We start from the raw sequence: 144,179 nt of genomic DNA on the forward strand, positions 1-144,179 counted from the left end.
AGATATAGAAAAATCAAATATTAGGTAGCAGGTAGGGCAAAATGCTATCTTCATTGATTTACTAAACACACTTTTATTACAAACAGTCTTTGTACAAGAGATATTGCTGATTACTACTATGAGATGTGTAAAATTAAGCCTACTACCTAGGAGCTTATTTCTTTAATGTGAGAGTAAAAGTATACCATAACAATAATACAAGGTAGAAAGTGCATAAGATGAAGAGAGGGGAAGAAAAAGAGCCATAGGAGTTCTGAAGAGGAAGCAGAAGAGGACTTCCTCCTTTAACACCAATTCCTCTTTTCCCACCTGGAAAAATTCTTGTGCTACATTACAGAACAAGTAGAGAGACTGATATAAGGGGATGCAGTCTTATAAAAATAAGTAACCCTTTATTCAAATGTCAACTAAGTTATGGGCATATACCTCTTTAACATATCCTTAGTTGAGGAAATTCCGATGAAAAACTAAAATGCATTTTCCCATTGAAACCTAACTCATTTTTATCATATTATTTCTATAGAAAAAAACTCATTTTGAATAATGGCCAAGTTCTGGAACATTAAAAATGGTCTGAATAAGAAATTCACATAAATATTCTGAAACATTTTCCTTAAATGAAATGTATAAATAACTTTCCTGAAGAGGGGAGAGACAGAAGGAAAGGGATGTCCTTACTAAGTTTATTCATCCCTAAGGGAAATAATCTGTCAAAGTTATCAATATTCAAAGCATGACAATTTAAGTTATATCTAAGCTGTTTTGGATGTGCTGTTTTGACTAGCTGGATATTTTATGAAATGGTATTTGTGCATCAAATTCTTGTCTAATACAAAGAACCATCAAAATGCAAGGGTCTTAGAAATCACCAGGTTCAATTCATTGCTACAGATGAGAAAACAGAAGCACAGGATCCTTATATAAATAGCAAGTTTCTAAAGATCTAACACCAAGAGATCAGTTATCCAATTAACAAGTTCAATATTCTTTCCACCAGAAAAAGAGGCTGTTGTTTGACTCTGCTCTAGAAAAGCTGACTTTAAATTCTATATTTAAGGGATAAAGCTGTCAACACCTGAACCCAATGTTTAATTACTAAAAGTGAGACAACTAAACATTATATGCCCCTGATTTATGCAACATAAAATACACAGTACCTCCTATGAAGTACTCTTGCCTCCCTGAAATAACTTGCAGTTTATAAAAATTATTAAGGCAAATATCAGGAAAAAGTTAAATCAGGGCTCCTCAATCTTGGCACCACTGACATTTTGAGCCAGATAATTCTTTGTTGTTGGGAGCTGTCCTACATATACACTTCAAGACGTTTAGCAGCATCCCTGGCCTCTACCCACTACATGCCAGTAGCAACCCTATCACAGGTTGTGATACTAAAAATATCTCCAGACTTTGCCAAATGTCCCCCTGGAGGAAAAAACAAAAAAACCCCCTGGGGGTGGGAAACTGGGAACCACTGAATTAAACAGAAGCACACAGACTAAACTAAAATCTAGAACATGTTTTAAAAGAGAGAGAGAGACAGTAAAAGGGAAGAACTGTTCTAAATTAAAGAAATTCCAGAGACATAACCATCAAAATAATATAGACCTTATTTGAAATGTTCAAGGAAAATGAAGAAATCTGAATATGAACGGTACATTAAATAGTATAAAGGAATTACTCTGGTTAGGTAAGAAAATGCCCTTATCTTTTAGAGATGCATATTGTAGTATACAGAAATATTGTCAGGAATTTAAAACAAAGTGGTGTGGCAAATTTTTGATAATGGTGATCTGAAAAAGAGATTTATAGAGGCTTTATTTTATTAGTCTCTATACTTTTGTGCACATTAAATCCTTTTAGTTTTTAAAGATTAAAGGTGATGTTTTACTGCAGAGGTTGCTTTTGTTTAAAAAAATTATTTAACGGTAATACTATTCGATTAACAAAGTATTTTTTAACCGGTTTGCAGGGCAGAAATAGAGACACAGATGTAGAGAACAAACGTATGGACACCAAGGGGGGAAAGTGGGGGTGGGGTGGTGGTGTGATGAACTGGGAGATTGGGACTGACATGTATACACTAATATATATAAAACAGATAACTAATAAGAACCTGCTGTATAAAAAAAAATAAAATTCAAAAAAAGTATTTTTTACTTTCTCCCCAAAATAAACTTAACACAAATGCTTAACAATAAAAAGCAAGGTCTTTTAACAATGGTCAGAGCTGAATGAAGTTGTTTATGCTATTAATGGTATTCCCAATCCTTGTATACTCAAAACACAAAGTCACATGAAAATGTGGAAATGTAGCGTCATTTGGACCAACTGTGAAAATTAGCATAACATTTCAAACTAACTCCTCTTCAGAACAAATGTATTATCACTGCTATATAAGAGAAGAGCAGTCCATTTGGTAGTGTAATAAACTGGTATTCACTCCAAAGAATAAGGATACAGTATATTCTGATTAACTAGACATCATATATACAAACTCCATTCAGTTTAACGAATACATTCACTGCCAATTACATACTACGTGCAAAGCAGCAGGACAGCCACAGGAGAATGGTAATAGAAAATGATTTTTTTTAACAATCAATGCCTTCCACAAATATAAATATAGAAAGGCAACTCTATGTACAAATAGCTAACTATATCAAACAAGATTGGAAAATAGTACAAAATAGATACTAATACAGTGATTGTACAGAGGAAGGAAAAGACAATTCTGAATGAAAATAGTCAAAAGAATAATGCTTAAGTAAGATGGGGGTCTTTCAGTATCTTGCTGAGAAGTTCAGAATTTATATGGGAGCTTACTGAAGGGTTTAAGCATTAAAATAAATACTCAGTGTTCTAGAAAGATAGAGGCCACGTGAAAGATGGTTTTGGATAGACAGGACAACAGAGACAAAGAAACCAATTAGGAATTATCAATCATTTGATCAATATATCAAATGAAAGATTATGCAAGGTGGGGATAGGAAAAAGGGTCAGTCTTCGAGAGTAACATACTTTAAGAAACGAGAATGCTAGCAACTACAGAATTTGGATTTCTTGACCTTTAACACTCCCCATCCTCCCATCTCATAACTATCCACCAATTTATTACTGCTTTTGTTGTTCTGGAAACTACCCTCCACTTATCATTGAATGTCAAGCTGGTAATTGGAATTTCAAGATGATAATAATATTAAAAGGCTGTATATAGAAAGGTAAATATTAAAAAAGAAATTAATTTGAATCTATGATAATTTTACAACACTGATTGAATAAATTCTTAATAGTTTACACTACGTCTCTCAAACAAGCCCAGAAAAATATGGTATGTGTTCTTCCTAGTTCTTTGAATACAAACACATATTTATTATTATAAGCAATAGTCATCATCATAGTCATCATAATTATTTTCTTCTGTACATGGTCCTAAAATCTAATACAAATTTCTTTGCTCTGTATTTTTTATAGTCTTTTTTTTGGGGGGCGTGGGGGGGTATAGTTGTTTTACAATGTTGTATTAGTTTCTACTGCACAGCAAAGTGAAGTAGGGTTCCCTGTGTTATACAGCAGGTTCTCATTAGTTATCTATTTTATACATAGTAGTGTATATATATGAATCCCAGTCTCCCAATTCATCCCACTCTATATAGTCTTAAATAGGGTAAAACTCAGCTAAAATACTGCAACTCTTAATAAAGAGTAAATTATCCCCAAATTAATACATTTGGGGTATAATTTTTCTGTACTAGTGGAGTCCCTGAATACTGATTTATGTATACATTAAAATAAAATAAGAAAATAAAATAAAAGCCCACTTAAAGTCCTTGTAAAAAGAGTATCAATGAATAGTCTGACATTATGGTATTGGTATCCTGAGATTAAAGCAAATAAAACTAAAGGGAACCTGACTAAAATAAATTTAGCTTTCAAAAGTCTATTCATTAAGAAAACACTGATTTATACCTATATTCTTTCATTCATACTCATCTATCCATCTAATAAATTTTAGTTAAGATCTAGGAATGTGCTAAGCATCAGTGATATACTGGAAAACACAGCAGTGTTCTCACAGAGCTAATACAAGACATGACGTCTTTTCTTATGCTTCAAAGTACTTACCTGCCTGCAACAACTCAGTATTAAATTATCAATACAATATGAAATTTTTGACATTAATTATAAACTTTATAAAGTGAACAAATTATTAATGTTTAAAATAAGTAAAAATTGTATGGAATTCTCAAATCTAGAGTTTTTAAGTAGATTTTTTGCTAACAGAATTAGTTATAGATTATTTCAAGGGTTTCCTTAAGTTCGGTATCAATAATACAGTGCAATTTAATTATGAATTTAGCCTACTTCTGCTATTTATCATTAGTCATCAATTATCATAAAAAGAGCCTCAAAATAAAACAATTTCCTGTAAGATGGCATTAAAATGCACATGCAGATATACACACATACAGATTACACACCTACACACAGAGTCATGACCTGGTAAAATGTGAGAATTCCAAGGATATAAAGTCTAGAAAGATTCCAGGGGGGCGCTGTTAATAAGAGAATTAAAAGTCAGATTGATATAGACTTTTCAAATACAAAACTAGATGCTAGAAGACAATTTGCAATGAAAAGAAATGAAGCACTATTATTTTTAAACGTCTAAACTGTAGAACAAGGTAATTTTTTAGAGATGTAAGCACTCTGAAAATTTAAAAACCACAAACATGTCTCAATTTAGAGAATGTATGCCTTAACAACAAAAATGAATCCAAGAAAAGGACAGCCTTGGAATCATAAGACTAAGGAGTTAGAAAAGAAATTAGTAGAATATAATCTTTCATTAACATTTCAGGTGGTTGTTAATAAATAATTCCTTAAAGTTAAAAAAGTAAAAGCATATTAAAACAAATATATTACTAAAATTTCAAATTATTTAAAAAATAGTAAAGTCAAGTTTGAATGAAATAATGTCAAAAGCCTACGTTAAGGGAAAGGGAGCAACTAGTTACAAACAGTGTTTAATTCAATCCAATGCTTGCTGAAGAACAGGAAGAAAACATATTTTTCAGACTGGGAGGGAAATAGAATTTTAAAAACACCAGTTCAGTTAAAGACAAGGGGGTGGGGTGTGGGATAATAAGAAAATACATCTTCGCCATAATCTTCAATGTTAGGAAAAAGAACAAAGACCAAAAGACCAGGTTAATATAAAAGTGAATGGGAAAATTCCTCTTATTTTAAAACTGACATGTAGATTAGGATTTAAAAAAAAAAAAAAAGGAAAAAACTCAACTATATGCTATTACAAGAGAGAGATCTAAATTTTTTTGTCATAAAAGTTGAAAACAGAGGTGTGAAAAAGCAATCCCAGTCAAAGGTGCCATTATTAATATCAGTCAAAGAAGAATTCAAGGCAAAAAGCATTATACAGAAAAAAACATTTCATAATAATAATAGATACAGTACACCAGGAGTGTGTGATAGCTCAACTTCTATGTACCCTAACAATATAACAGAAACATATAAAGTAAAAATACTAGAAATTTAAGCAACTTGAAAATTCACACAACTTAGGGGGAACCTTTCCACACACCTTTCTCAGAAAATGAGGAAAGCAAGTAGATTATGCAAAGATATGGACAATTCAGAAATAGAATTAAGGAACTACACTTATATTTCATAGTAAAATAGACCTGATCATATCTTAAGCAAAGGAAAATCTCAACAGATTTTTTTTTAATTAATACATTTTTTAAATTAATTACATTCTTGGTCCATTAAGCTAAAAGAAACTAGAAATTATCAATAAAAGAATAACACTGTACTTGAAAATTTAAAAAGAAAAGAAAAAAAGCCTACTCATGAACTCTCAGAATATGGAGGAAAAGAAAATTATAATTGTGAGCATATTATTTCCAATGGAATTTTGTCATAGCAATCCTTAAAGAAAAATTTAGAGCATAAATGTATTCAGAAGAGCACAAGAAAGGTTTAAAATACATAAAAAGCTTCAAAAAGAAAATATAAATCAAAATATATCAATATAATTTATAGTGATAAATATAGAAATGAAGAAATTCAGAGAGATACAAAAGTAATTAATAAAACCAAAAATTCCTTCTTGGGTAAGTCTAACAAGAAAGAAACAAGCCTTTGACAAGTCTGATTACAGCAAATCAGAGAAAGAAAAAAATATAAGGAGAAAACTGAGCACAACTATACATCAATAAATGTGAAAGTCTAAACAAAATGGATGGTTTTCTAAGAAAAGAAATCATCAAAATTACCTCAAGGAAAGGTGGAAATGTAATAGAATATATCCATAGAAGAAATCTTAAGGGTAGTCCTTTCAGAAGGAACAGAACATTATTATCTTATTTACGAAGTCCAGAAATCAGATGGTGAAATTCCCTAGCTCATAAGCATAAATAACCCTATTAGCAAACCTAAACAGAAAAAAAAATCCTAAATAAAACAAAAACTTAAATAAAACACCACTAGAAAATTCAGCAGTTGTGTAAAAAGTATAGCACACACACATATAGGAAAGGGGATGAAGAGGACATTAAGAAATACAATTAATGTGTGATCTTCCCCTACCTGGAATGTTTTTCCCAATGTTTTCATCATTCTTTAGGTCTTAGTTTATATTTTACCTTCTCAGATGATAATACCAAAGGAGGTACTCTCCTCATCTCTCTACCATACCATTCTCTTTATTTCTTCCACAGTACTACCACAGTCTAAAATTATCTTGTCCTTGGGTACTTGCTTATTATCTCTCTTCTCCATATAAAAAAGAGAGGAAGCATTCAGACTTAGCACTATCACCAGTTTGTGGCAAAGTTCCTGGCACAATGCAATATCCGATATTGTAAGTATCCAAATATTGCTGAATAAATACTAAAAATGAGAAACACCATTACCAATATTAGGTCAATGTATTCATGTAATTCACTACATTAAAATGTTAGAGGTGAAAAGAATATGTATCATCTCAACAAAAACACATGATAAAACACAATATCTATTACCATGGAAATACCTGGTAAGCCAAGAAGGACACTTTTGTTCTTGACAATGTATTCTATCAGAAATCTAAGGCATATATAAAGTAGGAGTTTAAAAATTAGAAGCATTCCATACAAATCAGAAAAGATGCCCAAATCAGAACTAGTAGGGAACAGATCTGGAAACCTAACCAATGCAACAAGACCAGAAAACAAAATAAAACAAACAAAACAACAAAATAGAGAAGTAAATACTGAAAAAAAGGAAACAACAAAATGCCATCATTTGCAGAAAACATAATAATCCTTCTAGAAATTTCAAGAGAATCAATTGAAAATTAAGTAAATGGTAAGATCAACATACAAAAATCAATAGATTTCCTAAACAGTAGCAATAACCAATAGAAAAATAAAGTGCAAAATGGAAGAAAAGGTGAAATTCACAATAACAACAAAAACTACAAAATACCCAGGAGTAAACCTAACAAGAAAAATATAAGACCTACATGAAAAAAAATGATAAAACTTTACTAAAGGACATAAAAGAACACCTGAAGAAATGGAGAGGCATACCATGTTCCTGGATGGGAAGATTCAATAGTGTAAAGATGTCAATTCTCCCCAAATTAATCTGTAAATTCAATGCACTTCCAATCAAAATCCCAAAGGGATTTTTAATGGAACTTGACATGTTGATTCTAAAGTTCATCTGGAAGAGGAAATACACAGAAATTGCCAAAATTTTTTTGAAAAAGACAATGGGGAGGGGTGCCCTACCAGATGCCAAACATAAAATGACAATCATCAAAACAATGGAGTATTAAATCCAGAACAAATATATTTTGGACTTTTAAAATATGATAGAGATTGTATATCAAGTCAGTGGGAAAAAAAGACATATTGTTCAATAAATTATTTTGGGAGAAGGGTTACAAAACTGAAAAAATTAGGTCCCAACCACAGAATATATATTCTAAAAATTCCAGATGAATTAAAATCTACTAGAAACATAAATAAAACTAAGAAGTAGTAGAAGAAAATATAAGAGACTAAATTCCTATAAGAAGGCTTTTCTGGAAAGACACAAAACCTAGAAGCTAGGAAGGAAAAGACTGATAGATTTTGACAGTATAAAAATGAAAAATCCAAAGATTCCATAAAGTAAGACAATTGACAGGTTAGGAGAAAATGTTATAAAATATGATGAGTATATTATAAATAGAATTATAAAGAAATCCTAAAATTTCAGTAAGAAAAAGGCAAATCCCGCAATGGGCAAAATGATATGAGTAGGCAATTTATACAAGACATAACAAATGACCAATAAATACGCTCAACTTCACTGGGAACCAGGTAAATACAAATTAAAATGTGGTATTATTTTTTATCCATTGACAGATAATGCCTATTTTGGAGATTTGGCAGAATCTATAATCGACATTTAAAAATGCAGTTTTCCTTCTAAGAATTTAGTGTACAGAAATACTTGTACATGTAAGCAAAAAAATATGTACAAGGATGTTCATTAAAGTATTGATTATAACCAAAAAAATCTAAGTAATCCATATGCCCATCAACAGAATAAGTTAAATAAATTATACTATGAAATAATAAATAACCATCTAAAGAATAAAGTAGGTCTACATATAAAAGCCTACACCACGACTATCTAAGGTATGTATCCTGCTCATTCTGTCCCTTCACTTTTCATCTCTTTACACTTCATTATTTATCTTTATGAAACTTAACAATATAGTGACATTTTCCCCCCAACTTGTTTATTATCTTCTTCTTACTTGAATATAAATTCACTTAGGCAAGGACCATATTTTGTTCCTTGCTCTGTCCTTTGCAACTAGAACAGAGCCGTAAACATAAAAATATTTCCTGAATAAATACATGAATACTGATGTAGAAAGATATCAACATTACATCAGGTGAAAAATGCCTCAGTAAAGCAGGCGTGGCATGTGTCTGCTTAAGTTGATTTTAAAAACAAAATGTATGTGTAGTAGAACACAAACAAAAAATTTCAAGATATATAAACCCAAGCGATTAACAGTGTAATCAAAGAGTGAAATCAATGAGTGAATTTTACATTTTTACTTGTCTGTACCATTCTATATTGCTTACCTTTAAAAACAACAACAACAAAAAAGACCACGTAGTTTCCTATTGTGTAATCTTCCCAAATAATTTTTAAAAAACCTTTAGATCTTCAAAGAAAAATATCAAGAATAACTTATTTCCATATTTCTAACAAAAATTCCAAAAGAACTACCATAGTAATTTGTATTATTTTGAGGTATATAGGATTAACTTGCTGGTATATGTAATTCAGTCTGAAATGCACATGCAACCCAATAATTTTTAAATGAATGAAAAAAGTCTTGGCATCAAAATCAGTCATTGTAAGATTCAGTTAAAGCAACTTCTTGGTTTCCCAAGAGAAGAAAAATCAGGAGAATATTATATTCTTTCCCTTCATTCTTGTTCCTTCTGTATCCAATTAAATTTTTTTGAAAGTCAGGTTTATTGAAGTATAATTTTGAATATATTCACACATTTTTAGTTGTATAAATCTGTGAATTTTGACAACTATATAGTTACGTAATGGCCACCATAAACAAGATAGACAATATTTCTTATATTCAAAAATTTCTCTTGTTCCTTTATAGGCAATCTCTTACCACTACCCTCTGCCCCTAGCAATCATGTTTTCTCTTACTTTCATTTTCTCTTTCACAGAATGAAATGGAATCATCCAGAGTTTTGAGTGCAGCTTCTTTCACAAATGCACAATGCCTTTAAGATTCATCCACCCTACAGCATGCTTTAGCAGTTCATTCCTTTTTATTGAATAAAAGTTTTTTTAAACTTACCTGACTAGGATCTCTAGTACTACGTTGAGTAGGAATGATGAGAATGGGCAACTCTGCCTTGTTCTCAACCTTAGGGGAAAAGCATTCATTCTCACCACTAAGTATGACATTAGTTCCAGGTTTTTCATAAATACCCTTTATGAGGTTAAAAAAATTCTCAGCAAACACAAGAATTCTCTGAAAATTTTGCTGAAAATTTTTGCTTAAAATTTTTTCAACAATGCATGTTGAATTTTGCCAAATTCTTTCTGTATATATAGTGAGATTATAAAATAATTTTTCTTGAGTATATGAATGTAGTGAATTACACTGATTAGCAAATGTTAAATCAACTTTGCATTCTTAGAATATACACCATTTGTTCATGACGTATAATCTTGTTTATATATTGCTAGATTCTGTTTGCTAATATTTTGTTAGGATTTTACATCTAGGTTCATTGCATATTGGTCTATAATTTTCTTTTCTTATAATATCTTTGCTTGGGTTTTGGTATTAGGGTAATAATGCAGGTCTTATGAGTTGGGAAGTGACTCCTCATCATCTATTTTCTGGAAAAGTTTCTGCAGAATTTGAATTATGTCTTCCTTTAATGTTTCATATAATTCACAGATGAAGGCATTCAGATGTGGAGTTTTCTTCGCTGGAGGGTTTTTAATTAGAAATACTATTTCTTTGTTAGATATAATATTATTCTGGTTATTATTTATCTTGAGTGAAATTTGATATTTTGTGTTTTTCACAGAATTGTTCATTTCATCTAAGTTAAATTAGCTGGCAAAGTAATTCATAATACTCCCTTATTAACCTTTTAATGTATATGGCTGGGATAGCTTATCTTTTCTCTCTCTTTCTCTCAATCACTTTTAATGATTCTTTCAAAGAACCTACTTCCAACTTTCAGTTTTATTTTCTTTGTTGTTTTTATTTTCAATTTCATTAATTTCTAGTTATGTTTATTTTTGTTAATTTATATTCTACTATTATGTTTATTATTGCTTGCATTCTGCCTGCTTTGGTTTAATTTGCTGTTCTTTTTCCAATTTCTTTTTCTTTTTTAATTTATTTTTAATTAATTATTTATTTATTTCTGGTTGCATTGGGTCTTCATTGCTGCGTGGGGACTTTCTCTAGTTGCGTCGAGTGGGGGCTGTTCTTTGCTGTGGTGTGCGGGCATCTCATTGTGATGGCTTCTCTTGTTTCGGAGCACGGGCTCCAAGCACGTGGGTTTTAGTAGTTATGGCATGCGGGCTCAGTAGTTGTGGCTCGTAGGCTCTAGAGAACAGGTTCAGTAGTTGTGGTGCATGGGCTTAGTTGCTCCACGGCATGTGGGATCTTCCCAGACCAGGGCTCGAACCCATGTCCCCTGCATTGGCATGTGGATTCTTAACCACTGCACCACCAGGGAAGTCCTTCCATTTCTTAACGTAGAGCTTGAGGTCACTGACTTTACTCTTTTTTAATATAAGCATTTAATGTTATAAATTTCCCTCTAAGCATTGCTTTAGCTGCATACCACAAATTCTGATATATTTCATTCAATTCAAAATATTTTCTAATTTTCCATGTGGCTTCCTCTTTGACCTATGTATTATTTTTAAGGTATGTTATTTAATTTCTAGATATTTGGGAGTTTTCCAGAGATCTTTCCATTTTTTATTTTTAGTTTAATTCCATTAGTCAGAGAGCACAGAATCTTTTCATCAGAGTCAAAATATTTTTGAAGTTTTATAGGAATTTTAAATAAAGTTAATGGAATGATAATTGACAGAAAGTCATACTGTACCAAAGCTGTATGCTTAAAAATGATAAAAATGATAAAATTTTACTACTCAATAAACATCAAATATGAGAAGGTTAAAAGTCAATTAAAAAGAAAGATTTCTAGTATCAATATTTTTTATATTTAACAACAAAAAAATGAATGCTCCATTCTAAGAATCCTAAATTTTTGAAGGTGGAAAGGATCTTAAACATCACCTAATCAATGATAACCTATTCTCATGGTTATACATTGAACATTTACACCTTTTTCGAACTCTGAAGTTTTACGTTTTAATATCTAGCCTCTATAATTCTATCATTTTGTTATTATCTATTAAATCTTATTTAACTGCATTCTAGGATCCTAAACCTTTCCTCTTTCATTCAGTCTATCCGTTCCCTTCTGGATCATGTCCTTCCCGACCAATTCACAAATAAATGTGCCCACCATCTCAAGTATTTTATAATCACGCCCTTCTGAGCTTCTCTTCCTGGACTAACTCATTTAAATACTAATATGTCCCCTTCGTTTCATCTTGAGTCTTTTTGTCTGTTTAAGTTATGTTTAAGTTAGGTAAGTTAACAAGGTAACATCATCCATAGACATGTTTTAACTGATAATTTAAAATATGTTTCCACTGATAATTTTCAAATATTTATCTCTCCCAAATAGACTTCTCTGCTGAGCTTCAGTTCTATTTTATCTAAACTGTTTGATATCTCTTCCTGGATGTGCTATAGACACCTCAATTAAACATATCTTAAATTGATATCTTTCTGTACTCTTTTCCCCATCTCCAAGAAGAGAAAGCTCTTCTTCCTCCTGTATTTCTTCTCAGAGGAACGTACAGAGCCTTGCCTTGACTATCTTCACTGTCTCACTGGCTCCACTGCTCAGAGATAATACTCTACAATGGACAGCAACAGAGGAGGGGATAGACTATCATCCAAATAAATGATTGAACCCTATCTAAATTATATATGTTTTAGGTTTTATATATATATAAATAAATAATATATATATAAAACCTAAAACTTAATCAAGCACAAATAATTAAAAGTCAGATTTCTAAGTATTCCAATTCCTTTTAAAATGTAAATAAGATTTATGACTCTTTTGTTAAAAACTGGCCAATGGCTCCCATTTCACTTAAAGCAATATCAAAGTCTTTACAATGTCCCAAGGCAGGAAAAATTATTATATTTCAGTGACTTATGTAACCAAAGCTCTAAGAACACAATAGGTACTCAATGAAATAATTGCTGAATGAATAATTTCCAATATTTGGGTAAGATCTAAAAAAAAGAATATTCTTGGCATATCAAACAATGGTGAGCAGCAGCAACATTAGGACACTAGATAGTTGCTCACTTAAATTCATAAGTATTTATGTACCATATTTGATAAATTTCAGTAATAACTGGAACAGGTCACTGCTACCTATTATAAAAAATACTTTTCTTTATCCATTAATTTTACTTTGAGTCGAGGTAGTATTTAAAAGGAGGTACATTTTTTATGCCATGTAATAAGAATAAAGACACTACTGCTCGCTTGTGACTTTCACTAAATTTTTAAATCCTGAAACTAGAAAAAATGGTAACCCTTTTCGTAAGTGAGGCTTTAGAACATTTGTATTATCAATCTCAATGAACTTACAAAAAGATACCTTTTAATTTTAAAATTAATTGTATTTTGCATAGAAATGAGTCCTAAAAATCTGAATTTATATACAGAAGCCAAATAGACTCTACAACCAAATAAAGGGTAAAGCAATGCTTACCCTCCTCCACCCACACCAAAAAATGCTTCAGAAAACAGGCAATCACCTTGTCATGCTTCCTTGTTTGGGGAAGACACATTAGTCCAAAACAGTGCAAGACTAAGATATAAATATATACAAAATTCACATGAAAATTTTTTTAAGGCAAAGAAATCTAACAAGGTTAAAAATTTATTCCCAGTCTTCAATTCTAAATGCTGGATGGATGTTATTATAAAGAAACCTTTCAAAGAGCACATTTTAAACTACTTAGTAAATGATTTCACTGTAGCAATCAAGAATAGATAGCTACATAGATGAAAAATGAAAACCCCAACTGTCTTAAGCTATAAGAAGAGGTGTTTGTGGCTTTAGATACAATCATTATAGACAGCTGTGAAAGTACTTTATCTCACTAATCTTAAACTGAAAGAAAGAAGTATTTTGGCAAGCTGTGCTAATGACCCAAAACATTGTGTTAAAGACATGTATGTCAAGGTATATGTGAAGAATAATGAATAAAATTAGTTCGTAAAATGTTAGCATGGACAAGAATCAATATTTTTCAAAATTACTTCATCAAGTAAGTAGACATTTAAGTAGATCCTCTATATCCTAAAGTTTATACTTAAGTAGCTATTATCAAGGAACTAGATTCCTTGCTTAGCACCGACCTCAAGAACCATTTCAAAGGACTGAAATACAGTAAGAGCTCTCCCTAACTAAGTTTGTGAGTATTTTTTGGCATGACCTAATAAAAGGTTCACAAAATTAGTCAAATGGCCCCTGGAAATTATACTGCTCTTTGCAAGCTGTCATTAAGTAACTCTTACTCTGGAATAATTTTACTAGACATACATAAAATCACAATCATGAAAATTTTACATGGACATTGAAACACAACTGAAGTCAAACATTTGTCAACTTGTAAACACTGGAAAGCAAAGTTGGCAGAAAGGTAAAAAAAAGAAGGAAAAAGAAAAGGAAAGGAAAAGAAATCCGAATACTGCAAATTGAGATCTACCCCCAGAAGCTGCAATTTGGCATTCTTCCTACAAAACAAGAGTCTATGTGGGAATTGAATTCAGCTAGAAAGGGTGACACACTTTGCATACTGAACAAATACAAAGTGAACAGAAATTATAATTTATTTATGAGGTTTTACAGAGTTCAAACTCGACTGAAAGTATAAAAATAAACTTGGACTTTGTTCATTCGGTTAGTCTTAGTGTCTGGAAGTATTTCTCTGAACCTGGTCTGTGCCAGTTGGGCAACACCAAGTGTGGTCTTCCTGAACCTAGATTTTTTTTTTTCTGAGCTTCCTAGATTCTTAATTTGGGGTCCTTTTGTTTGATTTTTAAATGGTTTCAGGGAACGGGAGAGTCCTAGTTTGGCTGTGGGTTTCACCTGTTTGTCTCATTTTCTTACAAGTGAGTGCACAACAAAGGAACCCTTTCTATAAATCTACAAAAAGGAGATCCCACGTTGATCTGCTTAGTTTTTTGTTTTTTTGTTTTTTTTAAAGGCAAAAGACACTAGAGGAATGAGATGTGTGGGTGTGTGTGTGTGTGTGTGTGTGTGTGTGTGTGTGTATGAGATATTGGAGATGCTCTGGTGAAGCTGTTGTGTCACTTTTTATTTTGATCTTTGCTGGTGTCTCGTCACCCATCATGCTTTGCTCTCGTTCTCCTTTGTGTGGCATCATTGGGGACCGTCTTGACTTTGGCTGGCGCTGGCTTTGTTTCTGTCTCCTGGCACTCCGGCTTTGCTTCTACAGGACCCTTCCTGCGGAGAATCAGGAAAACAGCACTGAGACCACAGTCTGCAGTAACGCACCCTCTGGCCAGTTCCTCAAAGGGAGCTCCAGTTAGAGCACTGGTCTCCAAACTCAGCTGCACGTCAGGATCACCTGGAGTCTCTAAAAATCACTGGTGCCTGGGCCATGTCCCCAGAAATCCTGAACGTGGTGACTTTTAAAAGCACCCAAGTGGTTCTAACTTGCAGCCAAAGTGGAGAGCCTCTGAATCAGCGGAAGGAGCCCTTCCGGCCCTAATCTGATGCCAGGGGCTCCAGCTTTACCTGGGGTGGTGCAAGTGCAGCAGGTGTAGCCTTTTCCTCACCCAGCTTGGCCGCAGCGGCCCAGCTTGGTATGATTCATGTATGTTGGGCTCCCTGGTACTGATTCCGGGGGGCCCTCTGCAAACCACCTGTTCTTGCCTGTCCTCGCCCCCCCACCTCTGTGCTCTGCCTTTCCTGGTGATGCCTCTATGGCTTGCCCGGGCAGGGTAAGAAAATGCTCTGTTACTGAGGCAGCTTTCCATGGGAGTCGGGTGAGAGGCCAGAGTGGGCTGCCGGGCTGCAGGGGAGCTGAGTGGGGTGGAGTCGGCAGGGCTGTCCTTTTATTTTCTGACAGATTCGGGGCTCCTGGTGAGGGTCCCCTTGCTGCTCTTGGTGGCAGCACCTCCGCTTATCTGGGAGCAGCCACAGGAGCCTCTATAAAGGCCTCTGTCTGACTCTGCCTCTATCAGTCCCAAGAGTGAGAATCTGGTTTAAGGACGCACCAGAGCAGACTCAGACCCCAGCCTCAGCTGGTGCCCCTGCATTTTGGCCTCGCACTGAAGAAACCTGTAAGCTGAAGGACCTGGCCTCGGACTTGGAAGACCCAGCGGTCACTCAGTGCTTGGGAGCTCTGCGTCTTCCCAGTCACTCAAGGGCAGGAGAAGCAATGGTGGGTGTGTCGGTTGGAGTGTGACGGGGCCTTCTGGACCACACAGAGCCTCTCCCCACACGAGCCTCAGGGTCTGCCTCCTTACTTCCCGAATACCCGTGCCATTCTGCTGGGGACTCGGCCTTGCCCTGGATGACACACCGCCTGCAGGCCCCAGGGTGGCCGATCAGTGCACCTTGACCTCCTTTAGCTCACTTCCCAAGCTACGCTCATCCGTGGCCCGAATGCAAAGGCTCCTGCAGGGACGACAGATGCCACTGCTAAGACGATAAGGATAAACCCTAATGAACGTGGCCTAATTAGTCAGCAGGCGGCTGCCTGCCGGGCCTGCTGTCTGTCTCCACTCTCTGCCTCGGCCCAGCCCCTGGCTGACAGTCGCCTCGGAGAAGCTCTGGAGTAGGCTGAAGACACATCTAACAGGGAGGACACAGCACAAACGCACACCACCACAGGACACCCCCCGACGACAGTGGACAGAGAGAGGCCGTACTCGGTCTTGGTTGGCGCAGGAGGAACGGCGCCGTCGGCCGTGGAAGGAGCAAGCTCAGGGGCTTGTCCACTGGCCCCGGCGGCGGGAGCAGGAGAGCCCAGGGCTGCAAAAACATCCTTTGCAAGGTCAATATCTGGGGTCTTGAAGTTCCCTTCGTCCATTTTAAAGTCCTCGCCCCGGGCAGGGTTTGTGGTGCCGATGGAGGCCGCCTCGCTCTTCGGGCTGGCGAGGGCCCTGGCTGCCTCGGCCGGGCTCTTCGCGGCGCCGGGCTGGGTGGGCTCAGGGTCCGGACCTTTGGTGCCGGGAGCCTCCTGCTTGGCCTGGGGGGCTTCTGGGGTGGGGGTCGTCGGTGCCACCGCTAGGGGACCGGCTGCCCCGGCCGGGCGGGGGACTGGCTTGCCGGCCGGAGAGGCCTTGGGGGCCTCGCCCGCACTGGCAGGGGTGCTGGGGCTGAGCACGGCCCCCTGGTTTGCCAGGACGCTAGAGGACAGGTTGCTGGCGGCGGGGGCTGAGGTCGGGGGGTCGCTCAGGTCAACGAGGGGGGCGACCTTGGGGGCTGAGGCTGGGGGCGGGGAGGTGGCGGCGGCGCCGGACCCCTTGGAAGGGGTGGCCTGGCCGGCGGGCACAGAGTTTGAATCAGGGGTGGCCATGGCCAGGGGGGCGATACTGGAGGTGAGGGTGGTGGTCTCACAGGTGGGGCTGTTCTGAGCAGTGGCAAAGGTTTCGGTGATAGTGTCAGAGTTAGCGGTGACGGTGGTGACAGAAGGCAGCATGTCCTCCACAGTGGCTGTGGTGTCAGCAGGCAGCCTGTGGGGAGGACAGGACGTAGAAGAGATAGACGATGAAGCTGAGACGGACAGAGAAGCCGGGAACGGCGGAGGCCAAGGCGGGGGCCGGGGGCTGGCATGCGGGGGACGCACAGGCATGCACACAGGCCCACAGAGAGAGGAGGACGCGAGAGGAAGCACACGCCCAGGCGGGCAGAAGAGGACACAGGAGACAACAGAGAACTCGGCAGTCTAACAGGGCCTGTCACCTTCCTCCCTGCTGACTCCCCTCCCGATCTGCACGGGGCTCCCTTCCCTAGGGCCCTGGCGGCCCTTTCGGACCCCTGCCTGCATCTCGACTCAGGGAGAGGCCAGTTGGAGCTCAGCGTCCACCACCGCAGGTGCCATAGGTCCCTGGGGAATTGGGCCCACCTGCCCCGGAGACGAAGAGGGCTCCACGTGGTCCCTCAGGGCTGTGGGTGGTCCAGCCAGAGATTCTGTGCTTCCATGAAACTCCATTTCCTTCAAACCCACAGGACCCACGATACCCACGTGGTCATTACCATCACAGCTGGATGTGGCTTCTGACCAAGGGTCCCCAAGGCTTCCGAGACCAGGAGAACCAGGGAGCTTTTACCAGGGCCCCAGCTTCCCTTGCCCTTTTAGGAAGAATGCAGAAAACCCTAGAATTCTTGGAAATCCTAAACAGAATCTGCTAAGCTCAGCCTCTCTCAATGAAGTTTTGTCTCCTTAAGCCATTTCCAGAATGTGTGTGTGACCTGGGCACAGGGTCTAGGGATCCCACGTACGCACGGAGGCTTTTTTTAAGGCATCCACAGCCACCCAGGTAGAATCAAGAATGCCTCGTCTCTAGGGAGAGAGTGGGGTCAGGCGCTCCTGGCCCAGCACTCCAGAATTCTGGCCTGCCATGCTCGGCGGGGAGCCGTGGGTGGGAAGCATGGAGCTGTGCGTAGGGTGATGCGGTGGGTGTGAGGCTCTGCCGAGGAGGTGGCAGCCCGACCCGCCCACATACTCGGGCTCCGTCAGCGGCGTGGTCTCGTTGGGCTCTGTGTGTTTCCCTCCGTCGTGGTTTGGGGTCCGCTCCTCCTCAGTTCGCACCTCCACGATGGGTTCCTTGGACTCATCTCTCCTGTGGAGACAGCTCTGCTGGTTCCATCCCAGGGAGCTGGGGGATGCAGGGGGCTCCCGGGGAAGCCAGCTACAGCTCAGGCACCTGTGCCTGGCCCGAGGCTGAGGGGGGGGGGGCGGTGGGATCCAGAACCAGAGTCAAGTGCGGCATCTCAGCCCCCGCTCTTGCTAGCTGTGTGACCTGCTCACCCATACCTCCATTTCCTCACCTGGAAAATGGGGCAAATAACAGTCTCTACCTTGCCTAGACGTTATGAACATTAACTGAGATAATGGATATAAAGTGCTTAGCACAGTGCCTGGCACAGTTCAGTGCTCAAGTCATCTAGATTTGTATACACGTAAGTATGTACACATATGTGTATATGTGTATGTAAGTACGAACATGGATAAGTATATGATGTATATATAAGTATACGTGTACGTGTATGTAAGTATGTATACGTGTAAGTATATGATGTATGTATACGTATAAGTGTATACGTATATGTAAGTACATACATGTATAAGTATAGCTATACGTATATGTAAGTAAAACATGTATACGTATATGTATATGCATGTACATACATGTATAAGTATATGATGTATATATATGTATATACAGTGCCTGGCATGGGGTGGTGCTAACAACTTATTTCCTTGCTCCGTCCCTTCTCGCCTTGCTCCACCTCAGCCCCACCCAGTGACAGTCTGTGAAAGTTCCTGCTATTTGGCTCAGGATCTGTTTCTCCAGAGATGCTGGAGCACATCCTCCAGGAGGATGCTGGATCGTCCTTCAGGAGGACAGGTATTTTCATCTGCTTTGTTCACTGCTGTCCCCTAACGCCTGGGGATGGTGCCGTGCCCGTAGCGGCTGTGCCATAAATATTTGTTGAATGATGGATGCATGAACGGCAGCAAGGCAAGTGTGTCTCTCAAATGCTGACCCCTTCCTGGTAGCTCCCCTCCAGGCTTAGCTCTGACAATTCCCCTCATTTTGACCTACGTAGGGATTTCAAACGTCTATGTGATTCTAGTTGTGGGGTTGGGTCCAGGTGTCTGCTTTTTAAACAGGTACCCCTGAAGACCCTGCTTTGAGAGACAGTTCTCTAATGCTCTGCTCCCCTCGGGGTTTCCAATGGGGAAGCTGAGGTGGCTCCCTTGCTGGACCCCAGGCCGGGGCAGAGTCTAGCACTCCGCAGCAGCGGGTGGATCTGCACTCACGAGAAGGCGGCTTTGCCCTCCTCCATGTCCTTGCCCTTGGCTCCAGGCCCGGCTTTTCCGCACAGGTTGACGGCGATGCACATGAGCAGGCCACATTTGTTCAGGAAGTAGCAGGTGACGTCCACGGCCACCAGGAGCAGGACGAAGGTGACGACGAGGATGCCCACGATGGCGCCCGTGCTCAGGCCTGAGGTGGGGCTGCCGTTGGCTTGGGGGGGAGGGAGAGAGGGATGGTGTTGGTTAGTACACTGAGATGCAGACCTGGACCTGCCGAGCAACAGCCCTGGGGGTGGGGTAGAGCCCACAGGACGGCTGTGGCATCTGTGTTCAGAGTGACACTTTCCCTGGGGCCTTTCTACCCCCAGGTGTTGAGACAACAGGGTCTCTTTCTATCTTCAAGAGGGAAGGATGGCAGCCTCCTCTCATAGACCAGGGGACAAGGGCACAAGGCACCCACAAGTCAGGAGGAGACTGGGCACTGTGTCTCAATCCCTGCTCTCAACCCACGCTCAGCTGGTCTCCCCGTGAGCCCTGGGAGCTGCCAGGGACAGGGTCCCAGATGGGGCGACAGAGGGTTCCCAGGGCTTCCTTTGGGCTTGTGGTGACGTCAGGCACAACAAGATGCCCCGCGCACCTCCGCGCTTCCTTCCCCCTCTTTAGGAGCCGCTCCAGAGGATCCCGACTTTGGACCACATCCTTCTTCATTGCACCAGGAAGACGAATGAAGCTCGCTTACTCTGGAGGTATAGGGGCCTCGCCAGGCCCAGAGGGCAAGGTGGAAGGTCTGGGAATACTCACCATCTGGGAGCCAGGCACGCTTGGATCAGATTTCAGGAAACCCAGCCGACTCACCCAGAGATGCACGCACGACAGGCTCACTCACACAGGACACGTGCCCACCACAGACGGACACACATTCTCACCTTTGAGCAGCACCCAGCATCCCCGCTCTAGCTGGACTCACTTGAATGACTCAACCTCTGTGTCTTACTCCCTGGTGTCCATCTAGAATCCCCTGGGGGCCCTGGGCTATTGATGGTATCACAGAAGGACCCCAGGCTCGGCTCCATCGGGTCCCCTTGTGATGGGTGCTAGGTGCCTGCGGTGGACCCCTGACCGCTTGGTGATTCCCACCAGCATCTGGGAGGCGGAAGGCTGTGCTGGGGGAAGCAAGGACCCATGCGGAGCTCTGTGGAAGCCAGTGTGGAAACCATGACCCCAGGCTGAAAAGTGGGTACCCTGCTTCATTTTTCTTCTTCTGGGAAGACAGGGTTCCAGAAGGGGCAGCCCCATCGTACCACCAGACCTTGTCTGAAGCTTCCTGTGTCCTCCGGACCCACTGGGGTCACCCAGGCCTGTTGACTGGAGGCAGGAACTGTGGCCAACACAACCTGGGTCTCACTGGGCCTTTGCTGAATCTGGGCCAGGCCCAGGGGCCTCTGGCCACATCACGTGCCAAATGATGGAAAGAACAGGTAACTCAAGGTGACAGAGATGGGCCACACACTCTGTCTCCCTGTGGTTTGTGCTCCTGGGCGGCCCTCTGTGTGTCCCAGGGGCTCCTTCAACTGCTGTCCTATTCTGATGGCCCTTATTTCTAACTTCAATTCAGGGTATAGGCCACTGGCCAGCACGTAAGAGACGACCACTCACAACCTAATTCCTGGCACCCAGGGCTCAGCTGGGCCTGCGCCGCAGGAGCCTCCTAGGATCTTGAATATTTTTGGCTCCTTGGGACCTTGTTCTTGCTTCCCAGCCCCTCCTCAGGCTCCCCCACTGGTCCCTTTCAACCCCACACTGAAGACACAGCCTGTTCCCCAGGAAGGCCCGAGTCTGGCAACGGGCTCCATGCTCAGAGGACCCAGCTCTGGCCACTCTGTCTCCGGGCTTTGGCGGCAGGAAACCGGCCACGGGTCCCTGCGTTCAGCTAGAGCTGGTCTTCTCCCCAGTAGCACACCGTCCACTCTGCTTCCCCGTGGTGCTCACACATCCACACACAAAAGCAAAGAAAGACATGCAGGCCTTCCTGGTCTTCAGAATACCAAAGCTGCTTCCCTGAACAGGGAAGAAATACGGCCTTGGGCTTCCTCCCCATCCCATGACTCAGGGCTGGAGGCCAGCTGACACCCGTACCCAATAGGTGTTAAGTGTCTACTTCCTGCAGAAGGAGCCTAAGGTATTTCTGTGGGGAAAGAATGTCTGTATTTTTGGACTCAAAGGCACTAACACCATGTTCTGAGGTTTATACATAAATATGGTTTTAGGGAACTAGTCACGTCTCTAAGGAAGAAAAATAAACCACTGCAAAGCTGCTCCGTGTGGGAGAAGCAGCCGTTATCCACCTGTGCTCTGGGCTCAGCAGACCCATCGGAGGGCTGCACTGCTCTGAAGGCCGAGGCCGACACCTCCAAGGGCCAGGAGGACAACGAGACTGATATAAAACAGAAGGTAGGGCAATGGTCTTCTCTCTCATTTGATAGAAAATTCAAATTCTTTCCCTTAGTCTAAAAGGTGCTACATGTGCTGTGGACTCTCCCACTCCTCTGACCATCATAACTCAGGGCACTGAGCCCTGCCGCCCATCCCTGTGCTCCAGCCGGGAGCGCCCCCATTCTATCTGCTCACCACGCCCAGCCCGTTCCTGTCATAGCGCCTGGCTGATGCCTTGCCTGGAACCCTCCAGCCCCATCACCTTGTGGTGGCTCTTTGTTATCCTGCAGGTTCAGCTCAAATGTCACCTTCTTGCAGAGGTTCCCCCCTCCCCTGCCCCGATCTCTTATCTACTCAGGCACCTCTACCCAGTACTTACCACATTACCCTGTTTTATTCTCTTCTTACCACTATCTGCCATTTTCTGTTCATTGACATGCTTTTCATCTGGCTGCCCCACCCTCTAGAATATCCTGGCAGGTACCCTGTCTGTCTCTTGTCTCCCCAGCATCTAAGACAACCCAACTTATAAGAAACGTTCAAAGAATATTTGTTGAACAAAGGAACAGTGTTTAGCCTTGGAGATAAGAACACGGTCTCCAAATATTTAAAGGTGTGTCATGAGAAGGAAGTAGTCTTATTCAGTGTCCCTAATGGATGGCAACTATGGGGGTAGGAGGCAAACTTGAACTCACATGAGACAGAACTAACACACAAGAGCTATTTAAGTGTGGTGTGAGCTGCCTTGGAAGAGCTCCCTGTTGCCAGAGGCATTCAAGCAGAGGCTGGAAAATCCCTTGGCCGGGATACCATAATGCTCTGGATGAGTTTCCTGCACTGGGAAGAGCCTAGGATAGAGGATGTCTTCAGATCCTCTTCAACTCTAAGAGCCTGTCATTGCATGTGAGATGTCCTACAGTCCCCAGCACAGGGTACAGATTCCCTAATGTCCATGTCCTCCACAGTGTGTACTGAGCAGGACTTTTTCCTGCAAGACAATCGGTAGGTCCCATCTTTATTCATTGATTCTTATGATTTTATCTTTAGTTGAAAAATAAATACCTTTTAGCATAATGTTTCTCCACCTGCAGCAGAATTCCTGGGGTGCTTTGTTAAGAATTCAGATTCTGGCGTTCCCCCATTCCACCAAGTCAGAATCTCTGGGGGTGAGGCTCAGGCTCAGGATTTGATGGAGCACCCCAGTGATTCTTATGCACCCCAGACTTTGAGGACCACTGTTTCTAAGTTTTCTGCCTGCATTACAATGAATAACAGCTGTTCCTATGACTCCCCACCCAAGGATGAGTTGTGCAGTCTTACCTGGTGGCCCTGACCTAACTGATGTACTGGATGGATGGAGAGAGAGCAAACACTTATCCCCAAGGGACCACCCAGTTCACCATTAAGAGTCTAGACTTCCAGAGGAAGTGAGGTACCCCTCAAGCTGGAGAAAGGATGTGCGGAGCTTTTACAAAAAACTGTAAATAAAGGAAACACCGGATGCAAATGAAAGGGTATCCAAGTCAAGCCAACATTCATTACCTCTTGGTGGCTGTTACAGAATTGTTTAGTCCAGGAAACGAGAAGGACAAAGGTTATCTCCTGCATCCTGCTTAACATTTTACAAAAGGAAAAGAAAACAACTTTGGGGTCTATCTTTGCATGACCTTCCCCTGACCTCTCCTGGCTACCCCAACTGCACACCTGCATACCTAGAGTGCTTCTTGGGAGCAGTTCCTCCACAACCTCTGGGCTTAGAGCTGCACTGAACGGTGGGGTTATGAAGCTGGGGCTGCCCATCCTCTGTGGTTCCTGGTCTGGGAGGTGTCGGCACTGAACACCTGGCTTGCCCAAGACTGAGACCTACAAGTGCCTATGCTCATAAATGCCTCAAAATGGGAAGATATCTCCCACCTTGCAGTTGAGGGGGCCCGAGTCACTGTGTCGCGGGACATCAGTGCAGAAGTGCCCCCTCCCGCCTCCGACTCTCGGAACCATTAAGCTGAGGTTCTGGTTCACTCGTCTGCTTGTTCCTTCCTGGAATCTGCTGAATAGATGGCTGGCCTTGGGGCTTTCAGGAGGCATCCAACTAAGTGTGATTATAAACAGAATAGGGCTTGCCAATGAGACCCTTCTCTTAGATTCTCTCTGTCACCACGTCACTCTGTGAAGCCTCTGATATGAAGTCGTGAAGGGAGCCGTGCTATCGGGAGAACTTGCAACAGAGTTGTGGCTCTGGTGGTCCAGAGTGTGCCCCTGATCCCAAGGTGACCACCTTCTGGCTCTGCAAAGGCACTTTCCCCTCGCCCTGTCTGCTGGGGAAAGTCCAAGGAGGCGGTGACCCACAGCAGCTCTTAGGAGAGCTGAGAAAACTGCATCGCTCCTCACGAGGAAGGGAAAGCGATTCCTGTGGCTAGAACTCCACTCAGCAAGCACGAGTTTGGGGTCCAATTTAAAGGGCTCTCTGGGGCAATCAGAGTAATCCAGGTACCTGTGAGGTGGCGGCAGAGGGATTTGGGCACTTTGTAGGACACACAACTATCAAATAAAATCCAAACACGCTGGTGAGTCCACATGAACTGTTATTTCCTTTAATAATGCAAAGGTGTAAACTTCGTCAAGGCCTCGCTGATTATCTACACAACAATGTTAGCATTCTTATTAGTAGAAAAACGTGATCCACACCTGCCGTATAAATATTCCAAAAAATGAGCAGAGAAGCCCTGTGGCGTGTCGAGACTGGGCAGCGTTGAGACAGGGCACGGGGGCAGGGCGGCTGAGCGGGGCAGCGAGCGTTCCCTCCTTCAGGGCCTGTCTTAGGGGTTCCCAGCAGGGCTGAGGGCTGCAGCCACCATGAGAGAACTCAGTGTCCGGTGGGAGTGGGTGTGCCTGAATGCTGTCTCCCTAAGGGCATCCCTTACAAACCATGGGCCTGTCTGAATGGGGCCAATGCAATGACCCCAAAGTTGCTTCAGCTGAGGCCTGCCTGGCCCAGAATAAGCTGAGGGGACAGGGTCATGGATGTCAGGCCTCCCCACACTTTGGGCCAGATCTTCAGAAACACAGACATAGGCCCTTGCCTATGGGACTGGAACCAGGGTGGGGCAGACCTCTGAGATGGGCCCTCCTGGTTGAATATGCAACTTCTGCCGAAGATGATACCAAGAGCCTGCCGGAAGTCAGGGGACAGTGACGGGTGACCTGCGTGAGGACCACCTCTCCCTCCTTTGCCCTCCTAATGGCCCTGGGATTCTACGCCGGGCCCGGAGGCACCATGGGCCTCTTCTTGATACTCTGCCTTGTGCCTAAGAACCGTGTCTGCTCCTGCTGCCATGGTGGGACGGGAGATCGGGGATCCCAGGGGAGAGGTTCATGGCGGGGCTGGAGGCCAACGGGGCTGGGGCGACAGGCGCTGCCTGGCTGAGCTGTTGGGTAGCCTGTGGCCTCCGGTGTGTGTACCTGACCCTCTAAACTGCCAGCGCTGGGGACACGGGCCTGTGCCCACTGACACAGGCAGCTCTGCCCTGCAGACCATAGGATCATTTGGATTCCCAAAGAGAAAGGCTCGTCTTTGAAAATAACAACAGAACCAAAAAGTAAAGAAACCAAAAAGAACAAAATTCTGTGGAGATGCTCAGAGATGAGATATGTGGAATGATATGTGACCACAACGGAGGGGGCAGTTTTTATTCAGGAGAAGGTACCCCCGAGCTCAGACACTGACGCCCCTGAGCAGGATTCACCCGAGTCTCTATGGGGAACTTTAACAAACGCACCTCACCTCCTCTCCTGGGCATGTCGGGGGGTACCCCCAACAGCAGAGGGGAAGCTGGCTTCCACCAGAATTTTTAAAATGTCACTGAAGCCACTGACCGACAGGGGGTCGGGGCACTCAGGCAGTATGACAGGCTGGCTGGGTTCCAATTTATGGGCACTCCGGGCTGGCCCTGCCTCGCGCTCTACTGAGCACGTGTGGGGAGAGGGTGTGACTCGCGCCAGGCTCACAGTGGATGCTTCCAACCTGGGGGACTGATGCTTACGCGATAATGTGGGTCACAGTTGGGCCACATCCGCCAAGACACGAGGTCTGTGGCTGATCTGTAGCCATGTAGCAGGTATCACCCTGACTGGGAGACACGCACCTTCCAGAGCCCACAGGTGCTGGGCACGTCCTAGGTTGGCCCTGTTCACAGAGCCAGCGTCGGGTGCTGGTTATACTACCAGGACCAAGGCGCCTCCCAGGATGTTGGATCAGCCCCAGAAAATACTCAACAAATCCGAGTTCTTCCGCTTCATGGGCAACAGGGTGACTTACTTTGCCCATCATGCCAGCAAAATGCTCCGGCGAATCGCAGCGGGCTTGCCAGGGGCACTTAAATGCGAGCGAAGCCAACTACTTATTGAAGGGCAGCAGAGGAGCACAGGGTTACAATGGGGACACGGGGTGATTTTAACAATCTGATGCAAGCTTTAGAGAGTACTTAGAAATCCTTCTCTGCTACATCATTTTCAGGTAAGAACCAAAAATGCAACCAGTAGCAGATGTGCAGAAACTTTTCTGTAAACCTAGTGTAATGGTTTTTTTTTTTTTTTTAATATATATTATATATAGAGAGTTTAAAGAGAAGCGCTCCCAAACATTTTTATACTGCTATGAAAAAGGGGGCAAACTCCTTATGAAGTGGCACAAAAGTATCTGTGAAGGGTAATAAGTCTGGAGGTCCAGCTTTTTCCAATTGCCAAACCTTCCTCTTCCACAGAGAGCTTGGTGGTGTGGCCATGGCAGTCCTGACAGATTCTTCCAAAGGGGGCACTGATCATTATCATAGGAACTGGGCTTTTAGGCAAATTAATTTTTTTGGCATTCAAGTTCCTAACAGAGCAAGAGAAGAGTCACTGCAGAGAAAAGCAATGAGACAAAGGTGTAGGATGCGGAGGAGCCTCCCAAGGTCGCTGCAGGTGCCAAGCAATGGGTCCCCAGAGAGAATGTGATTGTTTAAAAACAAATGTGGCAGTGGGGATGTCCCAGTGACGTCCAAGGTGATATGTGTGACGACAGACACAGGAAGGGGAGGGGGGAGGAGGAAAGAGAAGGAAGAGACAGAAACAGAGAAAAAAAAAATAGATAAAAAGAATAGGTCAAATATAGAAAATGCAAGAATCAAAGGTTAATTCAACTTTGTAAATTAAACTGACAAAGGTTAGAGAAGAGTTCAGTGCGGTATTATCACCATAAGGCCAGTTCCGAAGCTCAGCAAGGCCAGAAGCAGCACAGCAGGGTGAATTCAGGGGTTAGGGGTCAGCGAGCAAATGAAATTTAAGTGAGAGAACAGAAGCCTCCACAGGCAAATACAAGAGTCTGATTAGGAAAGTGTTACCTTTGATAAGGGGAGGTCTCTAAAATGCAGTCAGGAGTCTCCCCACGGCCTTCTAGTCTCTAGAGCTTTTTACACATTGGGGTAGAGATGCATCTGATCACTGTAGTATATGCAGCAAACTGTATGCAAGGATGGGGGCCACCTTTTCAGCAATAAATCGGACTCTTCTTCCTATTGTACAATCCCCCCACCCATAGCACTCTTAAAGAGAATCTAGTTCTGCACCTCTCACCTCCACCACCCACTGACCACAGAATTCCACCGTGAACGTACATCTCATAATTCAGAGGTTTTATTCCCAGGTCCCAGAGAAGTCCAACCAAGCAACCTCCTTCTAAAACCTATGCAGTAGAGCCTGAAGCCCTCTTGGGGAGGTGAATAGCCCCTCCAACCCTCCCCTTTAACTGGGAGCCTGGGAGATTAGCCAGAAGGACTCTGACAACTCCGGTGGGCAGGACCCGGGGGACTGGTCTTCCCAGAATTTCTGTATCTGACATACAGTGGCCCCAACTTCTCCAACCCCAGAAGCTGATGCCGCTGGCAGTACCCAGCCTGGGAACGCAGTGTGTCGGAATCACCACCTACGAAGTCTTACCCAAGGAAATAGATGCCAGGAGAAATCTGTCTCACTGCAAAGAAATCACTCAAGGCTTCTCACTCCCCCATCTCCTAAGTGCCCCATAAAAGCCGAGCAGATCTGGACACTCCCACCACACTGTCAATTTCAGAGAAAAACTGACCCAAGAACGCAGAGAAAGAAGCGGCAGAGAATAGAGAGGGCCACCTCTATTTGGACAGCCTATGAAGCAGTCAGGAGAACATTGTTTACAGTCACAACTAGATGCCTTGGCTTCATCACTGACCACGTGACCAGTGCCTGCAGAGAGACACCCACCCTAGCCTATGCTAAGGGGTCTCCCTGTCAATGCAGAGGGGAGGACCACGGACACTTCTCAGCTATGGCCGCCAACTCCCTGGGGGCCCGCACACATCTATCAGACACACACACTCATGCACAACCAACCATCGGGAAGCACACACTGATCTTACTTTGTTGCTGCTCGACTAACCCACTTCCACACACACAGCCCTGTGTCATAGTAGCCCATGTCCTTTCTGGCCTCTCTCCCTCTGGAAAGAGCAATTGTGATCACTGAGCTGAGAGCTGGGAGCAAGCACTCTAGACAGGACAGGCATAATGGAGGCCAGACGAAGGCCACTGGGAGGTTGGAGCATCTTCCTACCATACTTGGACCCCTCCACTAGGCTGCAGCTGTATGTTCTATGCCCACCTCTCCTGCCTGTGGTTGGCATCTGGCTGCTCTGGAAAAGCAGAGAGGGACAATGAAGATCTCTTTCTGCTCTGAGGAATTAGGTCATTGAGGAGACTGGCCATCAGCAGCAAGCCAGCTGGGCCGGAAAGCAGAACTCTCACTTTATTCCCACACTTGAGTTGGTCCTGGATCCCTAGAGACAGATCTGCATCTCTTGGGAGAGCTGCTCCCATCCCAGCCTCTAGCAGACTGGACTGCCTTTCATGGATGGGGGTTTCCAGCGTCTACTTTCTCCCCTTGTTCTGTTTCAAGTGGCTCAATTTAATCTTTCTTTCCATTGAGAGGCCCTTGGCAGAGAGGATTTTTAACTAACTAACTGGGCACCATATGTTCCTTCTCTCGGGGTTCCCACAGAGAAGAGATTTGGACCACAGTTGTGCAGGTAAGCAAGCATCAGATAGAAAGTGCTTAAAAATAGTTACGTGGTCCTTGTATGAAATCGTAGATAGCAGATAAGGTCTCGAAAAAGGATCCTTCCTCAACCAGCATCCAAAGCTTGGCTGGAGCTGGGGTCTTTCCCATCTGAGGGGTCCCGCGGACTGGCTTATCATCAGTCCTCCAAGGCTGAATGACACAGGACCTTCACTCAGGAGGCCTGGCCAAGCCTTCCTGGGGGTCCAGTCCATCGCAACCTACTGCACAGCCAGGTACAAAGCAAAACTAAGCTTTGCATGGGCAACCGATCATGAGGATGGCTGTAAGCAAGCGAGTTGTCAGGGGCTGTTCAGGCACATTAGGAGGTGCGGCACTTGTGCATTAATTCAAAGCGGGAAACTCACAGAAAGCAAAGCCGTCATACCTGGGATGGCTGTGGGCTGGGCCGAGGTCCTGAACACAAAGTGAGCTGCTTTGGACTTTCCCTGCTGGTTCTCAGCCACCACATAGACCTCGTACTCGGCATTCCAGTCCAGGGACTTGAGCATGACGTGGTCACTGCCGGATGGGAGCCTGATCTCTGGTTTCCATTCGGAGGAGAGCTTCTGGGAGAAACCGGCAAGAAAGATACAAGACACCAGAAAGCTTTAGATGAAATAGCTGCTAAGACCAGCTAACAGGAGGAACATAAGGGACTGTGCAAAACAGAAATAAAAACCAAATATAGCACATGGTCTTTATTCTTAACCAGCCTGAAAAACCCAAAGGTAAATGATCATGCAGGTTAGGAGGTCAACCGTGCGTGCCTGCAAATACAAACAGCGGCAGACTGCCAGTGTGGCATGGGGCCAACTCTTCAATGTCCTGTGCATCACCTTGAGAGCATGCAGGGACCCAAGCTACACTCTGGAATGCTGGCCCATGGCCTAAGGATGACCTAGAAGAGTAATCCAACAACTGTGTTTCTTGTCCTGTTTCAGAATGTTGGTCACACTCAGGTGTGTGACTCACCTCCCTGACATGGGAACACTGCACAGATTCCACTTTTATTAAAAATAAAAACTATCATTTATGGAGCACCCACTACATGCCAGGCATTGGACTAAAGGCTTTCTGCACATTTTCTCACTGCATCCCTACAACAAGCCTGCCAGCGCTTTTGCCAGGCCCTTACTAAAGCTGATGACGGGGAAGGGAGGGAGAGGTCAGGTGACTTCCCCAAGCCACATGGGCAGTCGAGCTGTGGCCAAGAGCCTCTGCGCCCAAAGCCTTTCGTAGAAGGGAGCTCAACACACATCTGCTGCACTGAACTGGATGGTCCTATTCCATGCAGTGTGACCTGGTCTCTGAGACTGGAGCTGGAGGTGTCACAGGTGTGAATTCTTCCGTCAGGTCCAAGGCTGAGGTGCCCAGAGTGCCTACAAGGTACACTCAGCTCAGCAGAGCACTGCCCAGGGCATAATTTCAGACACGAAACTGGAGTTATAGGTGCCCCTCTTTTCTCGAATGTTCTTTCCAGTTCTATCCTACACGTTTGCCAGTGAGTTTGTTCTGGGTGGGAGCCGTTGACTCACGTCTACTGGATATTGGGCTGCTCCCCGGAAGAGCAGAACATGCTAGCAGTGTCACCTGGTAGGTGGTCTAGCCCATGGCTGAGGCTGGTGGAAGAGTTACATTCCAGGAGAGCCAGCCGTCTTCCCAGAAAAATGCTTTGTACCAGCCAAAGAGATACCTTTAGGAATGGGATAGCACTCGTGTCATGGCCATGACCAGTGTAGGGAAATGCTGGAAGGGGGCGCTCGTGTCCTCAGAGTCTAACTGGAAGCCGGGCTAGGGCTCTAAGTTGGCTCCTGAGAGTGTCAGCATGTGCCCCATTTTAATTTAAAACGAAGAAATTCAGCAGCTTTTGTACTCTTTCTCTGAAAGGCTTCTTTCCTTGGCAAATATCATTACAAAAGAGAGAGCCAGAATATAAAGCAAACATTACGTTGTACATAATATATTTATCACCATTTTAGAGAGAAGTGTTGTTTTTTTTTTCTGTCATGTGCTTGTATTTTCTTTTAGCTGCTCTTACAACTGCAGATTTAACTTTTATGAACCTGGTACATTTTGAGGAACAGCCTGAAATATGGGAAAATGTAAGCATTTAAGGAGAAAACTTACACCCATCAAATAATTTTTCAAAGCAGCCCAGTTTTTTTCCCCTGGATATATGATTCATCCCAGTGGTCTAATCCCTAACTGGGGTGGAATGATGCTGCATTCTTGTGACCATCTTTGTACGAATTAAATTTTATTACTTAGATTCATTAAAAAAAATAACAAGTTTCCAGTTGTGATTAAGTAAAGCACAAGTTGCTGTAGGCAAGTTTCTTGTAAGTATCCTGCATTTGCGGCTCAACAGCCTGAGTGATAATCCTTGGTACCTTGTATTAATGGAACGATCATTAAAGTCTTTTTATTTGTGAGAACAGAGAGGAAAATATGTCTTTAGCATTTCTCAACAGAAAAAAGTCAATGTTTCTCTTTTACTTGCAGTAGAACTCTGAATCCAAGGTCGAGAAGAAAGATAAGCTTGTATGTGACAAACTAGATCTGTTGTGTTGCCTGTGCTCTGAACCTTTTGTAAAAGAATGTTGCCTATAGCCTGAAATATACAGGATAGCCTGTTCTCAGGACTCTGACCTTTAAGAGTCCATTCATATAGAGATACAAAGTTGCAGAACAGAAAATAACATTTGTTTTACTGGAGGTTTACAGGAACATCCTGACCTGACCTATGTAGATATCTGCAAGAACAAAGGATTCCAACACTAAGAAGTTTGCACAACTAACCACGCCCTCCCTCACCTTGCCTTTAATAAAAGTGTTTTGCTGAAACCCTTTGAGAAGTTCGGAGTTTTTTGGGCAGAAGCCATCTGTCTCCTTGCATGGCCCTGCAATAACCTTTCTCTGCTCCAAACTCTGATGTTTTGGTTTGTTTGGCCTCACTGTGTGTCAGGTACTCGAAATTTGTTCTGTAACATGGGTACTAAAAAAGATACGGACACTTCTACTCTGAAACCTTCCAGCTTTCCAAAATGAGTTCACTTTTTTTTTTTAAACATCTTTATTGGAGTATAATTGCTTTACAACGGTGTGTTAGTTTCTGCTTTATAACAAAGTGAATCAGCTATACATATACATATATCCCCATATCCCCTCCCTCTTGCATCTCCCTCCCCCCCATCCCACCCCTCTAGGTGGTCACAAAGCACGGCGCTGATCTTAACACTGCCCCTGGATAATGTCAGCCCACAGGGTGCTAATGGCCCCGGAAGCTCCTCAGAGCAAACACAGGATTAACATCACAAATTCCTCATTGGGGAAACCAAAGTGCCAGCGCAGCTCAAAATCTTTTAATGTCGTGCCTGCAAAACGCCCCTTCTTAATAAACCGGTAAATTTTCCAGCCTGGCACAGCCAAGCCTGGCTAATTCTTTTTAGACAACCAAGAGAAAACTCTAGCTTCAATTCTTTTAGGAAACTATTGGCCTAATTAAGCCCAACAGCCAGAATGCTAAATGCAAATCTTAGTCCTCCAGTAATTTAGCTCAAGCAGCAAAGCTAATTTCCCTTTTCTTGTTCCCACTAAGTATTTTGTCATCATGAATTGAGAATAATAAAAATAAACCGACACCGGTAAATGTAACTCCAGACAGGGTACTGGGTTGTATGGAAATCTATGGGGGTGACATTAATAAAATTCTGTTTGATACATTAAAATAGTATTTTATAGGAAAATTTCAACACGTGCCACAGAGAGGAGGCATGCTGAACCCACTGACATTTAGCTAACAGAATTTTAATAGACTTGAGCTGGCCTAGGAAGGAAGAAAAATAGGAAAGAAATGCCAACCAGATGACTCTCTAGAGGATAATTCATTTTGGTTTTATGTGACATTAAATATCACTTCCTCCACCAAGGTTAGAACCTGCATTAGGCTTAACAAAGCAATTTTCACCCATTCCCCAACTCCATCGTCATGGTTGCCAGATCAACCCCAGGGTCCAGGGCACTGCTACGAACCATTCTAACAAAAGCAAGACAGTTCCCTGTGAGCGATGCCATTTTCCATTTCACTGTGCCTATGCACCCGGATCACAAGTACCCGTGGCTTAGGAAACACTGTTGGAACTTCTGTCCTCTTGGCCGAGTCTGACGGCTGCCTTGATTTCACCTGGTCCACGGCTATCATTGGCTATCGCTCTGGATAGAAGCTCTGCAGCTCTGAAGGCAGAGTCCCTCCTGTGGGGCAGGTCCAGAGCCCTCAGCCCTGGTTACTCAACTGATTAGTACTTCACAGGACAGGGAAAGCAAAGTGCTCTCCAACCCCCAAGTGACCAGAGTCTTCAGAGTATTTCTCTCCTTCCTTTGTTTTTCTTCTTCCCATCCCCCTTCTCCTATTTACCTTCTTACTCTTCTTCCCATTTTCCTTCTCTTAAAACTGCCCATGAAGTGATATCTTAGCATTTGTCCAATGTTTTAATGTTCTTCTCATAATTTGAAGGTGATTTGAACATTTTATATTTCTTTCTAAATATATATATTTTAAAGGCACTAAAATACATTGATTTTTGTTTGTGCTCTGTCATCGTAAGATTTTGATAGTTTAAACTTTTGCTATTCTTGACTTGCTTTAAATATGAAAGTTTTTTTTTTTTGCCTTTTCTTTTTTTTTTTTTGCCTTTCTGTTTTTCAATGGCTCCTTTTCATTCTATATGCTTCAAGTGAGCACTAAACTTCAGTTGTCAAGTCTCCGGGTTTTCTTATTTGCAGATTCCTTTCACTTGTACAGATTCGCAAGTTTAGTGCTTTAGTTCAGAACTCAAGCTTCCCTTTACCCAAACCTTTTTACTGAGCACCTACATAAGCCAGGAATAGGGCCAGGCACCGGGGGGTTCATCGTTCAACAAGATAAGGTAACTGGCTTATATTCCAGAAGGGGAGACAGTAAAGTCTAAATATATAAAATATTCAGAGGTGTTGCCATGTGTTACAAAGAAAATCACTCACATGCTTTGGGAGAACAGGCAGGAGGCCTGATTGAGATGGGTGGTCAGAGAAGACCTCTCCAAGGAGCTGGTTTTTAAGGGAGCCAGCTGGGCAAGGAGGTGGGGCAGAGAATTTCAGGGGAAGGAACATCAGGCACAGAAGCCCTGAGGCAGGAAGGAGCTTGCGTTTTCTAGGAACTTGGAAAGAATTTGTGAGCGACTGGGGCCCAGCCAAAGGGGAGAAAGTGACATAGGACAAGACTCAGAGAGCGGGACCAGAGCTCACAGGAGGCTTCTGAAGAAGCTGGATTTGATTAAGGAAGTCGCTGAAAGGCTTTAAGCAGGGGGATGGCATGACGTAATTTTTGTGGTATTTCTCTTTACGCATCACTCTAGGAGAATCTGAACTCCTGTCTCTGACTGCAGTCCAGAGTACTTTCTAACACATTCTCAAGACCAAATTACTAGTTACATCCACAAAACACACCAACATCCTGAATCTACCCCCAAATGAACTCCACTTAGAAGAAAATAGGACAATATGTACCTTTATGAACTCAAACATTTCTGAAGGCGTATAATCGACTCAACTGTAAAATGACAGATCCATCTAGTTTCTAAAAATTAGGATCTACAGCTTCCTGCCTGTACATATTTGGTTTTGTTTTATTTTTTCTTCATCACCTCCTTAGAACTCACTAACAAGTATTGTAACATAATGAAATGTGTACAATAGTTTCCCCAATATTTTATTGATTTTTTTTTTAAATAACTGCTTTATCATTTCAAGGAACACATTATAAGAAGAATGAAAAGAATACAAGATGTAAATAGGAACTAATAGCCACATATCTAAGTCAGTGTAGCTATTGAATTTTAGGTGATAAGCAAAAAGGAAATGAAAGAAAAAGTTAATCTTCTTTAGAAACAATCAGTAACATAATCCCCCCTTCCCTGCCTTTTATCTGATCCAATCAATCACACATTTATTGTGAACTTACTATTGGTGTGTGCTGTGATTCACTCCATCCACCCCTGACACAGCCGTCTTCCTCCACTTTTTCTGTCACTGTTTCTTTATGCTGTGGCTCCACCTCTGCCTGTCAGTCTTCTCTTTCAAGCCCAGCCCTTGCCATCACCCTTGACTTAGAGCTCAGCTTCCCCTTGGAAGGCCTACTCCTCACTTTTGAAAGCCATAAGGGCTGTAAATGAGGCGCTGATAAGATACAGAATGGATCTGGCCCAGTGACAACTTCTCCCTAAGCCTGAGAAAAGCTTCCCCAGCAAAGGCAGTGGTCTTTTCTGAGACATTTAATAGGTATAATTGTTAATTACATGGGAATCCTTTGGGCTCATTTAGGTTTTTCATCTACCCATCAGGGCTAGAAAAACAGCTGAACAAAAGCAGGACTCCTCTCCAACACAGACACAGCTGAAGAACAAATGCTTAAGAAATAAGATTAATGTCCTCTAAGAGTACAAAGATTTAACAAGTTATTCTTAGTTTCAAGTACCTGGACACTAGGATACAAAGAAACCTCAGAAGAAGGAAGACTCAGCTGGAAAAATATGACAAAGTCTTATTGGCAGTGGAACCTCATGAAACCAAAATTGAAAATAACAGATGATAATGCACTTAAAATACATTCTTACAATCACTGCTATTAATCACTCTTAGCCTAAGTAGTCCCGATGATATTGCAGATGTGGAGCAAATGACTGCTTGAGATGCCTATTTACAGTATTTTGTGTACTAAAAAATCTGTCATTCTTTTTCCTACCCCCTCCAAATTTTAGACATCAAGTAGTTCCTTGTGATGATAAAAGATGTACGATTACTTGACCTTCATAGGTCACTGTATCCATTTCTGTTCTGACTATAAACTAAAAGCTAAGAAATCTCATACATTTATAACTGGCATGAAATTTACCAGGATTTAGGTGGTTTTTGCCCATTTAAAATTGGTTTTCCCTCAGTATAGCCGGACAAAGTTTCTGAGGAAATCAGTACTTTTCATTATCCCTGAAGTCTATAATCCATGGAGAGCAATTTCTGGATGGTCACCAGAACGTTTGCAATCCTTTTGTGGTTGGTTTCAAAGCAAAACAGTCAATAAGACCTTTGCCATGACAAGTAGATGGTCTGGGCTGGGGGACTGAGGGAGGCGGGGTGGGGTAGAGGTGGAAGGTACAGGCGCTTTGTGTCCCTGAGCAGAATGCCATGGGTAGAGGAAGGCTCCGTTCATCAAAAACAGTGTAACTGACCCGAAGGCAGGACATCACGTTTGTAATTCAGGTTTCCTAGAACATGGTGTGAAGATCCCTTGTAGCGGCAAGGATGCCAAAATGGGAATAATTTACATCTGAGCAGTAAATGCATCTTGGGTTTTGTCTGTAGCATATTAGTCTACTCCCAGTTTTGCCAGCCACCAAACAGTTTATGCAGATGAAATGAAATACACAAAACTGTGTTTCGAGAGCATTATTAGGATAAAGATATTAATGCTGCCCTAATTTTGTAACATTTTCTTGGCACATGAAATATTGAAGGCCAATTTGCAAAGAGAAACATGTAATTTATGTATTCTACACTCATTCTCAAAAGGATTTGAGGCAGAAAACAGAGAATTCATTTTACAGGGAGTGCCGACTTGAACTCACCAAAAACAGAAAATGTAATCTTCTATATTCATAAAGAGGCATATTTTTACAAACATTTTTTTCTATGAAATTTTACATTGTTAAAAAAGTTTCAGTCATAATACTAGATTTTAATCTGCTTTTTGGCCCCTTTCCCAAAACACAGTGGTAACTTTCTCCAAAGGCCAGGAAACACATGACAAGACCTCGAATGAAGAATTTCACCACACTTTTCTGAATGTATTGAGAGCAGAAGTGATGCAAAGTGCCACACTCTTTGGCAGCCTTTTCTGGGCTCAGCTTCCCCGGCACTTTCTTGAATAATATCTTGATTGATTGGACTTGCTCTTTGAAATGAGCAGACTAACCCAGAGGGAAAACAAGAAGCTTTACTCTCCCTGGGTCGATACATTTAAGTAACTCGAAGCCTAAAACGAGTCTAGTTGTCTAATGGTTTGATGCAGATGGAAGGTTTGTTTTGGAATCACTTGAAAATATGTGCCAGCTGACCTGGCCCCCTCTGGTTTAAGGTCCTCCTATCTGCTGCGCTGTCACTTCTGCCAGTCAGTGGCTTTGCAGGGCTGTGACAAGCTCCCTGGAGGAAGGGCTGCAACTGTGGTGCTGTCACCACGACCATGTCCTGAATGCATGGAACACGTCACCATTTGCCAACCACCGTGTCAAGTCAGCAGCAACTACAGAAATTAAGAGCTCTCCGCAGAAATTCACACACCCATGCACCAGGTAACGGACCACAGGCAGACGTTCACTCAGCCTTTCACGTGTCCCTCACGGAGGGCACGCTCTCTCCTGGGCGGGGCGAGCACAGACACTTATCGGGAGTTTTACTACTTTTAAAATGCGTTGAGTCTGGAGCCTGTGCTCCGCAACAAGAGAGGCCGCGACGGTGAGAGGTCCGCGCACCGCGATGAAGAGTGGCCCCCCACTTGCCACAACAAGAGAAAGCCCTCACACAGAAACGAAGACCCAACACAGCCAAAAATTAATTAATTAATTAAATATTAACTTATATAAAATTAATTAAATATAAACATATAAAAAATATAAATATAAATATAAATATATATATTAATAAATTTATATATAAATATATAACATTAAATTAAATTAAAAAATAAATTAATTAATTAATATTAAAAAAATCAACCACTGCAATTAAACATTTTTTTAAAAAATGCGTTGATACAACCATGTCTCACTTTTGCTTGGATCAGTCAGCAAACGCTTTTTGGAAACCCCTAATTCTCCACACCTCCTACCTTTCCAGCTGCCCTGCTCCTCAGGCCGGGTCCTCATGGGAGGCGGGGCTGCGTGCGGACGCACGGCGAGTGCACTGACGTCCTCGAGCCCCGCCCCCACGGGGCCGCCTGCCGGTTGGAACGGCAGTCCCCCCCACCCCGGCGCGGAGGTCGATGAGGCCGGCGCCAAAGTGAGCGCAGCATGGAGGGGCCTGCCTAACTGGGACCCGTGGCCCTGCGTCTTCTGGATGCGACGCGGGTCCTGCGCACGCTGCGGGGCCGCAGCCGCCGGGCGGTGGGCGCCCGAGGGGCCGGGAGGCGAGCCGGGGCCCCCAGGCGGGCGTGGGCACCGTGTCCACAGCCAGCGTCCCCGAGGCCGCGCTCGGGCCATGATGACTCGGTGAAGCTGCGCTGCGACAGCGCGGCCGACTTCTTCCCTGTGTCCAGTAGTGGTCTGGAGGGCTAAGGAAGCCTGCCTTTCAATTTGAGGGAGCAGAGGGTTTGAGGTCCTCTCTCTTCTATTGCTCTAGTATACTGCATAGCACCTAATAAAATACTGGGTTATAGTTGACATTTAAATCGCTGATTGATCATCAAGATTGGGAAGTATCATTGGAAATGAAAATAGGAAGAGTCTTAAGATTTTTAGGTTTTTCTTTTTTTTCCTATGCCTCAAAAGGTATGTAGTATTTTACTGAGTGGTTGGGAATAAAGTTTGCAGTATTCAATGTATTGAGTTTTTGTATCTAAATGGAATTAAACTGCTGCTGTAAACTGGAATAACACTTTGTTACTGACAAGTTTTCGAATGCATCTGTTCGTCAATTACCTGTTTGGGAAGCTTGTAGTTAATGATTTGAAGAATGTGGCTATAAACCTCCAATTGACTCAAGAAAAGCAAATAAGTCAAGATTGACAAATGTATAGGTTCTTCATCTTATTGTGTGTGTGGTTTTTTTTCTTTCTTTTAGTTATTTGTCAAGGTGTAAAGAACTCTACCACTCTTAAGACAGTAAACTTCACGGGGTGTAATCTGACATGGCAGGGAGCAGATCACATGGCCAAGATCTTAAAGGTGATTTTTTTATGTTTGAACTTTCATGAAAACATATGTGATTGAAGCACATTAATATATTGATACAGATGGCAGTTAATTTTTGTCTTTTGCTACGTGTGAGTGCAGCTTTCGTTTTGTTGAAAGAATATGACCAGTTTTCAGTTTGGGATTCTGCCATTTAGTAAAGATAGTCCACTTAATTTTAGAAATAAGAGATTTAATATATAATAATATTCTAATGTATTTTTAGTTACTGAAAACATTGATTGTGATACTGTGAAAAAACTATGCCATTATAGTCTTCAAGACTTAAATGAATCAAGTGTTTACTAGCTGCTGTAGTTTATAAACTAATAAAAATCACTACATCAGCAATTTGTAAATACAGTTTTTAAAATAATGCCTTAACAACTTTACAGTGGTTCTAATGAGTGTTTTTAGGCCTAAAGTTATTTAATAATTTGACATGAAGCCTTCTGAATAGTTTGATGGTGCAGATCAAGGGTAGGTAAACTATGGCTGGTGGGCCAGATCTAGCCCGTTGCCTGGTAAAGAAAGTTACTTTGGAACATAGTCGCACCCATTGTTTACATGATAGCTATGGCTACTTTCACCCTATGCCAGTGGGGTTGAGTCGTTACAACAGAAACTGTATAGCCCACAAAGCTGGAAATGTTTAAATTTAGATTTTAAAAATTGAAAAATTCTTTGAGCCTATACAGGGCAAGTCCATTGACCCCTGGGGTTGAAAACAGTCAAGAACTTGGGTGCCTAAGCCAAATGGCCTAGGTTCAAATTCCCTTTCTCCCATTTCATAGCAAGTGACCACGGGCAAATCACTTAATGTCTATGCCTCATTATGAGGTTTAAATGAACTAATTTGTATAAATAGTGCCTGGCACATACTAAGCACTGTGTAAGTGATTGCTGTTATTTCTGCTTGGAGCTTTTATAAGGTATTGTTAATAGAAAAATGACACTAATGATTTTCGTTTTAGAGTGTCAAAGGCACTTTGAGCCTTTTATTTTTTCAAGAATGTAATAAGACTTTTTCCATTTAAAGTCAGTGTTCCCTATTACCAAACTTTATGAATATAAAGAATTGAATGTCTTTAAGACAATACTTGTGGTTAAATGTCAAACCATTATTTTCCCAAGGCGCATCCAACTGGCTGTGCATAGTCCAGGCCTCTAAAGTTGGTGTGCACGCCCTAGGTAGCATGTGAGATCCATTTTGTAAATATAGTTTTAAAAATAATGCCTGGGACTTCCCTGGCGGTCCAGCAGTTAAGGCTCTGCGCTCCCAATGCAGGGGGCCTGGGTTCGATCCCTGCTCAAGGAACTAGATCCCACGTGCCTGTCGTAACTAAGAGCCCACATGCCACAACTAAAATATCCAGCATGCTGCAACTAAAGACCCGGCACAGCCAAACAAACAAACAAACAAATAAATAAATATTTTTTAAAAATAAATAAAATAATGCCTTAGGAGTTAGGAAAAGAACATATTAGAACCTATTTAGCTTTGTATCATTTAAACACTATCTGTGTAGTTTATAATGTACATACATTATATGTATAGAACTTCGTGTATATAATTTGTTAAAAACTAAGATGCATATTAAAAAGTTTTCTTATGGGTTGCCCAGTCAGGTGTTTGGAGACCATTGGAGGACAGAATGATGACATGTAGAGCCTCAGCAATGATAGAATTTAGAACCAATTCCCTGACTTAGAAGATAAGGAAAAGAATTCATAGACTGTAATTGAGTTGTCCAACTTTACATAACTGTTCAAAAGCAGGTCATCCAGTGGCTGGAATCTAATCACTGACCAACTAGAATCTGGGTCACTGGACTCGTAAAGCAGCAGTGACTGTTTAATTTCTCAGGTTGATTCTCCTGGCATATATGCTTGATATGTGTGTGTGTAAATCTCTGACATAATAAGCCATACTCAGTAGACACACCCTGTTTCCTTCTTCAGGCATCTTAATTTCATCCCATTAAATCTTTGAAGTATCAGACTACCAGAAGGCATGAAGAAACCTGGGCTGAGAGTCTTCGCTCCAGGAGACCTGATCTTGACTGTATGGCTGGTTTGAGGCGCATCACTCTGAACTGCAACACGCTCATTGGTGACCTGGGTGCAAGTGCTTTGGCAGAATCTCTTAGTGAGGATTTATGGCTTAGAGGTAAATTCTAAAATTGAAAATATTGAATTTTTTTTTTTTAATGTTTCAAAACATATTATTTCAAATGTCTGTATAAAGCAGTAACAACAACAATTTTAAAAATAAAACTCCTATTTTACAAAATTGGTCAGCTTTGAGTATTTTCTCCTTTTACTGAGTGATTGATTTTTTTCTAGAGTATTCAGTCTTTAAAATTAAACATAATAATTTATGAAAAGGAAAGCAAGGAACACAAAAGTTGGCAAAGGAAAGGAAAGATAAGGAAAGGAAGAAAAGGGAAATGAGAATGAAATAAAGATTAAGGAAGAGAGAGCAGGAAAAGGCAGGGAAGGGAAGACAGCTTTATTGATGATCTGCTCTGTGACAGCTACTGTAACAGATGCTATAACACATGTAACTCCATTTCTTTCCACCCTTTTTTTTTTTTTTTTAAAGATTTGATGAAAGTTCATAATAATGCAGTTGACAAGAAAATTAGTTATTTCTGAGATATACATTTTAAAGTAATAACTAGGATTATGACTTATAACATTATACCAGAACATATAAGATTTTTAGAAATTTCATGTAATGTCTGAAACATTTATATTAACATAGTTCCATACAAATAACCCAATGAAAGTTTAGTATTAGTTGTTTTGTTTGTTTGTTTATACTGCAGGTTCTTATTCGTCATCAATTTTATACACATCAGTGTATACATGTCAATCCCAATCGCCCAATTCAGCACACCACCATCCCCACCCCACCGCAGTTTTCCCCCCTTGGTGTCCATATGTCTGTTCTCTACATCTGTGTCTCAACTTCTGCCCTGCAAACCGGCTCATCTGTACCATTTTTCTAGGCTCCACATACATGCGTTAATATACGATATTTGTTTTTCTCTTTCTGACTTACTTCACTCTGTATGACAGTCTCTAGATCCATCCACGTCTCAACAAATGACTCAATTTCGTTCCTTTTTATGGCTGAGTAATATTCCATTGTATATATGTACCACTACTTCTTTATCCATTCTTCTGTTGATGGGCATTTAGGTTCCTTCCATGACCTGGCTATTGTAAATAGTGCTGCAATGAACATTCGGGTGCATGTGTCTTTTTGAATTACGGTTTTCTCTGGGTATATGCCCAGTAGTGGGATTGCTGGATCATATGGTAATTCTATTTTTAGTTTTTTAAGGAACCTCCATATTGTTCTCCATAGTGGCTGTATCAATTTACATTCCCACCAACAGTGCAAGAGGGTTCCCTTTTCTCCACACCCTCTCCAGCATTTGTTGTTTGTAGATTTTCTGATGATGCCCATTCTAACTGGTGTGAGGTGATAGCTCATTGTAGTTTTGATTTGCATTTCTCTAATAATTAGTGATGTTGAGCATCTTTTCATGTGCTTCGTGGCCGTCTGTATGTCTTCTTTGGAGAAATGTCTATTTAGGTCTTCTGCCCATTTTTGGATTGGGGTGTTTGTTTCTTTAATATTGAGCTGAATGAGCTGTTTATATATTTTGGAGATTAATCCTTTGTCCGTTGATTCGTTTGCAAATATTTTCTCCCATTCTGAGGGTTGTCTTTTCGTCTTGTTTATGGTTTCCTTTGCTGTGCAAAAGCTTTGAAGTTTCATTAGGTCCCATTTGTTTATTTTTGTTTTTATTTCCATTACTCTAGGAGGTGGATCAAAAAAGATCTTGCTGTGATTTATGTCAAAGAGTGTTCTTCCTATGTTTTCCTCTAAGAGTTTTATAGTGTCCAGTCTTACATTTAGGTCTCTAATCCATTTTGAGTTTATTTTTGTGTATGGTGTTAGGGAGTATTCTAATTTCATTCTTTTACATGTAGCTGTCCAGTTTTCCCAGCACCACTTATTGAAGAGACTGTCTTTTCTCCATTGTCTATCTTTGCCTCCTTTGTCATAGATTAGTTGACCATAGGTGCGTGGGTTTATCTCTGGGCTTTCTATCTTGTTCCATTGATCTATGTTTCTGTTTTTGTGCCAGTACCATATTGTCTTGATTACTGTAGCTTTGTAGTATAGTCTGAAGTCAGGGAGTCTGATTCCTCCAGCTCCGTTTTTTTCCCTCGAGATTGCTTTGGCTATTTGGGGTCTTTTGTGTCTCCATACACATTTTAAGATGATTTGTTCTAGCTCCGTAAAAAATGCCATTGGTAATTTGATAGGGATTGCATTGAATCTGTAGATTGCTTTGGGTAGTATAGTCATTTTCACAATGTTGATTCTTCCAATCCAAGAACATGGTATATCTCTCCATCTGTTGGTATCATCTTTAATTTCTTTCATCAGTGTCTTATAGTTTTCTGCATACAGGTCTTTTGTCTCCCTAGGTAGGTTTATTCCTAGGTATTTTATTCTTTTTGTTGCAATGGTAAATGGGAGTGTTTCCATAATTTCTCTTTCAGATTTTTCATCATTAGTGTATAGGAATGCAAGAGATTTCTGTGCATTAATTTTGTATCCTGCAACTTTACCATATTCATTAATTAGCTCTAGCAGTTTTCTGGTGGCAGTTTTAGGATTCTCTATGTATACTATCATGTCATCTGCAAACAGTGACAGTTTTACTTCTTCTTTTCCAATTTGTATTCCTTTTATTTCTTTTTCTTCTCTGATTGCTGTGGCTAGGACTTCCAAAACTATGTTGAATAATAGTGGTGACAGTGGACATCCTTGTCTCGTTCCTGATCTTAGAGGAAATGCTTTCAGTTTTTCACCATTGAGAATGATGTTTGCTGTGGGTTTGTCATATATGGCCTTTATTATGTTGAGGTAGGTTCCCTCTATGCCCACTTTCTGGAGAGTTTTTATCATAAATCGGTGTTGAATTTTGTCAAAAGCTTTTTCTGCATCTATTGAGATGATCATATGGTTTTTCTTCTTCAGTTTGTTAATATGGTGTATCCCATTGATTGATTTGCATATATTGAAGAATCCTTGCACCCCTGGGATAAATCCCACTTGATCGTGGTGTATGATCCTTTTAATGTGTTGTTGGATTCTGTTTGCTAGTATTTTGTTGAGGATTTTTGCATCTATATTCATCAGTGATATTGGTCTGTAATTTTCTTTTTTTGTAGTGTCTTTGTCTGGTTTGGGGATCAGGGTGATGGTGGCCTCATAGAATGAGTTTGGGAGTGTTCCTTCCTCTGCAATTTTTTGGAAGAGTTTGAGAAGGATTGGTGTTAGCTCTTCTCTAAATGTTTGATAGAATTCACCTGTGAAGCCATCTGGTCCTGGACTTTTGTTTGTTGGAAGATTTTTAATCACAGTTTCAATTTCGTTACTTGTGATTGGTCTGTTCATATTTTCTGCTTCTTCCTGGTTCAGCCTTGGAAGGTTATACCTTTCTAAGAATTTGTCCATTTCTTCCAGGTTGTCCATTTTATTGGCATAAAGTTGCTTGTAGTAGTCTCTTAGGATGCTTTGTATTTCTGCGGTGTCTGTTGTAACGTCTCCTTTTTCATTTCTGATTTTATTGATTTGAGTCCTCTCCCTCTTTTTCTTGATGAGTCTGGCTAATGGCTTATCAATTTTGTTTATCTTCTCAAAGAACCAGCTTTTAGTTTTATTGATCTTTGCTATTGTTTTCTTTGTTTCTATTTCATTTATTTCTGCTCTGATCTTTATGATTTCTTTCCTTCTGCTAACTTTGGGTTTTGTTTGTTCTTCTTTCTCTAGTTTCTTTAGGTGTAAGGTTAGATTGTTTACTTGAGATGTTTCTTGTTTCTTTAGGTAGGCTTGTATAGCTATAAACTTCCCTCTTAGAACTGCTTTTGCTGCATCCCATAGGTTTTGGGTTGTTGTGTTTTCATTGTCATTTGTCTCTAGGTATTTTTTGATTTCCTCTTTGATTTCTTCAGTGATCTCTTGGTTATTTAGGAACGTATTGTTTAGCCTCCATGTGTTTGTGTTTTTTACGTTTTTTCCCCTGTAATTCATTTCTAATCTCATAGCGTTGTGGTCAGAAAAGATGCTTGATATGATTTCAATTTTCTTAAATTTACTGAGGCTTGATTTGTGACCCAAGATGTGATCTATCCTGGAGAATGTTCCGTGCGCACTTGAGAAGAACGTGTAACCTGCTGTTTTTGGATGGAATGTCCTATAAATATCAATTAAATCTATCTGGTCTATTGTGTCATTCAAAGCTTCTGTTTCCTTATTTATTTTCATTTTGGATGATCTGTCCATTGGTGTAAGTGAGGTGTTAAAGTCCCCCACTATTATTGTGTTACTGTCAATTTCCTCTTTTATAGCTGTTAGCAGTTGCCTTATGTAATGAGGTGCTCCTATGTTGGGTGCATATATATTTATAATTGTTATATCTTCTTCTTGGATTGATCCCTTGATCATTATGTAGTGTCCTTCCTTGTCTCTTGTAACATTCTTTATTTTAAAGTCTATTTTATCTGATATGAGTATAGCTACTCCAGCTTTCTTTTGATTTCCATTTGCATGGAATATCTTTTTCCATCCCCTCACTTTCAGTCTGTATGTGTCCCTAGGTCTAAAGTGGGTCTCTTGTAGACAACATATATATGGGTCTTGTTTTTGTATCCATTCAGCAAGCCTGTGTCTTTTGGCTGGAGCATTTAATCCATTCACATTTAAGGTAATTATCGATATGTATGTTCCTATGACCATTTTCTTAATTGTTTTGGGTTTGTTTTTGTAGGTCCTTTTCTTCTCTTGTGTTTCCCACTTAGAGAAGTTCCTTTAACATTTGTTGTAGAGCTGGTTTGGTGGTGCTGAATTCTCTTAGCTTTGGCTTGTCTGTAAAGCTTTTGATTTCTCCATCAAATCTAAATGAGATCCTTGCCGGGTAGAGTAATCTTGGTTGTAGGTTCTTCCCTTTCATCACTTTAAGTATATCATGCCACTCCCTTCTGGCTTGTAGAGTTTCTGCTGAGAAATCAGCTGTTAACCTTATGGGAGTTCCCTTGTATGTTATTTGTCGTTTTTCCCTTGCTGCTTTCAATAATTTTTCTTTGTCTTTAATTTTTGCCACTTTGATTACTATGTGTCTTGGCGTGCTTCTCCTTGGGTTTATCCTGTATGGGACTCTCTGCACTTCCTGGACTTGGGTGGCTATTTCCTTTCCCACGTTAGGGAAGTTTTCGACTATAATCTCTTCAAATATTTTCTCTAGTCCTTTATCTCTCTCTTCTCCTTCTGGGACCCCTATAATGCGAATGTTGTTGCATTTAATGTTGTCCCAGAGGTCTCTTAGGCTGTCTTCATTTCTTTTCATTCTTTTTTCTTTAGTCTGTTCTGCAGCAGTGAATTCCACCATTCTGTCTTCCAGGTCACTTATCCGTTCTTCTGCCTCAGTTATTCTACTATTGATTCCTTCTAGTGTAGTTTTCATTTCAGTTATTGTATTGGTCATCTCTGTTTGTTTGTTCTTTAATTCTTCTAGGTCTTTGTTAATCATTTCTTGCATCTTCTCAATCTTTGCCTCCATTCTTATTCCAAGGTCCTGGATCATCTTCAGTATCATTATTCTGAATTCTTTTTCTGGAAGGTTGCCTATCTCCACTTCATTTAGTTGTTTTTCTGGGGTTTTTTCTTGTTCCTTCATCTGGTATATAGCCCTCTGCCTTTTCATCTTGTCTATCTTTCTGTAAATGTGGTTTCTGTTCCACAGGCTGCAGGACTGTAGTTTTTCTTGCTTCTGCTGTCTGCCCTCTGGTGGTTGAGGCTATCTAAGAGGCTTGATGGGAGGCTCTGGAGGTGGGTAGAGCTGACTGTTGCTGTGGCGGTCAGAGCTCTGTAAAACTTTAATCCACTTGACTGTTGATGGGTGGGGCTGGGTTCCCTCCCTGTTGGTTGTTTTGCCTGAGGCAACCCAACACTGGAGCCTACCCGGGCTCTTTGGTGGGGCTAATGGCAGACTCTGGGAGGGCTCACGCCAAGGAGTACTTCCCAGAACCTCCGCTGACAGTGTCCTTGTCCCCACGGTGAAACAGAGCCAGCCCCCGCCTCTGCAGGAGACCCCCCAACACCAGCAGTTATGTCTGGTTCAGTCTCCCCCAGGGTCACTGCTCCTTCCCCTGGGTCCCGATGCACAAACTATTTTGTGTGCGCCCTCCAAGAGTGGGGTCTCTGTTTCCCCCAGTCCTGTCGAAGTCCTGCAATCAATTCCCACTAGGCTTCAAAGTCTGATTCTCTATGAATTCCTCCTCCCGTTGCCGGACCCCCAGGTTGGGAAGCCTGACGTGGGGCTCAGAACGTTCACTCCAGTGGGTGGACTTCTGTGGTATAAGTGCTCGCCAGTCTGTGAGTCACCCACCCAGCAGTTATGGGATTTGATTTTACTCTGATTGCGCCCCTCCTACCGTCTCACTGTGGCTTCTCCTCTGTCCTTGGACGTGGGGTATCCTCCTTGGTGAAGTCCAGTGTCTTCCTGTCGATGATTGTCCAGCAGCCAGTTGTGATTCTGGTGCTCTCGCAAGAGGGAGTGAGAGCACGTCCTTCTACTCCGCCATCTTGGTTAATCCTCTTGACTGGAGAAGAGCTTCAACGAGGGCTGCTCTCAAAACACCACACAGAGCCGTCTGGATGTCGTCGTTGAATCTCAGGGGCCAGGAGGGAAGCGGCCCGGCAAGGGGCTCCCGGACTGTGTTTGGAAGAGGCTCGTTTGCTTGTCTTGGAGCATCAGCCTGAGACGCAGGTATCTGCTTTGACTCATATCTCTGAATTTTTAATATGATATATGCTTAGCTTTTGGCATGATACTGTTGTGATAGGATTTTTTTTAAAGCCTCATTTTACTGATAACCTTTATTTTGCTTTTAATCTGTCTCTAAGAGTTGCATATATTCTTTATAGAAACTACAGAGTAACAAGAGAACAATTACCTATAATCTTAATACCCAGACATAATCACTGTTCATTTTGGTGCATACACTTTCAGTCTTTTATTTTTCTGTAAATATATTTGTACACTTAGTGATTACAAAAATAGAATTGTAGTATACTTGCTATTTCATATTCCTGCTTTTTTCACTTAATGATGTATCATGTAGTATTCCATCGTATTGATGTCCCATAGTTTAATCAATTCTTTGCAATTAGATTTACACAGTTTGCTTTTCCCTGTCAGAAACAATGTGAATACGTTGTATACATGGCTCTGTGTCCCCTGGGATTACTTCTGTAGAATAAGGTCCTAGAAGTGGAATGACTAAGTGTGACATATTTTTAAGACTTTTTTTTTTTTTTATACTGCAGGTTCTTATTAGTCATCAGTTTTATACACATCAGTGTATACATGTCAATCCCAATCGCCCAATTCAGCACACCACCATCCCCACGCCACCATGGTTTTCCCCCCTTGGTGTCCATACGTTTGTTCTCTACATCTGTGTCTCAACTTCTGCCCTGCAACCCGGTTCATCTGTACCATTTTTCTAGGTTCCACGTACATGCGTGAATATACGATATTTGTTTTTCTCTTTCTGACTTACTTCACTCTGTATGACAGTCTCTAGATCCATCCACGTCTCAACAAATTACTCAATTTCGTTCCTTTTTATGGCTGAGTAATATTCCATTGTATATATGTACCACAACTTCTTTATCCATTCTTCTGTTGATGGGCATTTAGGTTGCTTCCATGCCCTGGCTCTTGAAAATAGCGCTGCAGTGAACATTGGGGTGCATGTGTCTTTTTGAATTATGGTTTTCTCTGGGTATATGCCCAGTCGTGGGATTGCTGGATCATATGGTAATTCTATTTTTAGTTTTTTAAGGAACCTCCATACTGTTCTCCGTATTGGCTGTATCAATTTACATTCCCACCAACAGTGCAAGAGGGTTCCCTTTTCTCCATACCCTCTCCAGCATTTGTTGTTTGTAGATTTTCTGATGATGCCCATTCTAACTGGTGTGGGGTGATAGCTCATTGTAGTTTTGATTTGCATTTTTCTAATAATTAGTGATGTTGAGCAGCTTTTCATGTGCTTCTTGGCCATCTGTATGTCTTCTTTAGAGAAATGTCTGTTTAGGTCTTCTGCCCATTTTTGGATTGGGTTGTTTGTTTCTTTAATATTGAGCTGCATGAGCTGTTTATATATTTTGGAGATTAATCCTTTGTCCGTTGATTCGTTTGCGAGTATTTTCTCCCATTCTGAGGGTTGTCTTTTCGTCTTGTTTTTGGTTTCCTTTGCTGTGCAAAAGCTCTGACGTTTCATTAGGTCCCATTTGTGTATTTTTGTTTTGATTACCATTACTCTAGGAGGTGGATCAAAAAAGGTCTTGCTGTGATTTATGTCAAAGAATGTTCTTCCTATGTTTTCCTCTAAGAGTTTTATAGTGTCCGGTCTTACATTTAGGTCTCGAATCCATTTTGAGTTTATTTTTGTGTCTGGTGTTAGGGAGTGTTCTAATTTCATTCTTTTACATGTAGCTGTCCAGTTTTCCCAGCACCACTTATTGAAGAGACTGTCTTTTCTCCATTGTCTATCTTTGCCTCCTTTGTCATAGATTAGTTGACCGTAGGTGTGTGGGTTTATCTCTGGGCTTTCTATCTTGTTCCATTGATTGATGTTTCTGTTTTTGTGCCAGTACCATACTGTCTTGATTACTGTAGTTTTGTAGTATAGTCTGAAGTCAGGGAGTCTGATTCCTCCAGCTCCGTTTTTTTCCGTCAAGACTGCTTTGGCTCTTCGGGGTCTTTTGTGTCTCCACACACATTTTAAGATGATTTGTTCTAGTTCCATAAAAAATGCTATTGGTGGGCTTCCCTGGTGGCGCAGTGGTTGGGAGTCTGCCTGCCAGTGCGGGGAACACGGGTTCGAGCCCTGGTCTGGGAGGATCCCACATGCCGCGGAGCGGCTGGGCCCGTGGGCCACGATTACTGAGCCTGCGTGTCTGGAGCCTGTGCTCCGCAACAAGAGAGGCCGCGATAGTGAGAGGCCCGCGCACCACGATGAAGAGTGGCCCCCGCTTGCCGCAACTGGAGAAAGCCCTCGCACAGAAACGAAGACCCAACACAGCCATAAATTTTAAAAAAATTAAAAAAAAAAAATAAAAGAATACCACTAGAGGCTTCTATGTCCCTAGTAATAAAAATGCATTAAAAAAAATGCTATTGGTAATTTGATGGGGATTGCATTGACTCTGTAGATTGCTTTGGGTAGTATAGTCATTTTCACAATATTGATTCTTCTAATCCAAGAACATGGTATATCTCTCCATCTGTTAGTATCATCTTTAATTTCTTTCATCAGTGTCTTATAGTTTTCTGCATACAGGTCTTTTGTCTCCCTAGGTAGATTTATTCCTAGGTATTTTATTCTTTTTGTTGCAGTGGTAAATGGGAGTGTTTCCATAATTTCTCTTTCAGATTTTTCATCATTAGTGTATAGGAATGCAAGAGATTTCTGTGCATTAATTTTGTATCCTGCAACTTTACCGAATTCATTGATTAGCTCTAGCAGTTTTCTGGTGACATCTTTAGGATTCTCTATGTACAGTATCATGTCATCTGCAGACAGTGACAGTTTTACTTCTTCTTTTCCAATTTGTATTCCTTTTATTTCTTTTTCTTCTCTGATTGCCATGGGTAGGACTTCCAAAACTATGTTGAATAATAGTGGTGAGAGTGGACATCGTTGTTTCGTTCCTTATCTTACAGGAAACGCTTTCAGTTTTTCACCATTGAGAATGATGTTTGCTGTGGGTTTGTCGTATATGGCCTTTATTATGTTGAGGTAGGTTCCCTCTATGCCCACTTTCTGGAGAGTTTTTATCATAAATCGGTGTTGAATTTCGTCAAAAGCTTTTTCTGCATCTATTGAGATGATCATATGGTTTTTATTCTTCAGTTTGTTAATATGGTGTATCCCATTGATTGATTTGCGTATATTGAAGAATCCTTGCATCCCTGGGATAAATCCCACTTGATCGTGGTGTATGATCCTTTTAATGTGTTGTTGGATTCTGTTTGCTAGTATTTTGTTGAGGATTTTTGCATCTATATTCATCAGTGATATTGGTCTGTAATTTTCTTTTTTTGTAGTGTCTTTGTCTGGTTTGGGGATCAGGGTGATGGTGGCCTCATAGAATGAGTTTGGGAGTGTTCCTTCCTCTGCCGTTTTTTGGAAGAGTTTGAGAAGGATGGGTGTTAGCTGTTCTCTAAATGTTTGATAGAATTCACCTGTGAAGCCATCTGGTCCTGGACTTTTGTTTGTTGGAAGATTTTTAATCACAGTTTCAATTTCATTCCTTGTGATTGGTCTCTTCATATTTTCTGTTTCGTCCTGGTTCAGTCTTGGAAAGTTATACCTTTCTAAGAATTTGTCCATTTCTCCCAGGTTGTCCATTTTATTGGCATAGAGTTGCTTGTAGTAGTCTCTTAGGAGGCTTTGTATTTCTGCGGTGTCTGTTGTTGCTTCTCTTTCATTTCTAATTTTATTGATTTGAGTCCTCTCCCTCTTTTTCTTGATGAGTCTGGCTAATGGTTTATCAATTTTGTTTATCTTCTCAAAGAACCAGCTTTTAGTTTTATTGATCTTTGCTATTGTTTTCTTTGTTTCTATTTCACTTATGTCTGCTCTGATCTTTATGATTTCTTTCCTTCTGCTAACTTTGGGTTTTGTTTGTTCTTCTTTCTCTAGTTCCTTTAGGTGTAAGGTTAGATTGTTTACTTGAGATGTTTCTTGTTTCTTGAGGTAGGCTTGTATAGCTATAAACTTCCCTCTTAGAACTGCTTTTGCTGCATCCCGTAGGTTTTGGATCGTCGTGTTTTCATTGTCATTTGTCTCTAGGTATTTTTTGATTTCCTCTTTGATTTCTTCAGTGATCTCTTGGATATTTAGTAACGTATTGTTTAGCCTCCATGTGTTTGTGTTTTTTACGTTTTTTCCCCTGTAATTGATTTCTAATCTCATAGTGTTGTGGTCAGAAAAGATGCTTGATATGATTTCAATTTTCTTAACTTTACTGAGGTTTGATTTGTGACCCAAGATGTGATCTATCCTGGAGAGTGTTCCGTGCGCACTTGAGAAGAAAGTGTAATCTGCAGTTTTTGGATGGAATCTCCTATAAATATCAGTTACATCTATCTGGTCTATTGCCTCATTTAGAGCTTCTGTTTCCTTATTTATTTTCATTTTGGATGACTGTCCATTGGTGTAAGTGAGGTGTTCAAGTCCCCCACTATTATTTTGTTACTGTCAATTTTCTCTGTTATAGCTGTTAGCAGTTGCCTTATGTATTGAGGTGCTCCTATGTTGGGTGCATATATATTTATAATTGTTATATCTTCTTCTTGGATTGATCCCTTGATCATTATGTAGTGTCCTTCCTTGTCTCTTGTAACATTCTTTATTTTTTTTATTTTTTTAATTATTAGCACCTTTATTTATTTATTTATTTATTTATTTATTTGGCTGTGTTGGGTCTTCGTTTCTGTGTGAGGGCTTCCTCTAGTTGCGGCAAGCGGGGGCCACTCTTCATTGCGGTGCGCGGGCCTCTCACTATCGTGGCCTCTCTTGTTGCGGAGCACAGGCTCCAGACGCGCAGGCTCAGTAGTTGTGGCTCACGGGCCTAGTGCTCCACGGCATGTGGGATCTTCCCAGACCAGGGCTCGAACCCGTGTCCCCTGCATTAGCAGGCAGATTCTCAACCACTGCGCCACCAGGGAAGCCCCATTCTTTATTTTAAAGTCTATTTTATGTGATATGGGTATAGCTACTCCAGCTTTCTTTTAATTTCCATTTGCATGGAATATCTTTTTCCATCCCCTCACTCTCAGTCTGTATGTGTCCCTGGGTCTGAAGTGGGTCTCTTGTAGACAGCATATTTGTGTGTCTTGTTTTTGTATCCATTCAGCAAGCCTGTGTCTTTTGGTTGGAGCATTTAATCCATTCACATTTAAGGTAATTATCGATATGTATGTTCCTATGACCATTTTCTTAATTGTTTTGGGTTTGTTTTTGTAGGTCCTCTTCTTCTCTTGTGTTTCCCACTTAGAGAAGTTCCTTTAGCATTTGTTGTAGAGCTGGTTTGGTGGTGCTGAATTCTCTTGGCTTTTGCTTGTCTGTAAAGCTTTTGATTTCTCCATCGAATCTGAATGAGATCCTTGCCGGGTAGAGTAATCTTGGTTGTAGGTTCTTCCCTTTCATCACTTTAAGTATATCATGCCACTCCCTTCTGGCTTGTAGAGTTTCTGCTGAGAAATCAGCTGTTAACCTTATGGGAGTTCCCTTGTATGTTTTTTGTCGTTTTTCCCTCGCTGCTTTCAGTAATTTTTCTTTGTCTTTAATTTTTGCCAAGTTGATTATTATGTGTCTCGGCGTGTTTCTCCTTGGGTTTATCCTGTATGGGACTCGCTGCGCTTCCTGGACTTGGGTGACTATTTCCTTTCCCACGTTAGGGAAGTTTTCGACTATAATCTCTTCAAATATTTTCTCTGGTCCTTTCTCTCCCTCTTCTCCTTCTGGGACCCCTATAATGCGAATGTTGTTGCATGTAATGTTGTCCCAGAGGTCTCTTAGGCTGTCTTCATTTCTTTTCCTTCTTTTTTCTTTATTCTGTTCCGCAGCAGTGAATTCCACCATTCTGTCTTCCAGGTCACTTATCCGTTCTTCTGCCTCAGTTATTCTGCTATTGATTCCTTCTAGTGTAGTTTTCATTTCAGTTATTGTATTGTTCATGTTTGTTTGTTTGTTCTTTAATTCTTCTAGGTCTTTGTTAAACATTTCTTGCATCTTCTCGATCTTTGCCTCCATTGTTTTTCCGAGGTCCTGGATCATCTTCACTATCATTATTCTGAATTCTTTTTCTGGAAGGTTGCCTATCTCCACTTCACTGAGTTGTTTTTCTGGGGTTTTAGCTTGTTCCTTCATCGGGTACATAGCCCTCTGCCTTTTCATCTTGTCTGTCTTTCTGTGAATGTGGTTTTTGTTCCACAGGCTGCAGGATTGTAGTTCTTCTTGCTTCCGCCTTTTTAAGACTGTTGATACACATTGCCAAATTACCATCCAGAAACGCTATGCCAATTTGTAGTCCACCCCAACAGTGGATGTGAAGCCTGCCTCACACAAACACTGGCTTGTAGCACTTTTAAAAAAGTGTAAAACTACAAAAATGAGTACCTCTCCCTTTTTCATGCAAGTGGGATTACTCCAAATTTCATAACTTTTTTCAGTTAATTTACCAAGTCAGTAAATTTGCATGTACTGCATCATTTTTTGTGACTGTTCAGTGTTCCATTATATGAATATGCCACAGTACACATATCTTCTCCATTCTTGTATGTAAGCTGTGTCCAGTTTTTCAGTTCCAAATAGTACTCTGATATGTATCCTTGCCTATATCTCTGACTATTTCTTTTGGTTCAGTACTTAGAAAGAGAGTTGTTGGATCAAAAGGGTATACACATTTTAAAGGCTTGGCTCAATCTGATAGGAGAATAACCACATGTTGTTTTATTTTGTATTCCTTTGATTTACTGGTGGGTTTACTGGCTGTTTGTATTAATTTGGCTAGTTGGTTAATTATACCCTGTGTCCATTCTTCTGTAGTGAGAGGTTGAAACGGTTGTATCCTATCCTGTCAGATCCATATGTCTGATTTTCTGTTTCTGTGTGTCATGGAGTGTTGAAAGTCTCCAGTTATTTTAATGTGATGCTCCACACAACACTTAAAAAAATGACTCATGATAGTTGCCTTTCATGTAACATTTTTTAATACCTGAGCTTTTGTGATGATCCCTTTTGTTTAAGTGAGTAGGTTGTTCAGCCCCAGAACTACTAGAATGCATGATCATTTGTTCTAGTTTTTGTCTGACCTTTTACTGAGAGAGTTCTTGACCATCATACTTTCATGATAGGTTTTTAGTATGTACTGTGTCTTCACACCTTCTTTGAATTTGTTATTATTTGTATCCTCCTAGACTTGTCTTTTTTGCTCTAAAACTAACAGTTATTACATTTCTTCTCTTTCGTTTTCCCCTTTTAACTAGTTTGAAGTGTGATTTGAAGCTCAAGATCATGATCAAAAGAATGCAGTGCCTTTCTCAGCTCCACCAGTTTTTGCTTCTGAGGTTTACATGCCACTGCTGCCCTTGCTAATTATGAACTGAGATTCATTTTGTGATGTTTTTTTCTCATAGGTTATATACAGTTATTCTTCAGTTCTGTAATTGTAGAATATGTTGGATGATTTATTGGTACTGAAGGCAGGGTTATCATTGCACATCCAAAAAGTGCTTTTGTTTTGTTTTGTTTTGTTTTTGTTTTTTGCTTTATTGGCGTATAATTGCTTTACAATGGTGTGTTAGTTTCTGCTTTGTAACATAGTGAATCAGCTCTACATTTACATATATCCCCATATCTCCTCCCTCTTGCGTTTCCCTCCCAGCCTCCCTATCCCACCCCTCTAGGTGGTCACAAAGCACCGAGCTGATCTCCCTGTGCTGTGCTGCTGCTTCTCACTAGCTGTTTTGCATTTGGTAGTGTATATATGTCCATGCCAGTCTCTCACTTCGTCCCAGCTTACCCTTCCCCCTCCCCGTGTCCTCAAGTCCATTCTCTACACCTGCGTCTTTCTTCCTGTCCTGCCCCTAGGTTCTTCATAACCATTTTTTTTTGTAGATTCCATGTATATGTGTTAGCATACAGTATTTGTTTTTCTCTTTCTGACTTACTTCACTCTGTATGACAGAGTCTAGGTCGATCCAGAGAAATGGGATTTTTTTTAATTTTTATTTTTCTTCATTTTTTATTTTTTTTAATAGCTACATTATTTATTTATTTATTTATTTAATTTTTTTAGCTGTGTTGGGTCTTCGTTTCGTGCGAGGGCTTTCTCTAGCTGCGGCAAGCGGGGGCCACTCTTCATCGTGGTGCAGAGATCACTCTTCATCGTGGTGCGCGGGCCTCTGACCATCGCGGCCCCTCCCGCTTTGGGGCACAGGCTCCAGACGCGCAGGCTCAGCAGTTGTGGCTCACGGGCCCAGCCGCTCCGTGGCATGCGGGATCCTCCCAGACCAGGGCTCGAACCCGTGTCCCCTGCATTAGCAGGCAGACTCTCAACCACTGCGCCACCAGGGAAGCCCCAGAAATGGGATTTTTAAATACTGAGTGCAAGAGGAAGACTGTCTCTGAGTTGATATGAAAAATCAGCTGGATTTTGAGTTATTCTGTTACCTTAGAGTTATTTAATGTTTAAATATGAAGATGACTCTGCCAGCCCATCATCATTAAGAAATATTCTTGAGTTATTTTTTTTCTAAGCATTTGTTATTAATGTGAAAGATAAGGCTAACATTGTTTCAGAGTGGATTTCGTATTTTATTTGTTATATCTGGATAGTGTCACCATTCTTCAGCATCTGGTTCTTCCCTGTGCAGGTTAAATTTGATCATTTCATTGGGTGTGTATAAGACTAGGGAACTGATTTTTAGTCACAGTGTGTTTACTGGTCAGAACAGCTACCTCCTGGGGAAAAAGTTCCTGAAAGCCTAATTAAGGCTTATTTTTTAATCAAATTGGATGTCTTTGGTACCATCCACATGAGAATAATCATGTCACAACTGGAAATATGCTATTGCAGGAATATATTTGCCCTTTAATTTATACTTGTCACTCTTTCATTTCAATAAGATTTCATTAAGTTTATAAATTATTTTTCACCAATTACAAATCAAAATATATATTGAGTCTCTTTGTACATCATGATCTGCTAGACACTGTGGGGAGTACAGAATAGTTTAAGATACTCTGTTCTCCCTTCTGACAAGTTTAACCACTCCTTTTTTTTTTTTAACATCTGTATTGGAGCATAATTGCTTTACGATGGTGTCTTAGTTTCTGCTTTATAACAAAGTGAATCAGCTATACATATACATATATCCCCATATCTCCTCCCTCCTGCGTCTCCCTCCCAACCTCCCTATCCCACCCCTCAATGTGGTCACAAGGCACCGAGCTGATCTCCCTGTGTAACCACTCTTTTCTTGAAATACACTTACGTGTCTTTGCTAGGAAGACATGATATGTCAATGTTAAAAGTACTTCTGTGGCACTGCTATTAACTACCTCTAGTGGGAGTTACTAGAAGGCTTTGGCAAGGGGGTCAGATAGGTAGATTTTGAAATGGGTTTTTGAAAAGGAAAGAGGGAGGATATTTCAGGCAGGGAAAAATTTGTTCAGAGGCACAGAAGAACAAAAACATGTGGTAAGTCATTTTACTGGGCTGAGAATTCACAAAGGGGACTAGTGTATCATCTAAACTGCTAGACAGCAGGACAGAATCTGTTCTCAATTTGTATCACAGTATTTGATACATTGGAGCTCAGAAATGTTTGTTAAATTAATAAAATTATATATGGTTATTAGTTTTTTAAGGGTATACCTTCACAGGGCTTTAGTCATACCAGATTGTTAGAGAATGTTTTGCAAATTAAGTGAATAGAAAAGGAAAGGTGAAATGCTAGAAAGGCAGAGAGACAAAGGATGAAAGGTAGGTTGTGGCCAGATTGTAAAGTCCTTTGTTGACAGATTAAATTTGGACTTTATTCTGTAAAGGAAGAGGAGATCTGAATCATTCAGAGGAGAGGAGTGGCGTAATGAAATTGATCCCCTGGATCAACTGACTTAATTGTAGTGTGAGGACAGATTTGAAAGAGGAAAGTTTAGGGAGGGAGACCACTATTGGTGGTCCAATTTCAGTATTTCTAACAACAACTTACTATAGATAGGTTGTTGGGATACTTGTTCTGGAAATGAGACTGAGAGCGGTTGCAGGCATTTTGAGGTTCTGCCCTTTAATCCCCACCCCCTTCTATTCTGTCAGTGAGCCAGGGACAGCCCAGGAAGTGAGTGTTTCACTGCCAGTCAGTGTGAGGATTTGCGAATCACAGGATCTGCTGCTACTGAACTCAATACAAAGATGTTTTTTCAAATCTTTCTACGTTTTGTCAGCAACCTTTCTACCATTGTAACTGGTTTCCTTTCTGTGATAGTACACCGGATTCCAGGTAGGGGATTTGCCCCTTTCTCTTCCTCTTTCTCCTTTTCCTACCAGCCTGAACTTAGATCTCTGTGCCTCTTTCCTGAAGAACACTAGGGGCTTCTCAAGTTTTCCGATCTGTGTGGAGCAGATACAGGCGGCCGCACTGCAGAGCTGGGAGTTAAAGAAGATTGAGTCAGGATTTGTTTACTTGTTGTCAGGGAAATGGCCTTTCTGTTTGTATATTTTATACAACATAAAGGGGTGGGAGTCAGGGTTTAGGAATTCTCTTGGATCTGCAATAGGAAAAATATTCACTATTTAGAATTTTCTCATTTGAAAATCACTGCTACAAGTTCTAATGTAAATGTTTGGTTCTTCTGTTTGCATTCTGGGGGACTGCCTTAAAACCTCTGTTTATTGTTTTGTAGCTTTCTATTGTATCTACTAACTAACTGTTACATGAGTTTATTCTTGAAATTGGCTGATATAGAGCTATTAGAAATCATACTAATATGCACTAAAAACTTTAAAATTATTTAATTTGGGGGGGTGGTGATGGTGTGATGAATTGGGAGATTGGGATTGACATATATACACTAATATGTATAAAATGGATAACTAATAAGAACCTGCTGTATAAAAAAATAAATAAAATTCAAAAATTCAAAAACAAAACAAAACAAAAAACCAAGAAAAAACCTCATTGTCCTTCAACCACACATTCCCATTGTTCTTGAAACGTGCTTTATGGGAGGATGGCACCTGAAGAGGGAAAATAACAACCGCCCAGGCTGTTATATCTTTCTGATAAATATCAAGCTGCAGTCACTTGTGAATGTTTCCCTCATTAGGTTTGGATAATTAATTGCTGAGTCTTGCTGCTTTCTTTTGAGAAAGGGGCAGTATATAAAATATATTTTATAAATAAAAATATGCTGCATCTGATTTAAGAATAAATGCTCAATTTCAGGGCTGCAAAAAAATAAAAAATAAAAAAATAAACTTATTTAATTCAATAATGTAGTGCTTGCTCTATGTAAGGCAAATGTGTTAGGTAATGGGGTGGAGACAAAAACAAGACCCTGTACTCGAGTACTAGTAGTAGAAGTCATAAAGTATATTCATCTTTATCACACTAGGTGGAGTAAGACAAATGCCGTAAGAGAGCTAAAACAGATGCTGTGTGATTTCAGACTAAGGAGAATCAGTTCTTCCTATATGAAGTGGGAATATTTATGTTTATGAAGCTGGTGACATGGGCACTGCATCTTGAAGGATGCATCACCTTAAGTAGATGAGAAATATCCTAGGTGAAGACAGGTATACAGTTATGATGAGAAGAGACTGGAGAGTGGTTGAGTTTGGCTGGAGGAGAGGGTATTAGTGAGAGGCATTACTGGACAGGTAGGTTGGTGTGAGACTGTACAGTGCCTTCATCAATGCCTGGCCAAGTAGTTTAGACCTTATTTGGTAGACAGTGAGGAGTCATTAGTAAAGGTTTATGGAGGAATATACAACACAATCACATCTGTGCTTAGAAGATGAATTTAGTAGCAGTGCTCCCTAATGCTTTTACGTTATAGCTCACATAGAAAATGATAATATTTTTACTGCATACTGGAGTAAATTGGATGGGATCTGGAACCCCATGAGCTGCTTAGAGATGGAGGTGATTGACATGGGGCCTCTGGCCATCCTAAGGGCTAAGGGGATCAAGAGGCCCACCAATTAGGAAGCTCTGGCATAGATGATAGCTTCCCTATCTAGTTTCAATTAAGAGGCTGTGATAATATCCATCTAAGAGGTTGTGAGGACCTAAATTATGACAGTAGAAAGGAAGTTACTGCTAGGCAAGAGAATATGAAGCATCAGTGCTTATGAGAACAGGTTCAGGCTGGAAGAAAAATTTGGGGAGCTGCCCAGGAGAGGTGGACTGGTAAAAATCTTTACAAAGGATTTGTCCCAGGCACCCTTGCAAACTTCTGAGCCCTAGTAATTTATAATGGCTACCCTATATCATCCCCTTGTCCTCTTCCTGGCATTGTGTGCGTATAATCAGCAGAATTTAACCACTTAGTGAATGTTAGGGGGACAGTGAAGGAAGACAAATTCAAGGCCCACAGAGATTTTGAAGCTAGGTTATTTAGCAGGTGGGAAAATTGATTTGGAAGGGGGAAAATGAAAAATTCTCTTTTGACATGTTGAGAGTCACCTGCAAGAAGTAATTGGTGAAAATAAGGGACTAGATGAGATTACCAAGGGAGAGTGCTGAGATTAAAGAGTAAAGGTCCAAGGTCAGACTTTAGGAACACATTCATGAGGTGATGAGGAACCAATAAAGGGAATTAACTTTTGGAAATTATCTACTATTATTATATTTAATTATGATGATGGACTTGAACAGGAAGTTTTATCTGCCTTTTATTCTCATTATCCACATTTTATCATTGAAAAATCCGAGGCTTAGAGTGATTAGTAACTTGCCCAAGGTTGTTAGCTAGTAAGTAGGAAGCTGACATAAAGCAAACAAAGAGGAAGCAGGAAAGTTAGAAAAGTGCAATGTCTCAGAAGCTAAGAATAGAAAGGAGTTTAAGGAGCTGTTGCCTACATTATCAAGCACTATGGAAAATATGAAGAATATATAATAAACTGCCACCAGCATGCTATGGAGTACAGAACATATAAACATGTAAATATTTTCTAAAATGTAAAATGTTTTAAGTTCATGAATCTCTATTCAGACAAATACCCAATCAGGGTATTCAGTTTACTTCTACTTAAGTAAGAGGAGTAAAAGATCTGACCTCAGGGAACTTATTTTAATCTAAGAGTGAAAATAAGGTAAATATGCATAATAATAATAAAAGTAGTAAGATAAATACCAAAGGGTTTCCTTTTCTAAGTTTTCAAAGCATCCTCTTTATACCTCTAATCTTGTGGCTCTCAAATTTTATTGTAGTGTGCTTAAGAATACCTGCTTGCCCTACCTCAGAGATTCTGATTAGGTCCAGAGTGGGGTCCATGAATCTGCACATTAGCAATAACACCAGGTATTTCTGTTACAAGTAGACCCCAGGCCAGACCTTGAGAAATAATGCTCAAACAAAACGCTGACTACAGTATAAATGATCTACTTGTATGTCTGTTTCCTAGGCAGTGAGTTCCTTTACATCTGAGTTCTAACACTTTATCCCTCAGCAGTGCCTATCGCTTTGTTGAATGAATAAATAATTCAAAGAAAGAAGATATTACATCTTGTTGATTGGTCATTGAAAGCCACATAAATAATAATAGGTAACATTGTTTGAGGGACTTCCCTGGTGGCGAAGTGGTTGGGAATCCGCCTGCCAATGCAGGGGACACAGGTTCGATCCCTGGTCCGGGAAGATCCCACATGCCATGGAGGAACTAAGCCCGTGCATCACAACTACTGAGTTTGTGCTCTAGAGCCCGCAAGCCACAACTACTGAGCCCCTGTGCCACAATTACTGAAACCCACGTGCCTAGAGCCTGTGCTCCGCAACAAGAGAAGCCACCGCAATGAGAAGCCCATGCACTGCAATGAAGAGTAGCCCCTGCTCACCGCAACTAGAGAAAGCCTGCACGCAGCAACGAAGACCCAATGCAGTCAAAAATAAATAAATAAAAAATAAATAAGTTTATTAAAAAAGACTCAAAAAATTGTTTGAGTATTTACTATGCTCTAAAAACTTTATATAACCTAACTTGTTTATTATTTATAGCCTTAGGAGCAATAAGGATTATTATTATTCCTGTCTTAGAAGGAGGAAGCAACACAGAGAGGTGTTCTTCCTCAAGGCTAATTATTTGGAAAATGGGAGGCCAAGATTTGAACCCAAGCATTCTAGAGCCAGTCAGAGCCTGGGCCCACACTCTTAAGTATTACACTATGCTGCCTCTTAAAGGAAATAGCATTTCAGATAGACTTTGAACAATAGATAAAATTTCCTTAGGGATAGATTAGTGGGAAGGACATTCAGGGTGAAAGTGAATTTTCTTTGGGAAATCAGGAAATAGTTGGGTTTGACCTAATTGTTACTTATAGGAAAGTAGAAGGACTCAAGTGCTCTAAACTCAATTTTTGAAAGAGTTGAAAGAAGTGGGATAATAGATACAATACTATAAAATGTTTTGCTAAAACAATAGTGTCCCTATGTTTTAGTTAGGTTTTCTAGTTTAGACTTCATCACTGTTAAAGTTTTATGAAATAAAATAAAGGACTATATTTTATAGTATCTAATTAATTATGTACTTGACCACCCCTCTGTGTTAGGAAATACTGCCTGTGAACACTGAATAAATATGAAATAAAGGAATAATTTTCAGCTCTCTATTATAAAATAATGACTTTTTTGTGGCTTTTGAATTTCAGGTAATTTCAGACCAGGTCTCACTGCATAATTTAATTTATGATACCTTTTTCCTAGAAAATGCCATGTTCATTCATGTCTGTACCATTAAAATAGCAGAAATTAGGGGCTCCCCTGGTGGCGCAGTGGTTAAGAATCCGCCTGCCAATGCAAGGGACATGGGTTTGAGCCCTGGTCCAGGAAGATCCCACATGCCGTGGAGCAACTAAGCCCGAGCGCCACAACTACTGAGCCCACGTGCCACAACTACTGAAGCCCGCGTGCCTAGTGCCTGTGCTCCGCAACAAGAGAAGCCACTGCAATGAGAAGCCCACGCACTTCAACAAAGAGTAGTCCCCGCTCACCACAACTAGAGAAAGCCCGTGTGCAGCAATGAAGACCCAATGCAGCCAAAAATAAATAAATACATAAAATTAAAAAAAAATAGCAGAAATTAAATTGCAGATCCTATTAAATTCTCATAAATCGCTATGAAATCTTTGGGATCACATTCTGGTGTACCTAAAGTACTGAGGTCAATGTAATTATGATAATATTGAATGGTGGGTATTTTTTATTATAACAATGATGTGTAGCTATTAGTACATCTGTGCTTAGCATGTAGATTCAGTGTTGTGAAAAGACCAGCATTGTTCAACTATGAGAAATGACAATAGTGGTAACTAAAGTCCTGAGTTAATTCTTAGGCAGATTTGTACTGCAAGAACATAAAAAGGATTATTGTGGTTCAAAAATGGAGAACCAAAGAGTTGGTGGTCTGAGAATGAGGAAGGAGAGGAATTTGGGGACTATATTTGGTGTTAGGTTTATGCTTCCCTTACCAGTAGATGAGATTATTGTCTATGGAGAAACAGGAATGTTCATAGAAGATTGGTAAAATTTTTGTGCTTTTGATTTCCTCTTCACAGTGTTGAAGACGTACATGGAAAATACTCATCAGAAAAAAGTGATTTTCAGTAAGCGGAAGAGCCTTCCGTGTATTGCACCACTTTTAACCACGGTGGAGGAGACTCCGCAGATCATCTCTGCTCGAGTCCGGGGACATTTTCCTAAGTGGCTCAATGGCTGTCTGCTTCGAATTGGACCTGGGAAGTTCGAGTATGGGAAGGATAAGTAAGCCTTGATTTTGGAGAACAATTTGGATTTCTTAGCATGGACTGGTTCTATGGAATATGCATTAATATCTGCTTCCTCTCTGAGGCTAACATTGCCATGCAATCCCTTTGATTACAGATGAGGAAACTATAGTCTACAGAAAAAAATGGAGATTTAATTCTTTTTTAAAAGTTTTGACTTTTCTGCTTTGCAGAATATTGTAAATTTTAAGTCACCTGAAAGTTTATGCTAAAAGAGAAGTGTCAGGAACGATCTATAGGATTAGCAAGCTCTATTTCATCACAAGTTCCTGAAGGAAGGGGCAATGTCTTCACCTCATACCACTCCCTTACCCAGTACTCCCCAGACACAATGGCTCTTTCAGTTCCTCAAACCAGGCATGTTTATTTTTGCTCAGGGTCTTGGCATTGGCTTGCTCATCTCTCTTCCCAAGTCTGATTCTTGTCATTCAGATATGAGCTCAAATTTCACATCCTTTGAGCCTTCCCTGATCTCCCAATCTAAAAATGCTACTATTTTTTGTATTACCTATTTTAATTATCTGCATTATCAATATCCAGTATATTTTTGTTTGTTTATTTATTTATTAGCTGTGTTTCCTCACTAGATGGCAGTTCCATGATGGTGGGGACGTTTTCTTGTTCAACCCATATCCCCAATATCTAGGATAATGCCCTGTACTTAAATAGCACTCAATAAATATATGTAAATAATTGAAAAAACCCAATAACTCTTTAGTGAATTATTTCTCTGTGTGTCTACTAGGGACATGAAGTGATGTGAAGAAACCACTATGGTCAGGAAGAAATCTACTTTGCTTTAAACATTTAAAAATATTTGAAACTTTTTTTTCATTGTGAAAGTTTTTACCTGTATAAAACTTTTTGACATATAGAACAGAGTGTGGAAAAAGTGTGTACCACATGCTCTGTTGGCACTTTGGTGTATTTCCTGCTAATCTCTATAGATTTGTTTTAAATAATCACAATCATATGTAGAATTTTTTTTAGTGAAGTATAATTGACATATAACATTATACTAGTTTCAGGTGTACAACATAATGATTCAGTATTTGTATGTATTGTGAAATGATCATCACAATAAGTCTAGTTAACATTCATCACCATACATAGTTACAAAATTTTTTTTCTTATGATGAGGACTTTTAAGATTTACTCTCAGCAACTTTCAAATATGCAATAAGTATTATTAACTATAGTCACCATGCTGTAATTACATCCCTTATTTATTTTATAACTGGAAGTTTGTACCTTTTCATCCCCTTCACCTCTTGCAATCACCAATCTATTCTCTGTATCTATGAGCTTGTTTTTCTTTTTCTTTTTCTTTTCTTTTTTTTAAGATTCTACATATAAGTGAGATCATATGGTATTTGTCTTTCTCTGTCTGGCTTATTTCACTTAGCATAATGCCCTCAAGCTCTATTCATGTTGCAAATGACAACATTTCTTTCCTTTTTATGGCTGAGTAGTATTCCATTGTGTATATAGATGCCACAGCTTCTTTATCCATTCATCTGTCCATGGGCACTTAGGTTGTTTCCATATCTCAGCTACTGTAAATAATGCTGCAGTAAACATGAGGATGCATATATCTTTTTGAGTTAGTGTTTCTGATTTCTTTGGATAGATATCCAGAAGTGGAATTGCTGGATCATATGGTAGTTCTATTTTTAATTTTTTGAAGAACCTCCATACAGGTTTCCGTAGTGGCCGTACTAATTTACTTTTTCACCAACAGTGCATGAGTGTTCTCTTTTCTGCACATCCTCCCCAACACTTGTTATTTCTTGTCTTTTCAATAATAGCCATTCTAACAGGTGTAGGGTGGTATGTCATTGTGGTTTTGATTTGCATATGCCTGATGACTAGTGATGTTGAGCATCTGTTCATGTACCTGTTGACCATCTGTATGTCTTTTTTTGGAAAATGTCTATACAGATCTTCAGCCCATTTTAAAACCAGGTTTATGTTTTTTTGCTATTTAGTGTATGAGTTCTTTATATATTTTAGATATTAACTGAATTTTTTTGCCCTCATTTAAAAAAATTTCATACTGTCATAAGCCTTTTTATCTGTGTTGCTACAAAATCTGAATGACTATTACTTTTAATGGCTGGATGATATTCCAGAAATCACTGCCCTTTAAAAAAATATGATAAAATACACATTACATAAAATTTGCCATCTATTTTTGAGTGTACAGTTCATTAGCATTAAGTACATTCACACTGATGTGCTATCATCACCACCGTCCATCTACTTTTCATCTTGCAAAACTGAAACTCTGTACCCATTAAACAGTAACTCCCCATTCTCCCCTTCCCCAAGCTCCTGGCAACCACCTAATTGTACCTTCTATTAGTTATATCATTCCTGTGGGCCTGGTGGGGATCTGGTTACGGTCCTACTGTGCTTCTCCAGCTGTTGTTAGAAACAGATCAAGAATTAGGGGCAAGGATTAACCAAGATGGCGGAGTAGAAGGACGTGCTCTCACTCCCTCTTGCGAGAGCACCAGAATCACAACTGGCTGCTGGACAATCATCGACAGGAAGACACTGGACTTCACCAAGGAGGATACCCCACGTCCAAGGACAGAGGAGAAGCCACAGTGAGACGGTAGGAGGGGCGCAATCAGAGTAAAATCAAATCCCATAACTGCTGGGTGGGTGACTCACAGACTGGCGAGCACTTATACCACAGAAGTCCACCCACTGGAGTGAACGTTCTGAGCCCCACGTCAGGCTTCCCAACCTGGGGGTCCGGCAACGGGAGGAGGAATTCATAGAGAATCAGACTTTGAAGCCTAGTGGGAATTGATTGCAGGACTTCGACAGGACTGGGGGAAACAGAGACCCCACTCTTGGAGGGCGCACACAAAATAGTTTGTGCATCGGGACCCAGGGGAAGGAGCAGTGACCCTGGGGGAGACTGAACCAGACATAACTGCTGGTGTTGGGGGGTCTCCTGCAGAGGCGGGGGCTGGCTCTGTTTCACCGTGGGGACAAGGACACTGTCAGCGGAGGTTCTGGGAAGTACTCCTTGGCGTGAGCCCTCCCAGAGTCTGCCATTAGCCCCACCAAAGAGCCCGGGTAGGCTCCAGTGTTGGGTTGCCTCAGGCAAAACAACCAACAGGGAGGGAACCCAGCCCCACCCATCAACAGTCAAGTGGATTAAAGTTTTACAGAGCTCTGACCGCCACAGCAACAGTCAGCTCTACCCACCTCCAGAGCCTCCCATCAAGCCTCTTAGATAGCCTCAACCACCAGAGGGCAGACAGCAGAAGCAAGAAAAACTACAGTCCTGCAGCCTGTGGAACAGAAACCACATTTACAGAAAGATAGACAAGATGAAAAGGCAGAGGGCTATATACCAGATGAAGGAACAAGAAAAAACCCCAGAAAAACAACTAAATGAAGTGGAGATAGGCAACCTTCCAGAAAAAGAATTCAGAATAATGATACTGAAGATGATCCAGGACCTTGGAATAAGAATGGAGGCAAAGATTGAGAAGATGCAAGAAATGATTAACAAAGACCTAGAAGAATTAAAGAACAAACAAACAGAGATGACCAATACAATAACTGAAATGAAAACTACACTAGAAGGAATCAATAGTAGAATAACTGAGGCAGAAGAACGGATAAGTGACCTGGAAGACAGAATGGTGGAATTCACTGCTGCAGAACAGACTAAAGAAAAAAGAATGAAAAGAAATGAAGACAGCCTAAGAGACCTCTGGGACAACATTAAATGCAACAACATTCGCATTATAGGGGTCCCAGAAGGAGAAGAGAGAGATAAAGGACTAGAGAAAATATTTGAAGAGATTATAGTCGAAAACTTCCCTAACGTGGGAAAGGAAATAGCCACCCAAGTCCAGGAAGCGCAGAGAGTCCCATACAGGATAAACCCAAGGAGAAGCACGCCAAGACACATAGTAATCAAAGTGGCAAAAATTAAAGACAAAGAAAAATTATTGAAAGCAGCAAGGGAAAAACGACAAATAACATACAAGGGAACTCCCATAAGGTTAACAGCTGATTTCTCAGCAGAAACTCTACAAGCCAGAAGGGAGTGGCATGATATACTTAAAGTGATGAAAGGGAAGAACCTACAACCAAGATTACTCTACCCGGCAAGGATCTCATTTAGATTTGATGGAGAAATCAAAAGCTTTACAGACAAGCCAAAGCTAAGAGAATTCAGCACCACCAAACCAGCTCTACAACAAATGTTAAAGGAACTTCTCTAAGTGGGAAACACAAGAGAAGAAAAGGACCTACAAAAACAAACCCAAAACAATTAAGAAAATGGTCATAGGAACATACATATCGATAATTACCTTAAATGTGAATGGATTAAATGCTCCAGCCAAAAGACACAGGCTTGCTGAATGGATACAAAAACAAGACCCATATATATGTTGTCTACAAGAGACCCACTTTAGACCTAGGGACACATACAGACTGAAAGTGAGGGGATGGAAAAAGATATTCCATGCAAATGGAAATCAAAAGAAAGCTGGAGTAGCTATACTCATATCAGATAAAATAGACTTTAAAATAAAGAATGTTACAAGAGACAAGGAAGGACACTACATAATGATCAAGGGATCAATCCAAGAAGAAGATATAACAATTATAAATATATATGCACCCAACATAGGAGCACCTCATTACATAAGGCAACTGCTAACAGCTATAAAAGAGGAAATTGACAGTAACACAATAATAGTGGGGGACTTTAACACCTCACTTACACCAATGGACAGATCATCCAAAATGAAAATAAATAAGGAAACAGAAGCTTTGAATGACACAATAGACCAGATAGATTTAATTGATATTTATAGGACATTCCATCCAAAAACAGCAGGTTACACGTTCTTCTCAAGTGCGCACGGAACATTCTCCAGGATAGATCACATCTTGGGTCACAAATCAAGCCTCAGTAAATTTAAGAAAATTGAAATCATATCAAGCATCTTTTCTGACCACAACGCTATGAGATTAGAAATGAATTACAGGGGAAAAAACGTAAAAAACACAAACACATGGAGGCTAAACAATACGTTCCTAAATAACCAAGAGATCACTGAAGAAATCAAAGAGGAAATCAAAAAATACCTAGAGACAAATGACAATGAAAACACGACAACCCAAAACCTATGGGATGCAGCAAAAGCAGTTCTAAGAGGGAAGTTTATAGCTATACAAGCCTACCTAAAGAAACAAGAAACATCTCAAGTAAACAATCTAACCTTACACCTAAAGAAACTAGAGAAAGAAGAACAAACAAAACCCAAAGTTAGCAGAAGGAAAGAAATCATAAAGATCAGAGCAGAAATAAATGAAATAGAAACAAAGAAAACAATAGCAAAGATCAATAAAACTAAAAGCTGGTTCTTTGAGAAGATAAACAAAATTGATAAGCCATTAGCCAGACTCATCAAGAAAAAGAGGGAGAGGACTCAAATCAATAAAATCAGAAATGAAAAAGGAGAAGTTACAACAGACACCGCAGAAATACAAAGCATCCTAAGAGACTACTACAAGCAACTTTATGCCAATAAAATGGACAACCTGGAAGAAATGGACAAATTCTTAGAAAGGTATAACCTTCCAAGGCTGAACCAGGAAGAAGCAGAAAATATGAACAGACCAATCACAAGTAATGAAATTGAAACTGTGATTAAAAATCTTCCAACAAACAAAAGTCCAGGACCAGATGGCTTCATAGGTGAATTCTATCAAACATTTAGAGAAGAGCTAACACCTATCCTTCTCAAACTCTTCCAAAAAATTGCAGAGGAAGGAACACTCCCAAACTCATTCTATGAGGCCACCATTACCCTGATACCAAAACCAGACAAAGACACTACAAAAAAAGAAAATTACAGACCAATATCACTGATGAATATAGATGCAAAAATCCTCAACAAAATACTAGCAAACAGAATCCAACAACACATTAAAAGGATCATACACCACGATCAAGTGGGATTTATCCCAGGGATGCAAGGATTCTTCAATATACGCAAATCAATCAATGGGATACACCATATTAACAAATTGAAGAATAAAAACCATATGATCATCTCAATAGATGCAGAAAAAGCTTTTGACAAAATTCAACACCGATTTATGATAAAAACTCTCCAGAAAGTGGGCATAGAGGGAACCTACCTCAACATAATAAAGGCCATATATGACAAACCCACAGCAAACATCATTCTCAACAGTGAAAAACTGAAAGCATTTCCTCTAAGATCAGGAACGAGACAAGGATGTCCACTGTTACCACTATTATTCAACATAGTTTTGGAAGTCCTAGCCACAGCAATCAGAGAAGAAAAAGAAATAAAAGGAATACAAATTGGAAAAGAAGAAGTAAAACTGTCACTGTTTGCAGATGACATGATACTATACATAGAGAATCCTAAAACTGCCACCAGAAAACTGCTAGAGGTAATTAATGAATATGGTAAAGTTGCAGGATACAAAATTAATGCACAGAAATCTCTTGCATTCCTATACACTAATGATGAAAAATCTGAAAGAGAAATTATGGAAACACTCCCATTTACCATTGAAACAAAAAGAATAAAATACCTAGGAATAAACTTACCTAGGGAGACAAAAGACCTGTATGCAGAAAACTATAAGACACTGATGAAAGAAATTAAAGATGATACCAACAGATGGAGAGATATACCATGTTCTTGGATTGGAAGAATCAACATTGTGAAAATGACTATACTACCCAAAGCAATCTACAGATTCAATGCAATCCCCATCAAATTACCAATGGCATTTTTTACGGAGCTAGAACAAATCATCTTAAAATGTGTATGGAGACACAAAAGACCCCGAATAGGCAAAGCAGCCTTGAGGGAAAAAAACGGAGCTGGAGGAATCAGACTCCCTGACTTCAGACTATACTACAAAGCTACAGTAATCAAGACAATATGGTACTGGCACAAAAACAGAAACATAGATCAATGGAACAAGATAGAAAGCCCAGAGATAAACCCACGCACCTATGGTCAACTAATCTATGACAAAGGAGGCAAAGATATACGATGGAGAAAAGACAGTCTCTTCAATAAGTGGTGCTGGGAAAACTGGACAGCTACATGTAAAAGAATGAAATTAGAATACTCCCTAACACCATACACAAAAATAAACTCAAAATGGATTAGAGACCTAAATGTAAGACTGGACACTATAAAACTCTTAGAGGAAAACATAGGAAGAACACTCTTTGACATAAATCACAGCAAGATCTTTTTTGATCCACCTCCTAGAGTAATGGAAATAAAAACAAAAATAAACAAATGAGACCTAATGAAACTTCAAAGCTTTTGCACAGCAAAGGAAACCATAAATAAGACGAAAAGACAACCCTCAGCATGGGAGAAAATATTTGCAAACGAATCAACGGACAAAGGATTAATCTCCAAAATATATAAACAGCTCATTCAGCTCAATATTAAAGAAACAAACACCCCAATCCAAAAATGGGCAGAAGACCTAAATAGACATTTCTCCAAAGAAGACATACAGATGGCCACGAAGCACATGAAAAGATGCTCAACATCACTAATTATTAGAGAAATGCAAATCAAAACTACAATGAGGTATCACCTCACACCAGTTAGAATGGGCATCATCAGAAAATCTACAAACAACAAATGCTGGAGAGGGTGTGGAGAAAAGGGAACCCTCTTGCACTGTTGGTGGGAATGTAACTTGATACAGCCACTATGGAGAACAATATGGAGGTTCCTTAAAAAACTAAAAATAGAATTACCATATGACCCAGCAATCCCACTACTGGGCATATACCCAGAGAAAACCGTAATTCAAAAAGACACATGCACCCAAATGTTCATTGCAGCACTATTTACAATAGCCAGGTCATGGAAGCAACCTAAATGCCCATCAACAGAAGAATGGATAAAGAAGTAGTGGTACATATATACAATGGAATATTACTCAGCCATAAAAAGGAATGAAATTGAGTCATTTGTTGAGACGTGGATGGATCTAGAGACTGTCATACAGAGTGAAGTAAGTCAGAAAGAGAACAACAAATATCGTATATTAACACATGTATGTGGAGCCTAGAAAAATGGTACAGATGAGCCGGTTTGCAGGGCAGAAGTTGAGACACAGATGTAGAGAACAGACATATGGACACCAAGGGGGGAAAACTGCGGTGGGGTGGGGATGGTGGTGTGCTGAATTGGGCGATTGGGATTGACATGTATACACTGATGTGTATAAAACTGATGACGAATAAGAACCTGCAGTATAAACAAACAAACAAAACAACTAATACTAAACTTTCATTGGGTTATTTGTATGGAACTATGTTAATATAAATGTTTCAGACATTACATGAAATTTCTAAAAATCTTATATGTTCTGGTATAATGTTATAAGTCATAATCCTAGTTATTACTTTAAAATGTATATCTCAGAAATAACTAATTTTCTTGTCAACTGCATTATTATGAACTTTCATCAAATCTTTAACCGTGGTCATTTTTAAGTCTTTTGTCATTTACAGACAGTTCTGGGTGTACTCTGATGCTTTTGTAAATATGTTCCTATAAAAGGGTTTCATCTTCAGGAAATTCATGGAAAAGACTCTGACAAGTACAGGTTTCTGGTACCTGACTGTACTGCTGAACTGAATGAATAAGCATTTTCAGAACTCTAATGAAAAACTGATGAGCTCATAAAAGTGCTAACAAAAGATCAAGATGAAAAAAAAAAATTAATTACATGGGACTGAGTGAACTGATGAGGATGAGTATAATTTTTGTGACTTTCTGTTTGAATTTAAAAAAAGAAAAAATCCCACAAGGACTCAGAGGCAAAGAATATACAAATCAATTTTCACTGCAAAGTAAAGGAGCTGTTACAGTGGAGGATTACTGGACTGAATGTCAATATTATGACATAGTATGAGTGTGTTTCATGTTTGGTAATTGCAATCATTGTTGCTTTTGTTGTGGTCATCCATGTACAATGCTTGGTGTCAGTCTATTTATCTCTTGTAAAAATAAAATACAGTGTGTGTGTGTGTGTGAAAAAAAAAAAGAAATAGAACTGAATTGAGAATGCCTGGAAAAAAAAAAAAAAAGATACTTCCTTTGCTCTGTATTAATTAGGAAATGATAAGAGTTTTGGAGCTGTGTGCCAGGAACCATGGATTAAGGCCAAAGTGTATATTTCTTGTTATTAATCATAATATCACTGTTAGTCTTCATTTCTCTGCAAATGTAAGTCTTAATATATATAAGATATATATTTTACTGTACAGAAATTAAATCTACCTAGATTTGTAAGAATAAAAAAAAAAAAAGAATTAGGGGCATGTTTAAGATATATTTCTTAATAACCCAGATATTTTAATTTGCTGAACCTGTTGCATCTTGTCCTTACTGAATATTAGACTTTTAAAATGCCAGTGCTAGAAGGAAACAAAATGCAATGTTCTTCCACCGCCCTACCCCTCCCCAACCAGCTGCTGCAAGAAGCCCTTAAGAAGTTACTTTAAATGCTTAGGGTAATGGCTGGGGGGCTGGGAAGGTAGGGGACTGATTTGGAGGTAGAAAAAAAGAAAATGACTGAACTGACCTATGGACACCCCCCCTTAGCCCTAACAGAGAAGCTCTATTTTTCCCTATTTTTATCTGGATTTCATGAAAGTTATAATTTGAAAAAAGATTATGAAGCAAAAAGGAAGAGGAGGAGGAAAAGAAAAATAAAACTACTAGTCCACTGCCCAGAGGGTAACAGCCTCTTACAAAAAGCACATGGTATTTCATCTGCTACAGGAGCAGGTTTAGTCAGTTGTAAAACCAAGTAGCAGAGCTACTCAGGGCCTGGGATTGCACCACAGGCCTCTTTTAAGATAAAGATCTTTGTGGGAGAAGGAAAATGGGTGGTGTGGTTGGGCCTCATAAGTGTCTACTTTGTCCTTCAAATCAGTTCTTTTTCAGAGCCAGCAGTAGGCATTTATAGCAAGAACAAGGTCTTGCCTGCCTCTTGGGTGAGAAGTACAGGAATCTTCAAGTTGAAGAGAAGACAAATTGAGGCTTAGTTTAGTAGTTTGGCTCCCAACTTAGATTTACTTATTTATTTTCATGGGAGACTTTTCTTTTTTATTTCTAAAAGGCATCATCAGTTATTTTTGTTATCATAATATACAACTTTCTCTTTTGTGGACCCCTAAGTCTCATTCATATCTTTCATGTCTTTTCAATAGAATTCACTTGCAAACATTTGGGGGGCATTTCTTTTTTTTTTTAACTTTTTATTTTATATTGGAATATAGTTGATTAACAACGTTGTGATAGTGATCGTTTCAGGTGTACAGCAAAGTGATTCAGTTATACATATACATGTATCTATTCTTTTTCAAATTCTTTTCCCATTTAGGTTGTTGCATAATATTGAGGAGAGTTCCCTGTGCTATACAGTAGGTCCTTGTTGGTTATCCATTTTAAATATAGCAGTGTGTACATGTCAATCCCAAACTCCCTAACTGCCCCTCTTGCCTACCCTTCCCCCCTGGTAACCATAAGTTCGTTCTCTAAGTCTGTGAGTCTCTTTCTGTTTTCTCAATAAGTTCATTTGTTTTTAGATTCCACATATAAGTGATATCATATGATGTTTCTCTTTCTCTGTCTGACTTACTTCACTCAGTATGACAATCTCTAGGTCTGTCCACGTTGCTGCAAATGGCATTATTTCATTCTTTTTAATGGCTGAATAATATTCCATTGTATATATGTACCACATCTTTTCTATCCATTCCTCTGTTGATGGACATTTAGGTTGTCTCCATATCTTGGCTATTGTAAACAGTGCTGCAGTGAACATTGGAGTGCATGTATCCTTTTGGACCATGTTTTTCTCCAGATATATGCCCAGGAGTGGCATTGCAAGATCATATGGTAGCTCTATTTTTAGTTTTTTAAGGAACCTCCATACTGTTCTCCATAGTGGCTGTACCAATTTATATTCCCACCAACAGTGTAGAAGGTTTCCCTTTTCTCTATATCCTCTCCAGCATTTATTGTTTGTAGTCTTTTTGATGATAGCCATTTTGACTGGTGTGAGGTGATATCTCAGTGTAGTTTTTATTTGCATTTCTCTAATAATTAGCGATGTTGAACATCTTTTCATGTGCCCTTTGGCCATCTATATGTCTTCTTTGGAGAAAAGTCTATTTAGGTCTTCTGCACATTTTTTGATTGGGTTATTTGTTTTGATGATATAAGCTGCATGAGCTGTTTGTAAATTTTGGAGACTAATCCCCTGTCGAGCACATCATTTGCAAATATTTTCTCCCAATGTGTGGGTTGTCCTTTTGTTTATGGTTTTCTTTGCTGTGCAAAAACTTTAGAGTTTAATTAGGTCCTATTTGTTTATTTTTGTTTTTATTTCCATTACTCTGGGAGATGGATCGAAAAAAAATATTGCTGTGATTTATGTCAGAGAGTGTTCTGCCTGTGTTTTCCTCTAAGAGTTTTATAGTGTCCGGTCTCGCATTTGGGTCTTTAATCCATTTTGAGCTTATTTTTGTATATGGTGTTAAAGAATGTTCTAATTTCATTTTTTTACATATAGCTGTCCAGTTTTCCCAGCACCATTTGTTGAAGAGACTGTCTTTCCAGCATTGTGTAATCTTGCCTCCTTTGTTGTAGATTAATTGACCATAGGTGAGTGGATTTATTTCTGGGCTTTCTATCCTGTTCCATTGATCTATATTTCTATTTTTGTGCCAGTACCATACTGTTTTGATGACTGTAGCTTTACAGTATAGTCTGAAGCCAGGAAGCCTGATTTCTCCAGCTCCATTTTTCTTTCTCAAGATTGCTTTGGCTATTCAGGGTCTTTTGTGTCTCCATACAAATTTTAAGATTTTTTGTTCTAGTTCTGTGAAAAATGCTATTGGTAATTTGATAGGGATTGCATTGAATCTGTAGATTGCCTTGAGTAGTATAGTCATTTTCACAGTATTGATTCTTCTAATCCAAGAACATGGTATATCTTTCCATCTGTTTGTGTCATCTTTGATTTCTTTCATCAGCGTCTTATAGTTTTCAGAGTACAGGTCTTTTGTCTCCTTAGGTAGATTTATATCTAGGTATTTTATTCCTTTTGATGCAATGGTAAATGGGATTATTTCCTTAATTTCTCTTTCTGGTCTTTTGTTGTTAGTGTATAGAAATGCAAGAGATTTCTGTGTATTAATTTTATAACCTGCAACTTTACCAAATTCATTGATTCATTGAATCATTGAGCTCAATTGATTCATTGAGCTCTAGTATTTTTCTGGTGACATCTTTAGGATTTTCTATGAATAGTATCATGTCATCTGCAAACAGTGACAGTTCAACTTCTTCTTTTGCAATTTGGATTCCTTTTATTTCTTTTTCTTCTCTGATTGCCGTGGCTAGGACTTCCAAAACTATGTTGAATAAAAGTGACGAGAGTGGACATCCTTGTCTTATTCCTGATCTTAGAGGAAATGCCTTCAGCTTTTCACCATTGAGTATGATGTTAGCTGTAGGTTTGTCATATATGGCCATTATTATGTTGAGGTATGTTCCCTCTATGCCCACTGTGTGAAGAGTTTTTATCATAAATGGGCGCTGAATTTTGTCAAAAGCTTTTCCTGCATCTATTGAGATGATCATATGGTTTTTATTCTTCAGTTTGTTGGTGTGGAGTATCATATTGACTGATTTGCGTATACTGAAAAATCCTTGCATCCTTGGGATAAATCCCACTTGATCATGGTGTATGATCCTTTTAATGTGTTGTTGGATTCTGTTTGCTAGTATTTTGTTGAGGATTTTTGCATCTTATGTTCATCAGTGATATTGGCCTGTAATTTTCTTGTTTTGTGGTATCTTTGTCTGGTTTTGGTATCAGGGTGATGGTAGACTCATAGAATGAGTTTGGGAGTGTTCCTTCCTCTGCAATTTTTTGAAGAGTTTCGGAAGGATTGGTGTTAGCTCTTCTCTAAATGTTTGGTAGAACTTCTGAAGCCATCAGGCCTCGACTTTTGTTTGTTGGGAGTTTTTTAATCACAATTTCAACTTCAGTGCTTGTGATTGGCCTGTTCATATTTTCTATTTCTTCCTGGTTCAGTCTTGGGATAATGTACCTTTCTAAGAACTTGTCCATTTCTTCCAGGTTGTCCATTTATTGGTATACAGTTGTTTGTAGTAGTTTCTTATGATCCTTTGTATTTCTGTGGTGTCAGTTGTAACTTTTCCTTTTCCATTTCTAATTTTATTGATTTGAGTCCCCTCGCTTTTTTCTTGATGAGTCTGACTAAAGGTTTATCAATTTTGTTCATCTTTTCAGAGTACCAGCTTTTAGTTTCATTGATCTTTGCTATTGTTTTCTTCATTTTTATTTCATTTATTTCTGCTCTGATCTTTATGATTTGTTTCCTTCTACGAACTTAGGTTTTGTTTGTTCTTCTTTCTCTAGTTCCTTTAGATGTAAGGTTAGGTTGTTTATCTAGGATTTTTCTTGTTTCTTGAGGTAAGATTGTATTGCTATAAACTTCCCTCTTAGTACTGCAGGATTGGTTGGAGCATTTAATTCATTTACATTTTAAAAAAATTTTATTTATTTTTGGCTGTGTTGGGTCTTCATTGCTGTGTGTGGGCTTTCTCTATTTGCGGCGAGTGTGGGCTACTCTTTGTTGTGGTGCATGGGCTTCTCATTGCAGTGGCTTCTCTTGTTGTGGAGCATGGGCTGTAGGCTTGCGGGCTTCAGTAGTTGCAGCACATGGGCTCAGTAGTTGTGGCACACAGGCCCCAGAGCTCACGGGCTTCAGTAGTTGTGGCACGCAGACTCAGTAGTTGTGGCGCACGGGATTAGTTGCTCTGCGGCATGTGGGATCTTCCCAGACCAGGGCTTGAACCCACATCCCCTGCATTGGCAGGTGGATTCTTAACCACTGCGCCACCAGGGAAGTCCCTTAATTCATTTACATTTAAGGTAATTATTGATATGTATGTTCCTATTGCCATTTTCTTAATTGTTTTGGGTTTGTTTTGTAAGTCTTTTTTCTTCTTTTCCTCTCTTGTTCTCTTCTTTTGTGGTTTGATGACCATCTTTAGTGTTGTGTTTGGGTTGCTTTTTCTTTTGTGTGTGTCTATCTATTGTAGTTTTTGGGCTTGCTGTTCCCATGAGGTTTTGATATAGCAGTCTATATGTGTACAAGGTTATTTTAAGTTTCTGGTCTCTGCCCTGCCTAGAGGAGTTCCTTTAGCGTTTGTTGCAAAGCTGGTCTGGTGGTGCTGAATTCTCTTGGCTAATGGCAGCCTCCAGGAGGGCTCACACCAATGAGTACTTCCCAGAACTGCTGCTGCCAGTGTCTTTGTCCCCACAGTGAGCCACAGCTGTCCCCTGCCTCTGCAAGAGACCCTCCAATACTAGTAGGAAGTCTGGCCCAGTCTCTTATGGGGTCACTGCTTTTTCCCCTGGGTCCTGGTGAGCAGAAGACTTTGTGTGTGCCCTCCAAGAGTGGAGTTTCTATTTCCCCCATTCCTGTGGAAGTCCTGCAGTCAAATCCTGCTGGCCTTCAAAGCTGGACTTTCTGGGGACTCCTCCTCCTATTGCTGGACCCCCAGGCTGGGAAGCCCAACTCAGGGCTCAGAACCTTCACTCAGTGGGAGAACTTCTGTGGTATAATTGCTTTCCAGTCTGTGGGTTGCCCACCCAGCGGGTATGGGATTTGATTCTATTGCGATTGCACCCCTCCTACCATCTCACTGTGGCCTCTACTTTGTCTTTGGATGTAGGGTATCCTTTTTGTAGGTTCCAGTGTTTTTCCATTGATGGTTGCTCAGCAGTTAGTTGTGATTCCAGTGCTCTTGCAAGAGGGGTGAATGCATGTCCTTCTACTCCGCCATCTTCGAGATCCCAAATTAGATTTAAAGGGAGAGGTAGAGACCTGAAGTCAATGTGACTCTTAACCTGTGGACAAGAATAGCCCCACTTGGTTGTGAATCTCTGATCTCTTTGTTAGATGCCACTCAAAAGATCAACATGCAGACATAGTAGTGACATGACAAAGGCCTTTCTTCAATTAAAAACTTTTTATCAATGATTGCATTGAAGGCATGCTTATCAGTTTTTAAAATCATAGGACTCTGGGCAGAATAGTAAATATCCTCAGCATTTTACTATTTACCACTCATCTGGAATGACTTCAGGATCCATGATGAAGACACTCCAGCCTTGTAATTCCTTGACTGTCCCCACTGCAATGATTGTCCCCCTCTGTGCCACTTCAGTAAGGCCACGTACTGAGGCCACATCCTGCATCTTATTCCACAGAATTGCCCTACCCCTGAAATCTTGAACTCTGAAACTCCAGTCGGTGCTCAAAGCCCCAATTTCCACACTCCTCCATTCCCATGAAACTTATTTTCAATTGCGTCAAGTTCTCTTCTCCTTACTCTTCTCCATCTTCTCAGTTTATCAGCTTTCCTTTAGTTTCTTCTCCCAGGTGCAGATTCCACGATCAATCCCTTCAAATACACTCTCACCACCATCCTCACTTCCTTTGCCTTGGCGATCTCTGCCTCTCCTCTGACCATTTCTGGTCCTACATTAGCCTATTTCTGGTTTCCTCCACTCAGGTCCCAGGCCTCCTGAGCACTTCTAGAGGAAACACAGAACCTTGCGGATTGATTCAATTACAAAATTATGATTTCCAGCCCCAGCTGAGCCCTTGGTGCTGCCAGGAAATCTTTAGCTCTTTCCAGCTTCCCACAGGGTCCCTTTCCTGAAGCCTCCGTCACTCTCCCTGTCCCTTTCACTCTCAACAGATAGACCTGCCTACTTTATAATGGATAGAGGGGCAATTGGATTTGAGCTCCTTCAGCTTCTGTCTTCCCCACCTCCCCATCTCCCCACAGAGGTACCTACTCCTGCCTCTCATCATCATCAGAGGAAGCGGCCCTCTTCCCTCCTCATTCATGCTCCTCCCCTTGTATCTGTTTCTCCTTCACTAACCCCTCATCTCAGCCTGCAAATGTCCTCTCATCCTAAAAAAACCCTCATTCCTTCCCACCTTCCTCTCCAGCAAATACTCTCTTTCCTCCTCTTACCGTTTCTGTTTTCCTGCTTACTGAGGTCTTCTCAGTTCACTGCCATCTGACTTTTCACCCCACCGTGCTATGCTATCAGTTCTCAAAAAGGTCACCAAAGCCTGTTAAATGTTAAATGAAATGGGTTTTCCAGTCCTCAGCCTGACTTTTCTACAGCATTTGACCTTTTTGACCACCCGTCTTAACATTCTCTGGTCCTGGATTCCCACATAACACTTTCTCTTGATTCTTCTTCTGTCTCTCTGATTGCATGTTCTAAAATAATTTTTTTTGCTGCTCACTTCACTGCCCCTTTGATGTTGATATTCCCCAGCCTCTGACCTGAGCATTCCCTCCTTTTCTCTCATTGTATGTTTTCTTTGCTATAGTAGAAATAATACATTCTTTAGAATAAGATGGGGTGGGTTCAGATTTCATTTTCACCACTTATCAGCACTATGATCTTGAGCAAGGTTTCCCATATGAAAAATGGGGCTAATAAAATTGATTTTAATGACTGGATATGATGATTAAAGGAGATAATGCATACAAAGTGCTTCATTCAGTGGCTGACAGGGATGGGCACTCAGTGCATTTTCATTCTCCTCTTTCCCTCAGTGCCCTCTCTCTCCACTCCCTTTCCTGCCAAATAACTTCTTATGGTTCACCTTACTTTTGGGGGTGTTGTAGATCCCAGGATTTGGAGTCAGCACTGGGTTGAGATCCTTGTTCTGCCACTTACCTGTCCTGTGACCCTGGGCTTGTTGTTGCTCTGAACCGTGGTTTCCACATCTGTAATATGGTAATAGTAGTTCCACATCTCTAATCAATGGGAAGGGGGGGATAAATATTTATATATTTGACCCTTGAACAACTTGGCGGTTAGGGGCGCCAGCCCTCTGCATAGTGGGAAAACTGCGTATAACTTATAGTCAGCCCTTTATACCCATGGTTGCTTCACATCTGTGGTTCTGCATCAACCAACTGCAGATCATGTAGTACCACAGTATCTACTACTGAAAAAATCTGTGTATAAGTGGACCCACGCAGTTCAAACTCATGTTGTTCAAGGGTCAACTGTATACACACACTATATATATATATATATATATGAAAAGATGTGGTGAAGTGCCCAGCACAGTACCTGGCATGTAGTAAGTGCTCAGTAGATGGTGTTATTATCCCATTTGCACCTATGGCTATGTCTGTCACACAGAGATACTCTCAAATATCTCTCTCCCACCCCACACACATCTCTTGTGCTCTAGACCTGTATTTTCCCAACTGGCTGTGGAACATCTCTACCCTGATGTTTTGCAAACGGCTCAGACTCTTGTTCAAAACTGAACTGTTTGCTTTTCCCCAATACTTGCTCTTCATGTATTCTCTGTCTCAGTTAAAGCATCACCATCCATTCAGGTATGACTTTTGGACTCTCTTTTTGTCACTGCCTACCTCCTGTCAGTCATCTCTGACTTATTTCTGCTATTTGTTCCTTTCTAACTGTACTGCTTCAGTTTAGTCTCTTATCTTTTCTCACTTGTATTATTGCCTGAATGCTCCTCTTTCTGTCCCATATTCTACTCTGTGTCCAGAGTGACCTTCTTAAGATACAAGTCTCACAGTTTCACTTTCCTGTTCCAAAACTTCATGCTTTCCTGTTGAAGTTCTTTAAGCCTTAAATTTAAGTGCTGGTAGGTCTTGTGCTGACCTGTTTCTCTATCATCATCACCTGCCACTGACGGCTCTGTCTACACACTAATTTGTTTACTGGCTATTCCTCCAAGATACCATATGCCTTCAGGCTCTTCCTTTTTTTTAAAATTTTTATTACCTCTCACTAGGATACCCTTCTACTCTTCTCCAATTGGCAAACATCCTTAAAGAAACAACCAAATGTCTTCTTTCCTCTTGATCTTTCCCTGATAACCTCATCCTTCCATCCTGTTGCTCCTGTGCATAGATAACGTTTTTTAACACTTCTCCATTGTTGCAGTAATCATTTTGTATTATAGTCATTTATATGCCTGTAATTGCTGGGCTTGGACAATGCCTGGCAGATAGTAGGGACTCAAAAAATGTTGGTTGATTTGAATAAATGAATGCATAGAATGACAGGGTCTAGAAGGATCTTGTGAGATGGAATCTAACAAGTTAAAATTCATTAAAGGTAAATATGGATCAAGAAAACCAGTTATTACAATAATGAAGATGGAAGAGATTGGTTTAACAGCAGAATGTGTTAAAAATTAGGGGTTTTGCTTGACAGCTCAGTGCAAGTCAGCAGTTTGAGGTGGTAACAAATAAAAACAAGAAAGAAAGAAAAGAATATGAAATATCTTAAATGAGGAAGCTGAGTGTCTGAGTTTATACACAGAGTATTGTGTTTGGCTCTACGTATCATGATTTTATTGGGATTTAGACCAGAATAACAATAATTATTGAAACTATTTTGTTTTTAATGTTTTTTGATAAAAAAATTACCAAAATAGAGTGAGAAACCACTAGCTAACATATCAAGGAAAAAGGGAGAAAGCAATGACAATGAAGGAATTCCCTGGCGGTCCAGTGGTTAGGACTCTGCACTTCCATTGCTGGGGACACGGGTTCAATCCCTGGTCAGGGAACTAAGATCCCACAAGCCGCATGGTGTGGCCAAAAAAAAAAGAAAAATAGAAAAGAAAAAAAAAAGAAAAGAAGAAAAGAAAGAAATGACAATGAAAAAGAAGCCATTGAAACAGATAAAAAATTATAGAAGATTTTGTGGGCCTCTATGCGAATACATTTGAAAACCTCAAGGAAATGGATAATTCCCTGAGGAAATACAGAATACCAAAATTGATAGAGGTAGAAAGTTTAAACAGACCAATTTCTGTAGAAGAAAACAAGAAACTTATTGTGAAACTGCTTCTTAAAAAAAGCACTAGGGGGCTTCCCTGGTGGTGCAGTGGTTGAGAATCCGCCTGCCAATGCAGGGGACACGGGTTCGAGCCCTGGTCTGGGAAGATCCCACATGCTGTGGAGCAACTGGGCCCGTGAGCCACAACTACTGAGCCTGCGCGTCTGGAGCCTGTGCTCCGCAACAAGAGAGGCCGCGATAGTGAGAGGCCCGCGCACCGCGATGAGGAGTGTGGCCCCCGCTTGCCGCAGCTAGAGAGAACCCTCACACAGAAACGAAGACCCAACACAGCCAAAAATAAAAATAAAATAAATAAATAAATTTATTAAAAAAAAAAAAAAGCACTAGGCCCAGATTATTTCACAGGGAAATTCTACCAAACCTTCAAATATCAGATAGTTTCAGTGCTCTATAGATTATTTTAAAGGATTGAAAATGAAGAGAAGTTTCCCACTTCTTTTTATGAAGCAAGTATAATATTGATATCTACACATGATAAAGTTGTTACAAAAAAGAAGACAATTATTCATATTATTTATGAATATCCATAAAAAAGTACGAAATATATAGTACTAATATAATACTAATAAATATTTTCTTAACAAACAGAATCCAACACTACATTAAACATATAATTCACTATGATCAAGTAGGATTAATTCCAAGAATGCAAGATGGGTTCATTATTTGGAAATCCATTACTGTCGTATACCATATTAATAGATCTCAAGAAAAATAATCATAATCATAGTCATAATCATAATCTCCATAAATGCTAGCAAAATGTTTGTCAAAATTCAACATCCATTCCTCATAAAAATACTCAAGATAGTAGGACTTGATGGATACTTTCTTAACACGATTTTGTACATATATATATACACACATACATACATATTTATATATGTATTTTATATATACATATATTTATATATGTGAGTATATGTGTGTGTATATATACATGTATACGTATATATACACGTATATATCTACACACAGATATAAATCAATATATTTTCATTTTAGTCCTAAAACCAGTAATATTAATTGGGAACCATTACAAGTTTTTTTCTAAAGCAGAAACAAGGAAAGGATGGCTACTATCTTCACTTCTATTTAACCAGATGTAGCCAATACAATTAGACTAAAGAAATTAATTAGAGGCACACGGATTAGTAAAGTAAACCTGGAAAGCTACAGAGAATTAATGACAAAATAACACAAACAAATAAAAGGTGAGGTAACAGGATATAAAATTAACATACTGAAATCACTAGCTTTCATATACACAAATAACCAGTTAGGGGGCATAATGGTAGGAACAAACCTCATTTAAAATAGCAACAAAGAAGAGTAAATGCTTAGAAATGAGTTTAACAAGAAATGTGCAAACTTTCAAACACTCCTAAAAGACACAATTAAATAGAAAGATCCTCTGTTCTTGAATAGGATGGATGATTCAACATCACAAACATGTCAGTTCTCCCTAAGTTAATTTTTAAATTTAATACAATCTTAATAAAAATTCCAGTTTTTAAAGGAAGTTAGACAAATGAATACTAAAGTTCATGTGGAAAAATAAATATGTAAGAATAGTCAAGAAAACACTAAAAAAGAAAATTCTCAGGGGTGGGGACTAGCCCTATCAGATATTAAAATATACTATAAAGACTCTATAGTTAAAACATTGTGATATTGATGCATGAATGGACAAATAGACAAGTGATACAGAATAAAAAGCCCAGAAATGGACCCAAGAACTTATGGAAATTGAGTTTATAAACTCAATAAAATTGAGGGAGAAAGCAGTTTAAACATCCTCTCGTATCAAAAATGATAAAATTATAAAGATGTCATCTCAAATCACTGCGTAAAGAGGGCCTTAAAAAAAAAACCTTTATTTCCTGCAGCTTAAAAAAAATTGTGGTAAAAAACACATAAAATTTGCCAACTCAACCATATTTAAATGTACAGGTTAGTGTTGTGAAACAGATATTCAGAACTTTTTCATCTTGAGAAACTGAAACTCTATACATTAAACAATAGCTCTCCATTTCCCCGTCCCCTGAGTCCCTGGTAACCACCATTCTACTTCCTGTTTCTGTGAGTTTGACTACTTTAGATATCTCATGTAAGTGCTATCATATAGTATTTGTCTTTTGTGACTGGCTTATTTCATTTAGATGGTGTCCTTAAGGTTTATCCATGTTATAGCATGTGACAGAATTTCTTTCCTTTTTAAGGCTGTGTAATATTCCATTGTATGTTAAATTTTGTTTATCCCATTCTTCAGCTGATGGACGCTTGGGTTGTTTCCACCTTTTGGTTATTGTAAATAATGCTGCTGTAAGATGAGTGTACAAATATCTCTTTGAATCCCTGCTTTCAAGACCGTAGCCTTTTAAGACAAGCCTTTAAGAGAAGACCAAGCCTTTTAGCTTGTTATTCATGCTGAAGACATTAAGCATTCAATCTGTCAAGCATATGAGAGAAAAGACTAAATAATGTTAAACCCTTTTAAAAGCAAAGCACAAACTTTTCCTTACAGTGTTTTGATGTTCCATCATTTAGATACATCATTTCTATAGTATAATTATATGGACAAAAATGATTATCCAGTAAAGACAGTCATCTTACTTGCTTACTTTAGCATAGTTTTGATAAATTTGAAAAAATTTTAAATAAATAGAAAATGTAATATGTATAAGATATGAAGATAACTATCTCTAGAAGTTTTGGAATCCATTTTAATTTGAGAAATGTCAAGCATTCCATATGCTGATATCTTGGCTATAGGTTAAAGACAGAATTATCTTAGGCGTCACCAGCTTAGGGTTTTTATTTGGCCCTCTGATGTGTGAGCTTTTTGATAAGGGGTAAGGGTCAAGAGAATGTAAGTTGCTCTTTCATTGTTGTACTCCAGGATATACTCAAAAGCTATCAACCCTTAATTTCAAGTTCTTTGACTGAGCAGGTTCTGCTGGGAACCCATCCCATTTCCTTATTTCTGTATTTGAAATCTCTCATTTTGACCCCATGTTTATCTTCCTAATATTTATTTTTCTATTTTTGCTCCTGTTTAAAGGTACAATCACTGGTTTGATGGAATGGCTTTACTTCACCAGTTCAAGGTGGAGAAGGGCACAGTGACATACAGGAGCAAGTTTCTACAGAGTGATACATATAAGGCCAACAGTGTTCATGATCGAATTGTGATCTCAGAATTTGGCACATTGGCTCTCCCTGATCCATGCAAGAATGTTTTTGAACGTTTCATGTCAAAATTTGAACCGCCTGGTAAGCAGCCTTTAATATGCTCAGAATTTGCTGGGGATAGTGATGATTCTTTAAATTATTATGATATATGTCAATCTATATAAATATGAATATTGAAATATATATATTTTTGATATGAGAGGATGTTTAAACTGCTTTCTCCCTTGACAAAGTTGTGGTGTTTAAATAACTCTGGGGTTTGATTTCAGCAATTACTGACAACACCAATGTCAACTATGTGCAGTACAAGGGTGATTACTACATTAGTACGGAAACCAACTTCATGAATAAAGTGGACATTGAAACCCTGGAAAAAACAGAAAAGGTAAAATATAGGTTAAAAATGAATATAATAAACCCTAAAATTTCTCTCCATTCAAAATACTTTTTAGAGTAGCTAATATCTGAAGAAAAAATTGGATCCTTAACAAAATCAAAGTTACCCACTGATTCACGTCATTGTGTACCCTCTGTCCTGGTTAGAATGGCCTGTGGGATTGGGGTTTTCCTTAAAGATAGTTCTAGACGTCTTCGTCCTTAGTCCTAATGTCTGAAGGCTAGGGCTAAGGAGAAATAGAGTAGTACAGACTTATTTTTTTTAATCTTTTTTTTAAACATCTTTATTGGAGTATAATTGTTTTACAATGTTGTTTTAGTTTCTGCTGTATAACACAGTGAATCAGCTATATGCATACGTATATCCCCATATCCCCTCCCTCTTGCGTCTCCCTCCCACCCTCCCTATCCCACCCCTCTAGGTGGTTGCAAAGCATCGAGCTGATCTCCCTGTGCTACGCAGCTGCTTCCTACTAGCTATCTATTTTACATTTGGTAGTGTATATATGCCACTCTCTCACTTCGTCCCAGCTTACCCTTCCCCCTCCCCGTATCCTCAAGTCCATTCTCTACATCTGTGTCTTTATTCCTGTCCTGCCTCTAGGTTCATCAGAACCATTTTTTTTTTTTTAGATTCCTTATATATGTGTTAGCATATGGTATTTGTTTTTCTCTTTCTGACTTACTTCACTCTGTATGACAGATTCTATGTCCATCTATCTCGCCAGAAATAACTCAGTTTCGTTTCTTTTTATGGCTGAGTAATATTCCATTGTATATATGTGCCACATCTTCTTTATCCATTCATCTCTTGGTCCATTAGGTTGCTACCATATGACCCAGCAATCCCACTACTGGACATATACCCTGAGAAAACCATAATTCAAAAAGAGTCATGTACCACAATGTTCATTGCAGCACTATTTACAATAGTCAGACTTATTTTTGCCAATTCATTTTCTGCCTAGCTACAGGTAGAACTGGACTGGAGATTATCTAGACCCATACTGCCTTCACGTTACACATTAATTAAAGATAAAATAAAACTTTGGGCCAGAATTTTAATTTTAATTCTTATTCTTTTGAACTTTCCTGTGATCTTGTGATCTTGGGCAAAAAAAAAAATTCGTACTGGATAATCATTTTTGTCCATTTTTTGTTGTTGGTGGTGGTAGAGTTTTTGTTTGGTTTTGTTGTTCTTTGGTCTTAGTTTCTTTTTCTTTAGTAGGAAAAATAATTTTTATTTCTCAGAGGTGAGACTTTAGGGCTTAAACTGTAGTTTTTATATCTTATTTTAAAAATATTTGACACATCCCTACTGTCTATGCATCTAAATAGAGATCTGCCCATGTAACATTTAAGTCTCTGTATGCTCTTAAATTTGCAGGTAGACTGGAGCAAATTTATTGCTGTGAATGGAGCAACTGCACATCCTCATTATGACAAAGATGGAACAGCATACAACATGGGGAACTCCTATGGGCAACATGGTAAAGTTGGGATGGGGGTCTTTTAAAAAATAATTGGGAGTTAACTATCTTCCCACAGTTCCATTATGGCCAAGATGTTAACATATATGAAACTTCATTTGAAAGGTTGAGAAAGAAATCTCCGAAGTAGCATTACTGAACTTAAAATATACAATTTATAATTAAGTTCTGTGGTCTTTTTGCACATATGCTTGGAAGCTGATTTTCTATTTGATCTTTTCAGCATGACTCACATTTTTATGTTCCATTATGCTTTTTGGCTCACAAGCATTGTAGGGATGAGTAATGTATTTCTCAAACTTGAATTTTTAGGAAGTACCATATTGTAAGTATAAGAAATTTAGAATGCTACAGCAAAGAGATATAGAGAAGGTATACTGTATATTACATAGGAAGGAATTTATTATTACCATGGGAGTAATACACTACAAAGTAAGTTAAGGTTAAAGTTTGGTTGCATTCACAACCACTTACATCACATCTCTTTCCTGGTCATTCATATACTTCCCCAGCTGCCTATTAATCTGTTCCAGAAGGTTCTAATGGCTAATAACGATAACCAGCATTTACTGAGTGCCTAGTATGTGCTGGTGTTAACTTTTTTCCATATATTTTCTCATTTAATCTTTATAAAAGTCTCTGAGAAAGGTACTATTATTTTTATTTTTTAAAAATTGAAGTATAGTTGATTTACAATGTTGTGTTAGTTTCTGGTATACAGCAAAGTGATTCAGTTACATATATATGTATATATATATTCTTTTCCATTATGGTTTATTACAAGATGTCGAACATAGTTCCCTGAGTTATACAGTACAACCTTGTTGTTTATTTTATATATAGTAGTTTGTATCTGCTAATCCCAAACTCCTAATTTATTCCTCACCCCTTTCCCCTTTGGCAACCATAAGTTTGTTTTCTATGTCTGTCAGTCTATTTCTGTTTCGTAAAGAAGTTCATTTGTATCATGTTTTAGATTCCACATATAAGTGATATCGTATGATATTTGTCTTTCTCTGTCTGTCTTACTTCACTTAGTATGATAATCTGTAGGTCTATCCATGGCATTAAGAAAGGCTGTTATTACCCCCATTTTATAGACAAGGGCAGTGAACCTTGAGAAGATTTAAGATGCTTGCTTAGGCAAGCTTCAAGTGTCTAGTCTGAGTAACACACAAAAACTTGCTACTAGTCACTCCATTAGATCATCTTAATTATTTATCACTGACTACAGAGGATTCTCTCAGGGCATGCACATTCATTATCCTGTACCCAAGTACACATCTCTCTCTCTGTTTGAAAAGGAATGTGTAAGTATAAGCATTAGAAGTTTCTGACTATCTTAGCTGTCAATCTGTCATCTATAACCTACGAATCTTTTGTATGGGTTAACTTTTGAATAGGTTAATATATACCTTTGGTAAGTAATTGACTTTGTGGGTTGTTCATCTCTACCTCTCCATATTTACACGTATGAGTGTATATGAAAATGAATACTGCAGGTTTGCTTTTTACCAGCTCAAGAAGAGTTAGGATACCCTGGAAACTTCATCACTCAGCCCTCTCTCTTCTTTGTTACCTGACCTCAGGTTGGGATGTATTCTTCAAAGCTGTTATAGGAGACAGCAAACATCTTTTTAGGTAAAATCTTTCAGCAAATGGGTAAACTGACTCAGCAGTATTTTGTCGATGCATCTTATTTGATCATAAAAAAAATTCATTTCTTATTAAATTAACTCTAATACCCAAGTAGATAACTTTGTAACTAGTTCATAATATGAGAAATACTGTTTAACCATTCTTAATTATTTTTCTAAAATAAATAGTCATTAGATCAGTGATTCTCAGCCTTTAGAGCACCTAAAAACCATCTGGAATGCTTCCTAGCAATGTAGATCACTGGGCTTCATCTTCAGAGATTCTGGTTCACTAGACCTGAAAAAGGGTTAAGAGTCTGCATTTTAACTACACTTTCACTCCTTATCTTGGTACATTTTAACAAGATCTCCAGGTGATTTTGGTGCAAGTGGCCCATGAATCTTTGAGAAACCTTGCCACCAATCATCAGAGGCTGTGCTTGTTATTTTGCCTCAATTTGATGTTTATACAAAGTCCTGAAGAGTCTCCCAGAGTTAGGCTCACAGTATTGGGCAGGTCATTCCTCTAGGCATTCAGTTCTCTGCTGGGTGTTTCCTGAGTGTCTGTCTGCTTTGCTCATGCCTTCAAGACTTGAAGTTAGGACAGTTCATTAACTAGCAGTGTTCAGATTTAGTGAATTGAGTAATTGTCACTTAATCCAATTGCTGAGACAGGAAATTTTTCTCTTGATCTTCTAATCTCAACTAAAACTGGATTTACTTCTTTTTTCTTACTTGATTATTTGCTTCAGTGAGGAATTTTTAAACTGGAACACAAACGTACATGTAGCTGCAGGGAACTCTACTAGATAGTATGCGTTTGGGGGAAATTTAGTGATTTTCTTTGTAAATAAAGTGCTTGCTAATAATTTCTACCTTTCCAGGTATTTTAAAAAGGCTTTTTAAAATTAAAAAAAATCCTCTAAACATTAATCCAGCTAGTTTTAAGTACTAATTTAAAATACATAAACAGTTAGACAGTAGTATAGTACTCTTGGAACTCTAGAGTTTGTCTTTCATTTCTTTTATAACTCATCACTGTATAAAGCATGGTGTTTTATTTATAATTGGTTCTCAAAACATATAATGTCCTAACCTAGACGTCTCCATCAGTTGCTTACTCACTGTTTTTACTAAGATGTCTGATAGATGTTACAAAATTAATTTGTTTAAAACCAAACTCTTGATCTTTCCCTCTAAACTTTCTCTGCTTAAAATGTTCCCTATCTCAGTTGATGGTAACTCTGTCCTTCCACTTGCTTAAGATGATAACTTTGGAATCATTTTTTATACCTCTCTTACATCCACATCTAATGGGTCAAAAAGTAATTTAAGTAATGCCTTCAAAATATATCAAAAATCCGACTACCTCATATCACCTCCATTGCCACCACTCTGGTTTAGGCCACCATTCCTTCTCATTTGAATTATTGTAGTAGCTTCTTAACTAGTCTCGTTACTTCTCCCCTTGCCCCACTTCAGTTTATTCTTAGCATATCAGCCAGTTATCCTTTTAACCCACCCCACCTCATCTAGAATTTTCTCTTTGCTTACTATGGATAGGGCCACACTGGCCTCATTGCTCTTATTTGAACACTCCAAACTTATTCTTGGCTGAGAATCTTTGCATCTGATCTTCTCTCCACCTGAAATGCATTTCTCCCAGATATCCTCAAGGCTCTCTTCCTCACTTCCTTCAGGTCTTTACTCAAATGTCACCTTCTTAGTGAAACCTTCCCAGACCACCATAATTAAAATTGCAAACAGTAGCCCCCATCCTTATACACTCACTTCTAATCCCCATTCCCTGGTTTATTTCTCAATATAGTTCTTCTCATCATCTGATGCATTATATTTTTACTTATTGTATGATTTTTTTAGAATTTGAGCTTTATAAATGAAGAGCCTTTTGTCTATTTTGTACACTGCTGTATACAAGTGTCTAGGATATGGTACTTAGGACTCTTACAAGAGTGCCTAGAACATAGTTGACACTCAGTAAGTAGTTGCTGATAATGAGTAGGGAACTGTATGGTTATCTTGTTCCAAAGGAAGCTTAGTGATTGTGAAGTTCTATAAGTTACCTAAGTTCTTCAGGACCTACATTGGCACTTCTAACACCAGGAAGATAATTCAATATGACCTCAATATTTGTTCATTCATTGAGTGATTTAACAAACATATGTTGTTAATCTGTCAGTAGTATTTATAGTGTACCTACTAAATGCCAAGTCATTGTTTGGTACTGAATATGCAAAGATGTATCAGACACAATTCCTGCTCCAGAAGAGCTCAGTCTACTAGGAAACAGATAAATAAGCAGAAAATTATAGTACAATGAGATAAGTACTATGACAGTATAGGATATAATTAAAGCATAAAGGAGGGACACCAAATACCTTTGGGTGGGGAAGAGTCAGGAAAGGCTACTTGAGGAGTGGGTACCTGAGTTGATTCTTGAGGAAGTAGTAATAGTCAGATGAATGATTGCATGAATGAATGTTGATGAGACAGGATGAGATGGGACCCAAAGTGACCCCAGGGATCTAGAAGACTGAAAGGAAGGAGTTGGACATAGGTACAAATGGAGATTGTAGTTTTTGGAGCTGGGGAGTGGGAAGAAGGACAAATAGAATTTGAGGATATTCCTGGCTGCTACCTTATCTTTTCCTATGAAGCTGGGATTGAGTTCATCTTCAGAGAGCTAGAGGGGAACCATTTGTGGACATTAAAATACAATAGCTGTTGGATGATTACTTTGTGTATGATGTTTCAAAACTTTAGCTAATACCTTTTATAAAGTTAATATATTTTTTGTATCCAAGTCTTTGAAATAACCCTTTATGAAATATGGGTGTCATGCATATTGTATAAATTTCTTAACTGCTTTTGCCTAGTTCACAAGTGCAAGGGTTATCTTTTTTCTTAAAATGAATGTAAAACAGTTAAGACAGGACTTTCCATTTTCCAGGTTCTTGCTATAATGTTATTCGGGTTCCTCCGGAGAAGGTAGACCTTGGGGAGACAATCCATGGAGCCCAGGTGATATGTTCTATTGCTTCTGCAGAGAGGATGAAACCTTCTTACTACCACAGCTTTGGTGAGCCCAAAGATAAGACAAATTTTAATGGGGCCTGCCTTAAAGTAACTGTTGCAGAGGGACTAATTTTGGCAAGTACTCTGTTAATACAGTTTATCAGAGTATGGTGATAAGAGACCAAGGTTGCATTTTAATGCCAATTAAGTTTATTCTGTTTAGTCACATACTTCTTACCCTAGCCAACTGACTGATTGAAAACATATTTTAATACAAGCAATTACTAAAAAATTAATAGGAAACACCAGTTAATTTTTAAGTTTTTAATTAATTGACTGCTCTAGGAAATAGTTCTCAGTTTAAGAAATCATTGGTCCCTTCCCAGCACATTGAGTCAGGCTGAGATTTAGTCACCCAGCACTAACTCCACTTCAGTTCTCCATGGAGAACAGCCTCTCCCTTCAGCCCCCTGCTCCAGGATGACACAATGAGTAACCTCTAGTCATAGAAATCAGTCTCTTTGGTTTGTTTTGTATTATGTTATGTGTCATTGAATATCTAAATACAAAGGAAAAAAATACATTTATGCATGTTTCCACAACAGAGACTATGGACTTTGGGTGATTGTGATGTGTCAATGTAGGTTCATCAGTTGTAACAAATGGACCACTCTGGTGGAGGAAATTGATAATGTGGAGGCTGTGCGTGTTTGGGGACAGGTGGTATATGGGGAATCTCTGTACCTTCCCCTCGATTTTGTTGTGAGCCTTAAAACTGCTCCAAAATATAAAGTCTTAATTAAAAAAATAATTTGACCATAAAAAATTGACAGAATTCAATATTTTAGGTAACTTTAAAGACCACAAATAATAATCATACAGGAAAGACCTTGATTATATTTTGAGGGAGGCAATTCATATTCCATGTAGATTGCTTCAGCTTTTTCTCAGAATATTTATCTTCTGCATCCTAAACCTTTATAGCCAATCTGCTCCTGGATTGTTACCTCCAGTATAAATAGCAAAAGGATTAAGGAATACAGGTGTAGATCATAAATGACACTTTAATATAATGCTTCTTTGTTCCTAAACCAAAACAATTTGAAAAGAAAGAAAGAAAAAAAAAAGACAAAAAGCAAGTTGAGGGCATTCAACCCAAGCTATTCTAAGCAGTTCCTGTTTTTATGTAGGAACAGAAAATATATATAGCAAAGCTGGGAAATGATGAAGAATTATTTCTGACTGGCATTTGTTTAGGTCAGCAGTAATGTGTCCAAGCCTTCAGACAAGTCCCCAAACTGTCACATTTCAGACAACTCTAGTTTGCCAAATAACATTTTATTGTTTGCTTGAACCTTTTAGGAATGACAAGGAACTACATTGTCTTCATTGAACAGCCTCTAAAGATGAATCTGTGGAAAATCATCACTTCTAAAATTCGGGGAAAGGCCTTTTCAGATGGAATAAGCTGGGAACCCCAGTATAATACACGGTTTCATGTGGTGGATAAGCACACTGGTCAGGTGGAGAATTTTGAGTGTATTTATTGTGAAAATGATTGGACATGAAGGCAAATTTCCATGTGATTGACTTTTGCCTTCACTGGGCATTACTTGCATAAGACACTCTTAATCAAGGATATTACCTTCTTCCATAAGTAGGGCTAGTTATTTATTAATTAATACAGTGGATTTTGCATATTAGAAAATTGTAGGAAATGGTTTTATCCTTTAAATTATCTGATTCAATTAAAATGACATCTAGGAAATCCTTTTAGCATTTTAGCATGGATTTTTCCATATAATAATATTTGCTAAAGAGGATATTGTTCATGCAGAGGTCTTCTGTAACTTTTGCAGTGATATTTTTATTAGCTGCTTCTATGATTTCTTGATATGTAAGTATGATAATCCTACCAAAGTCTAAAGCATATTGGTTAAATATCTTTCTGTATACTCCTGATTAATAGCACTATTGTATTTGTCCACTTTTTAACCTCTCTAAAGAAATAGTATCCTAAATTTACTGTATCCTAATTTCATTACCAAAAAAATCCCATTTTAGTAATGAGTGCATTTTTCAAAGGATTAGTCACTTAATTTATCATAAATTCTTAATAGAAGTATTTTCTATTTAACCATGTAGTTAAGAGTCTAGGATTTATTTATCCTTCAAAATATTGGGCCATATTTCATGAGAACTTTAAAGTTAGTTGAAACAGTTGATTGGTCTATATCAAATAGCCCCAGTTCATTGATTAATATGAGATGAGATGATTTTAAATCAAAGCATATTTGCTTCTACATTCCGAATTCTGGTTTTTATACCTACCAGGCCTGTCATTTGAAGAGGGGGAAATCTTAATTTGAGCTTTGTGGATCTGTACCCTAAAGGAAATAAAATAAAATATCTATTTTTCACTGTTTGTGTTTTCCCCTGCAGCTTCTTCCAGGGATGTACTACAGTAAACCTTTTGTTACTTTTCACCAAATCAATGCCTTTGAGGACCAGGGCTGTGTCGTAATTGATTTGTGCTGTCAGGATGATGGAAGAAGCCTAGAAGTTTACCAACTACAGAATCTTAGGAAAACTGGGAAAGAGCTTGATCAGGTAAAATTCTCTGATTTGTCAGGAGTTGTCAAAATATTTTTGATCTAGCCAAGTTCTGGCTTTGGGTTTGGAATTAGCTGTTTCTCTTGCCTCTCTTGTAAATAAGGAGGGAGAATGGTTTTAAAGCATTGAAGATACAGCTTTGTAATTTATTTATTTAATATTTCAAAATAATTTGAAGTATGTATTTACATAATACCTAATAAATAAAAAGTATGTTAAAGAAAGCCAAGAAATATGTTTTGAAGCACTTGTGATTAGTTCCTTATTACACTTGGGCACTAAACATACTTACATTTCCTGGAAGGAATAGTAAAATGGACTATAATATTAATTCTTTGATTAAAAAAAAGTGTATCAGTTCATCTAGCTTGAAGGGATTTACTTTTTCCTGATAATCAGTTCAAGGCAGAATTTTTCCTTGGATTATGTAATGTAAATTGTTTTCTGCTATAGTTTTATATTAATTAATTAATTAATTAATTTTGGCCTGCGTTGGGTCTTCGTTGCTGCGTGCGGGCTTTCTCTAGTTGCGGCGGGCGGGGGCTACTCTTCGTTATGGTGCGTGGGCTTCTCATTGCGGTGGCTTCTTTTGTTGCGGAGCAGGGGCTCTAGGCGCGCGGACTTCAATAGTTGTGGCTCGCGGGCTTAGTTGCTCCGTGGCATGTGGGCTCTTCCCAGACCAGGGATCGAACCCATGTCCCCTGCTTTGGCAGGCAGATTCTAACCACTGTGCCACCAGGGAAGTCCAGAGTTGCAATTTTCTGATTCTGTTTATGACTTTACTCAAAGTTTTGTGTTCTTCCGCCTTTTTGTTTCAGGTAGAAGAGCTCCTTTCAACCTTTCTTGAAAGGCAGGTTTAGTGGTGCTGAACTCTCTTAGCTTTTGTTTGTCTGGGAATGCCTTTGTTTCTCCTTCATATCTGAAGGATAACTTTGCTGGATAGAATATTCTTGGGTGACAGTTTTTATCTTTCAATATCTTGAGTAAGTCATTCTACTCTCTTTTGACCTGTAGAGTTTCTGCTGAGAAATCTGCCAGTAACCTAATGAGGGTTCCTTTGTAGGTTACTATCTTTTTTTCCCTGGCTGTCTTTAAAATTTTTTCTTTGTCATTGACTTTTGACAGTTTTAACATAATATATCTTGGAGAAGGTCTTTTTGTATTCAGATAATTAGGTGTTATCTTTGCTTCAGAGACTTGGATATCCAGTTGTCCAGGTTTGGGAAGTTCTCAGCTATTATTTCTTTAAATAAACTCTCTGCTCCTTTCTCCCACTCTTCTCCTTCTGGGATACCCATTATCCTTCTGTTACCCTTCCTAATGGAGTTGGATAGTTCTTGTAGAAATCTTTCATTTGTTTAGATCTTAGTTCCCTCTCCTCTTCTGTCTAATTTCTAGCTTTCTATCTTCAAGCTCGTTAGTTCTCTCTTCCATATGGTCTGCTCTATTTCCAGTGCTTTCTAACGTGTTCTTCATCTCATTTACTGAATTCTTCAGCTCCAGAATTTCCGGTTGATTATTTTTCATAGTTTCAATCTCTTTGGTAAGATATTTCTTCTGTTCATTTGTCTTATTTCTGAACTCATTGAACTGCCTTTCTGAGTTTTCTTGTAGCTCATCAGGTTTCTTCAGGACAGCTATTTTGAATTCTCTATCAGTTAGATTGTAATATTCCATGACTTTAGGTTTGATTTCTGGAGATTTGTCTTTTTCTTTATGTGATACTGTGTTACCATGTTTTTTCTATGGTGCTTAATGAGTTGATGTAGCCAGCGCATTTGAAGTAGCAAACACCTTTCTTCTTTAGGTAAAGCTTTTTTTTTTTTTTTTTTTTTTTTTTTTTACTAGATGCTAACAATTCAACAGGTTAGTTATTAGAGGGCTTTCTTTTGTTCATAAGTAGGTGGCACAAGTTTTTGGTTTCTCTTACTTGAGCTGCCTCTGGCTATATTTGAAAATCAGCACTTTCCACCCTCTACCACCTCTGTGAGAGGGGTTGCCTGGTGCCCTCCCTCTCATACCTTATGCCTCCAGGGTCACTGGTGCTTTGCTGCTGCCGGTGTCACTGCTGCTGCTGGTGTTGCTGCCTCGGGCATCGGGATGGTGGGTACATCTGTCACGTTGAGGTTGCCTGTGTTGCAGGCACTGTTGCTGTTGGGGGAGGGTGGTGGTGGGGGTAGCCAGGGTGGCTGGGGCCTCTGCTGTGTCTGGAGTTGTTGGGTTCCCAGGCACCACAGCTGTGGATAGGGGGCTGGGTTGTGGCCACCTCCATGGCTGGAGGGGTCACAGGCCCCGCTGCCACTGTTGCTTGATTCCCTGCAGCTGTGGGTGCTGCTGCAGCCAGGAGGCCGGAGTCATGTGTGCTGCCTCCCCTGCTGTTACTGGGTTCTCTGGGGCTGCAGGCTCAGCTACTGTAGCTGGGAGTCGGGATTATAAGCACCACCTCTGCTTTCCTCTCAGTTCTGCCTCTTCAGTGTGCTCCAGTCCACCCACCTTTAGGTGTACAAATGTGTGGAACTCTCCAGCCTTCCAGTGTGTTGGGCAGATGAACCTTTCTTGAGTTAACATTATGTTATTGGTTGTAGACTGAAGGGAGAGACAAAGGGAGCATATCATGCACTATGATGCTGATGTACACCTGCTTGTTTACTAATAATTTTTCTCATGAATGGATGTTGGATTTTATCAAATGTTTTTTTTGCACTGTTGAGATAATGACATGACTTATCCTTTCTTCTACAAATGTGGTGAGATACACTGATTGATTTTAAAACGTTTATAATAGCCATTGATTGATTTTTGAATGTTAAACTAACCTTCTATTCTTGAAGTAAATCCCAGTTGGTCACACTGTATTTTTAATATATTTCTGGATTTTCTTTGCTAATATCTTATTTAGCATTTTTTGGCATCAATTTCATGATTAAGATTGGCCTGTAATTTTTCTTTCTTATAATGTCCTTGTTTTTTTAAATGGATTTAATTAATTAATTAATTAATTAATTTTAATTTTTGGCTGCGTTGGGTCTTCGTTGCTGCGTGCAGGCTTTCTCTAGTTGTGGTGAGCAGGGGCTACTCTTCGTTGCAGTGCGCGGGCTTCTCATTGCAGTGGCTTCTCTTGTTGCGGAGCACAGGCTCCAGGCGCTCGGGCTTCAGTAGTTGTGGCATGCGGGCTTCATTAGTTGTGGTTCGCAGGCTCTAGAGCGCAGGCTCAGTAGTTGTGGTGCACAGGCTTAGTTGCTCTGCGGCATGTGGGATACTCTTGGACCAGGGCTCAAACCCATGTCCCCTGCATTGGCAGGCGAATTCTTAACCACTGCGCCCCAGGGAAGCCCCCTTGTTAGGTTTTGTTATTAAAGTTTTGCTAATCTCATACAGTGAGTAGGAAATTGTTCTCTTTTCTATTCTCTGCATGAAAAGTATAAGATTGGCATTATTTCTTAAATGTTTGGAATAATTCAACAGTAAGGTCATCTGGGCCCGTAAGTTTCTTTATAGGTAGATCTTAAATTATAAATTACGTTTCTTTAATAGTATAGGGTTATTCTGATTCTCTATTTCTTATTGTGTCAGATTTGGTGAATAGTCTTTTTCTAAGAAATTTATTAATGCCATCTAAAATTTCAAATTTGTTGACCTAATGTTATTCATGATATTCTATGTTTTAAAAAAATGTAGGTAGGGTTAATTGATAGCCCCTGTTTTTATCCCTTATATGGTTATTTTTGCTGTCTTTTTTGTTCCTTTAGGCTTGCTAGGTTCTCATCAATTTAATGAGGCTTTTCAAAAGACCAACTTTTTGGCTTAGTTGATCTTCTTTAATGTGTGTTTGTTTTCAGTTTCATCAATTTATGCTGTTATTTTCATTTCCTTTTCTACTTTCTTTGTGCTTAATGTGTTCCTTTTCTAACTAAGGATATAAAACCTTAGTTTGTTATTTTTCTACCTTTCCCTCCTCAACATATATACCTCTGGGATGATAAATCTCTGTCTAGCAGAGCATCCCACAAGTTTTGATATGTTTTATTACTATTCAGTTAAAGTATTTTCTAACTTTCACTGAGATTTGTTCTTTGAAAATTTTTTTTAAACTTTCAGACAAATGGAAATCTTTCTAGTTATTTTTCCCATTGATTTCTAGCTTAATTTTACTGTATGATTTGAAGTTTATGAAATTTATTGAGATTTGCTTTATGGCCCAGCAAAAGATTATTTTGAAAAATGTTTTATGTGCATTTAAAATAATGAATTTTGGATGTAGTGTTTTATATATGTTGATTAGGTCATATTTTTAAATAATATTATTCAAATCTTCTTTATTCTTATTGATCTCTATCAGTTAACATATAACATGAAATGTATATTAAAATCTTTTGCTTGGAGTACAGATTTTTCTGTTTCTCCTCATAGTTATGCTAATTTAAAATTTACATATGTTGGTGCTCTGTGTGCATACAAATTTAGAATTGTTTTACCTTCCTGGTTTATTGAATATTTATCTCTAAGTAATGCTTTTTGCCATGATGTTTGCGTGCTATAACTTTCCCATCCTTTTACTTTTAATCTTTCTAAATATGTACCATGTAAGCAACATATACTTAGAAAATCCATTGTGCTAATTCTTGACTTTTGATTGGGGCATTTAGTTAAACCAGTCATTAATATTTTGAGGTTTAAATACGCCATCTGACTATTTGCTTCCTATTTGTCTCACTAGTTCTTGTTTTCTCTCCTTTCTTGCCTTCTCTACATTAGTTGAGTATATTTTATTATTTCATTTCCACCTCCCCTCCCCCAAACATCACTCCACCCTCTGACCATTAGCTTGGTAGTTATACATTCTTTTAGTGATTATTTGAGAGATTACAATATGCATCCTTGATTTAACACAATATATTATAAATCAGTTCTTTTAATTCTTTCCAGACAATGCAAGGACTCTGGAACACTTTAACTTCATTTACTCTACTCCTGATTTATATGCTACTGTTCTTATATATTTTAATTCTCTCTATATATTAACCCTTATAAGGCATTATTATTAATGTTGTTTTATGTAGTCATAATTACCCATACTACCCATTTACCCACATCTGTACCTTCTCTTGCTCTTAATTCCTTCTAGCCTCTCTGAGCATCCATGTGGAATCATTTTCTTTCTGACTGAAGAATGTCTTTCAGTATTTTCTTTAGTTCAGATATGCTGGTGATGAAATCTCTGTTTTTGCTTGTCAGAAAAATGTCTTTATTTTACCTTCTTTCTTGAAGGATGTTTCCACTGGATAAAGAATCTAGGTTGTTATTTTCTTTTGACACTTTAAAGATATCATTTCATTGTCTTCTGATTTCTGTTAAGAAATCAGTTGTCAGTCTAAAGCTTTGCTCCTTTGAAATTGAACCACCACCCCCCAAAGATTTTCTCTTTGGTTTTCTGTAGTTAGTACTATGATATTTTTTAGTATGAGTTCCTTTTGATTTATTTTTACTTTTTTTTTCCTTAAAGATTCTTGAATCAATGGTTTGATGTCTTTCATTAGTTTTGAAAAATTTTGCCTATTATTTCTTCAAATATTGTATCTGGTAAGTCTTTTCTCTCTTTTCTTTCTGGGATTACATTACACATATGCTACCCCTTTTCACTCTATCCCTCTGTTGCTTATGTTCTTTTTAGCATCTTTTATCCTTTGGTCTAAGTATCTTGCTTTGGATATTTTCTTCTTATCTATCTTACAGTTCAAACATTCTTCTTCAGCTGTGTATATTCTGCTGTTAAACCTAGGCACTATGTTCCTAAACTCATTGCACTTTTCAGTTCTAGAATTTTGATTCCTTTCTCTTTTATAATTTTAGTTCTCTGCTACAATCCCAATTTAAAATAATTTCCTCCAACATATTCAGAATAGTTAAAGTCTGATAACTCTATTATCTGGATCACTTGTGGTTCTGTTTCTATCATCTGTTGTTTATCTTGTTGTTGTTGTTTTTTAAATCGTGCTCTCGTCGTCTCATGTGCTGACTAATTTTTATTCTATACAGAATACTGTTTGAAAAATTGTAGGAGGGATATTTTGAGACTCTGTTATCTTCCTCTAGGGAAGATTTCCATTTGCTTCTGGCAGATGGCTAGAGTACATTATCAATTGAAGATATTCTTAATCTAGTTATAGGGATTGAGAAAATTTGAAATGTGATACAGTCGCTGCAAGAGCTGGACTATTTTTGTTTATTTTTACTTCTAGGGTACAGCCTAAGGGATCCTGACCCAGAGAGCTAGAGGTTTATCAATGCTTCCCCTTCTTGGAGACTTTGAACTACAACTTTTACTTCTCTAGCTCCTCAAAACTATCAAAATCTCTTCTCATTAGGGCCAAGTGATGGGGGAGTTGGTATGGCAATATCCTTATAAAAGGGTAACATGAAGGATCCTTGTGGTGATGGAACTGTTCTGTACCTTGAGTATGGTGGTGATCATATGAATTTACATGTCATAAAATTGCATAAAACTAAACACACACACACATACAAACACAAATGAATGTGTGTTAAATTGGTGAAATCTGAATAATGTTGGTGGATTATATCCATGTAAGTTTCCCCGTTGTAGTGTAGTTATGTAAGAGGTCATCATTGGTGAGACTGGATGAAGGATACATGGAATCTCTCTGCATTGTTTGTTTTTCTTAATGTGGTAAAATATACATAACACAAAAGTTACTATTTTAACTATTTTTAGGTGTATAATTCAGTGACATTAAATACATTAATGATGTTGTGCAACCAACATCACTATTCATTTCCAGAACTTTTTCATCATCCCAGACAGAAACTCTGTACCCATTAAATAACAGCTCCCTATCTCCTCCCTCTCCCCAGCTCTTGGTAGCCCTTATTCTACTTTCTGTTTCTATGAATTTGCCTATTCTAGGTACCTCATATAAGTAGAATCATACAAGATTTTTTCTTTTGTGTCTGGCTTATTTCATTTAGCATAATCTTTTCATGGGTTATCCATGTTGTAACATGTATCAGAATCTCATTCCTTTTAAAGATTTAATAATATTCCTTGTATGTATATACTACCTTTTGTTTATTCATCTGTTGGGGGACATTTGGGTTGTTTTCAGCTTTTGGCTATTATGTATAATGCTGTTATGAACACTGGTGTACAAGTATCTGTTTGAGTCCTTGTTTTCAATTCTTTTTTGGCATATACCTAGAAGTGGAATTGCTGGATCATATGATAATTCTATTATATCTAACTGTTTGAGGAACCGCCAAATTGTTTTTAACAGCAGATGCACCATTTTACATTCCCACCAGCAATGCACAAGGGTTCCACTTTCTTCACATTCTCACAAACACTTGTTGTTTTCTGGGTTTTTTTTGTTTGTTTGTTTTGTTGTTTTGTTTTGTTTTTTGTTTTATAATAGCCATCCTAATGAGTGTGAAGTATTATCTTATTGTATTTTGATTTGCATTTCCCTAATGACTAATAATGTTGAGCATCTTTTCATGTACTTATTGGCTATTTGTATATCTTGGTGAAATGTCTAGTCTAGTCCTTTGCCCATTTTAAGATCAATTGTTTGTTTTTCTGTATTATTTCTTACAGCTGCTTGTGGGTCTGCAATATATATCTCAAAATTAAAACGTTTAATAAAAAATTCTTTTATATTTTCTCAGCCTTTCAGCTGCCTGTTCTTAAAAGCAGCTGATGTCCTTAGTGGAAAATTTGCCCCCAATGTGTAGTTTTTGTGGGTTTCCTTCTCCTTCCAAATCGATGCCCCGTTGTTCTTCATTGCCTTTTTTAGCTCACCAGCGCCTTCAAATAGCTGTTTTAAACATTTTGTCCAGTTTTTCTATCTGTTCTCAGGGAAACAGTTGATCCATATTGCCTAACTCACCATTATTGGCACTCTCTTTTTGTTCACCTATGGTTTTGCAAAAGACAAAAATGTTTAAATAAATTTAAAAATAAAATTTTAAAAGCTAATTGTTTACGAAGGTTAAAAATAGCACTAAGTCTTTACTTAGTAAAAACATTTCTGCATGTTATGGAGATAATATGGGCTAGGTATATGGGGGAAAATGGCATAGTTTGTTCCCCATCTTACAGTATTTCAAGAGAGGAAGATGTGCTTAAACCATTCTTACTGTCATAAAAAATACACTTATTTTATTAGGATCTCCTGCTTAAGCATCATCTCTGCAGAGATGCTGTGTTGGGGGGGGTCCCCAAAACCACTTTTTGTTTTGATGATTCACTAGGAGGGCTCATGGGTCCCAGAATAATCAGAAAAAAGAAAGGTACATGGGATGAAGTCTGGAGGAAACCAGGTGCGTGCTTTCAAGAGCCCTCTCCCAGGATATGCTTGATTCCTCCAGCAACTCGTGACAACACGTGTGAAATGTTGCCTGCCAGGGAAGCCCACCAAGCTGGTGGTCCAAGGTGTTTGTTGGGGATCAACACATAACATATATAGCCCCTACATGAGTAACCTCAATTACTGAAGTTCTAGAGCCCCATAGAGAAGGCAGGTGTTCATTATGAATCACGTTGTTAGCATAAACTATAAGAACAAATTAGTACAGTACGCCTCAAGGCCTCAGGCATGCGAACATACTCTTATCAGACTGAATATTCAAAGAGCTCCGTTCCCAGGTGCGGGCCAAGGACCAGTCATGAAAACGGGCCTTTCCTGAGAATATGCAGGGTTTGAGCAACCCAGGCCTGCTAAGTTAGCCCATTTCCACACAGAGTTCTTCCTGGACCAAACCTGAGGAAGGAAGCACCCATTTTACTCTCTAGTCCCTCACCCTTCAGTGTGTTTCTTATTGGCACTTATCACTATCTGACTTTGAGCTATATAATCATTTATTTATTTGACACTACTTAAGTAACATATATTTCATATCTATTATCATTCTTTCTCCACTAGAATATAAGGCCAGAGACTGTTTTGTTTACTGTTGTATTCTCAGTGTCTAAAACAGAGCTTGGCCTATTGTAGGTACTCAACTGATATTTGCTGAGTAAATGAATGAGTGAAAATGATCATTTATGCAATTACTTAGAAATGCCAATAATATTGACTGGATCTCAGTTATTGGGACATGCTGTTATTCTATGAATGACAATTTTCTCAACAGTTTATTTCTCTCTCCTGAACAGGTCTATAATTCAGTAGCCAAATCTTTTCCTCGAAGGTTTGTTTTGCCCTTACATGTCAGTTTGAATGCCCCTGAGGGAGAGAACCTCAGCCCGTTGTCCTATTCTTCAGCCAGTGCTGTGAAACAGGCTGATGGAAAGGTATGCTATGAATGGACATTAGACTAAGACTTTGATCCTCAGTAGTGCTTCTTCATTCACTAGTAAAGTAGTGTGGCTATGTAGTGTGGCTGTTCTCCACAATGTTTGGTGCCCAGTAAGTTTTATAACATTCAGCTGAGCAGGGTAAGGTCATGGAGCATGACTTGCAAAAGAGCCACAGAATTCTGGGTGGGAGTGAGCAGTGTATTTACCTATCCCTTTTGTGTTTTGAAACAAATATATGAAACTTTCTAATGGTTATGGAATGTCTAAGTATTTGAGATAGGAATTGACCATCCCCACCTTTTAGATAATTTGCACTTACATATCATTGTGTAGCTAACAGTGTCTCAGCTTTAGTAGAATAAAAGCCCACTTCTACCTCCTATGCCATTTGACAGCTTAGTCACAAAACCAGATAATCTTTTATACGCTCATACACATGATGAAAAGAGGAACAATATTAAAAGATGACATAGAACCTCAGTTTTCAAGCCCTGTCACAAACTCTTATAGGGTGTTAGCCCCACGCTGACCTACACTGAAGGAAGTAAGAATTAAGCAATCACTACAAATCCTTTTGTGCCCTGATTCAGATTTGGTGTTCTTATGAAAATCTATATCCTGAGGACCTAGAAGAGGAAGGAGGTGTTGAATTTCCCCAGATCAACTATGGCCAATTCAGTGGCAAAAAGTATCAGTTCTTCTATGGCTGTGGCTTTCGGCATTTGGTGGGCGATTCTCTGATCAAGGTTGACGTGGTGAACAAGACACTGATGGTAATGAAATTCTCTTTCCTTTTCTGAACTCTTAAAAAACCTATTCTGCCCTTTGAATTAATTTCTGTTTTTTTTTTAAGGTAGGTCTTGAGATTTTTTAATATTTAAGCAGCTCAGCCACTTACTTTTATTAAATCTGAGAACCATGGAATCACATAGATTAGGGGTATGTTCCCTCTAGGGAATCTAAATGAACCACAAGCCCAGAGAAATAATTCTATGCTTGATAATATTTTGAGAGAAATAATGGGACACCTCTATTTCACATTGATGGGAAACTATAATTACACCAGTTGTGTTTGATGATGATGGAATCTGTAGCTGCAAAAGCTCCCTCTCCTATATTTAACTCAGTAAGCCTGATTCTTCTACTGTTGGACCATAACATTGACAGCCAAATTCATGCTGGGACTGACAATCACTATAGAACGCTTCTAGCTCATAACCAGTCTTTTATCAAATACTTTTCTGGGGACTACAGGTTTGGAGAGAAGATGGCTTTTATCCCTCAGAACCTGTTTTTGTTCCAGTACCAGGAACCAATGAAGAAGATGGTGGGGTTATTCTTTCTGTGGTGATCACTCCCAACCAGGTAAATGTATTTCCATCACTCGTCAGAAAGAGAAATAGCACTGGGCCTTTTGAGGGTTATATTTAGTGATGCTGTTGATGGTTTATTTTGATTCCAATTTGGCACCTTCTCCCTTTTCCTCCTCTCCTTATTATTTGGGTACCCTTTTATCATAATCAGTACTTTATTACTGTTTTAAAGTTCTATTTTAGAACCATAATAATAATTTACATTTGCATAGGAATTTATTTACAAACCTCTTTCATACATATCTTATTTAGTCATCAAAACAACTTTGTAGGGTACCATTTTACACGTAGAATTTGTAACTTAAGGAAGTTGAAAGAGACTTGCATCAGGTCTCATAGTGGTAAAGCCAGTATTTGAATCCCAAACTTCTGAGTTCTAGTCTAATGTTTCATACCACCATCTGTGCTGCCAATTTAAATTGAGTGACCCAAGGGACTTCCCTTGTGGTCCAGTGGGTAAGACTCCGTGCTCCCAATGCAGGGGACCCGGGTTCCATCCCTGGTCGGGGAACTAGATCCCGCATGCATGCCGCAACTAAAGAGTCCGCATGCCGCAGCGAAGACCCGGTGCAGCCAAAATAAATAAATAAATAAATATTAAAAAAAAAAAACTAAAAAATAAAATAAAATAAATTGAGTGATCCAAAAATCTAATGTGATAGGCCCTGACCTAGTGTCTCAAAAGTGTTGACATCTTTTTTTTTTTTAATATTTATTTGGCTGCACTGGGTCTTAGTTGCAGCACATGGGATCTTTAGTTGCGGCATGTGGGCTCTTAGTTGCCTGATCAGGGATCGAACCTGGGCCCCCTGCACTGGGAGCACGGAGTTTTAACCACTGGACCACCAGGGAAGTCCCAATAATGTTGATACATAACTTCTTGTCTAGGGCAGTCTTGTGGCAGTAGGTTCACTTTGAGTACCAGCTTTGATCAGTTATTACTGGGGTGTTGGATTCTGAGGCTTTTTAAGGTTTAGGTGAGGAAAGTGCTGTGATCAATTAGTAACGCCTGCCATGGGCTTAGGAGGACTTGGTCCTCATGCCAGGTACTTGCCACTCCTGTAATTAGACCAGGGCAAATCTCAGTCTGCCTTGCAATGCTACATTTTGAACAGCTCCAAAGTAACACAAAATGGAGGCATTTCATTTTAGAAGAATTTTTATGTCTCTTAGGAGATTGAAAAGGGGCAGGTAAAAAGATCCTTAAACCCAAAGAGATCCTATGAAGGTGATTGATATAAAGAACTTATTCTTTGCTCTAGATATGAACTTCTTCAGCTGTAATTTCCTTTTCTGTTCAGTTCAGCATTCTGCAAACATTTAGTGAATGAATAGGCAAGGCACTGTGCTAGTTGCTGGGGGTGGACATGAAGATGAGTAATATGTAGTCTCTGTCTTAGAAATTTTACAGCCTACTGGAGGAAACAGACAGATTTTTTTATAGAAAAAAAATAAGAGAGAATTTTCAGTATTGGCTTTCCTTTTCTAGAATGAAAGAAATTTCCTCCTAGTCTTGGATGCCAAGAACTTTGAAGAACTGGGCCGAGCAGAGGTGCCTGTGCAAATGCCTTACGGGTTCCATGGCACCTTCGTGACCATCTGATGGAACATCCACAAGGTCTGGGAACTCGGTTTTAAATGAATGTGCTCTGTACAAAAGAGAGAGCAAAGGTGCACCTTACCTTCCAAACCATAGACATCTGGTTTTAAAATTTCTATTAAAAATGGAATTCATGAGATAATTATGGTTTTATATTTTCTTAGGGATCTTCCTTGAAAACATTAAGCAAGTGTTGATACAACCTTTTGAAGAGAGTTTTAAATTTATATTTACTGGATATATTTTATAGGTAATAAGAATACGTGAAAGAAGAACTAGACCTGATTATCACCACCAGATAAGTGGGTGACAGAGGTTCCCTCACTTGGGAGAAGAAATACAGATAACTATAGCTAGTATAATATGAATATAGGTCTGAAAAACCCCTTGTTTTTTCCATTACAGCCTGCCTGTTGCTACTGGTCCTAAGGTACTCACAGAGGATGTCATGCTTGGAGGCTCCTTCTAAACTGGCTATTTCTCTGCTGTCCAGAGCAGATGCCACTGCAGTTGAACCACCCAGTACCACCTCCTACCCTGCCCCCAGCTCAGCCTTGGGAGGCTGTTGTTTTGAGGGATGTTGTTTAAATCAGGCATTTTTCCCCCTAATCTCCAGGTGTCTAGTTCTTCAGAGAACGATGAAAAGTTGGTAGTTCTTACCATATGACCCAGCAATCCCACTACTGGGCATATCCCCTGAGAAAACCATAATTCAAAAAGAGTCATGTACCAAAATGTTCATTGCAGCTCTATTTACAATAGCCAGGACATGGAAGCAACCTAAATGCCCATCAACAGATGAATGGATAAAGAAGATGTGGCACATATATACAATGGAATATTACTCAGCCATAAAAAGAAACGAAACTGAGTTATTTGTAGTGAGGTGGGTGGACCTAGAGTCTGTCATACAGAGTGAAGTAAGTCAGAAAGAGAAAAACAAATACCGTATGCTAACACATATATATGGAATCTAAGAAAAAAAAAAAGGTCATGAAGAACCTAGGGGCAAGACGAGAATAAAGACACAGACCTACTAGAGAGTGGACTTGAGGATATGGGGAGGGGGAAGGGTAAGCTGTGACAAAGTGAGAGAGTGGCATGGACATATATACACTACCAAATGTAAAATAGATAGCTAGTGGGAAGCAGCCGCATAGCACAGGGAGATCAGCTCGGTGCTTTGTGACCACCTAGAGGGGTGGGATAGGGAGGGTGGGAGGGAGGGAGACGCAAGAGGGAAGAGATACGGGAACATATGTATATGTATAACTGATTCACTTTGTTATAAAGCAGAAACTAACACACGATTGTAAAGCAATTATACTCCAATAAAGATGTTAAAAAAAAAAAAAGTTGGTAGTTCTTCATTTAGTTGGGCAACAGGTGGCACTAGAGACCATATAATCTTTTCATGTCTAAACCCCGTTAGTTTTTACCAACAGCCCAAATCAGCCTAGATCTGTCACTTAAACCACACGTCAAAATACCGTGTTCCCTTTTCCTTCAGTTATACTCCAAGTCCAGGCCAGTTAAACTGTACATGCTCCATGTGCATGTTGAATGGTGCTGGAGAAGCCCCCCAAACATGTAGTTTGGGGCAGCGTGAACTCATTAGCCTCACTGCACAGTCCTGGACCAACATAGTCAGTTTCTTCTCAGTTTTCCTTGAGAGTTATTATAAACATCACAAACCCTATTCACCTTAGCAAAGGGTTCCATACATACAAATGCCACATGTCGGGGTTTGCATTGTGGCAATAAAATAAAAGTTCTAAGTTTTGTGTCTGGGTTGGTGAGATACAGAGCAATAGCAATAGGTACAGAATAGAAGATGCCTAAACAGAACTAATATAGCAGATGTGGAAGCTTAGAGGCTGAGATAACCATGAGAACATAAATCCCTTGGTATTTCACAGAAGTCTTCAAAAAGGCATTGTACTCCCCCAGATAAGACATGGAAATTTGATCCAGATCTTATTTGGATCTGAAAGGTGAAGAAGACTCCAATGGACATCTGGGAGGTACATAGATCTATCTGATCATGTCTTTCTTCTGTTTATAAACCTTTACTCCATCCTACTACACAGAGAGTGAAGCTCAAACAAATAAAGTTTAGCAGTATAAAAATAAGATTTTGACCCAAGGATACCTGAATTCTGCCTTGGCCCTGCCATCTATACGGTTCTTGAAGGAGAAGACAAGAAAGGATCAACAACATTTTATAATCTAGGTGTATATGCCTGGTAATCCAATGCAGAAAGTTCTGGAAATTGAATGAGCATATGACTGAGGCTCAAAGCCTAGGCAGGGCCTCTTCCTTTCCCTAAGTCCAACTCATCACTGGACAGTGTCCAGAGACTCAAGGAAAGGAACTATGTGGTGCACAAGTGAGGGGAAAAGGGATTAGGGTGCATCCTAGTGACCTTATCTTAATTACATCTGGAAAGTCACTATTTCCAAATAAAGCCATATTCTGAGGTACTGGGGGTTGGGACTTCAACACATTTAACTTCGGAGGGGACACAATTCAATGCATAACAGGATGACTGAGGGTGAATTTGGTGAGTACCTTTACATAGAATTAGCTTTAATAAAATAGAGCAAGAACTCTGCAAATGCAGTGACATATTTTACTAAAGCAAATAACTAAAGCAGTTTCTCAGAAATTCTTTCTACCTTTTACCTTTTATTTTATTTTGATTCTTTAAACTGAATTGGGAACAAGTGAAGTGTTTGTGTAACCATTGATGGTTATAGTATTTATCTCTGATGCAGTCAATGCCTGGGAAACGTTTATAAGTGATCCTGGGTAAATAATTCACTTATCTGGGTCTGTGTTTTCTTATCTGTAAAGTGAGAGGACTGAACTAGATTTTGAGTTTCTATCTCAAAAATCTCTGGTTTATAATTATTTAAAGTTCTTTCATTACAGCCCAATGGGGGAAAGGAGAAAAATATTTGAAAACATGTGAGGAAGTTTGCTACACATTAATAATTTAATGCACAACAAACACCATATATAGCTGGAGACAGGAGACATCTGGGAGAAACCATCATGGGGCTTATATTTCCACCACGCCCATGATTTTATCCCTCCTTTCCAGTGCCTGGAACAGTGCCAGCCACAGTAGGTATTCAGTAATTAATGAAAGAATGAATGTAGGCGAGAAATGCACTGGTGCGTACTGGGAACTATAAGTAGTTTGGCCACTGCTTATGAGTAGATGGCGAGGAAACAAGATCCTTTCACTCTGGAGGTGTCTACATTGGGCAGAGAATAGCTAATGTGTGTGTGTTCATGGGTGCATGTGTTTACACTGCGGCAACCCAGAGTGATAAACGGCTCCATGCATGCATATGGATGATAAGGACAGCTCGAGAGTTTCCCTTTGTAAGAATCTTTACAAATAGTCCAAAGGTAGTATCATTTCTGAAAGCCACGTGGTCCCACACGTGCACTCAAATTTCTGCTCCCTTTAAGGTATAAGTAGGCTGGCCCTGGGACTAGTCGCAGGGTAAGCAGCGACTGGAAGTTTCTACAACCCAGGGCTTTCTAGAAGGGAGTGGGAGGGACCTCATTGAGCAGACATAAAAATGAAGGACACTAACACCCCACCCACCTCATTTGACCGCTCTAAGGCGGTCCCAGCTCTCTAAGCGCTCGCTCTCCCAAGAGATTGAGATAGCAAGGAACGCCTGTTACGGCCTCCAGGCCGGCAGAGGGAGCCCAGTCGCAGGGTGAAGCAGAGGGCACTTCTGCCAGGCGTCGTCCGCACTGCGCAGCCGCGGAGGGAGGCGCCCCCTTTCTCTGCCTGGCGGCGGGCCTGCAAAACCATGAGCGCGGCGGCTTCGGGCCCTGGCCGGCGGGCGCGAGTGTCCCGCCTGGTCTCCTTCAGCGCGACCCATCGGCTCCACAGGTGGGGTGTGCCTACAGTACCAGTGGTGGGGGCAGGACCTTCGAGCCCCGGAGCTGGGTCCCGGGTGCGGGAGGGGCACGGGTGCCCGCTGATGAGCGGGCGGGGGGCGTGGTGTAGTCCTGCGGCCGCCAGGCTTCGTTGATGACGTCATAACAGCGGCGACCGGCGGCGACCAGCCTCCCGGGGATCGATGTGACGTTGAAAGGTGTTGAACTCGCGCAGGTTACACAGTGCCAGGCACATCGTAAACACTCAGTACATGTTAGCTACCCATAGCTAATGTAGTTACAGCAAGGCGAGTTTTGTCCACTTTATACCGAAGAGAAAATGAACCCAGATGTTCACTTTCCTGAGAGCAGAGAGCAGAGTTGGGATCTGAGCCCGGAGTACTCAGACTGCTTCATCGCACTGAAGAGTTGATTTTGAGCAGGGTTTTGCCACTCATTAGCAAGCTCCGCTCTCTGAGCATCTGTTTCCTCGTCTGCAAAATGAGGATAATTTCTACCTAGCAGGATTCACCTGTCCATTTATTCACTGGACAGGTATTTGTTGTCAGGTCTTGTGCTAGGTAACAGGGATGCAGCAGTGATCAAGACCTGTAACAGTTTTCTATCTGGAGTGTACAAACTGGCCAATTTTGTGGAGAGTACAGTGAGATAATTTTGTGCAAAAGCTTTGTGAACTGTAATACTCTAAATGTAAGAAGTAGATGAGCAGGAGAAAGGAAAGTAATAGAGTCTCAAAAAGAAAGGGGTTATTTAATAGGAAGCTCGAACATATGAGAGTGGTAAGGCCTCATTGAAGATGCACAGTTGATTGGACAGGTATAGGTATAAAAATCCATTAAGAAAATGGATCTCTGCCTGGAACAACGGCTGAGTATTGTAATTTTAAAATTTAACCTGATTTGAATACCCCTGAATGGATTGAAGTTATCAGTAGGCAATAGTTGAGGGATAATAAAGCAAGATTTTAAAGAGAAGATGTACTAGGTCATGTAATTATTTTTCAGGGGAATGAGATTTTAAGCCACTTGGGGATAAGCGTCTTTTTTTTTTTTAATCACCATGTGCCCTTGCTTCATTCAGCCCGTGCCTAGTATGTAGTAGGTACTCAGTAAATGTTGAGTTGAAAAATGGAAGGGCCTTGAGCAGATCAGTTGTTGAAATCTTGCTGTGGAACAAGGATGTTGAATTTATTTAAGCTAATTTGTGTGGTATAGTAGTCTAATTAGGGGGCATACACTGGTTCCTGACATAAAATTGAGTAATGAAATCAAATTGATTTATGACTCCATTTGATGAGCTAAAGAATAGTAAGTTGTGAAGTTTTTCAAAGGCTAGAGCAAACAATAAGTGTAGGGAACAGAGAAGGTATCTGAACATGTATCATGTTGACTTTTGTTTTTTTTTTTTGGTCAGCAAATCTCTGAGTAATGAGGAAAACTTGAAACTGTTTGGGAAATGCAACAACCCAAATGGCCATGGGCACAATTATAAAGGTGAGAGAAAAACTGGTGAAATTTTAGCACTTCCGGTAATGATGAAAGAGTGTTCAGCATATACAGTCTAAATGAGTAAGAAACCTTATGGACAGAACATGAATGCTTTGAGCCTTGAATGAGAAATTAAATGGAAGTTCAAAATGAAAAGATCTGTTGCCTTAGTTGGATGTTTTACTATGTTTACTAAGTTTAAGTTTTACTGTGCAATTGTCTGCTGTTATAGATCAAAACAATGAATGGCTTAAATATTGTTTTCCTTGGTCTTAAGAGTACATGACATTCTTTTGGCACCATGTTTCCTTCTAATTAGGTATTGCTGAGGACAATGTTAAAATTAGATTGTATTCATTGAGTAAATAATGACTGACAAAGGGAGCATATTGGCCCAAGATATGCGGTATGGCAGGAAAATAGGTTGGATCTAAAACTTTGACCATAGTGTTCCAAGAAAGTGATTTATTTATGCAAGGACAAGGGACTTGATTATTTGAGATACAGATGATATCTCCACAAAACAGCTATGTAAGCCATAGAGCATCACAGCATATGGTATGATGGAGTAAAAAGACCAGAAAAGATGTCAGAAGTCTGGGATTTCTAGTTTAGCTACTGCCTAACTTACTTGACCTATGATATCTCTCATTCTCAGTTTGCTCACTTATCACATAATACCTAATGGTGTTTGTATGGAGCTGAAAAAAATATGTAAAAGTCATTAATTTGTAGAGCACTCTGATCATCAAGATTTTTCAGAAGTTTCATACAAGTACTTGTTAATTTACAAAGCATTACTATAAACTGTGTTTACATTCACATGAGTAAAGGAATAAGAATTTTAGGCCCAGTAGTAGTTTTGCTTGCTCAGAAAGGTACTTGGACCAGCTCAGTGTGTAGCTGGATTTCTTCCTGTATATTTTCTACTTTTACAGGCAGTGATCAAGCAGCATCTTGATCTTACCTAGTGGAGATTCCTTCCAAGTGCATCATAAACAGAATTTATACCCTTTTTGGCCTTGGCTAAGCACCTCTAAGTTCCTCTGCCTTGGTTGAGTCTTGCTTTAGTTGATAAAAAGATCTTAACTAAAAGATGTTCTGGGGGAAAATATAGCTTTGTGGGGGTGAGATCTAATAATTTCTGTTGGTAACTTGTGTTTGGATGTTACTCTGTTGAAAGTCATGTTTTTTTTTGGTATTTTGTTTTCTTCCCCATAGTTGTGGTGACAGTACATGGAGAGGTACGTGCTGAAAAAGTCTCTGTGGTTTGTGCATATTGCTGGGCCCTCTTTCAGCCGACGTGATGGATTCTGTGTTGAAAAAATCTGTTCAAATCAGTACTGCTTCATTGTTGGTCTTTGTGTATGGTGAGCTGCTGCCATTTCAGGCCTTTCCTCTCCCAAAATGTCCTCTTTAATGTGCTGTATGTGGGCAGGTAGAAGAGCACTACAGTGAAAAGGAAGCCTAGAGTACTTGGTGTTTCCATGCTGAGATGGATTGTCTCGGGGATGAAGGCCAATGTGGGGACAATTTCTGCACATTGTGCAGCCTTTAATAATTTACCAGAGGTTTAAATATGAAGAGCATGTTATAGTAATATTCACCTTTGTTTACTTTTTTAGATTGATCCTGTTACAGGAATGGTCATGAATTTGACTGACCTCAAAGAGTATATGGAGGTAATGGCATGTTGGATGCTTATTTTGTGCTGTCTTCTGAATATAATATTTGATGGCCCCCTTTTCACTTCCCCAATCAAGTATCATCAGAGGTCCTGTGACCTGGCAAGTGGAGTTGGGTGAGGGAGTGGGGTAGTAGTTGGAGGAACTTCTCTCAATGTTCTAAAGGTGTTTGGATGACTTAATGGAAATTAGTCATGGTTGTCTTACAATGATAGGAATAAATGCAGCGTGCTCGTCTTGTATTTTTTGTTGGCGTATCCTGATTTTCTCTGTTTAACAAATTCTGCCCTTCTTTCAAGACACGGCTTTCTCCTTGAAACTTTCTATTTCTTCTGTGAATTTTCCTTACACCTTTGATCACAGATTTTAGTACTACCCTGTTTTATTCACTTTAGCTTTATTATAAACTCACTGGGGCAGTTCATCATAGGGATAACAAAAAAGAGGTTGTTCAGTGAAAGACTTACTGATTATATCATTACAGAATTCTTGGATTGTAAGAGACCTCAGAGGTTATCTAAGCCAACTTCTTCATTCCATAGATTGAGATTGAGAGATGCTGAACAGTTAACCAACTGACTTGCCCTAGGTCATGTAGTTAGTCCTTTGCAAAGTTGAGATTAGATTTTCTTCCATCCACCTTAGTTTTTTTTTTTTTTTTTTTTTTTTTTTAAAGATTATATACTTTATTTATTTATTTATTTATTTTTTAATTATTGATTTTCTTTTATCTCTTTTAAATTTTTTATTTATTTATTTATGGCTGTGTTGGGTCTTCGTTTCTGTGCTAGGGCTTTCTCCAGTTGTGGCAAGTGGGGGCCACTCTTCATCGCAGTGCGCGGGCCTCTCACTATCGCGGCCTCTCTCGTTGCGGAGCACAGGCTCCAGACGCGCAGGCTCAGTAATTGTGGCTCACGGGCCCAGCCGCTCCGCGGCATGTGGGATCTTCCGGGACCAGGGCTCGAACCCGTGTCCCCTGCATTGGCAGGCAGATTCTTAACCACTGCGCCACCAGGGAAGCCCCACCTTAGTTTTTATTATGCCTTCATTTCACCTGTTTATTTTGCTTCAGCTTTGCTCCTTATTTTGTTCTAAAATTTGACATTTGTTTCATAAAAATGCTGTTATTAATAATCATTACTTCTTTCACGTTACTTATCTCCCATATATTCAATAAGTATGCCTGCTTTGCATCAGTCTTTGAGCTGAGTACTGGGAATCCAATGATGAATGAGACATAGCTGTTACCCACAGCGTGCTCACATGACTTTTTAAACTTTCTTTTTTTTTTAAAATTAATTTATTTATTTATGGCTGTGTTGGGTCTCTGTTGCTGCGCGCGCAGGCTTTCTCTAGTTGCGGCGAGCGGGCGCTACTCTCTGTTGTGGTGTGCGGGCTTCTCACTGCGGTGGCTTCTCTTTGTTGCGGAGCACGGGCTCTGGGCGTGCGGGCTTCAGTAGTTGTGGCACGCGGGCTTTAGAGCACAGGCTTAGTAGTTGTGGTGCATGGGCTTAGTTGCTCCGCGGCATGTGGGATCTTCCCAGACCAGGGCTCGAACCCGTGTCCCCTGCATTGGCAGGCGGATTCTTAACCACTGCGCCACCAGGGAAGCCCTCACATGACTTTTTATAGCAGGTAAAGAATAGTAAGTGCTCAATAAGTGTTGCTTGAATAAATGAATAGGAGAATGAGTGAATGAACAAACAGTACTGTGCTCAAAGTACTGTAGGAAAGCTGTAAAGACAGAGTGCTTGCATTTACTGGTGACATAAAAATATATATATATACACACACACACACACACACACACACACACGTGCGTGCACACACAAATACAAGACAACAACTTGAGAAATAAGAGACACCCCAAGCAGGCATACAGTTAAATACGAAAGGAGAGGTTCTCTACACTTTTTCCCCATCTTTGCATACCTGAAGGATACCACACACCACACACTTTAGTACTTTTACATCAGTAAAAGTGGCTGATCATGGCATACAGAGTCAAATTAGAAGGAGCCCTGTAGAAGAGGCTTCAATGGAAAAGTTGAGATCTGAACTGGAATTTTCAGTTAAAACAAAGATTAAACAAAGATTTATTTTCTTGATATCCATATGGATATCATTTGATTTATTTTAAAAGTTGTTTGGTTTAGGACTTACTTTTTTTTATATGATTCTGATTTTGTTCAGAAAATGATTGCTATTGTTGTCATTAATGTACCTTTCTTGGAACCATACCATATGGAAACTTAGATTGTTTCACAAATGCTTTTTTTATTGAAATATAGTTGACGAGCAATATTATATAATTTACAGGTGTACAGTATAGTGATTGACAATTTTTAAAGGTTATACTCCATTTATAGTTATTATAAAATATTGGCTATATTCCCCATGTTGTACAATATATCCTTATAGCTTATTTTATACATAATAGTTTGTACCTCTTAATCCCCTACCCCTTTACTGCCCCTCCTCCCTTCCCACTCCCCACTGGTAACAACTAGTTCTCTTCATCTGAGAGTCTGTTTCTTTCTTGTTATATTCACTAGTTTATTGTATTTTTTAGATTGCTTAGATTTTTTACAATAGCTAAAAGTAAAAATTTACAAAGAATAAGGCAATTACAATTCTTGCCATTGACAAAGAAAAACATGTTTAATATTCCTAATACAAGTATTAGGAAGCAATAGTCTTTACATGTTTTTATTTTTTCTTCTAAGAGCCCAAGATCATCCTTAAATTACTCCTTACAGCAGAAATTTAGAACTCCTTACATAATTTCAGTCTTAATCTACTTTATAAATGTAGTACTCATTGGATATTTGTCCTAATTAAATTGTGACATTGTGCTGAAGGTGAGACTGTTAGGGAGAAGTATTTCTAGTAATATTTTGGACAGAATTCAAGAAGTCTTAAACTAAATTCTGAATCACAATGGCTTGTTATGAGAAAGCTCCAGTGAATTCTCTATTTTTTGGTTTCTTACCTCTTTGCATTCAGTAATGAGGATATCCAGTCATTATGGAGAGCTAGGCCTTACTTTATTTTACAACTTTAAACTTTCTGAGATTGTTTTATAAGACACCGAGTACTTGCAAGTATCGAGTTAGTGACTAAATGATAAGGTAAGGTTTAGAGGCAAAGGTAGAACACTTTGGAATATGAGTCATAAATGGAATTAGTGATGTTTTTCCTTTGTTTTGTCTATAGGAGGCAATTATGAAGCCCCTTGATCATAAGAATCTGGATCTGGATGTGCCGTATTTTGCAGATGTTGTAAGGTGAGTGACTATTTTACTTTATGTAAATAGTAAGAAAGAAGAATCGATTTTAACATTCTACTTGATTATTGTGTGATTTCTAAAGTTTTAGTGTAATATCTTTTAAAACTAGAATTTCTATTCTCTGTAAGTATTAAACATGAAGTTTTGTTTATTTGCCTTTTGATCGTCTTTCCTTTTCTTCTACAGCACAACAGAAAATGTAGCTGTATATATCTGGGAAAACCTCCAGAAATTTCTTCCTATGGGAGTTCTTTATAAAGTAAAAGTATATGAAACTGATAATAATATTGTAGTCTATAAAGGAGAATAACTCTTAGAGGTTAATACTATAGAATGATTTAATTTTTTTCCATGTTTGAAGAAGATCTTTATCCCCTTGGACAATTAAGAAGTCATCACATAATTGTTGCATATCCATATTGAGTTCTGGAGCACTTGATTTATTGGAATCATTGTGAGTAAGACCTGTTTTAGACTCAAATCTATTTTAAAATCAAATTTGTAATGTATTCTGAGTATCATTTAAAGAGTCTTTCATCTATAGATTAAAATCATTTCAGCAAAATGTTTGGTGTAGAATTATATGAAAGCAAAAGAAATCTGTTTTTGTTTTTCCATTATCTCATTTTTAGTGTTCATTTTTTTTTCTTGGTATAATATAAATGGCAAAAATGTTTATAAGACTTACAGTAGGTGAATCTTATAAAAAATAAAATACAGGTGATCACCAAGTCTAGAAACATAGACAACATTCTATTTCTTAGTAGATTGAGCTCCCTTGATCACTTCTAGAATATGCTAAAGGTGCAAGTTTATTCAGTGAAAATTAGACACAAATCATCTGAGGCAATGCATTGTAAATAGATGTACAAGGACTGATGGGAATGTTGCTTTAATGCACATTGTTCATTGCACATTTGCACAGCTTATTGAACTATGAACTGCTAGTGAGGAATAGCACATTGAACATAATCATGGAAGATCAGTAAACTGCTTATGTATATTTGTCTGTGTTTCCAGACCTTGTGGCTACCTGAACAATTTAAACTCAGAAGGCTGAAGAATAATCACATGTATTAAACCCTCTTAAAATAATCAACATGAAAAGGATATATTACTGTGTAAAGGATCTCTTTTATACAGTTTTTCCTAATTAATTCCATTTTGTTCTGATCACTAAATTTATCTGCTTAAGTTGAACTATATTTTTCATCCCTGGTATCTTTTTCTCATGCCTAAATCCACAAGAACGTATTTGCTTTCTTCGCAAAAAGAACTGTTCTCACTTGTGTTCTCATTTGTATTCTGAACTTCTTAAATATAGGGTTTCATTTTTCTCTCCACATAGCAACTAGTACACAATGGATTCTTAGAATGTTGCTGCCTGAAAATAGTAAAAGGACATGTGTGGTGATTACTATACTAAAAAAATATTCAAAGGAGTACACTTTTATTTTGGAGAGTTATTAACTACAGGAATTTTATGGTAAATTTTGACAATAATACAATGCCCACTTGATTAAATTTAAATGTGTTTTAGTTATCAACACAATTTTTATATTACTTATTCATGTATATTTTGTATTGATTACTTGAAAGGCAGGATAGCTATAATTTGGTAAGGCACTTTATGTTTTAATTCCCACAGCTTCCATGCAAGGTATTATTCCCATTTTCCCATTTTACAGATGAGAGGATTAAAATTGAACTGAGTTTAAGCTACCTGCCTAAGCTCACTCAGCAAATAAATAGCAAACTGAATGTTTGATACTCAGTCTGACTCCCAAGCACACATTTTTTTTTTTAAGGAATTCTAATAACTTACTTGGCTCTCGTCTAAAGTTGTTAATAAATTCCCTTTGATATACCCCAGTAACACTTCCTATATCTCTTTTTCTCTCTTTTTCAATTTTCTGTAAACCCACATTACTCTGGAGCCTCTTATTTACAAACCACACTCCAATACAGTTCCCCTTTTCTCAACTGTTTTGCATTTCTGTCCATGCCTCTTTGTCACTTATTTATTTATTTTTTGGGCTGTATTGGGTCTTTGTTGCTGCGCGTGGGCTTTCTCTAGTTGCGGCGAGCGGGGGCTACTCTTCGTTGCGGTATGTGGGCTTATTGCGGTGGCTTCTCTTGTTGAGGAGCATGGGCTCTAGGTGCATGGGCTTCAGTAGTTGTGGCACGAGGGCTCAGTAGTTGTGGCTTGTGGGCTCTAGAGCGCAGGCTCAGCAGTTGTGGCTCACGCACTTAGTTGCTCCGCGGCATGTGGGATCTTCCCGGACCAGGGCTTGAACCCGTGTCCCCTGCATTGGCAGGCAGATTCCCAATCACTGCACCAACAGGGAAGTCCCTGCCACTTATTTTTAAATTACCCTACATCAATTAGCTTTTCTCTTCTTCCCACCCCTTCCTAATCTTGAACTGTGCATCTCAAAAGTCCATCAGTCCATCCTGGCAGAGTGACCTTTTCTCTGGAGGAAAAGATGTGGGGCTCGTTTTTTTCTCTTTCTCCAGAAGAACAGCTATCCTGAAGTTGAAATGTATATTCTTCTTTTTTTTTTTTTTTTTTAATAGATCGTTATTGGAGTATAATTGCTTCACAATACTGTGTTAGTTTCTGTTGCACAGCAAAGCAAATCAGCCATATGTATACACATGTCCCCATATCCCCTCCCTCTTGAGCCTCCCTCCCATCCTCCCTATCCCACCCCTCTAAGTCATCGCAAAGCACCGAGCCGATCTCCCTGTGCTGTGCTGCTGCTTCCCACCAGCCAACTATTTTACATTCGGTAGTGTATATATGTCGATGCTACTCTCTCACTTCGCCTCAGCTTCCCCCTCCCACCCCATGTCCTCAAGTCCATTCTCTATGTCTACCTCTTTATTCCTGCCCTGCAACTAGGTTCATCAGTACCATTTCTTTTTTTTTTTTTAGATTCCATATATATGCGTTAGCATATGGTATTTGTTTTTCTCTTTCTGACTTACTTTACTCTGTATTACAGATTCTAGGTCTATCCACCTCACTACAGATAACTCAGTTTTGTTTCTTTTTATAGCTGAGTAATATTCCATTGTATATATGTGCCACATCTCCTTTATCCATTCATCTGTTGATGGACATTTAGATTGGTTTCATGACCTGGCTATTGTAAATAGTGCTGCAATGAACATTGTGGTACATGTGTCTTTTTGAATTATGGTTTTGTCAGGGTATATGCCCGGTAGTGGCATTGCTGGGTCATATGGTAGTTCTAGTTTTAGTTTTTTAGGGAACCTCTATACCGTTTTCCATAGTAGTTGTATCTACAGCTCATTGTAGTTTTGATTTGCATCTCTCTAATAATTAGTGATGTTGAGCATCTTTTCACGTGCCTCTTGGCCATCTGTATGTCTTCCTTGGTGAAATGTCTATTTAGGTCTTCCACCCATTTTTTTTTTTTTTTTTAGGATTTAAAAAATATTTTATATAATGTTTTTATATATGTCTAAGTTAATATATAAACACAGCCTGAATAAGTACTTTACATTAAATTTAACATTTTCCTTAAATAGACAAAATTTTTTATAATACAAAGCCATAAACCTTTTATAAAAGCATTCAGGTATACAGAATTGTATTATGCATAATCCTTGGTTTATGACACACTTTTGCCACTGATCCATTCAGAACCTCTTTTCAGTCTGTTAGCTGGTTATTTTTAATAAGGTAATAAGCATCTATAAAGCCACAACCCAGTACACAAACTCAGATCTTGACAACTGACATCTAGTCATATGTACTCCGTCCATCCTCCTTTTCCCTCAGCTAGAAGTAACCATCATCCAAAATCTGGGTTCATTATTCCTTTGATTTGCATATATGTATGTATATGTATACGTGTATACAATTTATAGGGAATATATATACACATATATATTCCTTAAAACTATATATCTTTATATAACATATTTTTTAACTTTTTCACTTTGTAAATAGAACATTGTACCTGTGATGTTCTAGACTTAATTACTTAAATATTTTATTTGATATTAATATTCTTCTTCTTCTTCTTCTTATTATTATTTGGGCCACACGGCGCAGCATGCAGGATCTTAGTTCCCCAACCAGGGATTGAACCCATGCCCCCTGCAGTGGAAGTGTGGAGTCTTAACCACTGGACTGTCAGGGAAGTCCCTATTTGATATTATTAAGCTATGGTTCATTCTTATTGTTGAGTGTAGCTTCCACCCATTTTTTAATTGTATTGTTTGGTTTTTTGATATTGAGCTCCATGAGCTGTTTGTACATTTTGGAGACTAATTCTTTGTCTCTTGTTTCATTTGCAAATATTTTCTCCCATTCTGAGGGTTGTCTTTATGTCTTGTTTATGGTTTCCTTTGTTGTGCAAAAGCTTTTAAGTTTAATTAAGTCCCATTTGTTTATTTTTGTTTTTATTTCCGTTACTCTAGGAGGTGGGTCATAAAAGATTTTGCTGTGGTTTATGTCAGAGTGTTTTTCCTGTGTTTTCCTCTTAAGAGTTTTATAGTGTCTGGCCTTACGTTTAAGTCTTAAATCCATTTGAAGTTTATTTTTGTGTATGGTGTTAGGGAGTGTTAAAATGTCATTCTTTTACATGTAGCTGTCCAGTTTTCCCAGCACCACTTATTTGAAGAGGCTGTCTTTTCTCCCTTGTATGTTCTTGCCTCCTTTGTCGTAAATTAGGTGCCCATATGTGCGTGGGTTTAGCTCTGGGCATTCTGTCCTGTACCATTGATCTATATTTCTGTTTTTGTGCCGGTACCATACTGTCTTGATTATTGTGGCTTTGTGGTATAATTTGAAGTCGGGGAGCCTGATTCCTCCAGCTCCGTTTTTCTTTCCTAAGATTACTTTGGCTATTCAGGGTCGTTTGTGTTTCCATATGAATTGTAAAATTTTTTGTTCTAATTCAATGAAAAATGCCATTGGTAATTTGATAGGGATTGCATTGAATCTCTAGATTGCTTTGGGTAGTACAGTCATTTTCACAATGTTGATTCTTCCAATCCAAGAACATGGTATATCTCTCCATCTGTTTATGTCATCTTTGATTTCTTTCATCAGTGTTTTATAGTTTTCTGAGTACAAGTCTTTCGCCTCCTTAGGCAGGTTTATTCCTAGGTATTTTATTCTTTTTGTTGCAGTGGTAAATAGGAGTGTTTCCTTAATTTCGCTTTCTGATTTTTTGTTGTTGGTGTATAGGAATGCCAGAGATTTCTGTGCATTAATTTTGTATCCTGCAGCCTTACCATATTTATTGATTAGTTCTAGTAGTTTTCTGGTGGCATTTTTAGGATTTTCTATGTATAGTATCTTGTTATCAGCAAACAGTGACAGTTTTACTTCTTTTCCAATTTGTATTCCTTTTATTTCTTTTTCTTCTCTGATTGCTGTGGCTAGGACTTCCAAAACTATGTTGAATAAGAGTGGTGAGAGTGGACATCCTTGTCTTGTTGCTGATCTTAGTGGAAATGCTTTCAGTTTTTCACCATTGAGTATGATGCTTGCTGTGGGTTTGTCATATATGGCTTTTATTATGTTGAGGTAGGTTCCCTCTATACCCATTTTCTGGAGAGTTTTTGTCATAAATGGGTGTTGAAGTTTGTCAAAAGCTTTTTCTGCATCTATTTAGATGATCACATGGTTTTTATTCCTTAATTTGTTAATGTGGTGTATCACATTGATTGATTTGCGTATATTGAAGAAACCTTGCATCCCTGGGATAAATCCCACTTGATCATGGTGTATGATCCTTTTGATGTGCTGTTGGATTCTGTTTGCTAGTATTTTGTTGAGGATTTTTGTATCTATGTTCATCAGTGATGTTGGTCTATAATTTTCTTTTTTTGTGATATCTTTTTCTCATTTTGGTATCAGGGTGATGATGGCTTCATAGAATGAATTTGGGAGTGTTTCTCCCTCTGCAATTTTTTGGAAGTGTTTGAAAAGGATCTGTGTTAGCTCTTTTCTAAATGTTTGACAGAATTCACCTGTGAAGCCATCTGGTCCTGGACTTTTGTTTGTTGGAGGGTTTTTAATTATGGTTTCAATTTCATTACTTGTGATAGGTCTGTTTATATTTTCTAATTCTTCCTGGTTCAGTCTTGGAAAATTGTACCTTTCCAAGAATTTGTCCATTTCTTCGTGGTTGTCCATTTTATTGGCATATAGTTGTTTGTAGTAGTCTCTTATAATCCTTTGTATTTCTGTGGTGTCAGTTGTGATTTCTCCTTTTTTTTAATTATTAATTTATTTATTTTTGGCTGCGTTGGGTCTTCTTTGCTGTGCGTAGGCTTTCTCTAGTTGCGGAGAGCGGGGGCTACTCTTTGTTGCGGTGCGCGGGCTTCTCATTGTGGTGGCTTCTCTTTTTGTGGAGCACGGGGTCTAGGCTTGTGGGCTTCAGTGGTTGTGGCACGTGGCCTCAGTAGTTGTGGCTTGTGGGCTCAGTAGTTGTGGCTCACGGGCTCTAGAGCACAGGCTCAGTGGTTGTGGCGCATGGGCTTAGTTGGTCTGCAGCATGTGGGATCTTCCCGGACCAGGGCTCGAACCCGTGTCACCTGCATTGGCAGGTGGATTCTTAACCACTGCGCCACCAGGGGAGTCCCGATGTCTCCTTCTTCATTTCTAATTTTTTGATATGTGTCCTCTCCCTTTTTTTCTTGATGAGTCTGGCTAAGGGTTTATCAATTTTGTTTGTCTTCTCAAAGAAACAGCTTGTAGTTTTATTGATCTTTGCTACTGTTTTCTTCATTTCTATTTTATTTATTTCTGCTCTGATCTTTATGATTTCTTTCCTTCTACTGACTTAGGGTTTTCTCTGTTCTTCTTTCTCTAGTTGTTTCAAGTGTAGGGTTATATGGTTTATTTGAGATTTTTCCTGTTTCTTGAGGTGAGATTGAATTGCTATAAACTTCTCTCTTAGAACTGCTTTTGCTGCATCCCATAGGTTTTGGGTTGTCGTGTTTTCATTGTCATTTGTTTCTATGTATTTTTTGATTTCATCTTTGATTTCTTCAGTGATCTCTTGGTTATTTAGTAGCGCACTGTTTGGCCTCCATGTATTTGTGTTTTTTACAGTTTTTTTCCTGTAATTGATTTCCAGTCTCATAGCATTGTGGTCAGAAAAGATACTTGATATGATTTCAATTTTCTTGAATTTTCTGAGGCTTGATTTGTGACCCAAGATGTGATCTATCCTGGAGAATGTTCCATGTGCACTTCTGAAGAAAGTGTATTCTGCCACTTTTGGGTGGAATGTTATATAAATATCAGTTAAATCTCTCTGGTCTATTGTGTCATTTAAAGCTTGTGTTTCCTTATTTATTTTCTGTTTGGATGATCTGTCCATTGGGTAAGTGGGGTGTTAAAGTCCCTTCTATTATTGTGTTACTGTTGATTTCTCCTTTCATGGTTGTAGCATTTGCCTTATGTATTGAGGTGTGCCTATGTTGGGTGCATAAACATTTTTAATTGTTATATCTTCTTCTTAGATTGATCCTTTGATCATTATGTTGTGTCCCTCCTTATCTCTTGTAACAGTCTTTATTTTAAAGTCTATTTTATCTGATACGAGTATTGCTACTCCAGCTTTCTTTTGATTTCCATTTGCATGGAATATTTTTTTCCATCCCTTCACTTTCAGTCTGTATGTGTCCCTGGGTCTGAAGTGGGTCTCTTGTAGACAGCATATATATGGGTCTTGTTTTTGTATCCGTTCAGCCAGTCTGTGTCTTTTGGTTGGGACATTTACATTCAAGGTTATTATTTATATGTATGTTCTTATTACCATTTTCTTAATTGTTTTGGGTTTGTTTTTGTGGGTCTTTTTCTTCTCTTGTGTTTCTTGCCTTGAGAAGTTTCTTTAGCATTTGTTGTAAAGCTGGTTTGGTGGTGCTGAATTCTCTTAGCTTTTGCTTGTCTGAAAAGCTTTTGACTTCTCCATCAAATATGAATGAGATCCTTGCTGAGTAGAGTAATCTTGGTTGTAGGTTTTCTCTTTTATCACTTTAAGTATATCCTGCCACCCTCTTCTGGCCTGCAGAGTTTCTGCTGAAAAATCAGCTGATAACCTTATGGGGATTCCTTTGTATGTTATTTTTTGTTTTTCCCTCGCTGCTTTTAATATTTTTTCTTTGAATTTAATTTTTGTTAGTTTGATTATGTGTCTTGGTGTGTTTTTCCTAGGGTTTATCCTGTATGGGACTCTCTGTGCTTCCTGAACTTGGGTGACTATTTCCTTCCCCATGTTAGGGACGTTTTTGACTATTATCTCTTCAAATATTTTCTCAGACCCTTTCTTTTTCTCTTCTTCTTCTGGGACCCCTATAATTCGAATGTTGGTGCATTTAGTGTTGTCCCAGAGGTCTCTGAGATTGTCTTCAATTCTTTTTATTCTTTTTCCTTTATTCTGCTCCTCAGCAGTTATTTCCACCATTTTGTCTTCCAGCTTACTTATTCGTTTTTCTGCCTCAGTTATTCTGTTATTGACTGCTTCTCGTGTATTTTTCATTTTGGTTATTGTGTTGTTCATCTCTGTTTGTTCTTTAGTTCTTCTAGATCTTTGTTAAACATTTCTTGAATTTTCTCAATCCGTGTCTCCATTCTATTTCCAAGATTCTGGATCATCTTTACTATCATTACTCTGAATTCTTTTTTCAGGTAGATTGCCTATTTCCTCTTCATTTATTTGGTCTTCTAGGTTTTTACCTTGCTCCTTCATCTGTGACATACTTTTTTGCCATCTCATTTTTTTTTTTTTATGAGTGGGATTGTGTTCCTATCTTACTGGTTGTTTGGCCTGAAGCTTCCAGCACTGGAGTTTGTAGTCTATTGGGTAGAGCTGGGTCTTGGTACTGAGATGAGGAACTCCATGAGACCTCAGTCCGATGAATATTCCCTGGGGTCTGAGGTTCTCTGTTAATCCAGTGGTTTGGACTCGGAGCTCCCGCTGCAGGAGCTTTGGCCTGACACCTGGCTCGTGAGCCAAGATCCTGCAAGCAGCATGGGGCGGCAGAAAAAAAAAAAAAAAGAACAATAACATAGGAAACTAACAGATACGTTAGAAAGAATATAAAAATAAAAATATAGATCAACCAACAACTAGAAGGTACAACAGTACCACAATAGTAAAAAAAAAGGAGGGAAAAAAAAGTGGGGGGGAAGGTCTTGGCTGTGGAGGGCAGGGCCTAAGCAAGGACCAGGTTTGGGTGGTGGGTAGGGCCTATGCTTAGGACCCACAGGGCTGGAAAAGGCTGTGGGGGTGGGGCTTAGGTATAATAGAACAGAAGGGGCCCAGGCGTGCCCCGCACCCTTGGTCTCAGAGGATGGGGGACCTCACCTGGGAGCCCAGCAGGCTTCCTGGGCTCAAGTGGGCGTGGCAGACGCCCTCCTCTCCTCTCCTGCTCCTCCAGTCTGGGAGGGCCCCTCCCGCCTGCCTCTCCTTTTCTCCCCTAGGCTTTCATATGCCCCCAAGGACCCACAAGACCTGGAGGGGGCTTTGGAGGGCAGGGGATTGGCCTGGGAGCTCAGCAGGCTCCCTGGGCCCGAGCGGGCAGGGCAAACGCCCTCTGCTCCCGGAGGACCCCTCCCGCCTTCCTCTCCTGGTCTCCCCGGCTTCCCTCCTATGCCCCCAAGGACCCACGTGGTGTGGAGAGGCCAAGCACAGACTCTTAAAAAAAGGACAGTGTATACATTTCAAGATTTTTTAATACCACATTATGCAGATCTGATATCATATTAGAAAAACATCATTTTTTTATAGTAACAGGGACACTCCAGGTGTTTGTTGTTCATGAGTTGCTTCAAGAGAACATTTTTTTTCCTACTTGCTCTCCTTAGGAAAATGAGAATTCTATTTGTGTACCTACTGTCTGTCTGTCTGTCTATTTAGTGAATGAGTGAGTTAGTAGATGAGTGAAGGACCAAAGATAGGATATAGATGATTTCTTCTAAGTCTCCCTAGAACCTGCTATCAGAGACCTTAGTAAGCTCTATTTTATTATTGCTTTAACTTTTGGTTTTTTCACTACCCCGATACCTTGTGGGCAAAATTATTCTAAGCAGAGTATCTGGTAAATAGTATTCAGTAATTTTCACTGATTAAGTAAATGAATGGTGTATTGGTAGAAACTGCTAAAATTTCACAGTGTCTTGTACATAGTGGGCATTTGGGAAATATTTTTAGAATTGAATAACATGAAAAATTTGAGGCTTGAGTTCTGGTCTGAGTGCCATTACTGCTCAGTTGTGTCACTTTCATCTCAGAGCCTTAGTTCTCCAAAATGAATGTTGGACAGATGTTTTCTGAAGTTGCTTCTGCCTGTTCTTAGATTTTGTATCTCGATGATTTTAAATACCAAATGAGTAAATATTAATTTAGAGAAGGGAAAGGTTATTATGGGGTGGTAAGGTGTGGAAAAACTTAGTGTGGACAAGGTTAGTCCTGAATGGTGTTTAAAGTGATGGGACAGGGAGGGTGGTGGTTTAGAATTCAGGAGAAAAGGGGAGAAAATACTGAAAGGGTAAAATTTCGTAAGTGAGGTTACCAGGGTGGGAGTGTACAAAGTATATTTGGGATGTAATGAGTAGGTTAATCTTAATAGAATGGTGATGTGGTGTGAGAGAGTCATGGGAAGTTAGCTTGGAAATACAGGATGCAGACAGCCTAGCGAGCCTTAAATATCTGTTTGATTTTTATTCTTTAAGGGTGTTGATGAAAATAATCAATAAACAGTCTATAATAGGAATAGGAAAGAGGTTTATTTGAGCCAAACTGAGGACTATAGTCCAGAAGACAGTCTCTCAGATAACTCTGAGGAACTGCTCAAAGTACAGTTTTATATCTTGTCAGAACAAAGAATGTCAAACAAGTCGGGGATACATTCCTTCAACGTTTGAAAAAAACCAGATCAGCATGTACATAGCGAGTCAGTATGGCCTTGGCACCTGAGAAGGGAGTCTTACTGAAGGAGTACCAGCATTGGCGTCCCAGGAAGGGAGGCATTTAATGTTTATTTTTAATATGGCTGTTCTTTACTTCGGTCACCGTGCCCTTTTCCTTTAATAATTAAAGCAGATGTACAGTGCAGGTTTGATAAACCACGAACAGTCTATTTTAGTTAGCAATAACATTTAACTCATGTATAAGCCAGAATGACTCCCCCCTACCTCAATATGTGAAATTTTTTTTTTTACCCAGGGGTAAGGAGCTGTTGAAGTTTTATTTGCTTGCTTTTTAAGGAAGATAGCCAGCTGCACAGAGGGAAGCAAAGAAACCAGTTGTGAGGTCATTACAGGAATCTAGACATGAGGTGACGGTGTCGTGAGTGTGGTGGTGGCAGTGAAAATAGAGTGATGGGAAGGGAAATGGAGCTGATGTCGTGCAGCCCTTACTGTGGTGTCAGGCATTTTGCTAATACTTTTTATGTTACATCACTGTATCCTTATAACCACTCTGCGGGGTGAGCATACTAGTTACCTACTGCTGCATAACACATTATTCCAAACATAGGGGCTTAAAACAGCATCTATTAAACATTTATTACATGAAAGTTTACATTTATTACATATATTAAACATTTATTATCTCACATTTTTAATGTGCCAGAAATCTGGATGTGGCTTAGCTAGGACCTCTGGCTTAGAGTCACTCACAAGGCTGCAGGCATCTCAAGGCTTGACTGGGAAAGATCAGCCTCCTTACTCACTCGTGTGGTTGTTAGCAGGATTCAGTTCCTCACTGGTTGTTGGACTTAGGCCTCCATTCCTGCCTTCCTTTCTTGCCATGTAGGCCTTTTCATAGAGCAGCTTGCTTCATCAGAGTGAGCAAGGGAGAGCGCCAGCGAGAGTGAGAGGAGGGGGCCGAGGAGGGAGGGAGAAAGGTGGGGGGGGTGTGAGTGAGGGCATGAGCGTTAGCAGGATGGAAGCCACAGTCTTGTAACCTAATCACGTTTCTGCTTTTCGTTCCTTGGAAGCAAGTCACCAGATCCGTCCCACACTCAAGGGGAGGGGATTAAACATATTCTAGTGTGTAAAGTGATATGGAGAATAGCAGGAGATGAGGCTGGAGAGGTAGGCAGGGAGTGTGTAGCATGCCCTTTTGGACCCCAGGGGAGTAAAGCACATTTCATTTTGCAAGAGTGAAAAAGATCTATGATAAGTGTCCGTTTTGTTTTTTAAACTGCAAACTTTTACATTGCTCCTGGAAATGGAATTACCTTAAAGATGGGAAACAGACTGTGCTCATTTTGCTTTTGTTATGTCTGGGATATTTCTAGCCTCCCTTGCACATAGAAAAATCATTGTTAGTTTCACGCAATTTAACTTTATAACAAGATTCTGTTGCAAGACAGACATTTTGGAAAATGCCCCAGATAAACACTATCTCTGCATAGCTACTGAGAGGACTGCTATCACCATAAAAGAAAAGTAGGGGAAAGTGATTCTTGCACTGGAAGATTTTCAAAGCAGCAGTTATGCTTTCACCAGTTAGTTTGCTTCCTTCAAAATCCACCCACCCACTCCTACCAGTATTCTGTCACCATCTAGACAGAAGTATTAATCATTAAAAAAGAGAATTAGAATTCCTTTCCCTTTCCTTTCCTGGTTGTTGGCTAAAGAAGTGACATCTCAGGCATGTATTCTTAAAGATGCCCAAGAAACAAGTCATCAGTACTTAAGCCCAAGTTCACCCTCATACAACCAGTTTACTAGTCAATGAAAATTCCCAATTTAGTATGATAAGAAGTATGAACTAAGTTTAAAAACCCTTTTTTACTTTTCACAAATATCTTAATAAATGTGAGTGCTATGGCTGGGGACAACCTGAAGAAATAGAACTAGTGTTGGCCTTTACCTTTTAAAGTTTTTATTTGCACAGATAGAACCGCATATGGGTGGTTGGGTGTCTTGTGGACATCTCAAACTTAACATTTCCAAAACTGAATTTCTGATTTCTCCTTCAGAATCTTCTTTTGCTAGTTCCCTAAAAATACTCATGGGAATGAGTATGGACCACCATCCATTCATTTTCTTCAAGCCAGAAATCTGGGAGTTGTCCTTGATTCCCACTCTCCCTTTTCACCTCTTACCTCCAATCTATCAGAAAGTTCTACCTCTAAATAAACAATGATTTTTGCCTCTCTCTCTCCATTTCCAATGCCACCACCCCAGTCCAGATTGCCACCATTTTTTTGCCTGGATTACTGACATGGCCTCTTAACTGGTCTCCTGCTCCACTTTGGTTCTCTTCCACCCTGTCATCCCCCTCCCCCATGTTACCCCTTGAAAGCTTCCTCTTGTTTTTAAAATACAATCCAAACTCCTGACATTGGCCTGCCAAGCCCCTTATGATCCAGCCACTGCCTACTTGCCAGCCTTAAGCTGATCACTGTGTTTTGGTCACGTTGGCCTTTGCTCATTCGTGCCTCAGGATCTTTTTTTTTTTGTAAGCGAGAGAAAAATTTATTAATTGCAGCAAGTAGGGAGAACACCGGGGATCTTTCCCAAAGCAGTGTCTCTCAGGATCTTTGTGTTTACTTCCCTTCTGCCTAGAATGCTGCCCCAACCCTTGCCCCTGGCCCATTCCTCATTCCTTTCATAAAACCTAATCATTCTTCAGATCCCACCCTAAATATCACCCTCTTGAAGGCTTCCTTGATCACCCTGTATAGGTAGAAATCCTCTTATTTTCTATTACAATACCTATACAGTGCCCTTTCTTGCAGTTTTAAAATTATATATATGTTTCCTTTTGTCTTATTTATTTGCTTGTTAGTTTATTGTCTGTACTCACCTCGAGGATGTCAACTTCATGAGGGCCAGAGCCCTGTCTTATTCATTGTTTCCCCAGGACCTAGCCCAGTGCCTCCTACAGAGCAGGTGCTGAATAATTATTGCATGTATGAAAGTGCCCGAAAGTAAAGCACTGGTTGAAACTGGTTTGGTAAAAATTTTGAGATTTAACACCAAAACGTCTTTTTTTAATTGAAGTGTAGTTGATTTACAATGTTTAACACCAAACTTTTAAGCATACTTCAGATAGGTGTTATTTTTTGCATGCTTCAGCTTAGAGAACAACCACTGCAACATGAAATAAAATCCCCCGTCTTCCTCCAAACTTGTTTGGCTAACTTTATCTTCCTGGGGATTTTCCATTTCCATTTGTGGGTAAAATTTGTTTTAGTCCTCAACTACTAATTTAAGCACAGATAAGCTAGAATTCTGAATCACAGGTCTTTTAGTAACTTGCTGTCCTCATGACCACACCATCATTTGTTAGCAGTGCTCACTCAGGGGCTCACTAAGGTACTCCCTTTATGGCAGGACAGACAGTGAAGATTGGTGGGTAGTTACTCTTCCAGCTCGTGGAGAGTGGATTTACCCCAGGCAGAGAGGCCTCAGCTAGTCTTGCAAAGAATGCCTTTTATCATTCCATCTGTTTAGCCCCTAGGAGCAGGGTTCCTTGCAGAGTGTAGATCTAACAGATCGGTGGCAACACTGAGGCAATATGTGTTTTTCAGCAAACTAGGGCTCAATTTGTTGCCATAATAACTCAGTAATTCCCAAAGTACTAGGAGGAATGTCGAGGTTCCTTTCTTGAAGGAGAAAACTGTGTTTAGAAAAGAAAAAAATGCAGCCTAACCAGGTGTGGGGTGTGACATCTTCCGCCTTCATTTGAAGTTGTGTTGATGTCTGTGTAGTTAACTAACAGGTTTTTTGGCGTTTATTGGCTTATTGTGAATTAACGTTATGTCAGTCACAATGTGTCCAGTGTCTCAGTCATCAGGCCCTTTAAGGTAGGAGTCAGCTCCAGTTTACTAAAAGGAATCTGGGGTTTAAGTAGATTAAGAGCTGGGATTTGAACCTAGGTTTGTGTGGCTTAAAAAAGAAAAAAAAGAAAAGAAAAAAACCCCCGACTCAACAATTAAAATAACTATTTCAAAAAATATCCCAAGCTCTTTAAATATGTTTTGTCTACACATTTTATTTTCGCCAAAGCCTTTTTGAATTTGTTGGACTCAAGCATCTGAGTCTGAAGTTATTTTTACATATAGGTTATATATGTATACATCGATAAATATGCAGATATTTTTGCATATGTTAAATTATTTCCCGGTTATATTAGGTATATACATTTAACTTTATCTATCTATGGATATAACTTACATAAAAGCAGGGTGGGGTGGTACATATGTCCTGGTTTCACTGTTGTGCCGCATTCAAAGAAATACAGTCCAGCAATCAGAAGTAAAATAATTCTGATTTTCACTTGTATCTCTTGAAGGACATTGCCAGAACTGGTTTGTAACCAAGAGTAGTGCCTGGGAAACCCCTCGCCTCTCCTTTCAGTCCACAGAGGCTCCAAAGCGTCTTTCTATCTCAGCCCACACAATACTCAACCCAAACTCAGCCTTTGCTTTCTCTTCTCCCACCCCCTCCCTTGTCCCAGCTCTCTATTATGTAGAATAATTTAACCCCTTTACTCATTATTTAGATTCTCTACTACGAGAGAGCCTAGGAGCTGACCCAGAAAGCCAGAAGACATTCTACTTAGAATCCTGAGGGGTGGAGGTGAAAGTGGGGCTGGAGGGAGAAAGACGGTGAAAAGTCAGACATTAGCCATTTCTTACAACAGTTACAAATGAGAAATTTTAGTCCTTGTTAGGGCACCATTTTATTTGTATATATTTATATTGTTATTTATATTATATATATTTATATAGAAATGCTTGGCTTACTTGTACATCAGTGTATTGTTCGTGGTGCCTTTTTAAGGCATTAAATAATTATGTAGTGCTTACTTTGTGCCAGGTGCTGTTCTGGGTGCTTTATATATATTAACTGATTTAATTTACACAACAGCCAATAGGTAGCTACTATTTTTCTCCCTATTTTACAAATGAAGAAACCAAGGTACACAGAAGTTAAGTAACTTATACGAGGTCCCACAGCTAATAAGGGGTAAAATAAAATGAAATTGAACCCTGCAGTCTGGCTTCAGAATTTATCCTTTAAGACAATTGCCAAAACTACCTCTCTTATGAAATAATAAAGTTTACTGAAAGTTTTCAACACTTACTTTAAAAAATAACGTGGAGGTTGATAGACAATAAGATACTGTCTAAATTTTCTCCCTGTTCTGAGTCCTTTTCTTGCTCTGAATGGCTGGTATTGTAGTTGGACTGTTGACCAGGTCTGGAACCTTTCTGGTGTGTGAAAAATCTTTGAGGTAATGGGATTTGGAAGACATTAATTTCCTTTCCTACTTTCTCAGAATGAATTATCACTTCCCTTAAATGGGTAGGCAGTTGCTGTTTCTGACACAGAATAGGAATGCATTGAATTTACAAAACACGAAGATGCAAACAAGAAAACACACAAGTGAAAGAACAAGATTGGGCAAGAGAGTATGGGAGCGATAAATAGTCTGTCTCTTGTCTGTGCATGAGGTGCATGCAGCCTGTGGGCTTCCTTGCCATTGCTTGTGTGCCTTTTTTTTTCGTTTTGGCCTATCACTTCCCATTAGTCAAGATCAGGATTAGCTGTCCCTGAGACTGTGAAGGTACATACTTCTTTAGCCCTTTACTCTTCTTCTGCTACTCACTGTGCTTGCCACTTACTGGATTCACTTAAGGAGTGACCAAGGATGGCAAATATTTGGAGCCTGTTCTGCTTCAATTCCTGCCTCCTGAGCCCAAGGAATATATCACTAGTTGAATATGAAGTATTTTTGAGCCTGGATTTTGCTTCGGAATCCTTCTCAACAGTGCCCTTAGGGTGTCCTGGTTAAAGGTGCAGGCTCTAAAGTGGTATAGACCACTCTTCAAAACCCACTAGCTTCACTGTGTATTCACTGAATGACTTTGGGCAAATTATTTCTCTCTCTCTGCCTGAGTGTCGTCCTCTGTGAAATGGCTATATCTCATAGGGTTGTTGTGAGGATTAAGTGAGATGACGCATATAAAGTGCTGAGTATCGCACCTGGCAGATACCTATAGTGGCTACCAAGTGACATCACAGAAAATGGCGGAGTCAGGAGCGCCAAGAATTGGTCCCTCCACTGAAGCAGCCATTAAGCTGGCAAAATCTGTCAGGGTCAACTTGTTCTGAACTCTAGACTCTAATAAAAAAAAACTTATAGTTGTTAGGGGAATGCTTAATGAGGAAAGAGGCTGCTAAATTTTGACATACATGAAAATCTGTTCGGTCACTGGCTGACCACTGAGAGAACGGAAGAGAGACTTCAGTGACCACATTCAACAAGGAACGCAGTCATTGCAAAACTAGTTTAGAAAAGTTACTAGACAAATGGATGATTGCAGCCCTCAACAAGCAACAACAGCGTACCCTGATGAGAAGGGAGAATATGATTTCCAGAGTCACCACATTATAATATTGAAAATGTTTTCAATAAAAATTAGACATACAAAATAGGAAAGTCTGGCCTATTCACAGGGAGAAAGAAAAAATTGACAGAAACTGTCCCTGAGGAAGGCCAGCTGGAAGTTGGCATCCAGTCACTGAATGTTGGCATCCTGGAATTTAGCATAACTATTAAAAGAAAATGTGGTTGCTTATTATGGGAAATACCATACTTTCTTTTGGTTTTATATTGTATTACGAGTATTATAAATATTTTGCCCATTTCTCTTAGTGGAAGTTACCATTAGGGGAAAAATGACCAGTTTGCACCTGAGAAAAATTAAAATTGAGAAAATTTTACTTTTATATCTGGCCTTAAAAATATACACACTCTCACCATTCCATTGATTTTTAAAAAAAGTTTTTATTGGAGTATAGTTGATTTACAATGTTATGTTAGTTTCAGGTGTACGGCAAAGTGAATCAGTTTTACATATACATATATCCACTCTTTTTTAGATTCTTTTCCCATATAGGCCATTACAGAGTATTGAGTAGAGTTCCCTGTGCTATACAGTAGGTCCTTATTAGTTACCTATTTTATATCCATTGATTTTTTAATGCTCACATAAATGAATAAAATTAGATGACATTTTCTGTATTTTAAGTTAATCACTCATTAAAGACATATTTGAATTTAACACATTCATTATTCTTGCTTGAAGCATAGCGTATTTGGTATGACAGAAAATAATGCCTTTATACCATAATCTTTCCCTATCCTTGGCTACTCAAACATGGTACATTCTTTTCTTTCCCTTCAAATACTACTGGTGTTGCATCTAAACAAAAGTTTAGATTGACTGCGGAATTGGCTGTCGACATGTTAAATTAAGAGCCAGAATTCCAAGTTACACCCAGACCAGGTTACAAAAAGCCTAATTTGTGTCCTGAGAGATCCAGTTGAACAGCAGTGAGTGGACTGGCTACCCTCCACTAAGTGACCCTCTGGTCTCCGTTTGGGTCTGAAGCAGTGGCAGTAGAGTTGTACCTCTGAGAACGCAGAGTCTTCATTCACACAGGTCAGAGCCCTGGCTTGGAACTGAACATAGAAGGATGCAGTGGAGGCAGAAGCAATTGTTCCCCCAGCTTCCTTCTAGAAGAGGAGTTTGCTGGTGAGAAAGACGAGCAGGATCTGAATGACATCTCTCAGGGGGCTGAGGAAGGCTCTGTTGGCCGAGCTTTTGGCTGTGGTTTGGGTTGTGGTTAGCTTGTGGGTTGTGGTTAGTTTGTGGGTTGTGGTTAGTTTGTGGGTTGGGGTTGTGGTTAGTTTGTGGGTTGGGGTTGTGGTTAGTTTGTGGGTTGTGGTTAGTTTGTGGGTCGGGGTTGTGGTTAGTTTGTGGGTTGTGGTTAGTTTGTGGGTTGGGGTTGTGGTTAGTTTGTGGGTTGGGGTTGTGGTTAGTTTGTGGGTTGGTGTTGTGTTTAGTTTGTGGGTCGGGGTTGTGTTTAGTTTGTGGGTTGGGCTTGTGGTTAGTTTGTGGGTCGGGGTTGTGGTTAGTTTGTGGGTCGGGGTTGTGTTTAGTTTGTGGGTCGGGGTTGTGTTTAGTTTGTGGGTTGGGCTTGTGGTTAGTTTGTGGGTCGGGGTTGTGTTTAGTTTGTGGGTTGGGGTTGTGTTTAGTTTGTGGGTTGGGCTTGTGGTTAGTTTGTGGGTTGGGGTTGTGGTTAGCTTGTGGGTTGGGATTGGGGTTGTGGTTGTGGTTGGCTTGATTGTGGAGATCTTGGTGGTCAAGTTTGAGGTTGTCCCTGGGGAAAAAAATGGCATCAGGACCTCTTTTGGGTGGCGAGTGGGCACTAGAGAAACTAGGCTAATGTGACGGAATGCTGGAGCCAGAGTTCATGGGCAGAATTCAGTGAACACTTCGCAAGGGCCAAGTGTGTGTAGAGGAGGGGAAACTAGGGGTACAGAATGTTAAGGAACAAAAAATAAGAAACACTCTGACCTTAAGATCTATGGAAGAAGGAATTTATACTGAACTTACATAACTATTGAATTTGCTGTTGGGAAGGCAGTCTGCCTTCAAATGTCCTCATGTCCTTAATATTATATTCGATCAATCAGTACAAATATGATCCAGAGTGGTACAATTTTATTTTATTTTTTTTGCTAATTTCAAAGTTTCCATGTAAAGGTTATAAGAACTAGACACCACCCAGACTTGAGGATGGCTGACTCTGCTTTAAAGGAAGTGGAAGGAGGCCCTGTCCAAATGCTTGAATCCCTTTTTGTGGTGTCTGAGGCATTGGTCATTTTCACAGGCAGTGATCTGACCACATGTTGGTTCTCTGAGGTTGCCTTGCAGAGAAGCAGAGAAAGCCAGGCCTATATCCCTGGGGGGTTATCTGATCCTGGAAACCTGGAGCTTGGTAATGATACTTCCAAGGGTCTGAGTGAACCACAGAGGGGACTATAAGGACGAAGAAGGGAAATGCCAAGTGATTTGCACAGACCTGCGCATACTGCCCACTTGCAGGGTGTCTTCCAGCTCTGTGGCATTGTCTTATCTCATTTAGCATTTCCTCAGGGCAAATGTTTCTCTAGCACACCACTGAGCCCTGAACAGAACCACTTCTGAACAGACCCGCTTTCTTCTCCTTTTTTAAAATCTGGATTTTATTAGCATCGAGCTAAGGAGTCCTGACTAGAGACCAACTTTTTTTTTTTTTTTTTTTCCTTTCCTAGCATCTATATGAGTGTTCATTTCAAAAATGTCCTGGAGAAAGAAAATAACATCCCAAATTCACAGAGGGGAAGCCACCAAGGAAACAGTTAAGGTTTTCATATAATAGTTTCATTAGGCATAATCACTTTAATACTTGTTGTTGAAAATAGATATGCCTTTTATCACATTTGCAATGCTTGACTGACAGGAAAATGCGCAGCGTACTAGATGTATTTCAGTGTTTGGGGGCTCACGAGGAAGACCTGTTATCTGGACACTGAGAAAGACTAATGTGACTTCTTCTTGGTTGAAGCTTGTATTTAAAAACTTCATTGAAAAAAAAAAAGATTGTCTTTATAGTTTTAAAGTAAGTTTAAGAAAAGTCGAGAAAAGTGTAAGATGTGGAATTTGAGTCCTAGTTTTGCCATTTACTTTCTGTGTGGCCTTGGGCAAATTACCTATCTTCTCTGAACCTCAGTTTCTTGAATTTGTTTTTGCTTGCAAGAGAGAGATAAGAGAGAAGGAAGGGTGCAGAGAAGGGAGAAGGGCAGGGAGCCTCAGCATGGTTTGAAGTTGAGGACTACAGCCTGGGAAAGGCCAGTGGAAATTCCTGGTGGTTGTGCTGGAGGCCAGAGGCCACTCTGAGAACTAATGAAATTATTGGTTTTCTATGCTATCAACCCTGCTTTGTGCAAATCTCCCTTCTCATCCCTTAAACCCTTCGGTAAAGTCTGCTATACCAATGAAGGCTTTGTGTGAGGTGGTATTCTTGTGAAAATTGAGGAAGGAACCAACTTCCATATCCACATCTGTGTGGTATTGAATGGAAACAGCTCCTGAGGAAGCTGGCATCTGGAGCCACAAGTGACCATGAGAATCGAAGCCCCCTTGGAATTGGCTTTTGTTTTCCACAGGGCACAGGATAAGGGATTGAGCTAATCTTATGTAGACCTCAAGGTTCTGGGAGACTCAACTGGTATCTGGGTGGTGCATGATTACCCATGACTTTTTTCTAGGGCACCCATAAGATAATTTTCCGGGCTGATGGATTTCACTGCCAGATATGTAAATAGACTGCAGAGGAACTTACCATTTCTTTTCAGCATCTTAAAAGAAACTCTAGCCGTGTTGTGGAAATCGACTGTGAAGACTCTGTGGAGGGCAAATGGATGAGAGATGATGGTGAGGAATTCACAAGTTCAGCTCACATTGCTGCCTTCCCAGGGGACCCCAACCTCTTAGTTCCTTTTGTGCTTAAATTCTTTACAGCACAAGTAGCAGATCATTCAGTACTGGTCTGCTGTATTCTGTCTTGACCAAGATCTTCCACAGTTTTGCTCCAGACAAGATCATGTCCATCCCTCTCCCCCACCAACACCAGCACCCTGAATTCCCCACAGGCTGGTATACACGGCTGGTCTTTGTTCAGGCTAGTCTTTCTGCTTGTAATACCAGTCCCGGGCACATCTGCCCACAGACTCGACAGTAGCCTCTATGAAATTGTTTCTCCTGGTTGTCATGGACCCAGACAGAGCTCCATCTGAGAGACATGCCCCTCTACTGCACTGCCTTGCTGTGAGCCTCTCCCGCCACTGGAGGGCCAGCTCTTCGAGGGCAAGTTCTGTTGTCAACAACGCCTGACACGTAGCGTCATAGGTGCTTAATGTTCATTAAATGATCTGTACAGCTTGGTCTGTTGTTCTGATATCATTGGGTCCATTATTATATCAGTCTCTTGTTCATACATTGAACAATTAATGAGAGTGCACTACATGCCAGTCACTGTGGTTAGTGCTGAGGGGACAGTGGTGAACACAGCAGGAGTGGTTCTTACCCTGGAGACTTTATACGAATAGTCAACTGACAAGGAAGTGATCGCAGTCATGATACGTGCTCTGACGAAGCAGTGGCAGTGATGAGAGTGAGTAAACAGAGAGCGGAACTTGATCTGGGGGCTCAGGGAGTGCTTTCTGAGGACGTGCTATGTAACCTCAGTAATTATTTCTGTAGAGGCCCTGCCTCCCAACCCTCATTGTGAAGTTCGGTGGGCAGGAACCTCTTCACGTTGCCTTTTGTGCGCTACTCAGCGTAGTGGGCTTCCTCCATCGTACGTGCTGCTCCCCTCCCCTCATCAGCCTCGCTGATCAAGGCTGCATGTGTACATCGTAAACAAGCAGAGAGGCCAGTGCATCACAGCAGGTGCGAGTGAGGAGGGGTCTGGAGACCGCACTGTTGGTGGGAATGTGCTGCTTCCATTGAAGATTGTCACCACCGTTTGGTGTTTTATCTGTTGTTGCATGGAGTGTGGAGACCTTAAGGAGGTGAGATGAAGGGAAAACCATTGCCCTCATTAGCCCTGGCCAGCTTCTAAGGGGCTGCTGTCATCGTGAGGCTGGGTTGTAGCAGCTCCCTTTGGATTCTAGTCTTGCAGGTCACTCTGTGGGCATAATAGCACCTCCTCCAGAGCCAGCTAGGTCCGACCAGGCCCGGGCATGGCTGGAGAGGCTGGAGTGACTTGGCAGCATCACCATCACCGCTGTCTACAGAGACTTGGTGGCGGTTCATAGTGGACATGGCCTGATGGTCAGACTTGCCCTTTCAGTACAAAATGGCAGTCTGAAAGTATAAGGACCTCTCAACATTTGGTTCTTAAAGTGAACTTGAAAATAAATCCCTAGCTGGGAGGGAAGTTTTTTGTTAAAGTCCCCAGGTGGCCTCACCTCAGAATCTGAGTGTGTCCATTTTGTGCAACAGGAAGAAGCCAGTTTTATTGTACAATCATCACACTTTCTGCCAGCAAGCCATTTCCAAAATGAATCTATGTTTTAAAAAATGATTCTCTGTGTCATGGTGAAACCGAGTCCCCCTAAAACTGAGATCCCCTGCTGAGTTTATGATTAACCACTCTATCAAAAACTTTATTCTCTTTCTTGTCCCACTCCCCACCCCCATTCCCCTTAGGATTGAAGAGTATCAAAGAAACGGGGGGACTGAAACCAAGCAGGACCCTGGGGGCCCACCCTGGTACAAAAGCCCCACCATGTCCCCCCATTTCTTGTTTGTAGAAAAAGGCTTTAGTCTCCTAGACCCTCCTCAAGTTCCAAAGAGCAGACTTAAGCAGTTACTAATTAGGGAAGTGAGGGAATGCAGAAACAAAGGAAAGCAGTCAAGAAATAATAATTCAGTGATAAAACAGAGTCCTAGTTCTCCTCAAGGGATACATATAACAATCTGACACATATCTTTGAGTTGTTCTGCAGAAACTAAGACCCCTGCCCAAGTGGAGGATGGTGACTACATGGTGACCACAAGCACGTAGACCCCCAGACTGGTTGGAATCAGAAGGTTGATGATTCAGATTCCTGAAGCATCACCCTGTTACCTCACCACCAACAACCAATCAGAAGAAAGTCATGCCCCCTGCAAACTTCACCCCAAATGTGGCCTTTAAAAGACCTTCCCTGAAAGCCATCGTGGAGGCCGGGTCTTTTGAGCATGAGCCACCTGTTCTCCTTGCTTGGTGCCTGCAGTAAATGCTGCACTTTCCTTCATCACAACCCGGAGTCAGTAAATTGGCTCTGCTGTGCGGCAGGTGAGTGGACCCAAGTTTGGTTTGGTAACAATGGCCGCTGAGTACCCCTCCTCCAGGCTCTTGGCTACTGGCAGCTTCTCTGCACCCCCAGTTTAGCAAGGGCTCCTGGAGGACTGCCCTGGGGGTTGGCAGAGAGGGGAACGCTCAGGTGGCCAGATGGTTTCAAGACGAGTGTCTTTATTTTTAACTGTTTGCTGCCGCTGCCCCCAACCCTGCCTGGCTCTGGAGTACTGTCTGCCCCAGACTAATAGGAATGAATTGGGTGGGAGTAGGAGGGAATATAGAGAATTTGAAGCAAACTGGGTGCCAGTGACAAGGATTCTTTTCTGGACCAAACTTTAGTCAGGCTCTGGAACCTTCTCGTAGGCCCATCTGCGCACTTCCTTGTAAAATCCAGTTTTAGCCAGAATCCTCATAAGTCAGTTTAGCAAGAACCTCCCACCCTTGATATCTGATCACCTTTATTATCTGATTGAATTCCTCATCCTCTACTATCCCCCAGGTGATATCAGATCAGCTTGGCCTCCCTTAAGCAAGAATCCTGTTAGGTCAGTTTAGCCAGAGCCCCCTTACAGGTCTTGATGTTTCCTCTTAGTGATTTTCCATCCACCGAGCCCTCACCCTGTTCCTGGGCTGTAAATTCCCACTTGCCCATGTTGTATTCAGAGTTGAGACTTGTTCCATACTGAGGTCTCTTTTCTCTTATTGCGATAGTCCTGAATAAAATCTGTTTTTGTTCATTCATTCATTCGTTTTGCTTTAACTACTGTCCAGCTCTGGTTTTCTTTAACACCAATTCTTTCTGTTTATGTTGAGCATACCTGGTGTGTGTGTGTGTGTGTGTGTGCATGTGTGTGTGTGTGTGTGTGTGTGATGTATAAACTTCTACAGATAAAGGTAGGACAAAGAACGGTGAGGCAGAAAAGGAGTACAGCTACTGAATTACCCACATCATATCTGGATTGTATTTTGAGTCCTCCAAGGTCAGTATAAAACTGTACAAACATAATATGAAATTGTAAAAGCCCAAAGCAAATCATATATGGATAGGTTCTTACTGTAGCTCGACTGCAGTTATGTTCATGGAACTAGGAGATACCCATTTTGCCTCGAAGAGCTTGCTGTATGGGCTCTTCATGTGGTACAAGACGCTGCCGTTGCAATACTTGTCAGCTTTTTGCCAGGAGCCAATGACTGAGTCGTGCTGGTCCATTGCTCGCAGGACCACAGAGCTAATACTGTTATTCACAGGAACTGACACTAGGAGGAAATGAGAAGGAAACAATCAGCCATCTGTGCAGTAAGACAAGAGATGGGGGTCATGAAATCAAAATTAAGTGTGAAAAAAGAAAGTTACAAGTAGTATGTAAATATAGTGTGGTCCCATTTTTGTGAAATAAGTTGAAAAAAGTCTGGAAGGAAATACATCAATATATTAACTATGGGGATTTCTTGGTTGTGGGGTTATAGATGGTTTTTATTTTCTTCCTAGTTCTTCTTTGTGTTTTCCAAGTTTTCTACAGGAAAAGGTGAACAAAAGAAGACCTGTACTCTGGCCCTGGTTTTGCTACATATCAGGGATGAGGTCCTGGCTGACTTTTAACCTCTTGAGCCCTGTTCCTATCTGCCAGATGAGAGTTCTGCCCTTCTCTCAGGGGGAATGGAGTGTGGGGAGAGAAGGGGTGGATGCATGTGAAAGGGTCAAGTGGGCCTCCTGGGAAGTGCTTCAAGAAATAAGGGACTGTTACTGCCAAGTCAAAGCAAAGCCTATTTCCTGGTTCCAGAAATGCTGATGTTCTTGGTCTTTGTTGTTGAGAGTGAGGGAAGCGGAGGGGGGGGGGCCTCTGAGACCCAGAGGCCCTAATCCAAGTACCTGTCAAATAACCACTTAGGGTTCCCTGACCCCCTCCACTCAGGTGAGTCTCACCTGTTGACCTAGCCCAACGTGTGCCCACAGGGACCCCACTGACACTTGTTAATTCCACCTGTTATTTTCAGCCTTCTGATGTGTAATGGGGAGGGAATTTCAAGAGACTATTTCAGTTTGTCCATCTCCTCCCTTAGAAGATCCCTTCTGAACAAATTTCTCAATGCTAGGGCCCTCTCAGCCACCCCAAATTCTTTTAAGGGCTTCTCCTTTACAAAATAAAGAAAATTGATCTTGTAGCACAATAGGATTAGACAGTCCTGGATCTGAATCCTAGCCCTAACATTTAAGACCAAGTCACTTCACCTCCGATCCTTGGTTTCTTTCCTGTTCATCATTCACTCCACAAATATTTATTGAATGCCCACTTTGCACTAGGGTTGGTTCTAGGTGTGAGGATAATGACATTATCTCTCATTGTATGGAGATCATGATACCTTATCTTGAAAGGTTCCTGGGAGACTG

The 144,179-nt window shown here is 39.8% G+C and overlaps 4 protein-coding genes across 8 annotated transcripts in view; 2 read left to right on the forward strand and 2 right to left on the reverse strand.

Annotated features, from left to right (window-relative positions):
* Window positions 1–14,433: 14,433 nt before the first annotated feature.
* On the reverse strand, window positions 14,434–38,271 carry LOC133099110 (neural cell adhesion molecule 1-like). Its single transcript, XM_061202575.1, is given in 7 exon segments — window positions 14,434–15,125; window positions 15,128–15,213; window positions 16,647–17,453; window positions 18,447–18,563; window positions 19,769–19,976; window positions 29,710–29,890; window positions 38,242–38,271. Coding segments are annotated over 6 exon segments (1,371 nt in total). The 5' UTR covers window positions 29,834–29,890; window positions 38,242–38,271; the 3' UTR covers window positions 14,434–15,096.
* A 202-nt stretch (window positions 38,272–38,473) lies between these two features.
* BCO2 (beta-carotene oxygenase 2) lies at window positions 38,474–108,268 on the forward strand. Of its 5 annotated transcripts, none has more exons than XM_061203987.1 (14): window positions 38,474–38,726; window positions 39,192–39,295; window positions 41,264–41,471; window positions 63,751–63,955; window positions 86,108–86,319; window positions 86,508–86,623; window positions 88,022–88,124; window positions 92,733–92,861; window positions 94,160–94,320; window positions 95,240–95,407; window positions 104,583–104,720; window positions 105,317–105,499; window positions 105,981–106,091; window positions 107,589–108,268. In XM_061203987.1, exons 3-14 carry the CDS (start codon window positions 41,369–41,371, stop codon window positions 107,700–107,702), a joined length of 1,743 nt encoding a protein of 580 aa, XP_061059970.1. In that variant the 5' UTR covers window positions 38,474–38,726; window positions 39,192–39,295; window positions 41,264–41,368; the 3' UTR covers window positions 107,703–108,268. The 5 variants fall into 5 exon arrangements, with proteins under 5 accessions (XP_061059970.1, XP_061059968.1, XP_061059969.1 ...); XM_061203985.1 differs by having other exon boundaries at window positions 41,297–41,471; XM_061203986.1 differs by having other exon boundaries at window positions 41,297–41,471; window positions 63,751–63,940.
* A 3,154-nt stretch (window positions 108,269–111,422) lies between these two features.
* PTS (6-pyruvoyltetrahydropterin synthase) lies at window positions 111,423–118,438 on the forward strand. The gene is made up of 6 exons (XM_061202579.1): window positions 111,423–111,619; window positions 113,041–113,120; window positions 114,336–114,358; window positions 114,740–114,796; window positions 118,016–118,086; window positions 118,276–118,438. Exons 1-6 carry the CDS (start codon window positions 111,537–111,539, stop codon window positions 118,397–118,399), a joined length of 438 nt encoding a protein of 145 aa, XP_061058562.1. The 5' UTR covers window positions 111,423–111,536; the 3' UTR covers window positions 118,400–118,438.
* A 17,475-nt stretch (window positions 118,439–135,913) lies between these two features.
* PLET1 (placenta expressed transcript 1) overlaps window positions 135,914–144,179 on the reverse strand; it is an 11,758-nt gene continuing 3,492 nt past the window's right edge. Inside the window, exons 2-4 of the mRNA XM_061202577.1 lie at window positions 142,846–143,047; window positions 139,286–139,347; window positions 135,914–137,278 (exon numbers count right to left, since the gene is read on the reverse strand). Coding sequence (XP_061058560.1) covers window positions 136,632–137,278; window positions 139,286–139,347; window positions 142,846–143,047 — 911 coding nt within the window. The 3' untranslated portion in view covers window positions 135,914–136,631. The remainder of the gene's footprint in view (window positions 137,279–139,285; window positions 139,348–142,845; window positions 143,048–144,179) is intronic.

This window comes from Eubalaena glacialis, chromosome 10, assembly GCF_028564815.1.
Source record: "Eubalaena glacialis isolate mEubGla1 chromosome 10, mEubGla1.1.hap2.+ XY, whole genome shotgun sequence".
Taxonomy (NCBI): domain Eukaryota; kingdom Metazoa; phylum Chordata; class Mammalia; order Artiodactyla; family Balaenidae; genus Eubalaena; species Eubalaena glacialis.

What these genes read in the sequence shown, in the direction of transcription:
- BCO2 (XM_061203985.1), top strand. An exon ending in CCCTGGAAAAAACAGAAAAG is followed by an intron (nt 86,624 to 88,021) that starts GTAAAATATAGG and finishes TTAAATTTGCAG; the next exon opens with GTAGACTGGAGCAAATTTAT. An exon ending in TGGTGATCACTCCCAACCAG is followed by an intron (nt 106,092 to 107,588) that starts GTAAATGTATTT and finishes TTCCTTTTCTAG; the next exon opens with AATGAAAGAAATTTCCTCCT.
- PTS (XM_061202579.1), top strand. Translation starts at nt 111,537, where the DNA reads ATGAGCGCGGCGGCTTCGGGCCCTGGCCGGCGGGCGCGAGTGTCCCGC. An exon ending in TGGTGACAGTACATGGAGAG is followed by an intron (nt 114,359 to 114,739) that starts GTACGTGCTGAA and finishes TTACTTTTTTAG; the next exon opens with ATTGATCCTGTTACAGGAAT. An exon ending in TATTTTGCAGATGTTGTAAG is followed by an intron (nt 118,087 to 118,275) that starts GTGAGTGACTAT and finishes TTTCTTCTACAG; the next exon opens with CACAACAGAAAATGTAGCTG.